General features: G+C 50.5%; 1 protein-coding gene across 7 annotated transcripts; it reads left to right on the plus strand.

The window, feature by feature from the left end:
• Positions 1–204: 204 nt before the first annotated feature.
• Positions 205–86,692, plus strand: LOC134342389 (tau-tubulin kinase 1-like). 7 transcript variants are annotated; one of them, XM_063040448.1, is made up of 18 exons: positions 585–623; positions 4,375–4,414; positions 9,476–9,587; positions 17,128–17,286; positions 17,849–17,996; positions 18,335–18,408; positions 25,435–25,575; positions 28,404–28,508; positions 39,864–39,929; positions 40,262–40,354; positions 41,220–41,345; positions 41,842–41,996; positions 42,346–42,562; positions 42,791–42,957; positions 43,785–44,274; positions 63,961–65,069; positions 83,430–83,768; positions 84,448–86,692. In XM_063040448.1, the coding sequence occupies exons 4-18, from the start codon at positions 17,179–17,181 to the stop codon at positions 84,488–84,490; spliced, it is 3,381 nt and encodes a 1,126-aa protein (XP_062896518.1). In that variant the 5' UTR covers positions 585–623; positions 4,375–4,414; positions 9,476–9,587; positions 17,128–17,178; the 3' UTR covers positions 84,491–86,692. The 7 variants fall into 7 exon arrangements, with proteins under 7 accessions (XP_062896521.1, XP_062896517.1, XP_062896518.1 ...); XM_063040449.1 differs by having other exon boundaries at positions 613–633; XM_063040451.1 differs by lacking the exons at positions 585–623; positions 4,375–4,414 and adding an exon at positions 205–239.
• The last annotated feature ends 16,041 nt before the right edge of the window (positions 86,693–102,733 follow it).

The raw sequence follows: 102,733 nt of genomic DNA on the forward strand, positions 1-102,733 counted from the left end.
CATAAACACCCCACCCACCACACATTACCCTCGAAACACTCCTCTCCATACACCCGCCCGCCCTCCCTCCCACACAGCACGCTGCTCTCCTCACACTCCTCCGCCCAACCCATTACAGTGCATCCACCCCCGCCCGCTCTAACTCCAGGTGGGAGTTTCCTTGCGCCGGTGCATTGTGGGAGTATCCCTGGGCGGGCGCCGACCGGAACCGGGATGTCGGCCGGTGATCTGTCGACCAGGTAGGTGGGGAGAGGGGCAGGGAGAATGTGTAGGAATTATGGAGGTGGAGTAGGACGCGTAGTCGCGTCAGTGAAAAAACAGAAACCGGCACCACCTGCTCTGATCCAGCCGAAATCTTTTCCGGAAGGTCGGCACTGGACCGCAGCCACGGATGGGTGGATTAGAACTACAATTCCCGAAAGCCCTCGCCGGTTTTGCACCTGCGCGCTATGGAACGGCGGTTCCCACCATGTCAGGACGCTGTGATTGACATCCGGCCGTCCAATAGGTGTTGGAGGGCGGTGCTTATGTGACTCCTGCGGCCCCTGCTGGTGGTCTGTGGAGGTGCACGCGCTCTGCAGTGCGGCGGCGGAGGCGAGCGGTCGGGCCCGGGCGGCCCGAGGGTGAGTGAAGGTGGGCGGGGGAAAGTAAGAAGGGAGGGTCTGGGGGAGCAGGACAGAAAAGGGAGGGATCGCGGAGGATGGGGATATGGGTTACAAAGGGGTTGGTGGAAAAAAAACAACCAGGAGGTGGTGCAGTGGGATGGATGGGGTCAACCTGAGGGACAGTGCCCCCTCCCCCACACCCCTACCATTCACTTCTCTGTTTCACCTTCCCCCTCTATCCTCCACACCATCCTCCCTTCCCCACCTCCACACCCTCTCCCCTCCACCTTCTTCCTCCTCTATCCCAACGGCCAACTGCTCTCACCTCCTCTCCCATCCCCTCTCGCTTTCCCTCCACCCCTCCTCCTCTCCCGCTCCTTCTCTCCTTGCTCCCCTCCCTCCCTCCCTCCCTCCCCCCCTCAGCTCTCTCCCCTCCCTCCCCCCTTCCCCTCCCCCCTTCCCCTCCCCTCTTCCCCTCCCCCTCTTCCCCTCCCCCTCTTCCCCTCCCCCTCTTCCCCTCTCCCCCTCCCCCTCCCCCTCCCCCTCTTCCCCTCCCCCTCCCCCTCTTCCCCTCCCCCTCTTCCCCTCCCCCTCTTCCCCCCCTCCCTCTTTCCCCTCCCTCTTTCCCCTCCCTCTTTCCCCTCCCTCTTTCCCCTCCCTCTTTCCCCCTCCCTCTTTCCCCCTCTCCCCCTCCCTCTTTCCCCTCTCCCCCTCCCTCTTTCCCCCTCTCCGCTTCCCCTCCCCTCCCCCTCTTCCTCTCCCTCTCCCCCTCCCCCTCTTCCCCTCCCCTCCCCTTCTTCCCCTCCCCTTCTTCCCCTCCCCTTCTTCCCCTCCCCTTCTTCCCCTCCCCTTCTTCCCCTCCCCTCTCCCCCTCCCCCTCCCCCCCTCCCCCTCTCCCCCTCTCCCCCTCCCCCTCTCCCCCTCTCCCTCTCCCCCTCTCCCCCTCCCCCTCTCCCCCTCCCCCCCTCTCCCCCTCTCCCCCTCCCCCCCTCCCCCCTCTCCCCCTCCCCCCCTCCCCCCTCTCCCCCTCCCCCCTCCCCCCCTCTCCCCCTCCCCCCTCCCCCCCTCTCCCCCTCCCCCTCCCCCTCCCCCTCCCCCTCTCCCCCTCCCTCTTTCCCCCTCCCTCTTTCCCCCTCTCCGCTTCCCCTCCCCCACTTCCCCTTTTCCTCCCACTCCCCTTCCCCCTTTCTTCCCCCTTCTTCTCTCCCCCTCCACCTATCACCCCCTCACTCCCTCCCTACTCCTTCCACCTATCACCCCCTCACTCCCTCCCTACTCCTTCCACCCATCCGCACTCACTAATTCCAGACCAGGCTCAACCTCATCTCCCACTTTCCAATCCATGCTCCCTCTGTTCTGTCTGTGTGTTTGTATTTTTGGACTGGATGCTGCTGACCAATTATTCCCCATCCCTGGACAGCATTGTGAAAGACTGGCCCCAGCCACCTCTCACAGTGCCAGAGAGATCTGGATTTGATCCCACCCACTGGTGCAAATTCCAGTGTCCTCCCACATCTCAAAGCTCTGCAGGTTGGTGGGCTAATTGTCTAGGATTTAGACTCAGTGAAGGAAAAGCGGTATCTTTTCAAGCCGAGATGATGTGAGAATTGGAAAGGAACCGGTAGGCGGTAACATCCTCCTGCTCCTCTGCCCCCGTCCATCTCTGTGGGACAGGTCACAGATTTGGGAGGTCCTGTCAGAATACCTTGGACCTGTACATTTAGTGTATTTAATGCATGGTACACACTGCAGACACAGTGTGCCACAGGCAGGGTGGGGAGGAATGGGTTTTGGAAGTGGATGTGGAGCCGATTGAGCGACTGCTTTGTCTGGATATTGTTGAGTTTGAGACTAGTTCGAGCCATGCTTACCCAGATCAGTGGGGAGTGTTCCATCATTTTCCTGACTTGTGCCTTGTAGATGGGGAAAAGCCTTGGGATGTCAAGAGGTGATTCCCAGTCTCTTGTTTGAGTGGCTGGTCCAGTTATTTCTCTTGAATGGTGATACCACCCCCCCCCCACCCCAAACAGGTAGTTGATGAATGTTGGGATAAGTGGTCGGACTCTTGTTGGAGATGCTCACTGCCCGGCAGTTCCATGATACAAGTGTTATCAGCCCATGGCTGAATGTTGTCCAGGACTTGCTGTGTTCAGCACAAGCTCTTTCATTAGATGAGGAGTTGGGAACAGGAATGAACACTGTGCATTATCAGTGAACTTCCTAACCTTCTGATAGAGGGAAGGTCATTTATGAAATAGCTGAAGATGGTTTTCCCTGGGATCTTGTGAAAGATGTCTTGGGGTTGAGGAGATTGGCCCCCCGACAATCATAACTATTTCCTTTGATATCTGAGTTTTCCCTTGGATTCACAAGTGCAAAGCATCTTATTCAGTCATCCATTTTACCAGCATTTGGTCCACAGCTGCCTACTCAAATAATGGTCTACATACTTAACTGTGGTGAGAGTCTCTGCTTCCACTGTCTATTCAGGCAGTGTGTTCCAGTGTCCAACCCCACTCTGAGGGACAACATACTTCCTCAAGTTGAAATCTATGCCCTCTGGTTAAAAACACTTTGCTGTAGTGAAGAAACCGATCTGTTTCTTACCTTATCTTCCCCCCCATCTCCCCCACTCCAAGTAAACAAGCCCACCCTCCTTGTGGGATTAGTATAGATACACAAAAACATTGGTATGAACATAGTGGCACATTTCTGTGCTATATGGCTCTGTGGCAAAATCCTGGTGAATCAACTGTACATCCTCCCCAGCACTATTACATCCCACAGTGTGGTGACTAGACCTAGACGCAGTAGCCCAGCTGTGTCCTCATCAATGCTTTGTAATGTTGTACCAGGACCTCCCTTCTCTTAGGCTGTGTGCCCTAGCTAAATAAAGACACGTATCCCAATATGTCTTATTCATTGCTCTGTCTACCTTCAGCAATCTGTATTCTGCTCTTCCTCATGGTCCTTAAAGGACCCTCTTATCATGTCCTCCCAAAGCTCACATTAAATTCCACCTGCTGTGTTGTGGCCATCCTACCTGGACTAGATCCACTCTTACCCATTGAAAATAGCCTTGCATTGCCTTTATCTTGGATTGCTCCTAGTTTTCCAAAACTAACTCAACTCTTGTGATGTTAACCCTGTCTCCCAAATGAAACCTCACCAGATCCAGTAATTCCCGCGTCCTCGTTGGATCAGAAATATGCTGCTGTTGAAACTTCTCCACAACTCATGGTCCTCGTTAGAGCTCGGTTTATTTTCTGATTTTCCAGGAGGCAGGAATGACGCGCAATCTGAATTCCAAGATTAATGTTTATTTTAGAGTAGAAGCAAGCATCCAAACACTAAGCAAACTAAATAAAGAGCTGAGAAATTATACGTAGAGGTGTATGGATGCGAAGACAAAAGAATAAAGAAGCCAAGATGGTGCCTCTGAAAAATCTATCACTTTTATAATATGATAAGGAAAACTCCTTAGATAGGAATGAATTGGTTAATGAACTGCATAAATAAAACAATTACATCAGCTGGGCAATGTGCTAATACTGAGCCAATGAGAAAGGTGATAAACTGTTAGTTTAGCTGCTATACCGTTTTCTGCCAGTGAGTGTGAAAAATACATGTTTGTTTTAAAAGTACAAATCTTATAAAAGGTATTATTTAAAAAACAGTAGTTTCCACTGAGCTCCTTCACTTTTTGAGCCAGTACCCTACTAGAGAAGAGTAATGCTGAATTTAATCTTTGGAAATGTATCCTTGGCAGGTGGAGTCAGTGTCTATGGAGAGCATTTCGGAGGGCTATGGTAAGTTTTAAGGTAGTTATGGAGGATAAGGAGAGACCAGAAGCTAAGATTCTGGATTGGGTTAAAGGTTTTAATATCATGAAACAGAATGTGGTAAACCTGAGTCGCTGAGCCTAAGGCTACAGCTGTACCTACAGATAGATCTTCTGACTACAGGATGGCACTATGATGTAAGCAGGCAGAGTCATGGACTAGGGTCCAATGACTTTGGTGCTGTCTGTGTGAAGTTTGCATGTTTTCTCTATGCCCAAGTGAATATTTTGGCTTTGCTTCTAGCGTGTAGGTGAGGATTAGAGTGTGGGAGGAGTGGATGGGAACATGGGTAATTTGGTGGTACGGTTGTGGGTAGTGTGTTTGGTATAGCCACTGGGCCAAAGGGTGTGTTCCTGTGCTGGAGAGCTCTGTGACTCTATAACTATGATGTTCAGAAATTAAATAAAGAGAGGTCATGGCTAAAATGTTGTTATAAATCTGAGGGATTGGATCATGAGAGAGATTGTGGGTCGGATAAAGAATAAAACAGGAGGAGCTGCCAGGAGCAGAGCTGGTGTCCAAAGGGCCGAAATTAGGAAGGCAAAAGGGAAGTGCAGAACATTTCACTGCCGGGCAAAGTTAAGGAACATCTCAAGGCAGTTTACAAGTTTATTAAGGGCAAGAGGGAAACCTGAAAGAAGGACACCCATCCATTAGGGACCACAGGGGCAGACTGTGTGTGGAGCCAGAGGGAGGTTGTAGATGGGTCCTGAACTGAAAACTTCTCATTTGTATTCACTAAGAACATTGTGGGTGGGTAATCTGGGGGGGGGGGTGGTGGCAGTGACATTCTACGACATGTTATCACTGAAGAGGAGGAGATACTAAATTCTTAGCAGACTTAAAGGTCCCGATGAGATGTATTCGAAATTGCTTGATGAGGCAAAGAGCAGATTGCTGGGGCACTGACAAGACTTTTAAGCCCATGACTTGCGATGTACCAAAGCAAAAACTTGCATGTGAAGGTAGGAGGTACAACATCCTTCACCACAGTGGCTACGTAGGAGAAATATTCATTTAACGCTTTTCCATCTCTTGTGGCTCCACACATAGATAACCACACTGGTCCTTAACAGGACTTGTTCTCTCCCTAGTTACCATTTTGCTTTAAATATATTTATGGGTCTTTACGGAATTCTCCCTTTCTGCCAAAGATATCTTATGTACGCTTTCTGCCCTCTTACATATACTCTACATTGTTTATATTTTTCAAAGGATTCTCTTGATGTCAGTTGACTATACCTGATTTCTGTCTCCTTTTTCCTGACCAGAGCTCCCATTTCTGCAACCAGTGCTCCTTACTCTTACTAGAGATTTGCCCTTCACTCTAACAGAAACATACTGTCTCTGAATTCTAGCTCACTTCTAAAAGCCTCCTCCTTGCCAGATATCCTTTACCTGTAAATAGTTTCTCCTTATTTATTTTTACATGTACCTGACTAATACCATCAAAATTTACCTTGCCCCATTTAGGATTTGATTTTGCGGACCAGTCCTTTCTCTTGGGGTCCAGGTACATGGTTCTCGAAAAGTGGCTGTACAGTTTGATCAGATGGTAAAAGAAATATAGCATGCTTGCCTTCATTAGTTGAGGCATTGAATTCAAGAGCAAGAAAGTTGTGTTACAGCTTCATAAATATTCTGGTTAGGCCACATTTAGAGTATTGCATTTAATTCTGGTTGCTTTATTACAGGAAGGATGTGGAGGCTTTTGAGGAAGGTGCAAAGAATGTTTACCTGGAACTGCCTGGTTTAGAAGACATATTTTAAGGAGAGGTTGGACGTGCTAAGCCTGTTTCCTCTGGAGTGACAGAGGCTGAGGGGAAATGAGGCAGAAGTTTATAAAATTATGTGAACCACAGTTAGAGTAGACAGCCAATATCTTTTTTCAAAAATTGAAATGTCTCGTACCAGACAACATGTATTTAAAATTAAATGAGGAAAGTACAGGTATTTTTTACACAGTGGTGGGGGCCTGGAATACGTTGCTGGGGTTGTTGTAGAGTGGATACTATAGGCATGTTAAGAGACTCTTAGATAGATATGCAGAGAAGGGTGAAATCCAATTAATTTAGAGTCATTGGTTTAATTAATATCATTGAATGGTCTGTCCTGTGCTGTACTGTTTTATGTTATATCTTCTTGCATAAGTTTTAAAACCATAACTTTCTCCCAGTAGCGTAGAAGTTAGCGAGACACTTATAGCTGGGAGAATCAGAGTTCAATACCATCACCCTCTTTAAGGAGTTTGTACGTTCTGCCTGTGACTATGTAGGTTTACTCCAGGTGCTCCAGTTTCCTCACACAGTCCAAAGACGTACCGGTTAGTAGATTAATCGCCATTGTAAATTGTCCTGTGAATATACTAGGATGAAACCCGTGGGTTGCTGGCAGCGCGGCTTGAAGAGATGAAGAGGCCTATTCCATGTTGTGTCTCTAAATAAATAAGTAAACTAGTAAAATTATGGTCAGTGGTCCCAAAGTTCTCCCTCACTGATCCTTCAGTCACTGGCCATGCCTCATTTCCCAACAGGTGTCTTGTGTTGCCCCCTCTCTAGCAGACATTGTTTCAGAAAACTTCCCTGGACACACTTAACAAATTCTACTCTATCCATCCGTCTGCACTGTGGTACTTTCAGTCAATATGAAGAAAGTTGAAACTACCTACTATTAACAGCCCCATTATTTTAACATTTATCTGCACTATCCAATATTTGCTCCTGTAGTTACTACAGAGTATTGGGAGGCCTGCAGTATAATCCCATCGAAGTGATCATCTCCTTATTTTCAGTTTCTACCTATTGGATGTTCCCTTTGTCAGTGCTACTGTGATGTCCTCCCTGATCAGAAACACAATTCCTCCTCCTCCCTTCTTCCCCCACCCCCCCCATCTCAACTGCGGCTGCAGCATCTTTACCCCAGAATACTGAGCTGCCATACCTGCCCATCACTCTGCAATGGTTATAATATCACAGTCCCATATGCTGATCTTTACCCTGTTCGTCTGTCTTGGGTCATATGTTTTATCAATTGAGAATTAGTTGATAGAGAGAAGGTGGAGGGGAGGAATAAACGGCGGTGACAAGAGAATGTTGCAGGAATAAGAGCTGGGGTCCTAGCCACACATGATGTACATCAATGATTGAGGTATAACGGAGTCATGGAGTCTCATAGACAGGCATTTTAGCCCATCATGTCTATCCATGCTGACTATCATGTTCCAATCTCATTCACCAGTACTCAGTCCACAGTCTTCTATGTTACATTTAAATGCTTATACATGAGAGTCTGCCCTCAGCTCCCCATCACGCCATTTGTTTCAGGTTTCTGAGTATCGAGGAAGGGCTATGGGTGGTGGTTCTGCATGTTTAACGAAGTATTAAATAGGCCATTTGACATGGAGAGCATGCAAACTCCATGGACAGTAGCTGAGGTCAAGATTGTACCTGACCACTGGAGCTGTGAGGCTGTAGCTCCGCTACCTGCAACCACTGGGTCTCCCCCCCCCACCCCCCCACCTCCCCTGACTCTACAATACTTTAAACTTGACTGTAGTAGAGTGAGAGTGTTCTTGGGCTGTTCCTGTTGGTGCATCTGTACAGATGAGTCCTGTCACAACTTTTGGCACATGTTCATGGTTTAAATAGTCCATTGTTCTTCAGAGAAGAAGAGGAAATTTGGTCACTTGTGTTTGTCGGTCTCAACATTTTTCAGGGTTACCCTTAGTTTTTCTTCACATTGCTTTAGAAACATAGAACATACAACACAGGAACAAATCCTTGGCCCACAATGTCAGTGTCAACCATGATACCAAATTAACCTGAATCTCTTCTGTGCCTGCACATGATCGACATCCCTCCATTCCCTGTATGCTGTATATTGGTGTGTATCTAATAGTCTCTGAAACACCACTATTACTTCTGCTTCCACCACCAACCCTTGCTCCCTGTAACAGGCACCTACCATATTTTTTAAAAATTGCCCTGGAAGTCATTTAAACTTTCCTGCTCCACCTTAAAGTTATGCCCTCTAGTACTTTACATTTCTACTCTGGCTGAAAGATTTTGACTGTAAACCATCTATGCCCTTCCACGCTCCATACTATTGAGGGTTGCTGCAGTTTTTGTCTTTCCAGGCGATTGACGGGCCCTTCTCTCCAGTCACGTGTTTGAAGGGTTGGACTGCCAAGTCCTTCAGGGTCTGGGGAGGCCGTAGAGGTGTGAGGAGAATTGTCCTGGTATTTGGTTATTACTTGTCATCATACATTTGAAGTTTTCAAAATATGGTAGTCTGTGATGGTTGGAAGCAGTGAGGAAAATTCAGTGCCATTGTTGGATCATTTGGTAGATTGCTTAATTCACTGCCTTAACTTACACAAATTTGCATAAGTTGTCACTTGTGTTAAATGCTCATTGTGAATCCACTCCATATCTCGACTGGTTTGATCATTGGCTGCTTACGCTGGTTCTTGCATACAGAGCTGGCCATTCAGTCTTCCCATATGAGTTGCTCTATCTCCCCATTTGCAACTAAAATAGGATCAGACACCTTTGCAAAATGGAGCGTATTTATACAGTCCTCTGTCTGCTGATATGTTAAACTATTGCTTTACTGTAAAATTTTAGTCTGCTGCTTTTCATAAAGTGGCTCTGTCATCATGAAATCTCCTATCGTAGCTCTCCTCGAGGTGCCATTGGCCAGATTCCTTCTGCTTTCATTCCCACTGGTCTCCAGTGTGTTCCCAATAATTATTCACCACATTCCTATGCAAGTTGTTGGTTACCTTTTATACTAGCCCAGCTATGGCAACATGGTCAAGTTAACCGAAAGGATGCATCCTGATGTTTCATCTGATTTTTGGGACATGGTATTTATTTTGGACGCAGTAAGGAAGTTTGATGTTTCAGCTTGGGTATTGATTTTGATGGTGTATTTAACTGATACATCACCTTCATCCTTACTGCTGTTGCTTTGTTTTGGTTCAGACTGTGCTCACGGTAATATCTGCCTTCATATTGTTTATTGCAGTTCGGCCACCAGTAGACTGCATCATCGCTCACAGCATGATTGGTTTCATACAATCTCGCCGATGCTGCAGGTCCGTCGTTCAGCTTTCTCACACCGGCTCTTCCTTTAGCAGGTTGGCATTTTATCACTTAGGTGCTGTGCACTTGTCCCTGGATACCCCAGAACTTTTACACAAATCTCTCTTCCCTTCTTTCTCACTTGTACTAAAATGCACTTCCCTAGAACTGACATTATTATTTTTAAAAAGGCGAAAATTTTTTTTAAAAACTGCAAATGCCTGCCAAATATCTGAAATCAAGTCATAGGGTTGTACAGTCAGAAACAGGTCCTTCGGCCCACCACATCCATGCTGACATTTTTGCCATGTACACCAAAAGATTAACTTTATTTGTCACATGCACACGATGTGTCATTATTTTTGTGATGTGCTGGGGGTATCCCGCAAGTGTCGCCATGCTTCTGGCACCAGTATAGTATGCCCACACCTTACTAACCCTAACTGTACGTCTTTGGAATGTGGAAAGTAAACGGAGCACCAGAGGTAACCTGCATGGTTATGGGGAGAACATGCCACTGCCTGTAAGGAGTTTGTAAGAATCAAACCCCGATCAGTGATCACTGTACTATGCTACCATGCCACCTCATTTGCCAAACCAACATTAAGATCATGTTCTTCTATGTGGGAGAGAAATAGAGTTAATGTTTTAGAATGAAAACTCTTTGTCAGATTTGCAGAACATTTAAAGTACAGATCCTGAGAATATTTTCCAATTTCATTCACTGTCCCCAGGTAAGAAAGGAGGAGGAGTTGCCTTTTTGACAAGGGAGGACATCTGTGTTTAGAGGTATTCTTGGGGGATTCATTCAGTGATGGCTTATGGATAGATCTTAGAAACAAGAAAGGCTGATCACTTTGATGGGACAGTTATAAGTTGCCTAATGGTCAGAGGGAATTGGAGGAGCAGATGTGTACTGAGAGAGCAGATGTAAGAATGATGGGGTAGTATCAGTGGGAGATTTTAACTTTCCTAATATTGACTAGGCCACCCATAGTGCACAGAGGTTAGATGGGGTGGAAGTTGTTAAATATGTTCAAGAAAGCTTTTTTAATCAATAAACAAATGGCCATACAAAAGAAGGGACAACACAGGACCTCTCCTTGGGGAATGAATTTGGTCAAGTGACTGAAGTGCTAGTCACAAAGCATTTAGTGACCGTAGACCATAACTAGTTTTGAAATAGTTCTGGAGAAAGGTAGGACTGGCCCACACGTTAACGGCCTGAATTGAGGCAGAACTGATTTTGGAGGCATAAGGCAGGAACTTGTAAAGGTTCATTAAGTGAGTCTGTTTGATGGTAATTGGATGACAGGGAAGAGGAAGACTTAAAAGTGTGATATCAAGAGTTAGAGAAATCAGTGTTCATGTCACCAGGCTGGAGGCTACCCAGACAGAATACGAGTTGCTGTTCCTCCAACCTGAGAAAGGTCTCATTGTGGCAGAAGAGGAGACTGTGCACTGGCATGTAGAAATAAGAATGGGCATTGGAATTAAAATGGTTGGCCACTGGGAAATTCTGCTTGATGCAGATGAAGCGAAGGTGCTTGACAAAGCAGTCCCCCAATCTAGGTCAGGTCTCACCAATATGGAGGAAGCCACATCAGGAGCACCAGATACAGTAGATGACCCAGACAGACTTTCAGGTGAAGTGTTGTCCCACCTAAAAGGACTGTTTGGGTCCTTGATGGAGGAGAGGGGGGAGGTAAATAGGCAGGTGAAGCACTTCTTCCACTTGCAGAGTTAAGTGCCGGGAGAGAGATTAGAGGGAAGGTATGAATGGACAAAGAAATCACTAAGAGGACAATCCCTGCAGAAAGCGGAGAGTAGGGGCTGTAGGAGAGGTAAAGGTGTGTTTGGTGATAGGATCGTGTTGAAGATGGTGGATGTTGCCAGGGGTGTTGTACTGGATGTGGTGGCTCATTGGGTGGTAGGTAAGGACAAGAGGAACCCTATCCCTGTTAAGGTGGTGGGAAGAAAGGGTGAGGCAGATGTCCGGGAAAATCAAAGAGCTGTGGGTGAGGAAGGGAAACCCTGTTCTTTGAAAAATGAGAACATCTCTGATGATCTGGAAAGGAAAGCCTCATCCTGGGAACAGATGTGGTGGAGATGAAGGAACTGAAAAAAAGAAATGACATCTTTACTGGTGACAGGGTGGGAAGAAGTATAGTCGAGATAGCTGTGAGAGTCAGTATGTTTATGAAAGATATCGGTAGACATTTTGTCTCCCAAAATGGAAGCAGAGATCAAGAAAAGAAAGAAAGGTGGTGGAGGGCAACTGGTTGAGTCTGGTGTCCAAAAACCAGTGAGAACTTTAAGCTCTTTGTGATGGGGGAATAGAATTGTTTAGGGACTGGACATCCATGATGAAAATGAGGCAACTAGGGCCAAAAAATTAAAAATTGTTGAGAGATAAAGACATTGTGAAGTGCCATGTCTGTAGGTGGAAAGGACTGAACAAAAGGGGGATAGCCAAGGCTTGACCAAGTACATCCTCGGACCTTGTGGAAAGAAATTTTGGAGCCCCTTTGCTTCATTTTTAGCCATGGTGAAGGCTGGATGGCGGCTAATGTACCATTATTTAAGAAAGGCAATAAAGATGTGTAAGGGAACTACAGGCCAGTAAGTTTGATGTCAGTGGTGAGAAATTACTGAGGGGAGACAATTCTGAGGGACAGGATCTATCAACATTTTGATAGTGACTGATTAAAAGTACTCAGCATGGCGATTCATGTATCTTACATTTAGTAAGATTTTTTTTTGAAGAGGATGATAGCAAGATGGTGGACAGTGTTTATCTATACTTTTCACCAGGCTTTTGACAAGGTCCCTCCCAAATAGCAGGATAGTTAACAATGTTATATTTCATTAGGAGTTTGAGGCGATCTGCTATGTCACCAAAGACTCTAGCAAATTTCTACAGATGTACCGTAGAGATTTTTTTTGGAAGGTGTTGGAGCCTATTGTTAGGGATGAAGTTTGGAGATACTAGGAGACTAATATGGGTGGGTCAAAGTCAGCATGGTTTCTGTAAGGGGAGATCTTGTCTGAAAAATCTGTTGGAGTTTTTCGAGGAGGTAACAGGCGAGGTGGATGGGGGAGAGGCAGTGGATTTTCAGGGGGCATTTGATAGGGTGCCACACATGAGGCTGCTTATCAAGATGAAATCCCGTGGCATTGTAGGAAAGATGCTGGCATGGATAGAGGAATGGTTGACGGGCAGGAGGCAGCATGGGAATGGAGGAAGGACCTTTTCTGATTGACAACCGGTGACTAGTGGTGTTCCTCGGGGGTGAATGATGGGACCACTACTTTGTCAATGATTTGAATGATGGAATTGATGTTTCTGTGGCAGAGTTTGTGGATGGTGCGGGGATAGGTGGAGGGGTAGGTAGTGCTGAGGAAGCAATGCAATTGCAGCAGAACTTGGATAGATTGGAAGAATGGGCAAAAGGGTGGCAGATGGAATACAGTGTTGGGAAATGTATGATAATGCATTTTGGTAAAAGGAACGATAGCATAGACTATTATCTAAGTGGGGAGAAGGATCAAACATCAGAGGTGCAGAGGGACTTGGGAGTCCTTGTGCAAGACTGCCAGAAGGATAATTTATAGGTTGAGTCTGTGGTAAAGAAGACAAAAACAGTGTTGGCATTTATTTCAAGGGGAATAGAATATGAAGCAAGGATATAATGCTGAGCCTTCATAAGACACTAGTCAGGTTGCACTTGGAATATTGTCAACAGTTTTGGGCCCCATATCTCAGAAAGGATGTGTTGTCATTGGAGAGTCCAGAGGAGGTACACAAGGATGATGCTGGGAATGAAGAGGTTCACATATGAGGAGCATTTGGTAGCTTTGGCCCTGTACTCACTAGTATTTAGAATAGTGCGGTGGGGGATGGGATCTCATTGAAACCTACCGAATGTTGAAAGGACAAGTTAGGGTGAATGCGGAGAGGATGTTTCCTATGGTGGGGGTATCCAGTACCAGAGGGCACAGTCTCAAAATTGAGGGGTGACCCTTTAGAAGAGGTAAGGAGGATTTTTTTTTTATCCAGAGTGTAGTAAATCTGTGGAATGCTTTACCACAGTCTCCAGTGGAGGTCAAGTCCGTGGGTATATTTAAGGCGGAAGTTGATCATTTCCTGATCGGTCAGGGCTTCAAAGGATATGGCAAGAAGGCAGCTGAATAGGGTTGAGTGGAATCCAGGATCAGTCATGATGGAATGGCAGAGCAGACTCGATGGGCTGAATGGTTTAATTCTGCTCCTATGTCGTATGGTCTTATTTTAACTAGTTACATCACCATCTGGTATGGAATGGCCTGCAGAGGATTGGAAAAAGATTCAGAGGGTTGTAATCTCAGCCAGCTCCACCATGGGCACTAGCTAGCCCACCGTCAACTTCAGAAGATGATGCCTCGAAAAGGTGGCATCTATCATTAAGGACCTCCTCCACCCAGGACATGCCCACTTCTCATTACTAACATCAGGAAGGAGGTACAGGACCCTGAAAACACACTGTGTTTTAGGAACAGCTTCTTCCCCTTCACCATCAGATTTCTGAACGGACAATGAATCCGTGAACAAAACCTCGCAATTTTTGCTCTCTTTATACACTACTTACTTAATTTTTTTAAAATATATTTATTATAATTTGTAATATGTTTTATATATTACACTGTATAGCTGCTGCAGTACAACAAATAACACAGCGTACGTCAGTGATAATAAACCTGACTGATTCTGATTCTGGTTAGACCGCAAGTAGTTGTTAACTGTAATTAAATCAAACAAGAGATGTTTTGCAGATCAGTCACTAATTCAAAAACACAAGTGTTAATTATTTAAGGTTGAAATTGATCTTTAGAATGCAAGCTCTATATTCTTAGTGTTATGTTAGAAAATCTACGTCTACCTTTGTATAAAATCCTAGAGCCAGTATAGCACATAACGATGTATTTCACTTCAGTGTATCCAGCTCAGTGTGTACAAGCTATTGTCAGAGACAACACTGTGGAAAAGCATTCCTATCTTTAACCCATTAATCTTTTACCCTTTTGAGTAACTTATGGAAACTCACAAATTCCACTCAGGCAACCAACCATCAGAGCTGCGAAAATTGTGAATATTGGGGCTGAGCTCTTTAGAGAAAAGTCCTTGCTGAGGAAAACTACATCTGAGAGTAGAATCAATGAACATAAACTTCTTCCTGAAATACCTTTTCAGAATTCCAAGTTACCCACGTTTAATATGTGTGAATTTTGTATCTAGAGCAAGGATTTTCTGCATAATTTGTAACATTAGCCAGAATTGTGCATGGTCATTGTAGAATTCAGGTCACGATTTTTTTCTCTAGTACTCATTCCAAAAATATAATCAATTAGACCACTACGAAAGAGAAACAAAGGAGGACAAAATTAAAATGGGAAAGAAATAACAAAACTCAGCATGAGAATAGTAAACAAGAAGATGATAGAACCACAGAATGGGCAGTGAGTAGTGGAGGTAATGATTCAGCTCTTAGGAACCTGGTCATAAATGACCTACTAAGTATTGCAATATATTCTTATTTTGTTTCAATTTTAACCTCGTGCTTTCTTTGCAGATGACTTCCTTACAAAATGTTTTACAATTAATGTCCTCGGTAAGACAAAGCTTAGAACTGTGCCGATGCATGAAGTGTAAAAGTGAGTGGAGTCTCATCGTGTTCATGCTGCTGCTTAGAGACAAGACCACTAAAAACAGAAAACTCTGCAGCCTTTTTTACAAGAATGCAGGATCATTTCCAATTCCTTTATAGCACTGTCTTAACAAACAACAAACAGATTTCTGGCATATTTTCTCTCTGTCATTACTCCTTTCCCTGCCCCACTCTCTCATATGTGGCTGAAAGGGCATCAATTTCAAAGATTTGAGTGCCATTTTAAACTTGGTGCTTTCTCACTCTTCAATCCACCCAACATGCAACAGTGTTAAAGATCGGTGCAGAGAGATTGCAGAAGGGGGTGTAAATAGGTTGAATGAATGGACAGGGACACCACAGGTAGAATATAATGTGGAAAAGTGGAACTTCCTGGTAGAAAAAAAGATCATTGTGAGTTTTGTTTAAGTTATGAGTGCTTGAAATACACTGGTGTTCAGAGAGGCCTGAATGTCTTCATGTGTTAACCACTGAACGTTAATGTTCAGGATAACACTCAGGCAAGCCATTAGGAAGGCAGATTTGTCATCACTGATTTACATGTTGTGAATTTTGTTATTTTGCAGCAGCAGTAAAGTGCAAACACAAAGTACAAAATAAATAGTACGAAAAATGGTTAATAAAGTAGTGTTCATGGACCATTCAAATATCTGATAGCAGAGGGGAAGAAGCTGTTTCTAAGTAACTGAATATGGGTCTTCGGGTTCCTGTACCTTCTCCCACTGGTAGTACGAGAAGAGGACACATCCTGGATGTTGAGGGTCTCTTATTGCAGAAAACAAGACTGGAGACATCTTGTTGCAGTTGTTCAGGGCTCTGGGGAGACCACATCTGGGATACTGTGAACAGGGCTGTTACGGAAGGTCAAAGATGAGACTAAGGGAGTGCACTCGAGGATCATTAGGGTGATCTACTGGAAATGGGGTGGTATTGGACAGGAAGCAGATTGGGTCTGTGCCTGAGGAAAGGAAGCTGAAAACGACCTAATGGGGTTTTTTTAAATCATAAAGGCCAATTGAATAGAAATTCAGCAGTTTTCTCAGAATCTAAAACTAAAGGGCATAGGTTCGAGGTAAAAAGGGAAATATTTAAAGGGGACTGAGGGACAAGTTATCCACATGGAGGATGTGGCTACATGGAACGAGCTGCCAAAGGAGGCGCAAGTAAATGACACTTGTACAGGTTCATGGTTAGGAAAGGTTTAGAGGGAGTTGGGTCAAGAACAGGCAAATGGGATTGATATAGATAGGCATCTCAATTAGTATGGGCAAGTCAAGCTGAAGAGGCTATTTATAAATCTGCGACTCTGCTTTTATGGGGCTTGAAAGGGTAGCTGCAGGGGTTATTTGCATCAGCTGGGATATCACAGTTGCAGAGTAAGGGACGGGTCTTTCAGGGCACAGGTGCAGGGGAAGGTTCTCCATTCACTAAGCTGAGTCAATGTGAATGCTCAGGACTGGGACTGATGGACATTGAGAGATGTGTAGATGGGGCAGGGAGGTGGTGCTGAGGTCTGACCAGCCCTGATATTACTAACTGGTGTGGCCAGATGTTTCTTTCTTTTGTTCTGAAATGGGTCCGAACTCAGGTCAGAGATTTAAAGTGGTTGTTAGGAGAGTCAGAAGGGAGAAGAAGTAGGTTACTTTGAACTGAGGAGTGGTGGGAGTTCTGAAACTCACTGCCTGGGGATTGAAGGAGAGGCAAAGACCCTCTCCAGTGTTTGAACTACCATGAGCTGCAGGGCCTGGGTGGGGGAGTTCCTTTCCAGCGGGCAGCGACACATCTACTTGGTGCCCACCCCTTCCAGCCTCACTCCTTCACCAGCTCCTCCCTTCCTCCTGACCCAGGTCTCTTACAAACCCTCACAATCCACTTGTTCTCTGTCCCTCAGGTAAATGGAGCGGTTTGGTTGGGCGATGAGTGACCCTTCGCATGCGGCCCAATGCAGTGCCTAGCAGTTCCTGCACAGGAAGAGGCAAACATGAGTGGAGGAAGCGAGCAAGTCGACATCCTACCTGTGGCATTTGTGGTGAAGGATCGGTGGAAGGTGGTGAGTGAGGCTGTACACTACAATCATACACCTCTACCATCTCACCTATGCCTGTACACCCTCAGCCATACACCAGTACCTGTGTATCTGCACCATACACCCCACCAACCCGTGAGCACCTCACCATCCCATTGATGTTTGTACACTCCTACCATCCTACAAATGCCTGCATATTCTCACCATACCCTGCCAATGCCTGTACACCCCCACCATGCACCAATGCATGTATGGCCCCTACCATCTCACCAATGCTTGTACATCCCATCAGTGCTGTGCAACACAACCACATACCAATGCTGATACACCCCACCATACACTATGCCTGGACACCCCCAATCACCCACCAACACTCATTTGTACCTCACCTATCCCCTTTAAAACAACAACATTGAACCATCCTTCCCTGTCAGCACTCCGTCCCCAGGACCCCTTCACTGACTCCCCCACGCCTGTTCTACCTCCCACTCCTGTCATTGCGTTCCATGTATATCCTCTACGAGCGGTTACCAACCCTGGACTAGTAGGTGTCTCCTTGAGCACTCTGCTGTGTGCCCCTCCGCAGCTGAAGAAGATCGGTGGTGGGGGTTTCGGGGAGATTTACGAGGCCACAGACCTGCTGCTACGGGAAAATGTAGCCCTGAAGGTGGAGTCCGCCCAGCAGCCCAAGCAGGTACTCAAGATGGAGGTGGCCGTGCTCAAGAAGTTACAGGGTAAGGGGCTCAGCCATTCTGTTGCCTCAGCTCTCCCCACTCCATCCTCCCTCACGTGTACCCTTCCAAACTTCTCCCTCCTTCCATCCTGACCCCTTCCCTCCCTCCCTTTTTCCCATCCTTTACCCTCCCACCTCTGACCCTGACCCCTGCCCCGTCTTCGCCCCAACCTAACCTCTCGCTGTCCCTCTCTCCCCAGCACCATCCCCCACCCCAATTCCTCCACACTTCCGCAACCCCCCTCCCTCCTTCTCTCTCTCCCAATAACCCCAACCCCCGCTCCCCCAGTGTGTGCCTGTACCTCCCAGTGATCCGTGCTGTGCTGTGTTGATGTGCAGGGAAGGACCACGTGTGCCGCTTCATCGGTTGTGGCCGGAATGAGAAGTTTAACTACGTGGTAATGCAGCTTCAGGTAATGACTCCCATCATCCCCACACCCCTTCACCAGACACCAGCCGGGACAACCTGTGCTGTACTGTGGGCTGGCCTCCCACCCTCACCCATGTACTTGTATGGGCTGAGCTCCGTGACGGGAGTCAGATCAGGCTGCACCCAGCCAAGTTCTCAGAGAGCTGCTCAGCACCCACATCCTCAGCCCCAGATCCCCGGTCATCCATTGGGGAAACGGGCCCTTTGGCCTAGCTACTCCATGCTGACCAAGATTCCCAACTAGACCCATATCCATCTAAACCTTTCCATAAGACATAGAAGCAGAATTAGGCCATTTGGTCCATCGACTCTGTTCCGCCACTTAATCATGGCTGATTCTTTTCTCCTCTCCTCGGCCCCATTCCCCAGCCTTCTCCCCCTGACCATTGATGCCATGTCCAATCAAGAACCCGTCAAGCTCTGCCTTAAAGATACCCAGTGACCTGGTCTCCACAGCTGCCTGTGGTAATAAATTCCATAAATTCACCACCCTCTGGCTAAAGAAATTTCTCCACATCTCTATTTTAAATGGACGCCCCTCTATTCTGAGGCTGGGCCCTCTTGTCCTAGACTTCCCCACCTTGGGAAACTTCCTTTTCGCATCTACTTGGTCTAAGCCTTCCAACATTCGAAAGGTTTCAGTGAGATTCCCCTCATCCTTCTGAATTCCAGTGAGTACAGACTCAGAGCTATCAAATGTTCCTTGTATGCTAACCCTTTCATTCCTGGAATTGTCCTTGTGTACCTCCTCTAAATCCTCTCCAATGCCAGCACATCTTCTCTGAGATGAGAAGCCCAAAACTGTTCGCAGTACTCATGGTGAGGCCTCACCATTGCCTTATAAAGCCTCAGCATCACATCCCTGCTCTTGTATTCAAGACCTCCTCACCACTGACTCTACCTGCAAGTTAACCTTCAGGGTGTACTGCACAAGGACTACAAAGTCCCTTTGCATCTCAGATTTTTGGATTTTCTCCCCATTTAGAGAATGGTCTGCACACTTATTTCTACTTCCAAAGTGCATGACCATGAATTGTCCAACATTGTATTTCATTTGCCACTCTCTTGCCCATTTTCCTGATCTGTCTAAGTCCTTCTGCAGCCTACCTGTTTCCTCAACACTACCTTCCCCTCCACCAATCTTTGTATCATCTGCAAATTTGGCAACAGAGTCTTCTATTCCATCATCTAAATCATTTATATACAGCATAAAAAGAAGTCGTCCCAACACCGACCCCTGTGGAACACCACAGGTTACTGGCAGCCAACCAGAAAAGGATCCTTTTATTCTCACTCGCTGCCTCCTACCAATCAGCCAATGCTCTTACCGTTTCAATAACTTTCCTGCAATACCATGGGCTCTTAACTTGGTAAGCAGCCTCGTGTGTGGCACCTTGTCAAAGGCCTTTTGAAAGTCCAAATATACAACATCCACTGCATCCCCTTTATCTATCCTACGTGTAATCTCCTCAAAGAATTCCAGTGGTTCATCAGGCAAGATTTCCCCTTTAGGAAACCATGCTGATCTTGTCCAGTGTCACCAGGTACTCCATAACCTCATGCTTAACAATTGACTCCAACATATTCGAAGCACTGAGGTCAGGCTAACTGGTCTATAATTTCCTTTCTGCTGCCTTAAAGAGTGGAGTGACACTTGCAGTTTTCTAGTTCTCTGGCACTATGCCAGAGTCAAATAATTTTTGAAGGATCATTACTAATTCCTCCACAATCTACCTCTGCCTCTTTCAGAATCTTAGAGTGTAGTTCACCTGGTCCGGGTGACTTATGTACCCTTAGGTCTTTCAGCTTTTTGAGGATCTTTTCCCTCGTAGTGGTAACTGCTGTCACTTCTCTTCTCTCACACCCTTCAACATCCGGCATAACCTCATCCACAGGGAAGACTGATGCAGAATACTCATTTGGTTCATCTACCATCTCCATGGCCCCCATTATTATTTCTCCGGCTTCATTTTCTAGTGGTCCTATATCCACTTTTTACATACTTGAAAAAGCTTTCTCTATCCACTTTATTGTTTCCTAGCTTGCTTTCATGTTTCATATTTTCCCTCTTAATGATTCTTTTAGTTGCTCTCTGTAGGGTTTTAAAAGATCTTCATCCTTTGTCTTCCCACTAATTTTTGCTTTGTTTTATGCCCTGTCTTCTACTTTTGCATTAGCTTTGACTTCCCTTGTCAGCCACAGTTATACTATTTCCTCATTTGAGTATTTCTTTGTTTGTGGAATACATCTATCCTGTACCTTCCTCATTTTTCCTAGAAACTCACACCATTGCTGCTCTGCTGTCATCCCTGCCAGCATCTCCTTCCAATTTACTTTGGCCAACTCCTGTCTTGTACCACTGTAATTTCCTTTACTCCACTGAAATGCTGCTACATTAGACTTTACTTTCTCCCCATCAAATTTCAAGTTGAACTTAAATCATATTGTGATCACTGCCCTTAGGGTTCTTTTACCTTAAGCTCCCTGATCACCTCCAGTTCATTACTTAACACCCAATCCAGTATAGCTGATGCCCTAGAAGGCTCAAGGACAAACTGCCCTATAAAGCCATCTCGTTAGCTTTCCTGTCTATTTATGTGTGCAAGTACCTTTTAAGTGTTAATGTATCTGTCTCATCCACTTTCTCTGGCTACTAACAGCTGAACACACTGATGAGAGTGTTGCCTCTCAGATTCTTACTAAATCTTTCTCCTCTCATCTTAAGCCTATGCCGTCTAGTTCTTAGTTCCCTAACCCTGGGAAAAAGACTGTTTCCAGTCACTCTCTCTCTGCCTGTCATGACTTTATATACCTTTTTAAGATCACCCTACAAGAAGTGTGTGAGTTCAATAAAGGATAAGTTTGGAAGGCACAAAGAGGAATGAGAGAGATCTGGTTGGCAAATTGAGGCAAAGTCCCAAGAGATTCTGTGGCTATATTAAGAGTAAAAAGGTGGCTGGGGAGGGAATAGGTCCCTTAAATATCAGCATGGCCATTTGCGTTGATCTCAAGGAAATGGAAGAGATTTTTAATAAATATTTTGTTTTATGTTTTTTCTGTGGATAAAATGATGCCCTGATAAAATGATAAAGTGAAGGAAATGGGGGAAATGAATGGTGGTTTGGAACACATACCATTTAGCAGGATGGAGGCCCTAAATTGCATTAAGGTGGATAAATCCACAGGGCATAACCTGGTGCATTCTCAGATCTTGTAGGACGCTAGAGTGATAGGATGGCACAGCACAGAATTAGGCCCTATCACCCAACTGCTCCCTCCAAGCTATTCCCATTTACCAGCATTTTGCCTATAACTTTCTAAAACCATTCTGATCCTTGTACCTGCCCAACTGATATTAATAATTTGTAATGTATCAGCTTCAACCACTACCTCTGGCAGCTCATTCCACATAGATAGCATCCTTTTGTGTAAAAACATTGCCCCTTAAGTTTCAGATAAATCGTTCCCTTCTCACCTCGAACCAAGAGAAGAAATTATGGATGCGCGTACTTCCACAATTGATTCATCTCTGACCACAGGTGAGCTTTCAGATGATTGTAGATAGGCTAATGTGGATCCATTTTTCAAAAGGGACAGCAAAAACATACCAGGGAACTACAGGACAGTCTGATGTTGATGGTGGGTAAATTGCTGGTTAGGATTCTGGGAGATCAACCAACATTTGGGGAGACACTGTCTGATTTGGGACAGTCAGCAAGGCTTTGTGTGTGGGAAGTTGTGTCTGCCAAATCTTTTGGAGTTCTTCAAGGATGTAACCAAGAGGATAGCGGGTGCTGTCTGTATGGACCTGAGCAAGGCCTTTGACATGATCCCTCATGGCAGGCTAGTCTAAAAGGTGGGAAGGCTCAGTGATAAGAAGCAGAGGGTGATGGTTGAAGGTTGTTTTACAGATTGGAGGCTGTGTTTAGTGATATGCCACAGGGGTTGATGCTGGGACCTTTATAATTTATAGAAACAGTGTGGATGTAAATGTACAAGGCATAGATAGTAAGTTTGCTGATGATACTAAAATAGGCAATGTTGTAGGCGGAGAAGGAGCTTGTGATAAATTAGTGGGGGGGGTGGGCCGTTCCTGATCATGTAATGGGGTAGATGCGGCTAACGAATAGCAAGTAGCTGTCAACCTAATAAATGTGAGGTGTTCACGTTTTTGGAAGATGAAATAAGGTAGGACTGTCTTGGAGTGCACATGCATAGTTTGCTGAAAGCAGCATCAAAGGTAGATAGGGTGGTCAAGAAGGCATTTGGTTTGTTGGCCCTCATCAGTCAAGGTATTGAGTATAGGAGTTCGAGTATATGTTGCAGTTACATAAGACGTTGGTGAGGCCATACTTGGAGTATTGTATACAGTTTTGATTGCCCTGATATTGGAGATATGTTTTAAAACCAGAAAGTGCAGAAAAGATTTACCAGGATATTGCTTGAACTTGAGGGCCTTAGCTACAAGGAAAGGTTGCATCGACTAGGATGGAGATATGTAAGATAATATGGGACACAAATAGAGTGAAAGACAATAGTGTTTTTTCTCAGGGAGAGGGTGGTAAAAACAAGGCAACATAGGTTTAAAATCTGTACTCAGTGCTCCTAATGATGAAGCCAGCGTACCAAAAGCTGCCTTCACCACCCTGTCTACCTGTGGCACCACTTTCAGGGAACTGTGTACTTGGGAATTATTTACACTAGTCTTATTTAATTCTTCCCACACTTGCATCAGCTCCTCCCAGATTCTACCCTTTACCCACCTACCCACAGATCCTTGGGATGTGGGGGAAACCCAAGTGGTCACAGGAAAAATGTGCAATCTCCACACAGACAATGCTGAAGCTCAGGATCAAACCTGGGTCTTCCATCGAACATAGAGCAGTACACCACCAGAAAGGCCATTCAGCCCATGATATTGTAGCAACCTTGATGCCAGATTTTACCAAATAACCTCCTTTTGTGTATCATCCACATCTTTCCATTTCCTTCAGTGTCTATTTAAAAACCTCTGAAATGCACCCAGCTGCCTACTTCTATCACCACCCTATTCCAGGCACCCACTACTCTCTACATAACAAAAAAAAACTTGCTCCTCTCATTATCTTTAGCCCATCTAACTTTAAAAACATGTCTTTTAGTGTTTGGCATTTCTATCTGAGGAGATCTGACTGTCTACCCCATTAATGCCTCTCATAGCTTTAAAAACCTCAGCTTATGACACTCCAAGGAGAACAAGCTATGTTTGTCCAAGCTTTCCTTATAGTTCATACTGTCTAATCCAGACAGCATCCTAGTAAACCTCTTCATCCTCTCCACATCCTTTCTATAATGGAGCAATCAGAACAACATGCAGTACTCCAAGTGCAAATTAACTAAAGTTGCATATTGCTGCAATAAGACTTCCTCACTCTCATATTCAACACCCCTACCAGTAAAGGCAAGCGTTCATACACCACCTTTTCCACCTTATCCATTTGCACAGCCACTTTCAATGAACGATGCACTTGGACCCCGAGCTCCTTCTGAGAGATAAGAAGGCAGTGCCTCTACCTGCTCTGTTGCTTGGGTTTCCCATTCATTTTTTCTTCAGGATTTCTCTTTCCATCAGCAGTCAGTCCACCATGACTCTCCTGTCCCGCCAATACCCTTACCCACAGCACACATCCTCCTGGGGCCTGGGCCAGGTCCCTGAAGATGCTAACTAGCTATACCTGGTGACCTTCTCTCAGTGACCTCACTACCTCTGTTATCTCGTGTGATACTCCTGCTAGCCGCTCCCTCCCCAGCACACCATCTTCCCCCTCCCCCTCACCCCCACCCTTCCCTCGCGAACACAGCAACTCCCTCCCTCCCTGACACACCTCCCCACCCCTCCCTCCCTGACACTTCCCCACCCTTCCCTCCCTAACACGCCACCCACACCCCTCCCTAACACACCTCCCCACCCTTCCTTCCCTGACACCCCCCCACCCACCCTCCCTAACACACCTCCCCACCCCTCCCTCCCTAACACTCCACCCACACGCCTCCCTAACACACCTCCCCACCCCTCCCTAACGCGCCACCCAAGCCCCTCCCTAACGCGCCACCTAAACCCCTCCCTAACAAGCCTCCCCGCCCCTCCCTCCCTAACACGCCACCCACGCCCCTCCCTCCCTAACACGCCACCCACGCCCCTCCTCCCTAACACGCCTCTCTCACCCCTCCTCCCTAACACACCTCCCTCACCCCTCCTCCCTAACACACCTCCCTCACCCCTCCTCCCTAACACACCTCCCTCACCCCTCTCTCCCTAACACACCTCCTCACCCCACCCTTCCCGAACACACCTCCCCCACCCCTCCCTCCCGAACACACCTCCCCCACCCCTCCTCCCTAACACACCTCCCCACCGCACCCCTCCCTAACACACCTCCCCACCCCCTCTCCCTAACACACCTCCCCACCCCCTCTCCCTAACACACCTCCCAACACCCTCTCCCTAACACACCTCCCAACACCCTCTCCCTAACACACCTCCCCATCCCACCCCTCCCGAACACTCCTCCCCCACCCCTCCCTCCCGAACACACCTCCCCCACCCCTCCTCCCTAACACACCTCCCCACTGCACCCCTCCCTAACACACCTCCCCACTGCACCCCTCCCTAACACACCTCCCCATCCCACCCCTCCCGAACACTCCTCCCCCACCCCTCCCTCCCAAACACACCTCCCCACCCCTCCCTCCCTAACATACCTCCCCATCCCTTCATCCCCATCACGGCCCCTCCCCCTCCTACAATACAGTACTTGTCCTCCCTCCCCAGCGCAACACCTTACTGCCTCTCCTTCCCACCCCAACACAGAGCCCTCCCTGCCCCACACTAAAAAAGTCTGGACCTGTTCCTGTGTCTACGTGGAGGGAGTGGTGCAGTAGGGTTGTCGGGATGGGGGGGGGTGTTACCACGCAGACAAAGCCCCCCCCCCCACTTCGTTGCAATGTTGACACTTACTGTGTTCTCCAGGGCCGTAACCTTGCTGACCTGAGGCGCAGCCAGCCACGAGGTACCTTCACCATGAGCACCACCCTGCGCCTGGGCAAGCAGATTCTGCAGTCCATCGAGGCCATCCACTCTGTTGGCTTCCTGCACCGTGACATCAAACCGGTGAGTTGTGGGTGGAATAGGGGTAGCTGGTTGAGCAGAGGACCTATTGAGGTTGTGGCACTGGAGGTGAGGGTAGAGCATAGGTCCTATGTCTGTAGCAGCACTACTAAAGGGCATTGACAACCTGCACAGTGCACCCTGAGTGTGGTTTCAGTATGGAGTACGCTTTCTGAGGGGGTAGTTCATGTAGGGGAGTCTCACAACAGTGAAGAAGCATCTGAGTTTTCACTTGAGCACTGTCACTGTGTTAAGGGCTTAGAGTGGGCAGAATTTGTTAAGTGTGTCCAGGAAAGCTTTCTGCAACAATACACAGATGGCCCTTCTGAGAGGAGGCAACAAAGGACATCCTGTTGGGAAATGAGGCGGGGAAGTGATTGAAGTGTCAGTGCTGGAGCACTTTGGGACCAATGATTATAATTCTGTTTTAAAATATTTCTGATAAAAGATAAGACTGGTCCATAAGTTAAAATTTTAAAATGGGGTAAGGATAATTTTGATGGTATTAAGCAGGAACTTGCTAAGATTGATTGGGAGAGGATGTTTGTAGGTAAAAGGATGCCTACTAAATGGAATTTTTTAAAAGTGAGATGGGTAGAGATCAGGATCAGCGTGTTCCTGTTAGAGTGAAGGGCAAGGCTGGCAGGATTAGGGAACTCTGGTTGATGAGGGATCAAACAAATCCCTTGAGTATGAGGGGTCTCGGAGTACATTAGCAAACCAGGAAGGTAAAAGGGTTATATGACAAATAGGGGTTTAAAAAACGAGAAGATTCCATTAAGTATATTAAAAGTAAAAGTATAATTAATGAGATAATAGGTCCCCTTTAGAATCAGGGTAACTATCTATGTGTAGAACCACAGGAAATGGGCAAGTGTTAACAGAATACTTCTCGTCTGTACTTACCATGGAGAAAGTCACAAAAGCTAGCAAGTTCAGGGGGGAGAATAGTGGTGGAACATAGCGATATCTGAGGAGGTGTTGGCGTTTTTGAAGTGCACAAAAGTAGATTAATCCACTGGGCCTGACCAAGTGTATCCTGGAACATTGTGAGAAGTAAGGGAAGAGCTTGCTGGTGACATGACACTGCAGATACTCTAATCTGAAGCAAGAGAAAACAACTACAGGAGGAGCTCAATAGGTAAAGCGGCATTTGTGGAGGTAGAGGAGTTGTCAGTATCTTGTTCAGACCCTGCATCAACACTACAAGTTTCTAGTGCCCTGGTTGGGATTTTTGTAGCTTCGTTAGTCACGAGGGAAGTACCATGAGACTAGAGGATGTTTAATGCTGTGCTTTTATTTAGGAAGGGCTGCATAGTCAAGCCAGGGAACTACAGGCTGGTGAGCCTAACATCAGTGGGAAAGTTACTGGAGGGGGTTCAGAAAGGTGGGATCTATCTGTACTTATAAAGGCAACAAGTAATTGGGGATCGTTAACATGGCTTTATGCATGGGAAATCATGCCTCACATATGATTAAGTTTTTTCAATCAGTGGTCCAAGAGGATTGACAAGGTAAATATTTGTCATGCATGGTGGATCACATGGGATCCAGGATGCCAAGCTAGCAGTTTGAATACAAAATTAGCTTGACTGAGGGAGTCCAACAGTGATGGTGGAGTGTTGTTTTACAGACTGCAGGCCTGTGACCAGGGGTGTGCCATGGAAATCAGTGCTGACCCCACCATTGTTGGACATGGTTAGTAATCCATAGAGTTGTACAGTATGTTTGCAAGTAACACCAACACTGGTATTGCAGTGGGCAGTGAACAAGGTTGTTTAATGGAGAGAATGCAGAGAAGATTCACCAGGATGTTGCCTGGATTGAATGACTTGGTTATGGAGAGAGATTGGATAGGCTAGGTTTGTTTTCCTTGGAGTGAAAGTGGCTGGTAGATTATGAGAGGCATAGATAAGGGTGAATAGTCAAAATCTTTTCCTCATAGTATGGATATCAAAACCAAGAAGGTGTAAGTTTAAGGTGAGAGGAAGGTGACTAAAAAGGGACCTGAGAGCTAAGCTTTATTACACAAAAAGCGGTTGATAACTGCAACTCACTGCTGGAGGACACTGGAGTTACTACACTTAAGAGGCATTTAGACAGATACTTAAATAGGCAAGGCAACGTAGAAAGGTACAGTCCTAATGTGGGTAAATGGGGTTGATTTTGATGGGCAAAGAAGTTAGCATGGACTTGGTGAGCTGAAAGGCCTGTGCCTCTGCTGTATGAATTTGATTTTATGTATTGCCGATAAAAACTTGGTTTGTCTCAGCTGGAGGTTTGTCTCCATTTCTGGCCCACACTTTGGAAACCGTGGGGAGGCTTTGAATGTGTGCCTAAGAAATTTGCTAAGGTATTTCAGTGATGAGGGAATTAATTTCTGTAGACAGGTTCTCCCTGAAACCACTGCAGAGATTGAAACAGAAAACCCGTCCCAGTGGTGCAGAGGTTGGGAAGCAGGACAGATGGAGACCGGATGAGTGATGGTGGCAGTACAAGGGCCAAAAGTGATGGGAGGCAAACCCTTGGTTGGATTGGGAATGCACTGCTGGGAGGAGGAGTGGGGGCAGATTTGGTTATAGAATTTCAGGGGAAGCTGGGACGTGTCAGAGAAGGCAGTGTTTGCAGGGCTGTGGGCAGCAGTACCAACAGAATTGCTCACAGAGACAGACAGCTTCAAAGAGCCAAATGGCTGCCTCCGTTGTAACAGTGCTGTGGGACTGAGTGTTACCTGGGCTGCTGTAGAAGAGGTGGATATTGGTGCTGGGGAGGACAGTGACTGGGTAGACAGTGCGGCATGAGTTTCACTCTCCCTTTCACCCATCCCACAGTCAAACTTTGCAATGGGGCGTCTCCCCTCCACCTTTCGAAAGTGCTACATGCTGGATTTTGGCCTAGCACGCCAGTACACCAACACAAACGGAGAGGTTCGGCCGGTGAGTGACAGACAAAGCAATTACGTGAGTGTGAGATCCGTTCCCCAGTGAGGGTGTGCACCGCGTGCAGTGTGTGTGTCTGTGTGTCCGTCTGTCCGATCCCCCAGTGTGGGTCAGTGTGTGTGTGTCCCATCCCTCATTAAGGGTCTGTGTGTGTGTGTCCTATCCCCCAGTGAGAGTCTGTGTGTGTGTGAGACCCATCCGCAGTGAGGATCTGTGTGTGTGTGAGTCCCATCCCCCAGTGAAGTTCAGTGTGTGTGTGTGTGTGTGTGTGTGTGTGTGTGAGAGAGACCCATCCCCCAGTGAGAGTCTGTGTGTGTGTGAGACCCATCCCCTAGTGAAGTTCAGTGTGTGTGTGTGTGTGAGAGAGAGAGACCCATCCGCAGTGAGGATCTGTGTGTGTGAGACCCATCCCCCAGTGAAGTTCAGTGTGTGTGTGTGTGAGAGAGAGACCCCATCCCCCAGTGAGGGTCTGTGTGTGTGAGACTCATCCCCCAGTGAAGTTCAGTGTGTGTGTGTGAGTGAGAGAGAGAGACCCATCCGCAGTGAGGATCTGTGTGTGTGAGACCCATCCCCCAGTGAAGTTCAGTGTGTGTGTGTGTGAGTGAGAGAGAGACCCCATCCCCCAGTGAGGGTCTGTGTGTGTGAGACCCATCCCCCAGTGAAGTTCAGTGTGTGTGTGTGTGTGTGAGAGAGAGACCCATCCGCAGTGAGGATCTGTGTGTATGAGACCCATCCCCCAGTGAAGTTCAGTGTGTGTGTGTGTGTGTGAGAGAGAGACCCATCCGCAGTGAGGATCTGTGTGTATGAGACCCATCCCCCAGTGAAGTTCTGTGTGTGTGTGTGTGTGTGTGTGTGTGAGAGAGAGACCCATCCGCAGTGAGGATCTGTGTGTATGAGACCCATCCCCCAGTGAAGTTCAGTGTGTGTGTGAGAGAGAGACCCATCCGCAGTGAGGATCTGTGTGTGTGAGACCCATCCCCCAGTGAAGTTCAGTGTGTGTGTGTGTGAGAGAGAGACCCCATCCCCCAGTGAGGGTCTGTGTGTGTGAGACTCATCCCCCAGTGAAGTTCAGTGTGTGTGTGTGAGTGAGAGAGAGAGACCCATCCGCAGTGAGGATCTGTGTGTGTGAGACCCATCCCCCAGTGAAGTTCAGTGTGTGTGTGTGTGTGAGTGAGAGAGAGACCCCATCCCCCAGTGAGGGTCTGTGTGTGTGAGACCCATCCCCCAGTGAAGTTCAGTGTGTGTGTGTGTGTGTGAGAGAGAGACCCATCCGCAGTGAGGATCTGTGTGTATGAGACCCATCCCCCAGTGAAGTTCAGTGTGTGTGTGTGTGTGTGAGAGAGAGACCCATCCGCAGTGAGGATCTGTGTGTATGAGACCCATCCCCCAGTGAAGTTCTGTGTGTGTGTGTGTGTGTGTGACCCATCCCCCAGTGAGGGGGGTGGGGGGGTGAGACCCTTCCCCTAGTGAAGTTCAGTGTGTGTGTATGAGAAACCCACCCCCCAGTGAAGGTCAATATGCAATGTGTGGGTGTGGATGTTACATCCCCTAATGTGGGTCAGTGTGTGTGGTGCGTGACCCCCCAGTGTCGGGATCCTCCACTGGACAGACAGTATGTTGATAGTGTGACTGTTACTCTCAGCTGGGACCGTTTGGTTGGGTTGAGTTTTGAGATGCTGAGAAAGGACAGAGGATGTCAGTGAGTGGGAGAAATGCTGGTGTCCTTTGAGTATTGATGGGGTTGAGCTTTGCGATGGTGAGAAAGGGCTGTGGGTGTCTGTGACTGAAAGAATGTTGGTGTCCTGGGACTGTTTGATGGAGTTGAGTTCTGAAGTGATAAGGAAGGGCAGTGGGTGTCTGCGACTGGAAGAATGTTGGTGTCCTGGGACAGCTGGTAATGTGTGAGAAATGGAGAAGGAAAACAATAGGGATGTTGAGGTTTGGAGCCGTGCATTGCAGATTTGCAAGCATCCTTTGTGTGTGCGCCCAGAAACTCCAGTACTTTACTTCCCTGGCTGTTTGTTTCCCAGTGTGTAGGCAGAGGAGATGGTCAGTGTGGGACTGAGAAAGTTCCCCACGCGGACCTTCCTCCCATCACCCACAGGTGCTGAGGGACCATTCTGGAAGGCTCGGGTTAGAGGGTGGCTGTGCAGGTCTGGATGAAGGGAGTGGTGGTGAGCACGTATGAAGGTGATAGTAGGGTGCAGCTGAGACTGGTCACTCGTGTTCCTGTGACTGCAGCAGCTTCTGTTTACTGGCCTCAGGGCTCCACTTCCCTTTAGTTCACTAATGCACTTTTTGTGTCTGTGTGACACCTCTCAGCAGCAGTGTTAACCCTGACCTTAGGCAGTGAAATGGGATCCTGAGAAAAGATTATGAAGCAATACCAGCAATCAAATTAGGAACAGGAGTCACCCCTCGCCCTTCCAGCCCCGTGAACCATTTAATGAGATGGCTTTGGTAACTTGGATGACGTTCCTCATCTGTCTGCTCATTCACTCCTTGATTATCAGGAACTCTTCTCCCTTGCTCTCACATTCACAGATTCTATCCAACCTTTCTTCTGAAGACCACTCAACCATTCCAGGTATCTCTTCACTAAACTGAACTGCTCCCAAAACATCTATATCCTTCCTTAAATATGTTGGCTAACCCTATACACCGTCCTCCAGATGTGGTCTCAGCAGTGACTTCCCTAACTCATTCGTTACAAAGACACACTAAAGGCTTCCCTGAAGTCATTTGACATAGATACGACCTCCTGGGAAATGCTGGCACAAAACTGCCCTACCTGGCGCAGCCTCATCCAGAAGGGCTGTCAGGCTTACGAAGCAAGGCACATTGCTGAAGCACAACGTAAGCGCGAGCTGTGCAAGTCCAGATCCACCAGCGCAACAACTGCAGTGCCTACACGCGTCTGCCCAACATGTGCCAGGACATTCCGTGCCCAAATTGGCCTAACCAGTTATCTTTGGACACCGCATCCAGTCTCAAAGTAACTAATGGTGTCGAGGTCTTCATCGTTGACGATGGACAAACCACTTTTGGACTCACTTCTTCTTACAGTAAAGATTCTCTTAGTTTTTCAGCTTGCTGGACTTTATGCAGCATAGAAAAGGACCCTTCAGTTCACCACATCTATGCTGATCATCAAACTACTTTAATCCCACTTTCCTACATTAATTCCATATCTGCCTATACCCTGATCATTTGCATTCCAGTCTAGATGTCTCTTAAATGTTGTTACTGTCCCTGCCTCTACCACCTTCACTGGCAGCTCATTCCAGATATCAACTCAAGAAGCATTCTCTTCAATTCTCTTTTAAACCTCCTCCTTCTCATCTTAAACCTGCACCTTCTAGTTGTAAACACCCCTATCATGGGATATAGACACTTCATATCTACCCTATCTGCACCTTGCTTAATTTTATATACCACTATTTTGTCATGTCACAGCTTCATTTATTCCCAATTATCTGATCTTCCTTGATAATTCAAGTCCTCCAAACCAGGCAACATTACGGCATAAGACATAGGAGCAGAATTGGGCCATTTGGCCCATCGAGTCATAGCCACCATTCAGTCATAGCTGATCCTTTTATGCCCTCCTCAGCCCCATTCTGTGGCCTTCTCCCCATAGCCTTTGATGCCGTGTCCACTCAAGAACCTATCAAGCTCCACCTTAAATACACCCAACATCCTGGCCTCCACAGCCACCTCTGGCAACAAGTTCCACAAAATCATCACCCTCTAGCTAAAGAAATTTCTCTGTATCTCTGTTTTAAATGGACACCCCTCTATCCTGAGGCTGTGCCCACTTGTCCTAGACTCCCCCACCTTGGGAAACATCCTTTCTACATCTACTCTGTCTAGGTCATCCAACATTCAAAATGTTTCAAGAGATTCCCCCCCCCCCAAATCCTTCTAAATTCTCATGAATACAGACCCAGAGCCATCAAACGTTCCTTGTATGATAATCCTTTCATTCCTGGAATCTCCTTGTGAACCTCCTCTGAACCCTCTCCAATGCCAGTACATCTTTTCTTAGATGAGGAGCCCAAAACTACTCAAGGTGAGGCCTCACCAGTGCCTTATAAAACCTCAGCTCTGCTCTTGTATTATTGAAATGAATGCTAACATTGCATTTGCCTTCCTCACCACTGACTCTACCTGCAAGTTAACCCTTAGGGTATTCTGCATGAGGACTCCCAAATCCCTTTGCATCTCAGATTTTTGGATTTTCTCCCCATTTAGAAAATAGTCTGCACATTTATTTCTACTGGTAGTAGTGCATGATTATGCATTTTCCAACATTGTATTTCATTTGCCACTTTCTTGCCCATTCTCCTAATCTGTCTAAGTCCTTCTGTATCCTGTCTGTTTCCTTAACACTACCTGCCTCCTCCATCAATCTTCGTATCAACTGCAAACTTAGCAACAAACCCATCTATTTCATCATCTAAATTATTGATATAGAGCATAAAAAGAATTGGTCCCAACACTGACCCCTGTGGAACACCACTAGTCACTGGCAGCCAACCAGAAAAGGATCCTTTTATTCCCACTCACTACCTCCTACCAATCAGCCAATGCTCTAACCATGTTAGTAACTTTCCCGTAAATACACAGGCTCTTAACTTGGTAAGCAGCCTCGTGTGGCACCTTGTCAAAGGCCTTCTGAAAGTCCGAATATACAACATCCATTGCATTCCTTTATCTGTCCTATATGTAATCTCCTCAAATAGTTCAAACAGGTTCGTCAGGCAAGAATTTCCTTTAAGGAAACCATGCTGACTTTGTTCTATCTTGTCCTGTGTCACCAAGTAGTCCTATAACAACTGGCTTAACAACTGACTCCATCTTCCCAACCACTGAGGTCAGGCTAACTGGTCTATAATTTCCTTTCTGCTGCCTTCCTCCTTTCTTAAAGAGTGGAGTGACATTTGCAATTTTCCAGTCCTCTGGCACCAAGCCAGAGTCCAGTGATTTTTGAAAGATCATTACTAATGCCTCCACAATCTCTACCGTTACCTCTTTCAGATTCCTAGGCTGCAGTTCATCTGGTCCGGGTGACTAATGTACCCTTAGGTCTTTCAGCTTTTTGAGCACCTTCTCCCTTGTAATAGTAACTGAACTCACTTCTCTTCCCTGGCACCCTTCAACATCTGTCACACTGCTAGTGCCTTTCATAGAGAAGACTGATGCAAAATACTCAGTTCATCTGCCATCTCCTTGACCCCAGTTATTATTTCTCTGGCCTCATTTTCTAGCAGTCCTATATCCACTGTCATCTCTCTTTTATTTTTTTTACTATCCACTTTGATACTGTTTGCTAACTTGCTTTCATATTTATTCTTTTCCCTTCTGATTCTTTCAGTTGCTCTCTGTAAGTTTTTAAAAGCTTCCCTATCCTCTATCTTCCCATTAATTTTTGCTTTGTTGCATGCCCTCTCTTTTGCTTTTACATTAGCTTTGACTTCCCTTGTCAGCCATGGTTGTACTATTTTACGATTTGATTATTTTTTCATTTTTGGAATACACCTATTCTGCACCTTCCTCATCTTTCCTAGAAACTCATGCCATTGCTGCTCTGCTGTTGTCCCTGCCAGTATCTTGAAGTTATCTTGAAGCTGTAACTGAGCCCCTTATCTAAACTTTCTGTCTTTATTTCCTTCTCAGAATTCCCTTGAGTCCATCTGGGAGAATTGGTTCATGGCAGCCACATCAGCCCTTCCTCCTGCCCCTTGTACTGTCCCGTTGACTGTCACTGAGTACCATGTACAGTCCTTTGTAAAGAGGAACACTAGAAGTACTAATTGGCCATTCTCCCTCTTGTTCCTGTCCCACCATCCAATCATGCTATCGGAGATCTTTCACCTTGTTCTCAGTTTCCTGCATCAACCCCATATCCTTCAATCCCCTTCCACTGAACGTTGAAAGCATTCAGTGGCTGAACCTCCACACCAAGAATTTCACACCTACAAATGAAGGAGCTTCTTCTCATGTCAGTCTTTCAACAGTTGACATCTTAATCTAAGATGGGGTCCCCTCCCCTACCAGACTTTTCGTTCAGAGGAAACAATCTCCCCCTGTCAAGCCCTGGGAGAATATTGTATTGCAAAGAGATCTCCCCTGATTCTGCTGGGCTGTTGCACACTGCTGTGGAGTGCTTGTTAAAGTCAGCAGGTCTTTTACAGTGCCCTTGCACTTTGGGAGGGGGGTGCATCAGGAGTGCCCCATGTTTATGTGGAGCCATTCCTGTGCCTTTTCCTTAAGAGTTTGACGGATATGGTTCCATGTGAACCAGATGTAAAGGCCATCCTTCCAGCTTACACCAATGATGTCCTCCTCCCAATCACTGACCCTGTTGACTTGCAGATGATGCAAGACTGCCAGCAGATCTTCTCGGCACATCCTCTGCAAGAGTCAACTGGGAAAAGTGTACTGCTCTTTTGATGGGTGGACTGCTTGCCAGAGGGGTTAAGACCCTTAGCATGGAGCACCACGCTCCTCTATCTGAGTCTATCTGAACTCCACTGAGGAGGCTTGGCTGGTGAGCTAGCAGGACTTGGAGATGAAAGTCTTTGCCTGGCTGAGACATTGGTTGGGCCTACTTCATGCAATTTAATATTTTGTAATAAAAAAGGGCAATATCCTGAGAGGGGCAGTACTGCGGGAGTGCTGCATTGTTAAATGAAGGCTCCCTGTATGAAATGGAACAGGGAACTACTGCATTCATAATAAGGACAAAAAAGCTGGAAAAGTTCAGTGGGTCAGGAAAGAGAAGCAAAGATAAATAGAAAAGTCCTGTCAAAAGGGGTTCGATCTGAAACTCTGCTTCTCTTTCCACGGATGCTGCCTGACTAGCTGAGTGCTTTCAGCCTTTGGTTACTTAAATTTGCAGGATCTGCGGGGTTGTTCTAAGCCACAGTGCGTGTATGCATTTTCGTGTGCAAGGGGCTATGTGTGCATGCAAGGTGTGGATGGCTGTGTGTGTGTGTGTGTGTGTGTGTGTGTGTGTGTGTGTGTGTGTGTGTGTGTGTGTGTGTGTGTGTGTGTGTGTGTGTTTGTTGAGAATATTGTGAAAGAGTGCTGCCAGGAGAGGTAGTAACCTGCTGCAGGGCCCCCTCTCCCAGCTGCTGGATGTGTGTCCCGCTGCCTCTGTGCACAATCCTCTCATTAATTTTGCTGCTTGTTCTGTTTTGTTTCTCCTTTTTGTTTTACAGTTTCTGTTGGATTACTCATGCTTATGTTCCTTGAAGTCTTAGTTTGATGGTCAGATCTCCCATTCCCTGCATGTGTCCAAGGTTGTGCAGTGAGCTGTGAGTTTCCATCAGCCTCGCACTGAATTTCAGTTCTTTCACTATGTTTTAATAGACGGGGATCTCCCAGAGACCCAGAGGCAGCCTCAGCATTTCAGGTAACCTCAGCTGTGCTGTACAATGTGCAGGTTACACTCAGACAACAGGAAGATCTTAGCACAATACATAGAGCTGGGTGCAGTCAAAACACAGGTGAATCTCAGCAAGAGAAATGCTACAGAATAGAGCAAAAGAGGATGGCTGCAGTCAGGATACAGGTGGAACATGAAGGAAGGGAAGGGTGAGAGATGGAGGAGAGTGGAGTGGAGAATATACAGGCAGAAAATGGAGGTTGCAGTCAGTTACAGATGGGACACGGCAGTTGGATCAGAAAGGTACAAGAGTGTTCCTTGGGTTACAGGTGGATTATTGAAGGGAGGATTGGGAGTTGGGTTACAGGTGAGAGGGTGAGGCGTTGGCAGTGTACAGGTCAGTGATGCGGCGGTTGGCTTCTACAGATGGAGAAGCAGAAGGGTGAGGTCATAGGTAGGTGTAGGGGAGTGGGTGGAGTCACAGTTTTGACTGACAGTCATTACTGATTTCAGAGGGATGTGGACTGTGGGGGAGGGATGGATGTAGTTAGTGTAGGTGGGTCCAGAGTTGATGGGTGGGTCCTGCTGTGGGTGGAGCCAGTAGCTACATACGGATGGGACAAGTGGCCAGAGTTTGTGGGGTAGGTTTGGGTGGAACACCAGTATAGTCCAGAAACAGGCCCTTCACCCTTCAAGTCTGTGCTGAACACAATGTCAAATTATAATAAATCTCTTCTGCCAGTACTTGATCTGTATCTCTCCATTTCCTGTACATTCATGTACCTGCCTAACAGCCTCTTAAATGCCTCTAGCATGTCTGTCTCCACCCCAAGCTTGGCGGTCCATTCTAGGTATCCACTATTCTGCATAAAAACTGCTTCGCATATTTCCTTTGAACGTGTCTCAAACCTATGTCCTCTTGACATTTGACGTTTCCACCCTGGGGAAATGACTCTGATTGTCTATCCTAAATATGCCACTCATAATTTTATAAATTTTTTCAGGTCTCCCCTCAGCCTCCAGTACTCCAGAGAAAACAATCCTCATCTGTCCAATACCTCCTTACAGCACATGCTCTCTAATCTAGGTAGCACCCTGGTGAACCCTCTTCGAAGCTTCCACATCCTTCCTGTAATGTGGCGACTAGAGCTGCATACAATACTCAAATTGTGACCAGGCCAAAGATTTATAAAGTTGCAACATGACTTCCCGACTTTTAGATTTAGGAGCCCAGCTGATGGAGGCATGTATGCCAAATACCTTATTTACCTCTCTATCTCTCTGTGTTGCCACTTTCAGGGAACTATGGACTTGCACCCTAGGATCCCTCTATGCATAAAATGTTCTGTACATAAAAGGTCCTGTCATTTACTATATACTTTTATCTTGTATTTGACTTCTCAGAGTTCAATACCTCACACTTAACCGGGTTAAGCTCCATCTGCCACTCTGCACACATTTCCAACTGGTCTCAATTCTGTTGAATCCTTTAACAATCTTCCTCACTATCCCCAACCCCACCGTTTTTCCTGCCATTTTCTAACTTACTGATCAGCTTACCTATATCTTCACCTAAATCATATCCATACACGATAAACAATAGATGTCCCAGCACTGATCCTTGCGGAATACCACTGATCACAAATCTCCAGTCAGAATAACCCCTCCACCACTGCCATCTGGCTTCTATGACTAAGCCAATTTTAAACCCAATCTACTGAGTTTCCATGAATCCCATGTGGCTTAATCTTCTGGATCTGCTTACCATGAGGGACTTTGTGGAAAGGCTTACTGAAATCTATATACATGCCATTCATTCATTGCCCTACCATCATCAATCATCTCCATCACCTCTTCAAAAAAACTCAGTCACGTTTGCAGGTCATGGCCTGCCCTGGACAAAGTCATGCTGACCATCTTTGATGGGTTTATACTTTTCCAAAGGTGAGTATATCATATCCTTAAGAATACTCTCCAGTAATTTCCCTACCTCTGCTGTAAGGCTCACCAGCCTGTAATTTCCTGGCTTTTCTCTACTGTCCTCCTTAAACAGAGAAAAAACACATTGGCTACTGTAGTCTGTGGGATAGAAAAATCTCCATCAAGGTCCCAGTAATCTCTTCTCTTGTTTCTCTCAATAATCTGGGATGGATCCTATCAGGCCCGGGGACTCCCCACCGTAATGCTCTTCAAGATTCTCACACCATCATCTTGTTATGCCCGAGAATATAAGCATACCCCTTTCTAAAATCTCACTATCCTCCATGTACTTCTCTGCAAAGTGCGTATTTACTACCTCACCCAAATCCCTCTTGCACTTGAATGGTCCTATCTTCTCCCAAGTTACCCCATGCACAGATATACTTAAAGTATCTATATCAACAGGCCTTTAAGAAATATAATGGAAAGAACTTAAACAGGAAATCTGGAAAGCTGAAGAGGCTATGGCACCCATTGTGCCCTGGGGTGTGGCCAGTTGCCAGTGGTAGGGTGGTACAAGTTTTCAATCCAACTGGTCCATGGTATTTAAGACGAAGTGTATCTGCCTGCAGACACTTCTCACAGGAGGAGCAATCAGTCTATATGACTGTCCCTTTTAACAACCAGTGAAATCAGGAAACGGGAAAGGAACCTTTCCTCGTCTCTCTTTGTCGATGCTCTCCCACCGTTCACCAAAACCCACACTTTAATCTCCAGGCTGCCCTTTTCAAAATGGCCACTACACTCAAGCCCACTCTCTTTTACTCGGTGCTGGATTTCATGGTGAGTTAACACTCAGCTCCTCACGGCGACTTCTTCCCCTCTCACAGTAAGCACAGTTTGCCGGGCTCAGGGTGAGGCCAGTTGCCACGGTTGCCGGTGGTTGGGTGGTACCAGTTCTCAGGCTGGGGTTCGGTGGGCTTGGTCAGGGTCAGGAGCTGGTGGTTGGGGTGGGTCATTTGGGATCTCATGTCATCACTAAGCAGGGTCGGGAGTAATGGTTCAGGCAGGATCTGGGTGGGAATTGGGATTGAGGGCTGAGATTGGAGTCGAGGTTTTTGTCACGATAGGTTATGTGGGTTTGATCAAGGTCAAGGTCTCAGCCAAGAAGAGATCAAGAGTCAGGGTGAGAATTGGGTCTGGACTTCTGGTGGTGGTTTGCTTGGGGTAGTGTCAAGGGTCAGTGAATATTGGTTGGCTGCAGACGGAGGTCCCTGTCCCTTTGTTTCATTTATAATTTGACCCTCCCCCCCCCCCCGCCCCACGCTTGGTGCCTGACGTAGCGGCTGATGACTGAACCTGGGGTTGGGGAAATAGGCAGGACGGGGTGTCACAGTGGATATGACCATATCGAGGGGAGGGGAACATGGCTTGTCACTGTTTCAGCTCTTAGAGTACTGAGGGGTTCCACCAGGCAGGGGAATGTGGGCAGACACAGACCCTGGAGACAAACAGTGTCCCTGGGGACGGGCAGACGGATACTGATGCCAGAGACAGACGGTGACCCTGGGGATGGGGAGACGGACGCTGACGCCAGGGACAGACGGTGACCCTGGGGACGGGCAGGCGGACGCTGAGGCCAGGGACAGACGGTGACCCTGGGGACGGGCAGGCGGACGCTGAGGCCAGGGACAGACGGTGACCCTGGGGACGGGCAGGCGGACGCTGAGGCCAGGGACAGACGGTGACCCTGGGGACGGGCAGACAGACGCTGAGGCCAGGGACAGACGGTGTCCCTGGGGACGGGGAGACGGACGCTGACGCCAGGGACAGACGGTGACCCTGGGCACGCGCAGACAAACACTGACCCCAGGAACAGATAAACTGACACTGATCTTGGGGTGTCTGACCCTAGGGATGGACAGACAATGGATGAACACTGATTATGGGGAAGGGGACAGACTTGGGTGGGATTATTTGACCCCAGGGTGAGGGTGGACCAACCATTCGCACACTGATCCCTCTGTTCTTTGTTGCAGCCCCGTGCCGTGGCTGGATTCCGAGGGACAGTTCGTTACGCATCTGTCAATGCTCACAAAAACCGGGTAAGGCAGGGACGAGGTGTAGGTTGCCAGAGCTGGGGACCTGGGTTCAGTGGGGCGATATTCTGGGATTGCAGGGTCAATAATGCAAGTTTCGGAGATGGTGTGGAGTTCATTAGGTCACTAGTCTGAGCATCGGGTTGAAGCCTTACTGGTGTGAGCTCCCAGGGTCATGCTGTTGACAGTGCCAGTGTTGGGGAATGCCAGTGTGACGTTTTATGTATGTGGGGCCAATGGGGCAAGGGGCAGTCGGGGATCTAGTGGTGGGTGGGTGGTCAATGGGTCCTGCTTCTTCTCCCTTTGACCCTAATCCTCCTTCTGTCCTTTTTCACCAGGAGATGGGCCGACACGATGACCTTTGGTCCTTGTTCTACATGCTGGTGGAGTTTGCCGTTGGTCAGCTACCCTGGAGAAAAATCAAGGACAAGGTACCCTCACCCATCCCTGTCTGTGGCTGTGTTCTCTCCTGCACCTCTCCAATAATGGGTAATGGGGGAACCTACCCTTGACAGAGGGCACCAAGAAATGGGCATTTACCTTGGCAAGTCAATAGTCACCCAGGTGGTGATGTCTGGGACTGTCCTGACCTACCCTGGGGTAGGGCTTTGGTCTCAGGATGGAGCTGCTGGCCAGGGTGGCATTTAATGCCCTTCTTTCCCTGCCTGGGCGAGGGTAAGGTTGAGCCATGTTGTTGAACTGCTGCAGTTCATCCGGAGAAGGTGCTCCCATAGTGCAGGTGGGGAGGGAATCACTCATTGACAGTGAAGGTACAGTGAGATATTTCCCAGCGAGGGGGTGTGGCACTGGGAAGGGAACCTGCAGGTCATGGTGTGTCCCTATATCCTGTACCCTTGTCTGGGTTTGAGGGGTTCTGTCAGAGTTGCCCGGGTCAGTAAGTGCAGCGTATTTTGGAGGTGGTGCACACCGCAGTTGCTGTGTACTGGTGGTGTGGAGAGGGACTGTTTGGGAAGGCAGAGGGAAGGGGTGTTTTGGGGAAGTGATTGAGCAGTTGTTTTGGCCTGGATGGTGTTGCATTACAGAGTTGTTGGAGCCACACTCACCCAGGCCGGTGAGGAGTGTCAGACACACTTGCTCCTTGTAGATAGGAGAAAGAGGTGAGTCTGCACACGTGTCAGTGCGTGGTGTTGAGGTCACTTGTCAGGATCGGGGTGTGCTTATGGTGGTGGGATCAGGCGGAGCCCGTGCAAGGGTGGGGTTAGGAGACGTGCGCAGGCTAGAGTGGGAGTGTGTCTTTGCTGGAGGTGCTGAGACTTGCCCCCTGACTGTCCACAGGAACAGGTCGGGCTGATTAAGGAGAAGTATGACCATCGGATGCTGTTGAAGCACATGCCCTCAGAATTCCATCTGTTCCTCGACCACGTCTCCACTTTGGATTACTTCACCAAACCAGATTATCAGGTACCTGAGCAAATCCTTGGGGGTGGCTCCCCCACCCGCTGTGGCTGTCTGACAGCTGCACGCTGTAGGTACTGGCTGCTGCAGTGGAATGTCGGGGCAGCCCGCGGCTCCAGCTCTCCATCCTGGAGCCTGCTCCACCATTCAACATCAGCTGTGCTCATCACCCCCATTCAGTCCGTTGTTCCGGCTCTCTCCCCATATCCCTGACCTAAGAACCGTATCCAACTCCTCCTGGAATACATTTCATGATTTGACTTCAAAGGCTAACTTCACTACTGTGTGGGTGCAGTGCTTTCTCCCTGCCTCAGTCACATATGGTTTGCTCCATACCCCCAGACAGTGAGCCGGCCCTGGACTTCTTTCCTGCACCTACTCTCACCAATCCTACAGATCCCTCGGGAGCAGCGGGGTGATCCCTCAGGGGTACGGGGAGATCTCTCGGACGTATGGGACCTGTCTTTGGCTCCTGATCTGACGCTCCTGCCTTCCCCGGCAGCTGATTATGTCGGTACTGGAGAGCAGCACCAAGGAGCGCTGCATCACGGAGAACGAGGCCTTCGACTGGGAGAAGGGAGGGACCGACGCTCTGCTATCCACCAGCACCCCTACCCAAGCTCAGCTGCATACCAAACAGACCGCTGCTATGTTCGGGTCAGTCCTTCATTTAATCAGGCTGTCGGGGTTGGAGTGGGTGGAGGGTTCAAATCGGAGATTGGGTATGAGGTCGCGAGGATCAAGACGTGGAGGTTATGGGGGAGGTGCGGTGCAGGATACTCTGTGCACAGGAGCCCCTCGGTAAGGGTCGTCCATGGCACAAGAGCAGGGTCTGTGGGTCAAGGCCTGCTGGATCATGGTGGGTCCCCGTTTAAAGATCGAAAGGTTGTGGAAGGTGTGACCACTGGTTTGGGGAAGGGGTCCCTGAGTCACAATGAGGGTTGGGTGGGTCTCTGGCCCAGGGCGGTCCATGGGTTGGGGTAACAGCTGTGTGTCTGTGTTGCAGAGTGATCAATGTAACTCCAGTGCCTGGGGACGTACAGCGGGAGAACACAGATGACGTCCTGCAGGACGAGCACCTCAGTGACCAGGAGAATGCACCAGCCATGATCCCTGGCAGGCCCACCGACCTCTCCGGGGCACCTCCCAATCTGGCCCTAGAAACGGACGCTTGGGATGAGACCGACATCAATCGCAACAAACTACGGATCAGCATGAGCAAGGTCAGGGGTCAGAGGTTCACTGGTCAGTGATCACCACATGGGGTCAAGCAGCTGGGAGAGAGAGGTTACCAAGGGATGGTGTAAGAGAACTGGATTAAAATCATTGGGGATAGAACCTCTCTCCCTCTCCCACCCCACCCCATCTCCCGCTTGCCCCCCATATCTCCCACTTCCCCTCCTCCCATGTCTCCCTCTCCCCCCTCATCTCTCTCTCTCTCTACTCTACAGACGCAGTGTGTGCTGGAGGACGAACCCAGTCGTATTCCGTGCCCCAGCTCCCCTGTCCGAGGGGCTGCTGACAGCAGCCAGACCGCCCTGCGGTATCGCCGTGTCAACAGTCCTGAATCTGACCGGCTCTCCACCACTGATGCCCGTGGCGAGGCTCTGGACAAACGGTGAGTTTGTGGTTAGCTCCCCTCAACCCCACTGACCAAGAGTCAGCTACCCTGGACCCTCCGAAACTCCCTCAACATGGGCCAAGAATCCTCTGCACCGTCCGTACCTGACCCCCCCCCCCGCCCCAGAACACACCCTTCCCACTCCCCACTGACAGAGGACACTCCAAACCACACTCACTGGGCACCACCCTCATTGTCCAGTCCATCAGGCCCCTCCCTTCTGACTTCCTCCCTCCCACTGAAATCCCCCGCCGCCACCCCCAGCTGGCCCAGGGAAACACCAAACCTCAACCCACCATTTACCCTTGGACCCACCACCCACTGGATGTGACTGTTCAGCCCTCGCCAAACCGTGACTCACTCCAGTCTCCCCATATGGGCTGGGTGAAGAGGCGGTGAGGGAATGCTGGAGTGTAGGGGAGGCGGACTTCTGGGAGTATGTTGCTGTTGTTGCGTTGACAGCTGCTGACTGCTCCAGGACTGCAGCTTCTGGCAGGCACGTCTGAGGGTCTGTGTCCTAGCTGTGGGTCTAGGGGTCCAAGGCAAGAGATGCCTTCCCACATCTGACCTGTTACTTGTCCTGCAAGCCCCAAGTGGAGTTGCTGGGGGTCCCTGTCCCGCTGTGGTCCATGTACCTTGTTGGGTCTGTTGATCACCGTCTCATCTCTGGGGTCTTGGGGTCCCTGCCCCATTGCTGGGGAAAGCTGGTCTCTGTCCCACTGGGGGTCCATGTCCCATGTGCAGGTCTGGGGATTGCTGTCCCATCACTCGGGACTGGGGCTGAAGGTGTTATCCCAGGCTGACCCAGTGTTATTGTTCCCCAGGTCCCGGGCGGATCTCCTGGGCTCCCCATCCCGCCAGGCCCAGGTGGTGCTGCTCAGCTCGGGGCAGGAGCAGGCAGGGGCTGAGAGGCCGGTCAGCGGACGACTGGAGGTCTCTGCCTCAGCGGAGCAGGAGGCTCTGAGTACTGCCTTCCGGTCAGTGCCGCTGGCCGAGGAGGAAGACTTCGACAGCAAGGAGTGGGTGATCATCGATAAGACTGAGTTGAAGGACTTCCAGCCGGGCGTGGAGGCCAGCTCTTCTGGTACTACCGATGAGGAACCCGAGGAACTGCGGCCCCTGGAGGGGGCAGAAGCTGCCCGTCCCAGGGTCCTAGAGGAGGAGGGCAGCAGGAGGACAGCCCACTGCCCCTCCACCTCAGAGAGTGGGAGGGAGCTACGAGCCAGCAGTCCCGGCCGCTCACCACTCCACCACTCACAGCCGGGTCCACACACTGCACGCCGTGAGTCAGAACTCTCCACCTCCGAACACCAGGTAGGTATTCGCACCAACACCCACAACCACAAACCCCACCCAAAACTCACTGAGGGTTAGAACTCTCTACCTCCGAGTACCAGGTAGGTAGCCACATCCCCACCCACATCCACAAACACCACTCATAACCCCACCACAAGTCCGAGCTCTTCCCCCCAGTACCAGGTAGGTAGCCACACCTCCACCCACATCCACAAACACCACTCATAACCCCAGCACGAGTCCGAGCTCTTCCCCCCAGTACCAGGTAGGTACCTGAACCCGCACCCATAGCCGCAGCATGACAGGAACCTCCCACCGACAGGTGGGTACACCTCACCACAGACCGCCTGAGGCAGGGCAGGCAGCACCCTGACAAGCTGGCCAGCCCCAATTCCCATCAACTCTCTCCCATATTCAGTGTGTAAATCGCCCCCATCAGGGGCAATTTACAGCCCCCAATTAACCCACCAACCTCATGTTTCTTTGGGATGTGGGTAGAAATGGGAGCACGCAGGAAGCCCAGACAGTCACAGAGTGAACGAGCAAACTCCGCACACACACAGCACTGAAGATCAGGATAGAACCCAGGCCTCTGGATCTCTGGAGCTGTGAGGCAGCAGCTGTATCTGCTGGGCCACCATGCTTTGCTCTTGATCTCTCTGTATCTGTGTGTGAGAGAGAGACCTGCATGCTGTACATACACACATGATGTATAGAGGTATAGAGATCTAGAGACCTGGATTCTATCCTGATCTCGTGCTCTCTCTTTCTCTGACCCACCCAACCCTCCCTCTGACCCCCCCCACCCTCCCTCTGACCCACCCCTCTCCCCCTCCCTCTGACCCACCCCTCTCTCCCTCCCTCCAACCCACCCCTCCCTCTGACCAACTTCTCCCTCCCTCCCTCTGACCCACCCCTCCCTCCCCCCTCTGACCCACCCCTCCCTCTCCCCTCTGACCCACCCCTCTCTCCCTCCCTCCGACCCACCCATCCCTCCCTCTGACCAACTTCTTCCTCCCTCCCTCCCCCTCTGACCCACCCCTCTCTCCTTCCCTCTGACCCACCCATCCCTCCCTCTGACCCACCCATCCCTCCCTCTGACCAACTTCTCCCTCCCTCCCTCTCTCCCCCCTCTGACCCACCCCTCTCTCCCTCCCTCTGACCCACCCCTTCCCTCTCTCCCTCCCTTTGACCAACCCCTCTCTCCCTCCCGCTGACCCACCCCTCCCTCCCTCCCTCTGACCCATATAACCATATTACAATTACAGCACAGAAACAGGCCATCTTGGCCCTTCTAGTCCGTGCCAAACTCTTACTCTCACCTAGTCCCACCAACCTGCACTCAGCCCATAACCCTCCATTCCTTTCCTGTCCATATAGCTATCCAGTTTAACTTTAAACGACAACATCGTACCTGTCTCGACCACTTCTGCTGGAAGCTCATTCCACACAGCTACCACTCTCTAAGTAAAGAAGTTCCCCCTCATGTTACCCCTAAACTTTTGTCCTTTAACTCTCAACTCATGTCCTCTTGTTTGAAGCTTCCCCACTCTCAATGGAAAAAGCCTATCCATGTCAACTCTATCAATCCCCCTCATAATTTTAAACACCTCTATCAAGTCCCCCCTCAACCTTCTACGCTCCAAAGAATAAAGACCTAACTTGTTCAACCTTTCTCTGTAACTTAGGAGATGAAACCCAGGCAACATTTTAGTAAACCTCCTCTGTACTCTCTCAATCTTATTGACATCTTTCTTATAATTCAGTGACCAGAACTGTACACAATACTCCAAATTTGGCCTTACCAATGCCTTATACAATTTCAACATTACATCCCAACTCCTATACTCAATGCTCTCATTTATAAAGGCCAGCATACCAAAAGCTTTCTTCACCACCCTATCCACATGAGATTCCACCTTCAGGGAACTATGCACCATTATTCCTAGATCCCTCTGTTCTACAGCATTCTTCAATACCCTACCGTTTATCATGTATGCCCTATTTTGATTAGTCCTACCAAAATGTAGCACCTCACATTTTTCAGCATTAAATTCCATCTGCCATCTTTCAGCCCACTCTTCTAACTGTCCTAAATCTCTCTGCAAGCTTTGAAAACCTATCTCATCGCCCACAACACCACCTATCTTAGTATCATCTGCATATTTACTAATCCAATTTACCACCCCATCATCCAGATCATTAATATATATGACACACTGGACCCAGTACAGATCCCTGAGGCACACTGCTACACACCGTCCTCCAATCTGACACACAGTTATCCACCACTACTTTCTGGCGTCTCCCATCTAGCCACTGCTGAATCCATTTTACTACTTCCATATTAATGCCTAACGATTGAACCTTCCTAACTAACCTTCCGTGTGGACCCTTGTCAAAGGCGTTACTGAAGTCCATATAGACAACATCCACCGCTTTACCCTCGTCAACTTCCTTAGTAACCTCATCAAAAAATTCAATAAGATTTGTCAAACATGACCTTCCACACACAAATCCATGTTGACTGTTCCTAATCAGACCCTGTCTATCCAGATAATTATATATACCATCTCTAAGAATACTTTCCATCAATTTACCCACCACTGACGTCAAACTCACAGGCCAATAATTGCCAGGTTTACTCTTAGAACCCCTTTTAAACAATGGAACCACATGAGCAATACGCCAATCCTCCAGCACCATCCCCGTTTCTAATGACATTTGAAATATTTCTGTCAGAGCCCCTGCTATTTCTACACTAACTTCCCTCAAGGTCCTAGGGAATATCTTGTCTGGACCTGGAGACTTATCCAGTTTTATATTCCTTAAAAGCGCCAGTACTTCCTCTTCTTTAATTGTCATACTTTCCATAAATACCCTTCTTGTTTCCTTTACCTTACACAATTCAATATCCTTCTCCTTAGTGAATACCGAAGAAAAGAAATTGTTCAAAATCTCCCCCATCTCTTTTGGCTCTGCGCATAGCTGTCCACTCTGATTCTCCAAGGGACCAATTTTATCCCTCACTATCCTTTTACCACTAACATAACTGTAGAAACCCTTTGGATTTATTTTCACCTTTCTTGCCAAAGCAGCCTCGTATCTTCTTTTAGCTTTTCTAATTTCTTTCTTAAGATTCTTTTTACATTCTTTATATCCCTCGAGTACCTCATTAACTCCAAGCTGCCTATATTTATTGAAGATCCCTCTCTTTTTCCAAACCAAGTTTCCAATATCTCTTGAAAACCATGGCTCTCTCAAACTTTTAACCTTTCCTTTCAACCCACCCCTCCCTCCCTCCCTCTGACCCACCCCTCCCTCCCTCTCTCTCTCTCTCTCTCCGACCCACCCACCCCTCCCTCCCTCCCTCCGACCCACTCCTCCCTCCCTCCCTCCCTCTCTCTCTCTCTCTCTCTCAGACCCACCCACCCCCTCGACCCTATCTACCTATCTCCAGCACCTTATCTACCTGTACCACTATCAGTGCTCCGTAGACTGATGTTACCTTCACGCTGTTGTCCATGCCCTACCCTTAGTCCTTCCAAAGTACATCACCTCACACTGACCAGGATTTTTCATTGCATCCTGCAGTTTACAACCACTATCAGCAATGGCACCAATTTTCAACCATCTGAAGCTATGAATCATACCTCGCACATCCAAATGATTAATGTTTATAACAAATTGTAAAGGTCCCACCCATACCTGTGGTCCAGGACTTTTAATCATATACCATAGGCCCATGGATTTAAGCACCTTGTGTCTAAGATCTATAGTTTAACGATAATGTGCTCTTCTGTGTTCACTATGGAGAAGGGCATTGCAGCTGGAGATTTTGGGGAGAGAGATGTTGATGCTCTAAAAATCTCCAGCTGCAATGTCCTCCTGCGTAGTGAACATGGAAGTGCCCATTTAAGACCTTTCCCACTTCCTGTGGTTCCACACACACAGAGCCCCAATCATTCACTGGTTACCTGGCATATGCTTCTTTTTCATACTAAATCAAGCCCTCAGTAGCTGCTCATATCCTTCTTCCTATGGAAGATGTTGACCTGCATTTTCACTATTGTACTTTTAAAGGAGAATCTCACTGGTCAGATGCAGATCTACCTACCAGTTCTTAGGTTGAAATCTGCCTTCCCCCAGTTCAGGCCCTTAATTTCTGAACCCACTGTCTCTAATTGCCTTGAACCCTGTGTAGTTATAGTTGCTATCCCCAAACAGCTTGCCTACTGATACTTCAACCACTTGCCTGGCCACATTTCCTAGGATCACAGGACGATTAATGTACTGCCACAGTGTGTCCTCCAGTATGCACTTTCAAAATATCACCTCATTGATTCCTTTCTCACTGAGGTGACTCCAGCTAATGTTGGGGAGGTTGAAACCTTCCTCTTTTGAAAAACACCTAGACACAGAGTAATACAGCATGGAGACAGATTCTTCAACCCAACTTGTCCATGCGGACCAGGGTACCCAAGCTAGTCCTATTTGTACATGTTTGATCTGTATCCCTTTAAACCCTTCCTATCCAGAGACATTCGTATTTCTCTTTATATGCTGTACTCACCGCTGTCACTTTTTCTGGCAGCTCATTCCATCCACTTACTATCCTCTGCATGAAGAAGTTGTCCATCAGGGCCCTTTTAAATCTCTCCCCTCTCACCTTAACCCTTCTTTGGTACTCTTTCTCTGGGAAGAAAGCTGCGCACATTCACCCTAAGCATATGTCCCTCATGATTTAACATACTTGTATAAAGTCACCCCTTAGTCTCCTATGCTCCATGGAATAAAGTCTTAGTCTGCCCAACCTCTCCCTATAAGTCTACCCCTTGAGTCTTGGCAACATTCATGTAAATATTCTTTCAACTCTTTCCAGCCAAATGATAGTTTTTTCTTATAACCAAGTGACCAAAACCAAACACAATATTCCAAGTACAGCCTCACTAATATCTTGTACAACTACAACATGGCATCACAGGTTCTATGCTCAGTGGCCTGAATGATGAAGGCTAACATCACCACCCAGTCTACCTGGGAGTTCAATTTTAGGGAATTGTGTACTTGCACTCCAAGGTTTTCATTGTACCACAGCTTCCAGGGCCCTACCATTCCCTGCGAAGTCTGACCCTGATTTGACTTCCCAAAAGGCAACATCTCACACTAGTCTGAATTGAACACAATTTGCCATTTCTCAGCCCACTTACCTAGCTGATCAAGATCTCCCTGCAATTTTGATAACTATTTTCACTGTGATATCATCTATTTTAATGTCATTTGCAGACTAACTGACCATGTATTGTACATTCTCATCCACCTCTGCCTCCTAGTGACTAGGAGGGTCTGAAGTACACCCCCAGTGCCATGACTGGCCTTTGTTTTATTTCTGAACTCATGTAACCTCACCTGCAGAGACTTTCCCCATTCCTGCAGCGACGGACTTGTCCGTGCACTGCCACATCCGTCACCCCTGAAGGTCCTGTACGTGGAGCATTGGGATGAGAGTCTTGCTTTCCCTTCCACCATGTCAGCCCCGCCCTGTGTCTGAGCTTTCAGTCACAAGCTGTGAAATGCATTTTGCTTTTGTGTGCCCTCTCCCTGCCCCTGTGGCTGTGCATCTGACTCTAGCCTCGGCCCTGTTTGTGTTTCAGTTTGACCAGGAATCTTCCACCCCACAGACGGTGCCACGGTACAGCCCACTGCGCAGACTGGCCTCTTCCGTCTTCTCCTCCTCCTCCCTGGAGACGGAGCACTACCCTCATGCCAGCACTACCTTCCTGCAGCGGAGCCGCTCGGCGGAGAGCAGCCCTGCTCGCCAGCCGGCTTCGCGGAGACACCTGCCCCTCATCTCCGGCAACCACCGCCTCATGCCCTCTGTGCTCCGTATCTCCCGTAGCCAACTGCAGCAGGTCTGGGCCCGTTTCCTGTCCAAGACTTGAGCCCCCATCTCGCCCCCAGGCAGGGGCAGGGAGCTGCAGTGGACTGGTAGTGTGGGGGCAGCTGGGTGGGTAACCATGCCCCAGGCCGGGGCAAGGACCTGATGTGGGCTGGTAGTGCTGGGGCAGGCGGGTGGGTAATCGTGCCCCCAGGCTGGCCCTCAGTTTCTGCATGTCTGTCCAGGCAGCACCTGTCGACTGTCTGGGGAACACACCTGTCACTGTATACATAGTGTAGGTGGAGTGGCACCCTTCGATCCACATCCCCTGCCCCTGCTTCTCATACTTTGCCCCGCCCACCCCCACCCCTCACCACTCCCCAACTGTTTGTGCCCCCGCCCACACCCCCTAAGTCCATGCACTCCTTGTGCTCCTCATGACTCCCTCTCCCATCCCTCATTCCCCTTCCTTCCACTCCTCATGCCCTTTCCCACAGCCCCTACCCCTCGCAGTCCCTACAACTTGCCCAGCTCAGTAACCTCTGTGACCCCTCAGACCTGCCAAGCTGTGTATGTTCTCTCCCCACCCCCCAGCTCAGCTTAACCTCTCCTCCCACCTTTGCTCTGAACATCCACGTCCCCACCCTTATGATTGTGTGGCCCCATCCCATGACCATCTCCTCCTCTGCACTTCCCTTGCCCCCACCCACCATGTCTGCCCACAGCCCCTCCTGGGTGAACCAATTCCTTCTATATCCCCCTGCCCTTCTGGGATGTTGCAGGATTTTAGGGTTTGGGGTTTTTGGTGTATCCTGTCCCATGGCTGGGAGCAGATGGGAGCCCCCGTTCTCCAGGAACTTCTGGCGGAGGGTGTTGCTGGGTGTGCTACTTCTTCCTCCATCTGAGAGCTCAAACCATTGCATGCCTTGCTCCCAGGAAGTTGTCACTGTCCAGGCCAGTGCTTACTGTCCCTCCCTCACTGTCCAGGAGAGGGTGGGGGCTGAGCTACCTCCTCGAACCTCTGTAATCCTTCTGGTGAAGGTGCTGCTATAGTGCTGGTGGGGAAGGAGTTCCAGGATTTAGTAAAGTGACAGTGAGAGATGCCTAGTTGAGGGCATATGTATTCTGATGGTGGAGAGAGGGAATGTTTTAGGAGGTGGTGTTTGGGAGTGGATGAGCTTAGTGAGGTGGTGGTAGTAGTGTTTGGGAAGCTGATCAGGCGGCTACTTTGTCCTGGATGGAGTGAGTTCCAGAGTTGTTGGAGCCAGTGGGGAGTGTCCATCATTCTCCTGACTTGTGCCTTGCAGAAAGAGGAAAGGCCTTGGGGAGCAGGAAGGTAAGTCACTTCCTACAGGCTCCCCAGCCTGCATGGTGGGTCCGGTGTTTGTGGTAAACGGTGAACCCCCCCCCCCCCCCCAGTATGTTGACGCTGGGACATTCGGCAATGGGATTGCCACTGAATGTTTGGGGTAAGTGGTCAGACTGTTGTAGATGGTCACTGTCTGGTATTCTTATCGCACCAGTGTTCTTTGCTGCCACTTGTGACCCCGTGCCTAGAGTTGGTCTGCCTGATGCCTGAGATGGGCATGTTGTTGGAAACTTCTGAGGGTTGGCATTGGTCAGTGCTCGGAGAGGTGGGGGTTAATCAGGGAAGGTCAGACTGCACTTATTCTGGGAGTTTGAGGTTTATTCACTGACTAATTTTGATGACAGAATTAGGATGCCAGTGTAGGTATCAGTGAGAGGTCTGGTGACAGGGTCGGGGGGGAGGGTGCGGTCAGTAAGGGGCCTGGTAATGGGGGGTCAGAGAGGGGCCTGGGGCCTGGTAATGGGGGTGGTGTCAGAGAGGGGCCTGGGGCCTGATAATGGGGGTGGTGTCAGAGAGGGGCCTGGGGCCTGATAATGGGGGGGGGTGTCAGAGAGGGGCCTGGGGCCTGGTAATGGGGGTCAGTGAGGGGCCTGGTAATGGGGAGGTCACTGAGGGGCTTGGTAATGGGGGGGGGTCAGTGAGGGGCTTGGTAATGGGGGGGGGGTCAGTGAGGAGCCTGATAATGGGGGGTGGTCAGCGAGGGTCCTGGGACGGGGGGGAGTGGTCAGCGAGGGTCCTGGGACGGGGGGGATGGTCAGCGAGGGTCCTGGGATGGGGGGTTGGTCAGCAAGGGTCCTGGGATGGGGGGGTGTTGGTCAGCGGGGGTCCTGTGATGGGGGGTGTTGGTCAGCGAGGATCCTGGGATGGGGGGGTTGGTCAGCATGGGTCCTGGGACGGGGGGTGGGGGTTGGTCAGCGAGGGTCCTGGGATGGGGGCGGGGTTGGTCAGCGAGGGTCCTGTGATGGGTGTTGGTCAGCGAGGATCCTGGGACAGGGGCGGGTGGTCAGCGAGGGTCTTGGGATGGGGGGGTGGTCAGCGAGGGTCCTGGGACGGGGGGGGTGGTCAGCGAGGGTCCTGGAATGGGGGGGTGGTCAGTGAGGGTCCTGGGACGGGGTGTTGGTCAGTGAAGGTCCTGGGACGGGGGGGATTGGTCAGCGAGGGTCCTGGGACGGGGGGGGGGGTTGGTCAGCAAGGATCCTGGGACGGGGAGTGGTCAGCAAGGGTCCTGGGACGGGGGGGGTTGGTCAGCAAGGGTCCTGGAAGGGGGGGTGGTCAGCGTGTGTCCTGGGATGGGGGGGTTGGTTAGTTGGTCAGCGAGGATCCTGGGATGGCGGGGGGTTGGTCAACGAGGGTCCTGGGACGGGGAGTGGTCAGTGAGGGTCCTAGGACAGGGGAGTGGTCAGTGAGGGTCCTGGGATGGGGAGTGGTCAGCGAGGGTCCTGGGACGGGGGGTGGTGAGCGAGGGTCCTGAGATGGGGGTGTTGGTCAGTTGGTCAGTGAGGATCCTGGGATGGGAGGGTTGGTCAGCGAGGGTCCTGGGACGGGGAGTGGTCAGCGAGGGTCCTGGGACGGGGGGTGGTCAGCGAGGGTCCTGAGATGGGGGTGTTGGTCAGTTGGTCAGCGAGGATCCTGGGATGGGAGGGTTGGTCAGCGAGGGTCCTGGGACGGGGAGTGGTCAGCGAGGGTCCTGGGATGGGGGGGGTTGGTCAGCAAGGGTCCTGGGATGGGGAGTGATCAGCGAGGGTCCTGGGACGGGGGGTGGTCAGCGAGGGTCCTGGGACGGGGGGTGGTCAGCGAGGGTCCTGGGATGAGGGGGTTGGTCAGTTGGTCAGTGAGGATCCTGGGATGGGGGTGGTTGGTCAGTGAGGGTCCTGGGACGGGGAGTGGTCAGTGAGGGTCCTTGGACAGGGGAGTGGTCAGCGAGGGTCCTGGGATGGGGAGTGGTCAGCGAGGGTCCTGGGACAGGGAGTGGTCAGCGAGGGTGCTGGGACAGGGGACGGGGGGTGTTGGTCAGCGAGGGTCCTGGGACGGGGGAAGCAGTGGTACAGCACTTGTAAGAGCTCAATGCCATCCTCTGCCCTCTCGGCTACACACAAATCATCTGGGTTCAAATGGGCGTTACCAATGTTGTAAGTGTGGGAGATGAGGAGAGTGGAGTTCCAGTCAAGGGGCCAGATTGGGGGTGAAAGGTGGGACTGGGTTCAATCTAGAGAAAGTGTGGGGGCTAGTGTATCCTAGTCACAGAAAGCAGTTGCTTCAGACCTCAGTGTCTGTGCTGACCATCCACCATCCAGTTACACTAATGCTACACTCAGACTACTTTTTTATTTTCCTGCTTTCCCACCATCTCCCACCACGTTCTCTTACTCACTCGGGACAGTTCACAGCTGCCCATTTGTCGTCGTGAAGCAGGAATAAACCAGAGCACTTGGGGAAACCCACACAGCCATCAGGAGCACGTGCAAACTCCCCAGGGAGAACAGTGGACTGTCCTTAGCAGTGGAGGGAGGGAGGGTGGGGTGAAGGATTACAGCTCCCTGCTGGTCAGGGAGAGAAGAGGGCAGCCGGGAGCCCAGGCTGGAGCTGAGAGTCAGAACACAAAAGGCCAGAGGTGGCGTGGGACTATATGATATACCAGGGACCGAGTCCAGTTCCCATCGGACACCACTGGCAGGGAGGGAATATTGGCAGGCCTGAGGAGTGAGGTCCCTCAGCAGGGAGGGACTGAGGGCGGGCAGCGAAGGTGCAGTCTGACTGGAGCAGAGATTAGAGTGGACATGAGGAGCTTGTTCTTGCCCCAGAGATAGGTGAGGTCTGGAGCTCTACCTGACAGGACGGGAGGAGCAGAGACCGACCCCACTTTCAGACAGTCCTGGGTGCATAGATGAGGAGCTGTATGCTGAGGATCCCCACCCTTTTCTGGGAGACAGGGTTGGGTGGCGGGCGTAACAGGTAGGGAGCGCTCTGCTTTGATCATGACGGAGAAAACTGGGCAGAGCAGCAGTGGTCAATACTGTTAGCTTTCTATCGACTCTATCACTCATTGGTTCAGTCAACCGTGGTGTACTGCACACACTGGCAAGGCCAGTACTGACTGCTGACCTCCTCCCACCCTACCCTGGAGAGAGTGGGAGTGAGCCACTACATGGCCTCTGGTGAAGGTGCTCTCTCAGTGCTGGTGGTGAGGGTGTTACAGGGTTTAGACCCAGTGTTGGTCAAAGAGCAGTGAGAGGGGATGAGGGTTAGATGGTGAGCACTGCAGTCACTGTGTACCAGTAGTGTGGAGAGGGAGTGTGGATGGGGAACAGCTACTTTGTCCTGACTTGTGCCTTGTCGATGGGGAAACGCCTTGGGGTGTCAGTCACCACAGGAACCCCAGCCTCTGTCCGGCTCCTGTAATCACAGTCTCTGAGTAGGTGGTCCAGTTGTGTTTAATGAACGGTAATCCCCCAGGACGTTGATGGTGAGAGACTTGGCGATGGGATTGGTACTGAGTATCAGGGGTAGGAGGTCGGACTGATTGGAGGTTAGTCACTGGGGGGACTAGTGCAAATGTTAGCTGACTGTTGCCTTGGTCTGGTTGGACGACTTTCTGTGTTGGATAGTGATGCCTGTATCACGTTGGGTGTTGAGCTTCCAGTGCACTGATTTGTAACCCACGTGGACCTAAGTACAGGAGACTCTCTTCCACCACTTTGCTCTCTGCCTCACCCAATCACCCTCCTCACGGCTTCACCCGATCACCCTGGTCTGTAGAAATGCAGCATCCTCCTGTCCGCCCAGAGAAGAGCCCACCGCTTTCCCCAAATATCCAGACAACAGGCTAGCCCCACCCCTCCTTTTTAGGCTGATGTTGATCGAGGGGCTCTCCGCAGATTGGGAGCAGGGATATGGAGCCGATTATTGCTGGGAAGATCGTGTTACGAGTGTTCCCACAGTTCTGGGCAATTAGATTAGTCACTACACTACAACTTTACGCCCATGGGTTTTTTAACTTGAAGCGTAGCGCACTGACTTCACTGTATAATGCAGTTTTAATCAGAATTCTTACTACTGTGAATAAAGGGGAGGGGGTCTTTGCATGTAACTCAGGCTGCTCATTGGCTTTCCCACGAGCCACTGTATTATACGGAACTGTCTGTGGACGGGCAGTATCCTTCTGCATGGAACGTGCTGTAAATACTGGCTGAGGATTGTAAATTGTAATTTCTAACTGAGCGGCTTTATGCAGAGTGGCGCGAGGATTCAGATGGAACTCTAAACTTGAATTTGTGCCTTTTGCCCTTGTATGGAGTGTAAACATCTGCAATGGCAGCTGTATATTTCCCCAGATGTCATTAAAGCTTGGAGATCAGACTCGTCTGCAGTTGCCTCTGATTCTTTGTAGTCTCATCTGTCTCTTTTGTGAATGATGGGCACGGTGTACTGACCCCCAGCTCCACGCTCAGACCACAGGGCAGACAGCAGGGCCAACCTGGGCACCGGGAGCAGTGGTGACAGAGCAGATCAGAGCAGCCTCACTGGCCGGGCAAAGGGGCTGTGGGGTGGGTGCATGGACCAGCAGCTCCCCACTCCACACAGCAGGGCAGCAAAGGCACAAATTCATTCTTACAGTCTCCGCGTTCCTCGTACAGGTGTAACCGTTGCTGCTTTCAGCAGAGCTCTCATCCAGAGATGCTGTCAATCCCCTGCCCTTCCCACAGGGAGCCAGCCCCACAAGGCCCATTCCACCGGGAGCCCAGCTCTTTGCTGGGCAACCAAGGGGGAGTGCCCACACCCAGAGTGGACAGCAAGTACACACCTTCAGGGCAAAATCCAGGCATACAGGGATTTACTCCAACCCATCCAGTCACTACCCGACAGTGCGAGAGCACAGTGTTGGGAGAGTTTCACTCTGTCTAACTCTGGGAATGTGTGGTGGGACAGTGTGGAGGGAACTTCACTCTGTTTCTAACCCTGGGAGTGTGTGATAGGATGGTGTAGAGGGAGCTTTACTCTGTGTCTGACCGATGCCCCAGGAGTGTGTGATGGGACTGTAAAGAGGAAGCTTACGCTGTGGTTGACCTTGGGAGTATGTGGTGGGACAGTGTAGAGGGAGTTTCATGCTCTGTTTTATTTTGTGCCGTGGGAGTATGTGGTGGGACAGTGTAGAGGGAGTTTCATGCTCTGTTTCAATTTGTGCCTTGGAAGTGTGTACAGGAACAGTGTAGAGGGAGTTTCATGCTCTATATTTTGCATCCCTGCCCTGGTATTGTGCCCAATGATTTGGAGCTTGGGTCTGAAGTTCAGCCAGAAATTGAAGAGCAGCCTCTTGAGATAAACCACGACTGGAGCCTTGACCACTCTGTGGAACACTGACTATTCCAGACTGTCAAATTGACAAGTGCACTGGGAGTCTCTGACCCAACTTATAAACCTGTTGCACAGGACTGTTTTGTCCAAAGCTCTCCATCCCAAATCCACAATGTAAAGGGGAAGGAATCCTGTGAAGACAGACCTTCTTCCACCGGGGACACCCCGGTGGTAGAACAGACCATCTCGGGTGTCTGTACAGCAAACAAGGGTCAGGGGGTGGAGAGTGTGCAGGAGTCCCCTGCACAGAAAACAGTTGGTGGAACAGCGCAGAGAGAATTTCTAAGGGCCAGCTCCAGAGCAAGTTCTGGGTCAGATAACCAATTCCAAGTTGCTCTACACTCATTGTGACAGGATGGGATCCATTCCCTCCTTGTGCTGAGAGTGATCCAGCTGTTCCTGGCTCCACAGATCCAGCCAGAGCCAAGTACTGAGGCAGAGAGGGACACCTCTCTGCCCCATTGTCACCTACAGATCCAGGTTAGGCAACTCACCACATTAAGTTCACTTTGCCAGTTACCAGGCAGCACCCTGACCCTGGGAGCCACACACTCCTCCTCACTCAGGCACCAAATGATCCCCAGCTCCTTGCAGGCGAGGCATAGCGTGCTGCCATGCAAGTTCCAGATGATGTGGTAGGCAGTCACTCAGTGTCCTCCAACACCAGCTACAGGAACAGTTAGCTGCAGAGGGGAATTGGGGTGATGTCCAACCTCACCTCTCTGGGACATTGAGAGTACACCTGCTGTGTGGTGGTCCCACCCAGAGTGGGCCCTTTGCTCAGGGCCAGGGACACTGTCCAGCTGGTCTTCGGAAAGAAGCACCCTTCCTGTACACCAGCTGCTGCTGAGATGGCAGAGAGTCTGACAACCAGACCCCTGGATGTGTTGGCTGGGCTCAGTACCTAACATCATGTTCCCTGACACCCAACACTGCAGTGTACAGACCCCAGTCAGGTCCAACCCCAACAAATGCACCTTCAAAGTTTGGCTGTTCCAAATATTTGTTTGGAAGGAAAGCCAGGGAGCTGGACATGGCAAAGGGGAGGGTGGACAGGGCTGACTGGATAGGGGATATTGGTAGGCAGGTGAATTTGTGGGAGGGTCAGCTCTGAAACCAGCCTAGGGGCTCTCTCAATCTCTCAATATGCTAACGGTCTCATTGTAGTATACAATACCTCAAAAATAATATTGACCACATGAGCAGGTCAGAGACTGGCCATCCTGTGGTGAGTGACTCACCTCCTGACACCCCATCCACAAAGCACAAGTCAGGAGTGTGGTGGACACTACCCATTGGCCGGGATGAGTGCGGCTCCAACAACTCTCAAACTCAACAATATCCAAGACAGCTACTCAATTGTTTCCCCGTCCACCCCCTCTCCACACCACCAGTGCACTGACAGAACCTCCCAAACCCAGACAAGAGAAGATGGTTCCCCTTCCAGCTGGGAAATATCTCACCACTCAGTCTCTGTAACTGAGTCTAAAACCTGGAACTCCCTCTCCACCAGCATTGTGGCATACTGTATTTTCAACAGTGCTGTCAACAGACATATTCACTAATGATCTTGTGTACAGTGATCCTGTCCTTCCTTCAGTCCCATGAATTTTCCTCTCCATCACCTGTAGGAGAGCACAAGGGAATCAGCTCCACACTCAGACAGTGAGTCCCACAGCCTGACCCTCCAGCCCCGGATTCAATACACCACAATACCTTCTCATTTCTTGAAACCCATGTCCATGTTCTCCAACTCTGCTAGGAACACATTCCCTTCACCCCCCCTGTCCAAAAACCGCACATCTCTCCACTGTATTCATACGGCATATTGGTCCATGACAACCAAGGTGCCACCAACCTAGTCCCATTTGCCTGTGTTTGGCCCATATCCCTCTAAACCAGGGGTTCCCAACCATTTTTATGCTATGGACCCCTACTATTCTCTGAGGGGTCCTTGGATTCCAGGTTGGGAACCTTGATCACCTGTCTTGTAAAAACAGTAAATGTACCCACCATTCTACACTTCCCCTGGCAGCCCATACCTCTGTGTGGTAAAACCTGCCCCTCCAGTCCCCTTTAAATCTCTTCCTTTTCACTTTAAGCCTATGCCTAGTTTTGAACTTCTTTATCCTGGGGGAAAAACTGTGGCTGTTCACTTGCCCCTCATGATTTTTCAAACTTGTATATGGTCACCCCGAGCCTCCTTTGCTCCAGGGAAGACAGTCACAGCCATAAGACTTAGGAGCAGAATTAGGCCATTTGGCCCATTGTCTGCTGCACCATTCCATCATGTTTGATATATTATCCCTCTCAACCTCGTTCTCCTGCCTTCCCCCTGTAACCTTTGATCTCCTTACCAATCCACAAACCAATCAAACTCTGCTTTAAATATACTCAATGACTTTGCCTCCAAGGCCATCTGTGGCAATGAATTCCACAGATTCACCACCCTTTGGCTAAATAAAATTCCTCCTCATCTCTGTTTTAAAGGGATGCCCTTTGGTCCTAGACTCCCACACTATAAGAAACATTCTCTACACTTCCACAGTATCTCAGCCTTTCAATAGTCGAAAGGTTGCAATGAGATCCCCCCCCCCCGTTCTTCTAAACTCCAGCAAGTACAGGTCCAGAGCCAGCTCTTCATGTTAACCCATTCATTCCTGGAATCATTCTCATGAACTTCCTCTGAACCCTCTCCAATACCAGCACATTCTTTCTTAGATAAAGGGCCCAAAACTGCTTACAGTACTCCCAAGTGTAGTCTAACCGATGCCTTAAAAGGCCTCAGCATTACATCCTCACTTTTGTATTCTAGTCCTCTAAAAATGAATGCTAACATTGCATCTGCCTTCCTTACCATGTAGTAGAGAGTCCTGTATAAGGATTCCCAAGTCCCTTTGTACCTCTGATTTCTGAATTTTTCTGTTTAGAAAATAGACTACGCCTTTGTTCTTTCTACCAAAGTGCTTGACTACGCTATATTCACTCCGCCACTTCTATATGCATTCTCCTAATTTAAGTCCTTCTGCAGTCCCTGCTTCTTCGATACTACCTACCCCTCCATCTACCTTTGTGTCGTCACAAACTTAGCCACAAAGCCATCAATTCTGTCATCCAAATCATTGACACATAGCATGAAACCCCTGTAGAACCTGCAGCCAAGCAGAAAAAGCCTCTTGCTAGTCCATCTTCTAATCAGTCCCTTCTTGTAAGTCAAGCCCTTCAGTCCCGGTAACATCCTTGTGTATCTTTCCTGCACCCTTTCCAGCTTAAGCACATCCTTCCTATAGTTGAGTGACCAGAATTGCACACAGTACTCTATGTATGGTATCAACAAAATCTTGTACAATTGTAACATGATGTTGCAATTCCTACAATCAAGTGCCCTCACTGATGAAGGCAAGTGTGTCAAATGCCTTCTTCACCACACTGTCTGTGGTCACCACTTTCAGCAGGCTATGTACCTGAACCCCTAGGTGTCTGGTTTACAGCACATTCCAGGGTCCTACCATTTACTGTGCAAGTCCTGGCCTGTTTAGTTTACAAAAATGCAACACTTCACACTTGTCTGAGACAAAGTCCATCTGCCATTCCTTTGCCCACTTTTCCAGTTTACAAGAAGAAAACCTGTCAGTTACACCACCAATTTGGGGTCACCCGCAAAATTGGCAATCTTGGAGTCCAAAGTCCGTAACTCACTGAATTACACAAGTAGATAGGCCGATAAAGAAGGAAAACAGCATACTTGCCTTCATTGGTCAGGGCATAAGCATTAGAGTACGGAAATCATGTTGCACTGTATAAAACTTCGGTTTGTCTGCATTTGGAGTACTGTGTGTGTGCAGTTCTGGTCGTCCCATTACAATAAGTATATGAAGGTTTTGGAAATGATACAGTTCACCAGGATACCAGAGTGTTGGAGGTTGAGGAGAGACTGGATAGACATTTCTAAGAATGAGAGGCATTGATAAACAGTCAGAATCTTCCGGATATGTCCAATACTAGAGAGCATGAATAATATTTGAAGGAGATATGTGGGCAAGTTTATAGAAAGGGTTGCAGAGAGTGGTGGAAACAGATACAAGAGTGATATGTAAGGGACTATTAGATAGACACTGAATGTTCAGGAAACTGAGCAATACAGATTATGTACAGACAGAAGAGATTCAGCATCGTGTTTGGGGGGAGACACTCTAGGCCAAAAGGCCAGTTCCTGCGCTGTACTGTTTAATATTCTGTGTTCCAAACTGAATCATTTCATCCTCATTCTTATCCAGATCATTAATATAGATGGCAAACATCAAAGGGCCCAGCACCAGTCCCTGTGACACACTACTGTGCACAGGCCTTCAATCAGAAAAAACCTCCACGACAACCCTCTGTCTCCTCTTACCATCTTAGATCTCTTGTGATCGAACCTTCTGGACCAGCCTAAAATGTGGAACTTTGTGGGCCTTACCCATGTACATTTGGGTAATATCTACTGCTCTGCCCTCATCATTCCTCCTTGTTACCTCTTCAAAAAAATACTCAGTCATGAGACACAATTTCTCACCCACAAAGCCATGTGAACTGTGCCAAATAAGTCCTTGCCTTTCTAAATGCTGGCAGACACTGTCTCAGAATCCACTCCAGTACCTTTCCCACCACTGATGTTAGGCCCACCGGCCTGTAGTTACCATGCTTGTGTATGAAGGCACAATATTAACCACCCTTCAGTCTTCAGATACCTCAGCTGTGGTTAATGGAGATACAAGTATCTCCGCCAGGGCCCAGCAATTTCTTCTCTACAATCTTTCAATGTCTTAGGATACATTGGGTCAGTTCCTGAGGATTAATCCACCTTTACTCTGCCATCGTTGCTTTTGTAATGTGGATATGTTTCAGGGCATCATTGTTCCTTTCCCTGAATTACCTAGCTTTCGTGACAATTTCATAACATATGTCAGTGATAATAAACCTGATTATGAACTAAAAACAAGAAATGTTTATTTAACTTTTCACCTGTCTCCTGTGGCATGACACATAGATGACCCTTTTACTCCTAAAATAGAATTCTCCTCTACATTATTTGCCAAGAATATCTCATGTCAGGTTTTTGCCCGTTCGATATCCATTTTTGTACTCTTACATCCTTTGTACTCCTACATCCTTTGTACTCCTCAAGGGATTCACTTGGTATCAGCTGTCTCTGTCTGATATATGCCTCCTTTTTCCTCACCAGAGCCTCATATCCTTCATCCTATACCTTCCAGCCTTGCCTTTCACTCTAGCAGGAACATGCTGACCGTGAACTCTCCCTACTTTTTAAAGCCTTCCATTTGCCAGAGCCTCTGGAAAAGCCTCTATAAAATCAGGAATTTAATTTGTGGACCAGTGCTATCTTTTTACATAACTATTTTAAAACCAACTGATTTATGGTCAGTGATCCAAACTGCCCCATCCAATCCCTCAGCACTATGTCAGTCCCAGTCCATATGAGGGACATTTCTCCAGCTTCTCTGCTCACACCTTATGGTTGTAATCCCCTTGTCACTGGGACCCCGGTGAAGCTTTCCTATACCCTCACCCTTTCCAGCTGTCCACCCAGTGATGGGCAGTGGTCCTGGCTTCCAACCCCTGCGTCCTCAGACCCAGCAAAGTCTCTCCCTCGTTGGGAGAGAGACCAAGGAATGGGTAGTGCTACAGACACTGGAGAGTCCTTGCCTCTCCCTACGGAACTGAGGAAGGAAAAACACCCCACCCATAGTTCCAGCCTGTTTGGTAATTTCCCACCCCACTGTAACAGAGGGAGAGCTGCCATCCCCCAGCCTCACCCCTCATATACATCCTCATCCCTCACCTCCACCCCTCACATACATCCTCATCCCTTACCCTCACCCCTCACATACATCCTCATCCCTCACCCCCAGCCCTCACATACATCCTCATCCCTCACCCCCACCCCTCACATACATCCTCATCCCTCACCCCCAGCCCTCACATACATCCGCATCCCTCACCCCTCACCCCCACCCCTCATATACATCCTCATCCCTCACCCCCACCCCTCACATACATCCTCATCCCTCACCCCCAGCCCTCACATACATCCGCATCCCTCACCCCTCACCCCCACCCATCATATACATCCTCATCCCTCACCCCCACCCCTCACATACATCCTCATCCCTCACCCTCACCCCTCATATACATCCTCATCCCTCACCCCCACCCCTCACATACATCCTCATCCCTCATCCCCACCCCTCACATACATCCTCATCCCTCACCCCCACCCCTCACATACATCCTCATCCCTCACCCCCACCCCTCACATACATCCTCATCCCTCACCCCCACCCCTCACATACATCCTCATCCCTCACCCTCACCCCTCATATACATCCTCATTCCTCACCCCCACCCCTCACATACATCCTCATCCCTCACCCCCACCCCTCACATACATTCTCATCCCTCACCCTCACCCCTCACATACATCCTCATCCCACAGCCTCACCCCTCACATACATCCTCATCCCTCACTCCTCACGTACATCCTTATCCCTCACCCCCACCCTTCATATACGTCCTCATCCCTCACCCTCACCCCTCACATACATCCTCATCCCACAGCCTCACCCCTCACATACATCCTCATCCCTCACTCCCACCCCTCATATACATCCTCATCCCTCACCCCCACCCATGCTACACCTCTTCACACTCACTCCCACCTATCTCACATCCCTCATCCATTACCATCCCAGGGTGGGTGTGGGCGCCCTGGGGTCTCACACAATTGCACATCGCTCCTGGGCTCGTGTTCTATTGCTCAGCTCTAGCCCTGGCTTCTGACCATTCACACACTCAGCACGGACTGTGTGGGCTCGAGAGACTGGGTGAAAGCTGTGGGTCAGAGGTCGGAGTTGGTTATGCTGTGGGTCGGAGGTCAGGCTTGGGATGAAGATCATGGCTGGGGTGAGATTGGACAGGTCAGAGTTCAGGGTTGGGTCAAGGCTGTGGGTAAGAGGTTGGGTTGGGTCGAGGGTGTTGGGGGGATTTCGGGGTGAGGTGAGATGGTTAAGGGATAGATGATTAACACAGGGTCTTTGTTTTGCAGATGGCGATGCCCACTGTGGACTGGACACCCCCGGGGGTATCGGGAGCCTCCACCAGCCCCCCACAGCTCTGGGTCACCCCTGTGGGCTGGCACCTGGTGCAATGTGAGGCGGGGTCAAAGGGCGAAGAGCTGGCCAGCAGTGGGGCTCCAGAGGAGGGGGTTGGCACGGGGCAGGGTGAGCTGAGCTCAGAGGAGAGCAGCAGGAGCAGTGGGAGCAGCCAGGAGGCAGCGGCCTCCACCCTGCTGGCAGAGGAGGGCCGGGGGCCAGGGCTGGGTCCAGTGCCAAGCCGGGGGCTGGAAGGTGAGGCTGAGCTCGAGGAGGGATCCAGGACTCTGGTGCTGTTCTCACCAGGGGACGCCCAGCGATCGCCACTGCCCGAGGTGGCCCAAGAGGGTGAGCAGGGTACACTGGCTGCCCTCACTCCACAGGGTGAGAGGGCGCAGCCCCTGGGAAGCCAGCTAGACGTGTCTGAGCCCGGCACCCTCTCCTCCCTCATCAAATCGGAGGCCAGGCCACTGGGCCCACCACCAGCTGCTGCATCCTGCCCCTTCACAAAGGTAGAGCGCACCTTCCTGCACATCGCTGAGAAGAGCCACCTCAATGTCATGTCGTCAGGTGGGCACCTCCTGCCCCATGACCATTATGAGTTCTTCCAGGCCCTGGAGCCAGGCGGGGAGAGCCTGCAAAATGGGCCAGCCACCCCACAGTCAACACTAGGCCGGGGGAGGAGGGCCCGTGGCCCTCGTTCTCCCTGCCAGCCTGCCCGACCGAGCCGCATACCAGTGCTGCTGCCCGAGGAGGATACGGGCTCTGAGCACTCAGCCTCGGCTTCTGCCTCCCTGAGGGAGCGATTGGGCCAAAGGGGCAGCCGGCCCCCTCCTGGCTTGGCCCGGCTGCTGGTGGGCCGCAGGCAGGGTTCCCGCATCCCTGGCGACCAGCAACCCCCCACTGCCTCTGAGGAGGACACAGCCTCTGACAACTCCCTGCACCGGACCCCCGGACGCAGACCACATAGCAGGATCCCACGGCCTATCAGCCCCGCAAAGACCCCGCGGACCCCCTGGGACAGGAGTCTGGCGCAGAACAGCCCACCACGGCCAGGGCACAGGTATGGACCTGCAGTGCTTGGGAGAGGGTGTGTGGGCGGGGGGTGGGTGATGGATGGGCCACAGGTCCGGTAGGGCAGAGCCAAATGTGTTGGGAGACACGGATGGGGCACAGGTTGGCAGCAGGATGAGTGGGGCATAAGTAGGGATGGGAATGGGAGGGGTACGGGTAGAGATAAGACAGGGAGGGAATGGGTGTGGCACTGGTAGAGATGGGACAGTGAGGCAGGAGTAAATGTGGGTTAATGGGGGGGACACTGGTATGGATAGGGCAAGGGAACTGGTGGGGGGGGAAGAGGTGTTGGAGGGATCAGTACTGAGAAGTAGGCTGGAGGAGGATTGGGTGGAAGGGAGCATGGTAGGCATTGTTATCAGGGGAACAGCTTGAAGGGGATTCTGGCTCCCACTCCTCAAGTCCAGCCCCTGGAGAGCCTGTAGTATGGTGATGGGAGCTTTCCCTTTCCACAGACGCTGCCTGACCTGCTGAGTGTTTCCAACATGTTCTGATTTTATCATGGAAAGGAGCATCTCCATTTGTTGTGTAATCCCAGGAACAGCTTTGCGCAGAAGTTTGAAGATAAAAGGCCTCCTGACACAGACGTTGTCCTGTCCCAGTCTCCTCCCAGTCTTTGTGCTCCTGGATCAGTGTGATGGGCAGAGAAAGAATTCTGGCTGCTGGAGGCTCACAGGGTCATGCACAGACACCAGCCAAACATTACAGAGGCAGATTGAAAGACCAGTGACAGCCCCGCTCACCGCACACTGACCTTAAAATTGGTGCCACCTCTATTCACCTAGAAAGTTGGATCAAACCCTCCCTACTCCTCTACCTGAGGAAAAAGCCTCTTTTCTACCCTCTCTCCAGCTTCACGCCATTCTTCCTGTGGCTGGGAAAACCAGAAATGCACACAGGTGAGGTTTCAACATCTTTTTCAGCAGTTACATGATGTCCAGCTCATGTACTCAGCCCCTTAGCCATTGAAGGCACGTCACCCAAGTGACTTCTTCACCACACTGTGTACTCACTCTTGTCATCACTTCCAGAGAACCGTGTACCTACATCTCTCCATCTATTCTACAACACTCCCCAGAGACCTGTCAATTACTGTGCAACTTCTGCCCTGGTTTAACTTCCCAACTGTGACAATTTGTAATTGTCTAAATTAAATACCATCTGTCTTGTCTTTGCTCATTTTCCCAGTTGATCTAGATTTTGTTGTAATCTTGCGCACAACACCATCAATTTTGGTGTCAACGGCAAACAACATTCTCATCCAAGTCATTAGTATATGACAAACAACAATGGACCCAGCACTGATCCCTGGGGCACACAACTGGTCACAGGCATTTAGTCTTAAAAAACACCGTCTGCCCCTCTGTCCCCTACCACCAAGCCAATTTTGTGTCAAATACGCCAACTCACTCTGGATCACAGGTGATCTCACCTTCCAAACTAGCCTACCATGCAGAACCTTGTCAAAACTCCATACATCAGAATCCCCTCCATTAACTTTCCCACCACTCACCAGCCAGTAGCTCCGCTGGCTTGGCCTTGTAGCCCTTCTTGGAGGAAGACATAACGTTATTCACCCTCTGGCTTCTGATGCCTCGCCCGTGTCTAATGGTGAAACCAATAGCTCTGCCACCAACTGCTTATGTCGGATTTTGGAACACCAAATACCCTACATTTACATTTGCTCGATTCCACCTTGCTCCTTCCCATTCACAATGACAATAATTGTCCTTTGTACCCTGCTTTCACCAGTGATAGATGCTGTACTGATTGACCAGTCCTTTCCTGCGTTCTCTTCCTCAACTGAACAATGGCATTTTTCCATTGCTACGGGACTGCTCCAGAACCCAGCTAGATTTAGATTGCAACCAACACTCCCCCATCTCCCTACTCGGCAGCAGAGCATGTGACCCCAGCCACGTCCTTGTTCTGTCTGATGCAGTTCAGTGTGGGAGCTGCACGTTTAAGCAGTGGCTGAGCAGGAGGGACAGTAGTGACCAGTGAGGGGACAGGGAATGTCTGTGAACATAGAGGGACAGTAGTGACCAGTGAGGGGACAGGGAATGTCTGTGAACATAGAGGGACAGTAGTGACCAGTGAGGGGACAGGGAATGTCTGTGAACATAGAGGGACAGTAGTGACCAGTGAGGGGACAGGGCATGTCTGTGAACATAGAGGGACGGTCGTGACCAGTGAGGGGACAGCGAATGTCTGTGAACTTAGAGGGACAGTAGCGACCAGTGAGGGGACGGGGAATGTCTATGAACATAGAGGGACAGTCGTGACCAGTGAGGGGACAGGGAATGTCTGTGAACTTAGAGGGATGGTCGTGACCAGTGAGGGGACAGGGAATGTCTGTGAACTTAGAGGGACAGTCATGACCAGTGAGGGGACAGGGAATGTCTGTAAACATAGAGGGACAGTAGTGACCAGTGAAGGGACAGGGAATGTCTGTGAACATAGAGGGACGGTCGTGACCAGTGAGGGGACAGCGAATGTCTGTGAACTAAGAGGGACAGTAGCGACCAGTGAGGGGACAGGGAATGTCTATGAACATAGAGGGACAGTAGTGACCAGTGAAGGGACAGGGAATGTCTGTCAACATAGAGGGACGGTCGTGACCAGTGAGGGGACAGGGAATGTCTGTGAACATAGAGGGACAGTCGTGACCAGTGAGGGACAGGGAATGTCTGTGAACTTAGAGGGATGGTCGTGACCAGTGAGGGGACAGGGAATGTCTGTGAACTTAGAGGGACAGTCATGACCAGTGAAGGGACAGGGAATGTCTGTGAACATAGAGGGACGGTCGTGACCAGTGAGGGGACAGCGAATGTCTGTGAACTAAGAGGGACAGTAGCGACCAGTGAGGGGACAGGGAATGTCTATGAACATAGAGGGACAGTAGTGACCAGTGAAGGGACAGGGAATGTCTGTCAACATAGAGGGACGGTCGTGACCAGTGAGGGGACAGGGAATGTCTGTGAACATAGAGGGACAGTCGTGACCAGTGAGGGACAGGGAATGTCTGTGAACTTAGAGGGACAGTCATGACCAGTGAGGGGACAGGGAATGTCTGTGAACATAGAGGGACAGTAGTGACCAGTGAAGGGACAGGGAATGTCTGTGAACATAGAGGGACGGTCGTGACCAGTGAGGGGACAGCGAATGTCTGTGAACTTAGAGGGACAGTAGCGACCAGTGAGGGGACAGGGAATGTCTGTGAACATAGAGGGACAGTCGTGACCAGTGAGGGGACAGGGAATGTCTGTGAACTTAGAGGGACAGTCATGACCAGTGAAGGGACAGGGAATGTCTGTGAACATAGCGGGACAGTAGTGACCAGTGAGGGGACAGGGAATGTCTGTGAACATAGATAGACAGTCATGACCAGTGAGGGGACAGGGAATGTCTGTGAACATAGAGGGACAGTCGTGACCAGTGAAGAGACAGGGAATGTCTGTGAACATAGAGGGGCAGTAGCGACTAGTGAGGGGACAGGGAATGTCTGTGAACTTAGAGGGACAGTCGTGACCAGTGAGGGGACAGGGAATGTCTGTGAACATAGAGGGACAGTCGTGACCAGTGAGGGGACAGGGAATGTCTGTGAACATAGAGGGACAGTCGTGACCAGTGAAGAGACAGGGAATGTCTGTGAACATAGAGGGGCAGTAGCGACTAGTGAGGGGACAGGGAATGTCTGTGAACTTAGAGGGACAGTCGTGACCAGTGAGGGGACAGGGAATGTCTGTGAACATAGAGGGACAGTCGTGACCAGTGAAGAGACAGGGAATGTCTGTGAACATAGAGGGGCAGTAGTGACCAGTGAAGGGACAGGGAATGTCTGTGAACATAGAGGGACAGTAGTGACCAGTGAGGGGACAGGGAATGTCTGTGAACATAGAGGGACAGTCGTGACCAGTGAGGGGACAGGGAATGTCTGTGAACATAGAGGGACAGTAGCGACTAGTGAGGGGACAGGGAATGTCTGTGAACTTAGAGCGACAGACGTGACCAGTGAGGGGACAGGGAATGTCTGTGAACATAGAGGGACAGTAGTGACCAGTGAGGGGACAGGGAATGCCATTGAACATAGAGGGACAGTAGTGACCAGTGAAGGGACAGGGAATGTCTGTGAACATAGAGGGACAGTCGTGACCAGTGAGGGGACAGCGAATGTCTGTGAACTTAGAGGGACAGTAGCGACCAGTGAGGGGACGGGGAATGTCTGTGAACATAGAGGGACAGTCGTGACCAGTGAGGGGACAGGGAATGTCTGTGAACTTAGAGGGATGGTCGTGACCAGTGAGGGGACAGGGAATGTCTGTGAACTTAGAGGGACAGTCATGACCAGTGAGGGGACAGGGAATGTCTGTAAACATAGAGGGACAGTAGTGACCAGTGAAGGGACAGGGAATGTCTGTGAACATAGAGGGACGGTCGTGACCAGTGAGGGGACAGCGAATGTCTGTGAACTAAGAGGGACAGTAGCGACCAGTGAGGGGACAGGGAATGTCTATGAACATAGAGGGACAGTAGTGACCAGTGAAGGGACAGGGAATGTCTGTGAACATAGAGGGACGGTCGTGACCAGTGAGGGGACAGCGAATGTCTGTGAACTTAGAGGGACAGTAGCGACCAGTGAGGGGACAGGGAATGTCTGTGAACATAGAGGGACAGTCGTGACCAGTGAGGGACAGGGAATGTCTGTGAACTTAGAGGGACAGTCATGACCAGTGAGGGGACAGGGAATGTCTGTGAACATAGAGGGACAGTAGTGACCAGTGAAGGGACAGGGAATGTCTGTGAACATAGAGGGACGGTCGTGACCAGTGAGGGGACAGCGAATGTCTGTGAACTTAGAGGGACAGTAGCGACCAGTGAGGGGACAGGGAATGTCTGTGAACATAGAGGGACAGTCGTGACCAGTGAGGGGACAGGGAATGTCTGTGAACTTAGAGGGACAGTCATGACCAGTGAAGGGACAGGGAATGTCTGTGAACATAGCGGGACAGTAGTGACCAGTGAGGGGACAGGGAATGTCTGTGAACATAGATAGACAGTCATGACCAGTGAGGGGACAGGGAATGTCTGTGAACATAGAGGGACAGTCGTGACCAGTGAAGAGACAGGGAATGTCTGTGAACATAGAGGGGCAGTAGCGACTAGTGAGGGGACAGGGAATGTCTGTGAACTTAGAGGGACAGTCGTGACCAGTGAGGGGACAGGGAATGTCTGTGAACATAGAGGGACAGTCGTGACCAGTGAGGGGACAGGGAATGTCTGTGAACATAGAGGGACAGTCGTGACCAGTGAAGAGACAGGGAATGTCTGTGAACATAGAGGGGCAGTAGCGACTAGTGAGGGGACAGGGAATGTCTGTGAACTTAGAGGGACAGTCGTGACCAGTGAGGGGACAGGGAATGTCTGTGAACATAGAGGGACAGTCGTGACCAGTGAAGAGACAGGGAATGTCTGTGAACATAGAGGGGCAGTAGTGACCAGTGAAGGGACAGGGAATGTCTGTGAACATAGAGGGACAGTAGTGACCAGTGAGGGGACAGGGAATGTCTGTGAACATAGAGGGACAGTCGTGACCAGTGAGGGGACAGGGAATGTCTGTGAACATAGAGGGACAGTAGCGACTAGTGAGGGGACAGGGAATGTCTGTGAACTTAGAGCGACAGACGTGACCAGTGAGGGGACAGGGAATGTCTGTGAACATAGAGGGACAGTAGTGACCAGTGAGGGGACAGGGAATGCCATTGAACATAGAGGGACAGTAGTGACCAGTGAAGGGACAGGGAATGTCTGTGAACATAGAGGGACAGTCGTGACCAGTGAGGGGACAGGGAATGTCTGTGAACATAGAGGGACAGTAGCGACCAGTGAGGGGACAGGGAATGTCTGTGAACATAGAGGGACAGTCGTGACCAGTGAGGGATCAGGGAATGTCTGTGAACATAGAGGGACAGTAGCGACCAGTGAGGGGACAGGGAATGTCTGTGAACATAGAGGGACAGTCGTGACCAGTGAGGGGACAGGGAATGTCTGTGAACATAGAGGGACAGTCGTGACCAGTGAGGGGACAGGGAATGTCTGTGAACATAGAGGGACAGTAGTGACCAGTGAAGGGACAGGGAATGTCTGTGAACATAGAGGGACAGTAGTGACCAGTGAGGGGACAGGGAATGTCTGTGAACATAGAGGGACAGTCGTGACCAGTGAGGGGACAGGGAATGTCTGTGAACATAGAGGGACAGTCGTGACCAGTGAGGGGACAGGGAATGTCTGTGAACATAGAGGGACAGTAGTGACCAGTGAAGGGACAGGGAATGTCTGTGAACATAGAGGGACAGTCGTGACCAGTGAGGGGACAGGGAATGTCTGTGAACATAGAGGGACAGTCGTGACCAGTGAGGGGACAGGGAATGTCTGTGAACATAGAGGGACAGTCGTGACCAGTGAGGGGACAGGGAATGTCTGTGAACATAGAGGGACAGTCATGACCAGTGAGGGATCAGGGAATGTCTGTGAACATAGAGGGACAGTAGTGACCAGTGAGGGGACAGGGAATGTCTGTGAACATAGAGGGACAGTAGTGACCAGTGAGGGGACAGGGAATGCTATTGAACATAGAGGGACAGTCGTGACCAGTGAGAGGACAGGGAATGTCTGTGAACATAGCGGGACAGTAGTGACCAGTGAAGGGACAGGGAATGTCTGTGAACATACAGGGACGGTCGTGACCAGTGAGGGGACAGGGCATGTCTATGAACATAGGGGGACAGTCGTGACCAGTGAGGGGACAGGGAATGTCTGTGAACATAGAAGGACAGTAGTGACCAGTGAGGGGACAGGGCATGTCTGTGAACATAGAGGGACAGTCACGACCAGTGAGGGATCAGGGAATGTCTGTGAACATAGAGGGACAGTAGTGACCAGTGAGGGGACAGGGAATGTCTGTGAACATAGAGGGACTGTAGTGACCAGTGAGGGGACAGGGAATGCCATTGAACATCGAGGGACAGTCGTGACCAGTGAAGGGACAGGGAATGTCTGTGAACATAGAGGGACAGTAGTGACCAGTGAAGGGACAGGGAATGTCTGTGAACATAGAGGGACAGTCGTGACCAGTGAGGGGACAGGGAATGTCTGTGAACATAGAGGGACAGTAGTGACCAGTGAAGGGACAGGGAATGTCTGTGAACATAGAGGGACAGTAGTGACCAGTGAGGGGACAGGGAATGTCTGTGAACATAGAGGGACAGTCGTGACCAGTGAAGGGACAGGGAATGTCTGTGAACATAGAGGGACGGTCGTGACCAGTGAGGGGACAGCGAATGTCTGTGAACTTAGAGGGACAGTAGCGACCAGTGAGGGGACAGGGAATGTCTGTGAACATAGAGGGACAGCCGTGACCAGTGAGGGGACAGGGAATGTCTGTGAACTTAGAGGGACAGTCATGACCAGTGAGGGGACAGGGAATGTCTGTGAACATAGAGGGACAGTAGTGACCAGTGAAGGGACAGGGAATGTCTGTGAACATAGAGGGACAGTAGTGACCAGTGAAGGGACAGGGAATGTCTGTGAACATAGAGGGACAGTCGTGACCAGTGAAGAGACAGGGAATGTCTGTGAACATAGAGGGGCAGTAGCGACTAGTGAGGGGACAGGGAATGTCTGTGAACTTAGAGGGACAGTCGTGACCAGTGAGGGGACAGGGAATGTCTGTGAACATAGAGGGACAGTCGTGACCAGTGAGGGGACAGGGAATGTCTGTGAACATAGAGGGACAGTCGTGACCAGTGAAGGGACAGGGAATGTCTGTGAACATAGAGGGACAGTAGCGACCAGTGAGGGGACAGGGAATGTCTGTGAACATAGAGGGACAGTCGTGACCAGTGAGGGGACAGGGAATGTCTGTGAACATAGAGGGACAGTCGTGACCAGTGAAGGGACAGGGAATGTCTGTGAACATAGAGGGGCAGTAGTGACCAGTGAAGGGACAGGGAATGTCTGTGAACATAGAGGGACAGTAGTGACCAGTGAGGGGACAGGGAATGTCTGTGAACATAGAGGGACAGTAGTGACCAGTGAAGGGACAGGGAATGTCTGTGAACATAGAGGGACAGTCGTGACCAGTGAGGGGACAGGGAATGTCTGTGAACATAGAGGGACAGTAGTGACCAGTGAAGGGACAGGGAATGTCTGTGAACATAGAGGGCAAGTAGTGACCAGTGAGGGGACAGGGAATGTCTGTGAACATAGAGGGACAGTCGTGACCAGTGAGGGATCAGGGAATGCCATTGAACATAGAGGGACAGTAGTGACCAGTGAGGGGACAGGGAATGTCTGTGAACATAGAGGGACAGTAGTAACCAGTGAGGGGACAGGGAATGTCTGTGAACATAGAGGGACAGTAGTGACCAGTGAGGGGATAGAGAATGTCTGTGAACTTAGAGGGACAGTAGCGACCAGTGAGGGGACAGGGAATGTCTGTGAACATAGAGGGACAGTAGTGACCAGTGAAGGGACAGGGAATGTCTGTGAACATAGAGGGACGGTCGTGACCAGTGAGGGGACAGCGAATGTCTGTGAACTTAGAGGGACAGTAGCGACCAGTGAGGGGACAGGGAATGTCTGTGAACATAGAGGGACAGCCGTGACCAGTGAGGGGACAGGGAATGTCTGTGAACTTAGAGGGACAGTCATGACCAGTGAGGGGACAGGGAACGTCTGTGAACATAGAGGGACAGTAGTGACCAGTGAAGGGACAGGGAATGTCTGTGAACACAGAGGGACGGTCGTGACCAGTGAGGGGACAGCGAATGTCTGTGAACTTAGAGGGACAGTAGCGACCAGTGAGGGGACAGGGAATGTCTGTGAACATGGAGGGACAGTCGTGACCAGTGAGGGGACAGGGAATGTCTGTGAACTTAGAGGGACAGTCATGACCAGTGATGGGACAGGGAATGTCTGTGAACATAGCGGGACAGTAGTGACCAATGAGGGGACAGGGAATGTCTGTGAACATAGATAGACAGTCGTGACCAGTGAGGGGACAGGGAATGTCTGTGAACATAGAGGGACAGTCGTGACCAGTGAAAAGACAGGGAATGTCTGTGAACATAGAGGGGCAGTAGCGACTAGCGAGGGGACAGGGAATGTCTGTGAACTTAGAGGGACAGTCGTTACCAGTGAGGGGACAGGGAATGTCTGTGAACATAGAGGGACAGTCGTGACCAGTGAAGGGACAGGGAATGTCTGTGAACATAGAGGGACAGTCGTGACCAGTGAAGAGACAGGGAATGTCTGTGAACATAGAGGGACAGTAGTGACCAGTGAGGGGACAGGGAATGTCTGTGAACATAGATAGACAGTCGTGACCAGTGAGGGGACAGGGAATGTCTGTGAACATAGAGGGACAGTCGTGACCAGTGAAGAGACAGGGAATGTCTGTGAACATAGAGGGGCAGTAGCGACCAGTGAGGGGACAGGGAATGTCTGTGAACTTAGAGGGACAGTCGTGACCAGTGAGGGGACAGCGAATGTCTGTGAACATAGAGGGACAGTCGTGACCAGTGAAGGGACAGGGAATGTCTGTGAACATAGAGGGACAGTCGTGACCAGTGAAGAGACAGGGAATGTCTGTGAACATAGAGGGGCAGTAGCGACTAGTGAGGGGACAGGGAATGTCTGTGAACTTAGAGGGACAATCGTGACCAGTGAGGGGACAGGGAATGTCTGTGAACATAGAGGGACAGTCGTGACCAGTGAGGGGACAGGGAATGTCTGTGAACATAGAGGGACAGTCGTGACCAGTGAAGAGACAGGGAATGTCTGTGAACATAGAGGGGCAGTAGCGACTAGTGAGGGGACAGGGAATGTGTGTGAACTTAGAGGGACAGTCGTGACCAGTGAGGGGACAGGGAATGTCTGTGAACATAGAGGGACAGTCGTGACCAGTGAAGAGACAGGGAATGTCTGTGAACATAGAGGGGAAGTAGTGACCAGTGAAGGGACAGGGAATGTCTGTGAACATAGAGGGACAGTAGTGACCAGTGAGGGGACAGGGAATGTCTGTGAACATAGAGGGACAGTCGTGACCAGTGAGGGGACAGGGAATGTCTGTGAACATAGAGGGACAGTCGTGACCAGTGAGGGGACAGGGAATGTCTGTGAACATAGAGGGACAGTAGCGACCACTGAGGGGACAGGGAATGTCTGTGAACATAGAGGGACAGTCGTGACCAGTGAGGGGACAGGGAATGTCTGTGAACATAGAGGGACAGTCGTGACCAGTGAGGGGACAGGGAATGTCTGTGAACATAGAGGGGCAGTAGTGACCAGTGAAGGGACAGGGCATGTCTGTGAACATAGAGGGACAGTAGTGACCAGTCAGGGGACTGGGAATGTCTGTGAACATAGAGGGACAGTCGTGACCAGTGAGGGGACAGGGAATGCCATTGAACATAGAGGAACAGTAGTGACCAGTGAAGGGACAGGGAATGTCTGTGAACATAGAGGGACAGTAGTGACCAGTGAGGGGACAGGGAATGTCTGTGAACATAGAGGGACAGTAGTGACCAGTGAGGGGACAGGGAATGTCTGTGAACATAGAGGGACAGTAGTGACCAGTGAAGGGACAGGGAATGTCTGTGAACATAGAGGGACGGTCGTGACCAGTGAGGGGACAGGGAATGTCTGTGAACATAGCGGGACAGTAGTGACCAGTGAAGGGACAGGGAATGTCTGTGAACATACAGGGACGGTCGTGACCAGTGAGGGGACAGGGCATGTCTATGAACATAGAGGGACAGTCATGACCAGTGAGGGGACAGGGAATGTCTATGAACATAGAGGGACAGTCGTGACCAGTGAGGGGACAGGGAATGTCTGTGAACATAGAGGGACAGTAGTGACCAGTGAGGGGACAGGGAATGTCTGTGAACATAGAGGGACAGTAGTGACCAGTGAGGGGACAGGGAATGCCATTGAACATAGAGGGACAGTCGTGACCAGTGAAGGGACAGGGAATGTCTGTGAACATAGAGGGACAGTAGTGACCAGTGAGGGGACAGGGAATGTCTGTGAACATAGAGGGACAGTCGTGACCAGTGAGGGGACAGCGAATGTCTGTGAACATAGAGGGACAGTAGTGACCAGTGAGGGGACAGGGAATGTCTGTGAACATAGAGGGACAGTAGTGACCAGTGAAGGGACAGGGAATGCCATTGAACATAGAGGGACAGTAGTGACCAGTGAAGGGACAGGGAATGTCTGTGAACATAGAGGGACAGTCGTGACCAGTGAGGGATCAGGGAATGCCATTGAACATAGAGGGACAGTAGTGACCAGTGAGGGGACAGGGTATGTCTGTGAACATAGAGGGATAGTAGTAACCAGTGAGGGGACAGGGAATGTCTGTGAACATAGAGGGACAGTAGTGACCAGTGAGGGGATAGAGAATGTCTGTGAACATAGGGGGACAGTAGTGACCAGTGAAGGGACAGGGAATGCCATTGAACATAGAGGGGCAGTCGTGACCAGTGAGGGGACAGGGAATGTCTGTGAACATAGGGGGACAGTCGTAACCAGTGAAGGACAGGGAATGTCTATGAACATAGAGGGACAGTCGTGACCAGTGAAGGGACAGGGCATGTCTGTGAACATAGAGGGACAGTCGTGACCAGTGAGGGGACAGGGAATGTCTGTGAACATAGCGGGAGAGTAGTGACCAGTGAAGGGACAGGGAATGTCTGTGAACATAGAGGGACAGTCATGACCAGTGAAGGGACAGGGAATGTCTGTGAACATAGAGGGACAGTCGTGACCAGTGAGGGGACAGGGAATGTCTGTGAACATAGAGGGACAGTCGTGACCAGTGAGGGGACAGGGAATGTCTGTGAACATAGAGGGACAGTAGTGACCAGTGAAGGGACAGGGAATGCCATTGAACATAGAGGGCAAGTAGTGACCAGTGAGGGGACAGGGAATGTCTGTGAACATAGAGGGACAGTCGTGACCAGTGAGGGATCAGGGAATGCCATTGAACATAGAGGGACAGTAGTGACCAGTGAGGGGACAGGGAATGTCTGTGAACATAGAGGGACAGTAGTAACCAGTGAGGGGACAGGGAATGTCTGTGAACATAGAGGGACAGTAGTGACCAGTGAGGGGATAGAGAATGTCTGTGAACTTAGAGGGACAGTAGCGACCAGTGAGGGGACAGGGAATGTCTGTGAACATAGAGGGACAGTAGTGACCAGTGAAGGGACAGGGAATGTCTGTGAACATAGAGGGACGGTCGTGACCAGTGAGGGGACAGCGAATGTCTGTGAACTTAGAGGGACAGTAGCGACCAGTGAGGGGACAGGGAATGTCTGTGAACATAGAGGGACAGCCGTGACCAGTGAGGGGACAGGGAATGTCTGTGAACTTAGAGGGACAGTCATGACCAGTGAGGGGACAGGGAACGTCTGTGAACATAGAGGGACAGTAGTGACCAGTGAAGGGACAGGGAATGTCTGTGAACATAGAGGGACGGTCGTGACCAGTGAGGGGACAGCGAATGTCTGTGAACTTAGAGGGACAGTAGCGACCAGTGAGGGGACAGGGAATGTCTGTGAACATGGAGGGACAGTCGTGACCAGTGAGGGGACAGGGAATGTCTGTGAACTTAGAGGGACAGTCATGACCAGTGATGGGACAGGGAATGTCTGTGAACATAGCGGGACAGTAGTGACCAGTGAGGGGACAGGGAATGTCTGTGAACATAGATAGACAGTCGTGACCAGTGAGGGGACAGGGAATGTCTGTGAACATAGAGGGACAGTCGTGACCAGTGAAGAGACAGGGAATGTCTGTGAACATAGAGGGGCAGTAGCGACTAGCGAGGGGACAGGGAATGTCTGTGAACTTAGAGGGACAGTCGTGACCAGTGAGGGGACAGGGAATGTCTGTGAACATAGAGGGACAGTCGTGACCAGTGAAGGGACAGGGAATGTCTGTGAACTTAGAGGGACAGTCGTGACCAGTGAGGGGACAGGGAATGTCTGTGAACATAGAGGGACAGTCGTGACCAGTGAGGGGACAGGGAATGTCTGTGAACATAGAGGGACAGTCGTGACCAGTGAAGAGACAGGGAATGTCTGTGAACATAGAGGGACAGTAGCGACTAGTGAGGGGACAGGGAATGTCTGTGAACATAGAGGGACAGACGTGACCAGTGAGGGGACAGGGAATGTCTGTGAACATAGAGGGACAGTCGTGACCAGTGAAGAGACAGGGAATGTCTGTGAACATAGAGGGACAGTCGTGACCAGTGAGGGGACAGGGAATGTCTGTGAACATAGAGGGGCAGTAGTGACCAGTGAAGGGACAGGGCATGTCTGTGAACATAGAGGGACAGTAGTGACCAGTCAGGGGACTGGGAATGTCTGTGAACATAGAGGGACAGTCGTGACCAGTGAAGAGACAGGGAATGTCTGTGAACATAAGAGGGGCAGTAGTGACCAGTGAAGGGACAGGGAATGTCTGTGAACTTAGAGGGACAGTCGTGACCAGTGAAGAGACAGGGAATGTCTGTGAACATAGAGGAACAGTAGTGACCAGTGAAGGGACAGGGAATGTCTGTGAACATACAGGGACGGTCGTGACCAGTGAGGGGACAGGGCATGTCTATGAACATAGAGGGACAGTAGTGACCAGTGAGGGGACAGGGCATGTCTGTGAACATAGAGGGACAGTCATGACCAGTGAGGGATCAGGGAATGTCTGTGAACATAGAGGGACAGTAGTGACCAGTGAGGGGACAGGGAATGTCTGTGAACATAGAGGGACAGTAGTGACCAGTGAGGGGACAGGGAATGCCATTGAACATAGAGGGACAGTCGTGACCAGTGAAGGGACAGGGAATGTCTGTGAACATAGAGGGACAGTAGTGACCAGTGAGGGGACAGGGAATGTCTGTGAACATAGAGGGACAGTAGTGACCAGTGAGGGGACAGGGAATGTCTGTGAACACAGAGGGACAGTAGTGACCAGTGAAGGGACAGGGAATGCCATTGAACATAGAGGGACAGTGGTGACCAGTGAAGGGACAGGGAATGTCTGTGAACATAGAGGGACAGTCGTGACCAGTGAGGGATCAGGGAATGCCATTGAACATAGAGGGACAGTAGTGACCAGTGAGGGGACAGGGTATGTCTGTGAACATAGAGGGACAGTAGTAACCAGTGAGGGGACAGGGAATGTCTGTGAACATAGAGGGACAGTAGTGACCCGTGAGGGGATAGAGAATGTCTGTGAACATAGGGGGACAGTAGTGACCAGTGAAGGGACAGGGAATGCCATTGAACATAGAGGGGCAGTCGTGACCAGTGAGGGGACAGGGAATGTCTGTGAACATAGGGGGACAGTCGTAACCAGTGAAGGACAGGGAATGTCTATGAACATAGAGGGACAGTCGTGACCAGTGAAGGGACAGGGCATGTCTGTGAACATAGAGGGACAGTCGTGACCAGTGAGGGGACAGGGAATGTCTGTGAACATAGCGGGAGAGTAGTGACCAGTGAAGGGACAGGGAATGTCTGTGAACATAGAGGGACAGTCGTGACCAGTGAGGGATCAGGGAATGCCATTGAACATAGAGGGACAGTAGTGACCAGTGAGGGGACAGGGAATGTCTGTGAACATAGAGGGACAATAGTAACCAGTGAGGGGACAGGGAATGTCTGTGAACATAGAGGGACAGTAGTGACCAGTGAGGGGACAGAGAATGTCTGTGAACATAGGGGGACAGTAGTGACCAGTGAAGGGACAGGGAATGCAATTGAACATAGAGGGACAGTAGTGACCAGTGAGGGGACAGGGAATGTCTGTGAACATAGAGGGACAGTCATGACTAGTGAAGGGACAGGGAATGTCTGTGAACATAGAGGGACAGTAGTGACCAGTGAGGGGACAGGGAATGTCTGTGAACATAGAGGGACAGTAGTGACCAGTGAGGGGACAGGGAATGTCTGTGAACATAGAGGGACAGTCGTGACCAGTGAAGGGACAGGGAATGTCTGTGAACATAGAGGGACAGTAGTGACCAGTGAGGGGACAGGGAATGTCTGTGAACATAGAGGGACAGTAGCGACCAGTGAGGGGACAGGAAATGTCTGTGAACATAGAGGGACAGTAGCGACCAGTGAGGGGACAGGGAATGTCTGTGAACATAGAGGGACAGTCGTGACCAGTGAGGGGACAGGGAATGTCTGTGAACATAGAGGGACAGTCATGACCAGTGAAGGGACAGGGAATGTCTGTGAACATAGAGGGACAGTAGTGACCAGTGAGGGGACAGGGAATGTCTGTGAACATAGAGGGACAGTCGTGACCAGTGAGGGATCAGGGAATGCCATTGAACATAGAGGGACAGTAGTGACCAGTGAGGGGACAGGGAATGTCTGTGAACATAGGGGGACAGTAGTGACCAGTGAAGGGACAGGGAATGCCATTGAACATAGAGGGACAGTCGTGACCAGTGAGGGGACAGGGAATGTCTGTGAACATAGGGGGACAGTCGTAACCAGTGAAGGGACAGGGAATGTCTGTGAACATAGAGGGACAGTCATGACCAGTGAAGGGACAGGGAATGTCTGTGAACATAGAGGGACAGTAGTGACCAGTGAGGGGACAGGGAATGTGTGTGAACATGGAGGGACAGTAGTGACCAGTGAGGGGACAGGGAATGTCTGTGAACATAGAGGGACAGTCGTGACCAGTGAAGGGACAGGGAATGTCTGTGAACATAGAGGGACAGTAGTGACCAGTGAAGGGACAGGGAATGCCATTGAACATAGCAGGACAGTAGTGACCAGTGAAGGGACAGGGAATGTCTGTGAACATAGAGGGACAGTCGTGACCAGTGAGGGATCAGGGAATGCCATTGAACATAGAGGGACAGTAGTGACCAGTGAGGGGACAGGGAATGTCTGTGAACATAGAGGGACAGTAGTGACCAGTGAGGGGATAGAGAATGTCTGTGAACATAGGGGGACAGTAGTGACCAGTGAAGGGACATGGAATGCCATTGAACATAGAGGGGCAGTCGTGACCAGTGAGCGGACAGGGAATATCTGTGAACATAGAGGGACAGTAGTGACCAGTGAGGGGACAGGGAATGTGTGTGAACATGGAGGGACAGTAGTGACCAGTGAGGGGACAGGGAATGTCTGTGAACATAGAGGGACAGTCGTGACCAGTGAAGGGACAGGGAATGTCTGTGAACATAGAGGGACAGTAGTGACCAGTGAACGGACAGGGAATGTCTGTGAACATAGAAGGACAGTCGTGACCAGTGAGGGATCAGGGAATGCCATTGAACATAGAGGGACAGTAGTGACCAGTGAGGGGACAGGGAATGTCTGTGAACATAGAGGGACAGTAGTAACCAGTGAGGGGACAGTGAATGTCTGTGAACATAGAGGGACAGTAGTGACCAGTGAAGGGACAGGGAATGTCTGTGAACATAGAGGGACAGTAGTTACCAGTGAGGGGATAGAGAATGTCTGTGAACATAGGGGGACAGTAGTGACCAGTGAAGGGACATGGAATGCCATTGAACATAGAGGGGCAGTCGTGACCAGTGAGGGGACAGGGAATGTCTGTGAACATAGAGGGACAGTAGTGACCAGTGAGGGGATAGAGAATGTCTGTGAACATAGGGGGACAGTAGTGACCAGTGAAGGGACAGGGAATGCCATTGAACATAGAGGGGCAGTCGTGACCAGTGAGGGGACAGGGAATGTCTGTGAACATCGGGGGACAGTCATAACCAGTGAAGGGACAGGGAATGTCTATGAACATAGAGGGACAGTCGTGACCAGTGAAGGGACAGGGCATGTCTGTGAACATAGAGGGACAGTCGTGACCAGTGAGGGGACAGGGAATGTCTGTGAACATAGAGGGACAGTAGTGACCAGTGAAGGGACAGGGAATGCCATTGAACATAGAGGGACAGTCGTGACCAGTGAGGGATCAGGGAATGCCATTGAACATAGAGGGACAGTAGTGACCAGTGAGGGGACAGGGAATGTCTGTGAACATAGAGGGACAGTAGTGACCAGTGAGGGGACAGAGAATGTCTGTGAACATAGGGGGACAGTAGTGACCAGTGAAGGGACAGGGAATGCCATTGAACATAGAGGGACAGTCGTGACCAGTGAGGGGACAGGGAATGTCTGTGAACATAGGGGGACAGTCGTAACCAGTGAAGGGACAGGGAATGTCTGTGAACATAGAGGGACAGTCATGACCAGTGAAGGGACAGGGAATGTCTGTGAACATAGAGGGACAGTAGTGACCAGTGAGGGGACAGGGAATGTCTGTGAACATAGAGGGACAGTAGTGACCAGTGAAGGGACAGGGAATGTCTGTGAACATAGAGGGACGGTCGTGACCAGTGAGGGGACAGCGAATGTCTGTCAACATAGAGGGACAGTCGTGACCAGTGAAGGGACAGGGAATGTCTGTGAACATAGAGGGACAGTAGTGACCAGTGAGGGGACAGGGAATGTCTGTGAACATAGAGGGTCAGTAGCGACCAGTGAAGGGACAGGGAATGTCTGTGAACATAGAGGGACAGTCGTGACTAGTGAGGGGATAATATTTACACCATCAGCTTCCCCAAGTGTGCATCAGAGCCTGGTGTCCTGCACCAGGCATTGTGACTGACCAGTAGTTCTGTAAACTATGAGTGAGCAGGGAATACCTTTTGTTTTTAAAGTTTAATCTGCATGGCTGAGGGATTTTTTTCTGTGTCATCCTCAAGAATCAGCTCACATTTGGGATAAACACAAACATCAGAGAATGCAGACACTGGAATCTGGAGCAACAAACAGCCTGCTGGAGGAACTCAGCTGGTTGAGCAGCATCTGTGGGGGAAGGAATTGTCCGTTTTGAATTGAGACTCAGTCAGAACTAAGAGGACAGTTGTGCGGCACTGTACAGACAGGTCATCAGTTACAGTGTGAAAATTCAACTAACTGGTTTCTGTAACAGCTCAGAGCATGATGCTTAACGCCCCTCCCCATCCCTCTAACTCCCACCTACCCCTACCCTTCTTCCTGTCCCTGTAACCCCTCCAGCCTCTAAACCCCTTCCCGTCCCTCTAACTCCCTCCTACCCCTACACCCCTTCCTGTCCCTGTAACCCCCTAAACCCCTCCCCGTCCCTCTAACTCACACCTACCCCTACACTCCTTCCTGTCCCTGTAACCCCCTCCAGCCCCTAAACCCCTCTCCCCATTTCTATTGTCCCCGCCTTCTCCCTGACTTCCTTTCTCTGTGCTTTCCCACAGGACCAGCTTCCCTGCCCTGGTTCCTGCCTCTCCCACTGAGGATGCTGTGAAGGCGGCCATATCGGCAGCAGGCAGTCCTTGCTCCCAGGGAGGGACGTTGCGCTGTTCCGAGAGTCCAGCCCTCCCCTCCCGCAGTCTCAGCGCCTCAGCCAGGATGCGCCCCCAGTCGAGGACAGACAGCCCGTCACCGTGCCGGGTCAGGAGGGCAACCTTGGAGAGCCGGAGGCAGCACACACCCTTGTCTGGGGCTGGTCCCAGGCCACAGCTCAGTCCACCAGCCCACTCCTCCAAGGCCAGGGCCCAGTGCGTGGTCAGCAGAGCCAGGCAGCGGGCAGCCAGGTACTGGGGTGGTGGGGTTGGGCTCAGAACACTGCTTGGGGTGGTGCACTGATTCTTTCATCGTCACACAATAGGGAACGTGCCACATTACTCCACAAGAATGGGCCCTTTGGCCCACCAGCTCTGCGGCAACCATGACACCAAATTAGACTGCACACTGACCTACGCGTGGTCCATCTCCCTCATTCCCTGTATGTTCATGTGTTTAACAGCCTCTTGATCATCACTATCATACCTGCTTCCACCAGCACCCACCCACAGCCCACTCCAGGCACCCACCTTCTCTGCATAAAAATATTTCCTTGCAGTCCAAGTTTGTTTGTCCTCTCCATATGGCTCCTATCCTCAAATCGAGACAACCCTGGTGAACTTCTTCACGCTCTCTCCAAAGCCTCCATGTCCCTCCTAGACTGTGTAGATGCAACATGACTTCCTGACTCTATACACGAGGCTCTAACTGATGAAAGCAAGCATGCCGTATGTTGCCTTACCATCCCATGTGTACATTGCTACTATTAGGGAATATGCTCCTGCTCTCCATTTCCTGTACATCAATGGTCTGGTCATTTATTGTAAACTTCCCTCCTACATTTGACCCGTGCGGAGAACGTGTGAGATCAGGTGCCTGCGGTGATCCGGTCTGCGTTATCCCATCTAACACCCCCTCTTGTGTCCCCAGCTCAGTGACCAGTTCGGCCGAGCGGCAAATCTTCTGCCCTTGAAGCCTCTACGCCCTGGATTGGTGAAGGACGGCTGGTACAAGCAGGGTTCCAGGAACTCCACCAGAATATTTAACGGCTTCTACAAAGCAGTTACCTTAACGTTTACACATTTGCAGTTATATTGTAAGATATGGGGGGTGATGTATGCTGCATGGCACCTGTATTCCCAGCTCCGACCGATGGCATGCGTTCGATTTCTGCAGCACAGCCCTCTGCGCCTCACCAGGAGCATCCGATGGACTCCTCCCAGCACCGGCTGCTCTTGTCCCTGCCCTGGCACAATGGGTGTGAGTGGCAGGCATTCTGGCTTGGCCCAGGCCATTGGCATCACCTGTCACCGGCACTGAACTTTAATTAAACACCCTGATTGCTTGCTCCTCTCTGTGGTTGGACCTAGCCTCCTGTCGGTCATGATGCAGCGCTGAGACACCTAAAACTGACGTGAATCTACAAGGAAGTCATCACTCACAAACCCAGTTGAAGGGAAGAACGTCACCCAAGGCGGGACTAGGCCAGGGTCAGGGGTCAGCCCACTGACCCTGTGGTGGTGACCTGGGGTGTTTGGGGGCAACCTGGTGAACTTAAGGAGTCAGGGGTCAGTCTGGTGACCCTGCAGGGTTTGGGTTTGACTTGGAGGGTCAGAGGGTTGGCCCAGTGACCCTGGCGGTGGGGGGGTGGAGGGTAGGGTTGATGACCTGGGGTAGAGCTGGTGGCGGGTGGGGTTCGGGAGGTGTGGATGCTCCTGACCAGCTCCCTGGGAGCAGGAGCTCACTGCCCTGTCACATCAGCCCACTGTTCCAATGTTTGCGACTACACCTTGAATCCAGGAGCCTGATCTCATCGATCCATACTCCAGCACTCCAGGGTATCCCTGTGTGAATGCGATGACTCCTTTAGTTCTGAGCAGCTGGGAAGACAGAGGCCATGGGACATCCTGCAGCCCTGACTGGGTGGCTTGGACACAGAAAGAGAGAAGCACGATCCAGCAGAAACAACGCAGCAAGGAGTGGGAGACAACGACCCACTGCACATACACACGCGGTTCTGGTCACCACATTATAGAAGGGAAGGGGTTGCCCTGGAGATGGTGCAGAGGAGGATCACCTGGGACAGAGGACTGTAGTCACAGGGAGAAATTGGATAGGCTGGGCTTGTTTATCCTGAAGTGAAGGTGGCTGAAGGAGTCACCTGGTAGAAATAGATAAAATAATGAGAGGCATTTATAGGGAAGATCATCAGAATCTTTTTAGTAAGGATATGAAAATCAAGCGCCTCAGATTTAGGGTGAGAGGAGGGAGTTTAAAGGGATTCTGACTGATAATTTTTACACAGAGAGTGGCTGCTATCTGGAACACACTGCCAGAGGGGGAGCTAGAATCAGGTATAGTCACTGCATTTAAGATGCATCCTGAGTATCACTGCATAGAGTGATACTGTCCTAATAGGACTAGCGCAGATGGACCAAAGCTTGGCATGGACTTGGTGGACCAAAGGGCTTATTTCTATGCTGTACAACTATGACTATAACTATTTTTGTGCCATCTGCAAACTTACTAATCACATGTTAACATTCACATCCAAGTGGAACGGTGAGGGTCCCCACTGATCCTTGTGGTACACCACTGGTCACAGGCCTCCAATACACCCCTCCAACTGTCCTCACTCTCCTTCCGCCCATCCTTTCCTTCTACCTAGCTCTCACCCTCTCGCCGTCTTTATCCCTCATCCTAACTGCCAGCCCCTCTCCCCCTCGCTCTCTTGCTCTCTCTCTGTCTCTCGCTCACTCTCACTCTCCCACTCATATCACCCCTCCTCCCTCCTCCTTGTGCTCCTGTCCCTCCGTCTCCCTCTTTCTCCCACATCACACTCTTCTCCTCTCCCACCACTCCCCCCCCCCACCCATCTCCCTCTCCTTACCGCCCCTCCCAAGCTTTGGCATGTCAGGATCATGTGCTGCATATTAATTTGTCAGTCCTGCTGTCACTGTAGGCTGGTGCAGGGCTCTGGTGAGTGTGGGTTCTGTGAGAGGACGTTCCCTGGTCTGCCTAGCCCAGTCTAGTTAATAGTTGGATAGTGAAGGACTGTGTTCCTGAACACCCGCTTTGTTCACCACACCCCAATCATATAATTGGCAGATTATTGGAGTCAGGCGGTGTGCAGGGTCCTTGCAAGCCCAGTGTCCCTGCTGCTGTGCGCCAGTATGTATGTGGATAGCATCTTACAAGGGCTGGGAGGCTTTGGCAGATTCCAGCTGTTGGTGCTGGCGCTGCTGTGGGCTGCCCGCCTGCCTCTGCCCTGGCACTTACTGCTGCATATCTTCCTATCGGCCGTCCCTACCCATCACTGTCGATCCCCCCACCCCAGCCTGGCCAATCTGAGCCAGGCCCAGCGGCTGCGTACCACCTCCCCTCTGGAGTCTGACGGCACCTACAGTTCATGCCGCATGTATCCCAGCCCCCAGCTCCAGCTGCTTGAGGCCAGCCCGGCCAGCCAGCACAACCTGTCCAACACCATCGGCTGTACCAGCGGCTGGGAGTATGACACATCCCAGTTCACTTCTACTATCGCCACTCAGGTATGGAGGGGAGGGGGGTCGGGGAGGGAGGGAGGGGAAGAAGAGGTGAGGAAGGCAGGAAAAGGGGTGAGGGGAAGATAGGGAGGGAGAAGTGGAAGGGAAGGAGAGGAAAGATGAGGATGGGGAAGAGGTGTGTGACTGGCAACAGGGTTGGGGGAAATTATGTTGTGCTGCTAATACTGGAGAAGGTCAGGGCAGTGGGGGGACATGAACCCACCTTATCAAGATCAAGTTCAAGTTTGTTGCCATAAAAAAAACACCTGGGGTTCAAATGCCATGAAAATCAGTTTTTAGCAGCAGCAGCACAATATATTACAAACATATTAACACAAGCAAGTTGAGACAAATTACATTAAACTTTCATGACAAAGTAAACGAAAGAAAAGCATAATGGCATGAGTGCAGGTTGGTTCAAGATCCTAATGGCAGTGGAGAAGAAGCTCTGTTATTGAACCTGGAGGTGTAGATCTAAAAGCTCCTGTACCTCCTGCCTGATGGCAGCAATGAGGAGGGCTTAGCCCTGATGACATGGGTCCTTACTGGCTGATGTTGCTTTCCCGAGACATCAGAATCATAATTATTACCGCTGACTTCAATGATGTGAAATTAGTTTTGCAAAGACATTATAAATTACCAAAATAAATAGATAGCACAAATAAAAGGAATAACAAGATTGTGTTCATGAGTTCATGGACCATTGAGAAATTTAAAGGCAGAAGAAAAGAAGCTCGGTCTTCAGACTTCTGTATCTCCTCCCTGATGGTAGTGATGGAACTAGCTGGGCCCACCACCTTTTGGAATTCTATGCAACCAATTTGACATGTGGAGGGTTTTTAAAAACCAAATATGTTCCAGTTAAGAAAGAAGGACAAAGATGGCAAGGTAAGGGAACTTCAGATATTGAGAGAAGTAGTGAATCTAGTGTAGTAGAAAAAGGAAGCATATGTAAGGTTTAGGAAGTTAATTCAAACCGAATGCTTGAGAATTCTAAAGAAGCTGGAAAAGAACTCAGTCAGCAGAGCTAAGAGGGGCCATGAAAAATACTTTGCAAGTAGGATGAGAGAGAATCCCAATGCATTTTATACACGCATAAAGAGCAAGAGAATTACCAGGGAGGGGGCAGGACAATTCAAGGATAAAGGAGGGAACATGAGCTTGGAGGCAGGGGGAGGGTGGAGTGAGATGTTAATTGAATACTCTGTGTCAGTGTTTAGCAAGGAAAAGGACCGGAGGATAATGAGATCAGTATGGACCTTGCTTATTTCTGGGGTAGGGGTGGTGAACCTTTTCAAGTGTGACCAAAATTGGTGATAATCTAAAAAAAATCTCATGTGCAGTGGTAAATTTATTGCATAAGTTATTGATCAACAAATTTATTGCAGAAGTTATTGATCAACGAATTAGTAACATTAATTATGGACTTTTTTTTAAGGAAAAGGGTGAGTCCTGTTGCTTACATGTATTTATTGTTTCTATTGATTAAAATATAACAGAGACAGATTGAAATAAATGAAGCATTTTAGAAAACATATACAAAAATTGTTAATATTTTGAAGAGACAGTTGAAAAATAAGATAATTTCTAAATAGCATTGTTATTGTAACCATTTACTATCCAAATACTGATGTGTACACCAGGTCTTCAAGAATTTCAAAATGTATCATCCAACATCGGGTGTTCCTGCAACTGTCTAGATGGCACCAAGCCAGTGTGAGATATTTCCTGTGAAAACATCCCACTGCTCCCGGGCTGTAAAAATCATTCACCGCTTCATTTGGTAGTTTCTTTTATTACAGGTGGAATTTAAAGAATCTAAGGGTGGCACTACATGCCTATTGTAATCTTGGACACACATGCCATAGGTTCACCACCCCTAGGGAATTCTAAAATAAAGGCAAAGGTTGTGTTGTGTCTCTTAAAGAATGTTAGGATGGATGTCCCTAAGGTGTGTAAAGTTATTGAGAGAGACGAGATAAGTTTGCTTGGGCCTTGTCCAACATCTTCAATAATGGCGTTCCACTATTCAAGAAGGAAAATAGGGATAATCCTGGTAATTCTAAACTGGTGAGTTTCATGTCATTGGTAGGGAAGCTATTGGAAAGGATTCTTAGGGATAGGATTTACAAGCATTTGAAGAATCATGGCCTAATTTAGGACCATCAACATGACTTTGTATGGAGCAGGTCATGTCTTAATATGTGGGATCCATGGTGACTTGGCCATTTTTATCTGGAATTAGTTTGCCCATAGAAGACAGAGGATAGTGGTCGATAACACTTATTCTGGCTGAACATCCATGACTAGGTGTCCCACAGGGATGCTACATGATGAAAACATTGATAGGTGGGTTAGTAAGTTTGCAGATGATACAATGATTGGTGATGTAGTGAATAGAAGATTTCAAAGGATACAGCAGGATTTCACAAATGAGAAAATCTGCAGATGCTGGAAATCAAAGCAACGGACACAAAATGCTGGAGGAACTCAGCAGGCCAGGCAGCATCTATGGGAAAGAGTAAACAGTCGATGTTTCAGGCCAAGACTCTTCATCAGGACTGGATAGACAGAGGAGGTCAGAGCAAAAAGGTGGGGGAGAGAGGAGGAAGAAGTACAAGATGGTAGGTAATAGGTGAAACCAGGAGAGGGGGAAGGGTGAAGCAAAGAACTAGGAAGTTGATTGGTGAAAGAGAAAAAGAACTGGAGAAGGGGGAATCTGATAGAAGAGGATAGAAATCCATGGAAGAAAGGAAAGGAGGAGGAGCACCAGAGGGAGTTGATGGGCAGGTAAGGAGATAAGGTGAGAGAGGGAAACAGGAATGGTGAAGGGGCAGGACAATTAATGGAAGTTCAAGTAATTGATGTTTATGCTATCAGGCTGGAGAATGTTCAGACACAATATAGGGTGTTGCTCCTCCATCCTGAGTGTGGCTTCATCGTGACAGCAGAGGAGGTCATGGACTGACATGTCAGAATGGGAATGAGAAGTAAAAATGAAATGGGTGGCTACTGGGAGATCCTGTTTTTTTTTCTCTGGTGGATGGAGCATAAGTGCTTAGTGAAGCAGTCTCCTGATCTACGTTGGATCTCACCGAGATACAGGAGATCACACTGGGAGCACCGGACACAGTATATGACCCCAACAGACTCACCGGTGAAGTGTTGCCTCACCTAGAAGGACTTCTTGGGTCCTTGAATGGTAGTGAGGGAGAAGATGTAGGGTCAGGTGTGGTATTTGTTCTGCTTGCAAGGATAAGTAACAGGAGGGAGATCAATGGTGAGGGACGAGTGGATTAGGGAGTGATCCCTGCGGGAAACAGTAAGTTGGGTGGAGGAGAGAAAGGTGTGCTTGGTGGTGGATACCATGGGAGATGGCGGAAGTTACGAAGAATTATGTGCTGGACGTGGAGGCTAGTGGGGTGGCAGTGGGAAGGCTATGGAGAGGGTGAGAAGAGGTTCACCAGGATGCTGAGTACTCTGAGTTTCTCAGAGTATTCAATAACATACTAAATCTCTCTAAATTTATGAGATTATGACACAGAATTTAAAGCAGTTTTACTGGAGACACAAGAAACTCCAGAAGCTGGAATCTGGAACAACACACAAACATCTGAAGGAACTTAACAGGTTAGGCAGCATCTGGAGAATCTGGGTAGTTCAGAAGGGGAGAGAAAAGCCAGGAAGGGGGAGCAGGTTACTTGAAACAAAAAATGAAGTATTGTTCATGACAGTAAATTGTAGACTAACACAAAAAGTGCTGGAAGAACTCAGCAGGTCAGGTGGCATCTATGGGAATGAATAAACAGTTGATGTTTAGGGCTGAGGTCCTTCAGAGGAAGATGCCAGATAGGGGGAGGGGAAGGTAACAGGTGAAGCCAGATGGGTGGGGTGGGGAGTAATGAAGTAAGAAGCTGGGAGGTGATAGGTGGAAAAGACAAGGGACAGAAGAAGAAGGACTCAAATAGGAGAGGAGAATGGATATGGGAGAAAGGGAAGGAGGGGGCATCAGGGGAGGTGATAGGTGAGGAGGAGTAAGAGGTCAGAGTGGGAATAGAAAAAAAGGGAAGAGGGTTGGAATCAATTACCAACAGTTGGAGGAATCAATGTTCATGCCATCAGGTTGGAGGCTACCTAGACAGAATATGAGGCGTTGCTCCTCCAATCTGAGAGTGGCCTTATCCAACCTGAGAATGGTCTCATTATGGCAGAAGAGGAGGCCATACGGACATGTCAGAACAGAAATGAAGGTAGGGATTAAAATGGTTGTCCAGCAGGAAAACTGTTTGGGGATGTAATTGGAGGTGAATGGGCAGGTGTAGCATGCAGGGATATGTTGCAGGAGGGCGATCAGTGGGGAGGGATGAATGGACGCAGGTAGCAATCTCTGTGGAAAGTGGAAACAACAGGAATTCTGCAGATGCTGGAAATTCAAGCAACATACATCAAAGTTGCTGGTGAACGCAGCAGGCCAAGCAGCATCTATAGGAAGAGGCGCAGTCGACGTTTCAGGCCGAGACCCTTCGTCAGGACTTCCTTCAGTTAGTCCTGACGAAGGGTCTCGGCCTGAAACGTCGACTGCGCCTCTTCCTATAGATGCTGCTTGGCCTGCTGCGTTCACCAGCAACTTTGATGTGTGTTGTCTGTGGAAAGTGGAGTTGGGGGGAGGTAAAAATGTGTTTGGTGGTGGGGTCCTATTGAAGATGACTATCCAAGCAGAATATGAGAGGCTGTTCCTTTAGTTTGTGTTTAGTTTCACTCCGGCAGTGAAGGAGGCTGAGGACATGTCAGTGTGGGAACTGGGGGGAATTAAAATGACTGGCAACCAGACGGCCACCATGGACAGTTTGGGTGGAACTTGGGAAGGGTGAAGGGCAGAGGTCAGTGGAGTAGACAATGGTGGCTGTAAGTTAGGAGATCAGGGGTGAGTGTGGTGGGGTTACACTGACCTGGGAGACTTTTACCCATGCAGACTGGACACAGGGAATGTGAAGTAGACGGCACAAGCCATTCCAGGCCAAATTGGGATGGGTCCTGTCATGTGCAGTCTGACAGTTGATGGATGATTCAGTTCAACTGGGGTCCCTGGGGCACGTTGATCACACAATGGAGGCTTCCAGCAGCCTTCAATGTGATCTGGTTCAGTGTGAAACCATGTCTCAAACTGAAGCAGAAGAATTGATGGAGCAGGAGAAAGTCAGTGGTGCTGGGGGAATTTGGTTGGGAGAGACTGACTCGGAACAGGCAGTGTTAGGGTCTAAAGAAATAAAGGACAGTACCTAAAAAGCTCCTTTAAAGCACAACAGGAGATGGGATTCACTGGGGCACCCACCAACAACACTGGGTTCACCCCAGGACAGGCTGGGACTGCAGCCTTGGAACGTTTGCTGGAGCATCACTACTTCTACAGTACGGTAGCATAGAGGTTAGAGTAATTCTATTACAGTGCCAGCAAGCGGCAATCGTGGTTCAATTCCCACTGCTGTCTGTAAGAAGTTTGTATGCTCTCCCCATGACCACATGAGTTTCCTCCAGGTGCTCCGGTTTCCTCCCACGTTCCCAAAATGTTAGAGTTAGGGTTAGTAAGTTGTTGGCGCTGGAAACATGTCAACACTTGCAGACTACCCAGTACTTATTTGGACTATGATGGTCATTGATGTAAACAATTATGTCAATGCATTGATGTACATGTGACAAATAAAGTTAATCTCTCTCCCCAGCAGGTTGCACAGCCTCCCTCTGTCTCAGCAACGCCCAGGTTAGGGGAACTGGGAGTGCTTTCTGGAGAATGGAGTTGTGTCTGGGCTCTGGGGACTGGGATTGAGTTGAGGGAACGTTTTCACCCGGAGAGTGGTCCGTTAATGGAATGGGAGACCAGAGCAAGCGGTTGAGGCAAATACATTTATAAGGAATTTGGACAGGTACATGGATAGGACAGGTTTATGATGTGAACCAAATGCAGGCAAATTGGACTAAGATGGTCATTTTGATTGGCATGGACTGGTTGGGCTGAAGAGTCTGAATCCATGCTGTATGATGTGTGACATCTGCCACCTCTGCACTGTACCTGACCCAAAGCTAAAGCCATCCCCTTTGCCAGTCCAATTCCATCCCATCCCAGCTCCACTAGAATCCCAGCCTGATGCAACCCCACACCCACCTTGACCTAACCCTGACACACAAACACATCCCACCCCATCAACACCCCTCTTTCTCACCACCCTACCACTCACTCACCCCCTGACCCCTCAACCCAGGGATGTGAGGGTTGAGAGAAAGTGAGGGAGAGGTGGGTGCATGAGGTGAGGGGGTGGGGGGTAGGATTGGAGTGAGGGGTACTGAGGTTTGAGGGCATGTGGGGGTAAGGGGCCAGTGAGTAAGGTGAAGGGGTGACGTGGATGGAGTGGGGGTTGAGGTGACTGGGATGAGGGAGGGTTGCTGGTGATGGTGCTGGGGGGGGGATGGATGAAAGGGAATAGAGGGGTGAAGTGGGAGGGAGCTCGGTGATGGATGTCCCACGGCCTGTGTATTCCCACAGTGGGACCTGGTGTGTGAGCGGCGGCAACTGAACCAGGCTGCTGGAACCTTCTTCTTCTTGGGCGTCATGTTGGGAGGACCACTTTTTGGATACCTCTCTGACAGGTATGGAGGGGATCAGTGGGGGGATGGGGAATATCGGCAGTGTAGGACCAGTGGAAGGGGAGAGGAGAATGGTGGGGGGGGGTGGGATGGGGTTACAGCACAAACTAGAGAGGGTTCATGATGGAGTCCCATTCCAGGCACCCACCATTCCCTGTGTAAATGATCTCCTTTAAACTTACCCCATCATCTTGTGTTTACCTCTGGTATTTAACATTTCATCCATGAGAAAAGGATGCTGTCTGTCTATGCATAAACCTATCAGGTCTCCCCTCATTCTCTGCCGCACCAGAGAAAACCCAAGTTTCTCCAGCCACTCCTTCCAGCATCTCCCTCTCATCCAGGCAGCATCCTGGTGAACCTTTGCTGCACCCTGACGAAGGGTCTCGGCGCAAACCGTTGACTGTTTACTCTTTTCCATAGATGCTGCCTCGCCTGCCGAGTTCCTCCAGCACTTTGTGTGTGTTGCTTTTCTACATCCTCTCCATAGTCTGCACATCCAATGTAATGGAATGACCAGAAATGCAGACAATACTCCAAGTGCAACTGAACTGAAGCTGTGTGATTTCTTTAGTCATACTCAATGCCTCAACCATGAAAGCAACTATAGCATCTGCCTCCTTTTCCAGTCTATCAATCTGTGTAGCCACTTTCTGGCAGCTGTGGACTTGAACCCAAAGACCCTCTCTTCATCAACACTGTTAAGCATCCTGTCATTAACTGTAATATTCCTTTACGATTGATCTCCCAAACTGCAACACCTCACACTTGACAGGATTAAATTCCATCTCCCATTTCTCAGTCTATACCTGCAACTAATCTATATCTTGCTTGTATTCTTTGGGAACCTTCTACACTGTCCACACCATCACCACTCTTCGTATTGTCTGCAAATTTGCTAACCCACCAACCCATGTTTTCATCCAAGTCATTCACCTACAGTATATCCCAGACAGCAGAGGTGAGGTCCCAGTATGTACCCCTGCAGAATACCAACAGTCATGGACCTCCAATCAGAACAAGCCCCATCAACCACTGTCTTCTGTCTTCTTTGTCCGAGCAAGTTCCCAAACCAAACAGCCAAGTGACTGTGAATAACTTGGATTTGGTGGTCAGGTCAGAGTGTGGATCAAGGCTGAGTGTGACCCAGGCTGTGTCCTTGCTCCAGATGTGAGTTGGGATCGAGGGATGGGTTGTGGTTAGGGGTCAAGGTTGGAAGCTGAGCATGACCCGAGCTGTGTCCTTACCCCAGGTGTGGCCGTCGGTATGTTCTGCTTCTGGGCTGCCTAATGACAGCCATCTTTGGCATCATTGCGTCCTTCTCTGTCGCATTTGCCATGTTCAGCATCTCCAGGCTCCTGTGTGGGATGGGACTGACAGCCATCTCCACAACCTCCATCACTCTAGGTAAGGGGGCTGGGGTGGGAGGGAGGGCACCAGGGAAAGGGCTGGGCTGTAGACCATGGATAGGTAGGGACACAGGATCAGAGACAGGAGATGGGTGGGGAGATGGGGTCAGGGCTATAAGATGGGTGGGGAGACAGGATCAGAGACGAGATGGATGGGGAGACAGGATCAGGGATAGCAACAGATGGGGAAATAGGTTCAGGGATATGAGATAGACATGGAGAAGGGATCGGGGACAGGAGACAGATGGGGAGGCAGGATCCGGAATAGGAGACAGAATCAGGGACAGGAGACAGATGGAGAGACGGGTGAGAAGATGGGCAGGAAAGTGAGCATTGGGACTCCAGAAGGGCAGGGAGCTGGAACGGAGATGGGAGGACAGAACAGAGAGCAGATGGGTGAGAAGATGAAATGGTCAGGGCAGTTGGGTGAGGAGATAGGAACAGCTTTGAGAAATGAGCAGAAAGACAGGAACAGGAATGAGAGATGGGCAGGGAGACAGGAATGCAGACTGCAGTCAGACAAGTAGGATGAAGATGGGAACAGGGACAGGAACATGGACTGCAGATGGGGTGGGGGTGTTGGGGGGGGGAAATTAATGACACTGATCACAATGACCACTGCCTGTACTGCCCCCTCCACTCCCTGTCTACACCCACCTCACCCCGAACCCCCTGTCTCCCTCCCTTACCCTTGATCCCCTGGCCTCCCCCTCCATCTCTCCAACAGCGATGGAATGGACGGACGTGAAGCACCGTGTCCAGATTGGTGCCATAAGTAGCTTCGCCTGGAGTGTGGGTAACATGTCCCTGGCACTCATCGCCTACCTGCTGCGGGACTGGCACTGGCTTGTCTTCACCGTCTCTGCCCCCTGTCTGCTGGTTGCTGCCCTGTGCTGGTGAGTCAGAGATGGGGGAGTCACCCAGTGTCCCAGAGTCACACATCTGTAGGTAGCACAGGTCAACCCACACCATCCCAACAGAATCTACACCCTCCCAACACATCCCACGCCCTCCCGACACATCCCACACCCTCCCGACACATCCCTCACCATCCCGACACATCCCACACCCTCCCGACACATCCCACACCCTCCCGACACAACCCACACCCTCCCTACACATCCCACACCCTCCCGACACAACCCACACCATCCCGACACAACCCACACCCTCCCTACACATCCCACACCATCCCGACACAACCCACAATCTCCCGACACATCCCACACCCTCCCGACACAACCCACACCCTCCCTACACATCCCACACCCTCCCGACACAACCCACACCATCCCGACACAACCCACACCCTCCCTACACATCCCACACCATCCTGACACAACCCACAATCTCCCGACACATCCCACACCATCCCGACACATCCCACACCATTCCGACACAACCCACACCCTCCCGACACATCCCACACCCTCCCGACACGTCCCACACTCTCCTGACACTTCCCACACCTTCCCGACACATCCCACACCCTCCCGACACATCCCACACCCTCCCAACACAACCCACACCCTCCCGACACAACCCACACCCTCCCTACACATCCCACACCATCCCGACACAACCCCCCTCATGACCCATCCCACACCCTCCCAACACAACCCACACCCATCCTGACACTACCTCGACATGACCCATGGCGCCCCAACACAGGGTCATGACTCCCACCATGGGGCAGGGGCTTCCAGTGCGATGGGTGGTTAGAGGGGGTTGGTCACCTTGAGTGTTGTAAGGATGGTGGGGCTTCCCCAGTGGTGAGGAGGAGTTGCTAAGGGGGGAGAACTGTACTCACAATCACTGGGGGTGGGGTGGGGTGTTATGATTTTGAGCAGAGAGCTCCTGGCCTGTGGCGGGGTGGGATCCCAGGGCTGTACGGACTCTGGGGTGGGGTGGGAGTTCTCCGAGATGTGATGGGAGTGTACCTGGGGATGAAGAGGCTCCCTCATGATGAGGGACGGGATGTGATGGGAGAGGGGCAGGCAGGGTTTTTAGTCGGTGGAGTGCTCCCCAGAGAGGAGGGTCCCTGTGCGCAGCGCTCACCCTTCCCAACCTCTCTGCACAGGTGGATGCCAGAGTCGGCCAGGTGGCTGCTGGCAGCCGGACAGTTGGAGCAGGCCCAGCGTGGGCTGCAGAGGTGTGCCCGGTGGAACAACGTCAGCACCCCCATTTCCTGCCTCTCCTTACAGGTGAGTGAAAGGAGAGGGGGTGGATAACTAATCCGTAGCCAGTCCCATTGCCCAAGGGAAGCCCGAGCAGTAGTCACTGCCTTGCCCTCTACGGACTCTGTCTGCACTTCTCGTGCCTCAGTAAGGCAGCCAACATAATCAAAGACCCCATTTACCTGTGCACGCTCTCTCCTCCTCCTCCTAACAGGCAGAAGATACAAAACCCTGACAGCACCTAACACCAGGCTCAAGGACAGCTTCTCGCTCACTGTCATAAGACAGTTTCCTTGTACGATGAGGCGTCACAATTCACCTCTTTGTGGCCCTGCACCTTACCGTCCGCCTGCACTACACTTCCTCTGTGACTGAAAGATATTGTGATTGTTTTCTCTTGTACTGATGCGGTGAAACGCTCTAACTTAGAACATTTGACAATATAAACCAATTTACCAAGCGGCTGCTACCCAGCACCAAGCCCCAGCCCTAGGGCTACTCGACCAGTGCCCAGTACCCGGGATAACCAGCACATAGCCAACATCCCCGGACCTCGGAGTGTTTTTTACTGACCCCTGGTCCTGGCCAGATCCTCATGAGGCACAGCCTGGGTTTTAATCACCCTGTGGGGCAGTGGTGAAAGTAAACAGGCCCACTGGTCTGGGTCTGGAAGAGGAGGGTGCAGCCTGCCCATGACCTTGGAATAATTCTACCCCCCCCCAACAGACTGAACGAGAGGGCTGTCACACAGCTGGAGAACAGCCAGCTGGGGAACAGCCAGCTGGGGAGGGGGGTGCTCAGCCCCTCCCAAGCATCCTTATGTCCCGAGTATGGGGAGGGGGATAGCTGATTGATGCAGTGGACCTTCTCCCAGAGCAGAGCAGGTGAAGAGATGCTCTGTGACGGGGAGGACACACAGAGGTGAAAGGTGGAGGGGGAGGGCTGAGGTGGTGGGGGAGGATCTGGGGGAGTGGGGAGCAGGACAGGCTGGGGAGTGAATCACACAGACGCTGGGCCTCAGGAACACGGGCACAGAGAAGAGAAGGATAACGAGCTGGTGCTGGCCCCACTCCATCATCGGGTGGTCACTCTTGTCCTGTCTGGTTCCCACGGTGGGCGGGAGGGATGGAAGGGGGTTGTCCTGGGAAAGTGTGGGAGATTCTAGAGATGATTTAAGACACCGTGGGTGAGCAGAAGCTGGGGCAGTTGTTGGGGAGACAGGGGAGATGCGGAGGGGGGGGGATGGAGGTTTGGTCAGGGTGAGTGGAGAGAACGTGTTCCCACTGGACCATGGGGGCAGGGACATAGGGTTCCAGTGATGGGGTTGGAGGGGATGGGGTTCTATACTGGGTGTGGGATCCACTGCTTGTGAGGCAGGGGCCAAAGCAGAAGATGATTGACAGGGAGTGGGGAAGATAGCATTGTTATACAAGGAGCTGGCTTGGATTCGATGGGCTGAATATACACCAGTTCTCAGGAATCACTCCTGTTATCTGGGGGTAATGTGTCCATAGCAGGTTGGGTGGAGACAGGGGTCCAATCAAGAGCAATAATTGGAGCTCTCATTCACCATTTGCTTCAGGAGCTGGAGAAAGTGGCGAGAATGGATGGACCACGGACACCCAGCTCAATCTGCAACCTTATTAACACCCCTCAAATGAGGAGAATCACTGTCTACTCAGGAATCATCTGGTGAGGGCACCCAGAAATTAACATCTCTTGGTAGGGTCAGAGAGGGAGGGGACTGCCAGCAGCTACACTTATAGGAAGGGTGTAGGGGAAGAGGGAGTTACAAAGATAGGCAGAGATGTAGAAAGTTATAGCGCAAAGGGTGTAGGGGTCAGAGGGGGCTACAGGGAAGGGTGTAGGGGTCAGAGGGGGTTACAGGGAAGGGTGTAGAGGTCGGAGGGGGTTACAGGGAAGGGTGTAGGGATCGGACGGGGCTACAGGGAAGGGTGTAGGGGTCGGAGGGGGTTACAGGGAAGGGTGTAGGGGTTGGAGGGGGTTACAGGGACAGGTGGAGGGGTCAGAGGGGTATACAGGGACAGGTGTAGGGGTCAGAAGGGGTTACAGGGACAGGTGTAGGGGTCAGAGGGGGTTACAGGGAAGGGTGTAGGGGTCGGAGGGGGTTACAGGGAAGGGTGTAGGGGCCGGACGGGGCTACAGGGATGGGTGTAGGGGTCAGAGGGGGTTACAGGGAAGGGTGTAGGGATCGAAGGGGGCTACAGGGAAGGGTGTAAGGGTCGGAGGGGGCTACAGGGAAGGGTGTAGGGGTTGGAGGGGATTACAGGGAAAGGTGTAGGGGTCGGAGGGGGTTACAGGGAAGGGTGTAGGGGTCAGAGGGGGTTACAGGGACAGGTGTAGGGGTCAGAAGGGGTTACAGGGACAGGTGTAGGGGTCAGAGGGGGTTACAGGGAAGGGTGTAGGGGTCGGAGGGGGTTACAGGGAAGGGTGTAGGGGCCGGACGGGGCTACAGGGATGGGTGTAGGGGTCAGAGGGGGTTACAGGGAAGGGTGTAGGGATCGAAGGGGGCTACAGGGAAGGGTGTAAGGGTCGGAGGGGGCTACAGGGAAGGGTGTAGGGGTTGGAGGGGATTACAGGGAAAGGTGTAGGGGTCGGAGGGGGTTACAGGGAAGGGTGTAGGGGTCGGAGGAGGTTACAGGGACAGGTGTAGGGGTCAGAAGGGGTTACAGGGACAGGTGTAGGGGTCAGAGGGGGTTACAGGGAAGGGTGTAGGGGTCGGAGGGGGTTACAGGGAAGGGTGTAGGGGCCAGACGGGGCTACAGGGACAGGTGTAGGGGCCGGAGGGGGTTACAGGGAAGGGTGTAGGGGTCGGAGGGGGTTACAGGGAAGGGTGTAGGGGCCGGACGGGGCTACAGGGACGGGTGTAGGGGTCAGAGGGGGTTACAGGGAAGGGTGTAGGGATCGAAGGGGGCTACAGGGAAGGGTGTAGGGGTCGGAGGGGGCTACAGGGAAGGGTGTAGGGGTTGGAGGGGGTTACAGGGAAGGGTGTAGGGGTCGGAGGGGGTTACAGGGACAGGTGTAGGGGTCAGAAGGGGTTACAGGGACAGGTGTAGGGGTCAGAGGGGGTTACAGGGAAGGGTGTAGGGGTCGGAGGGGGTTACAGGGAAGGGTGTAGGGGCCAGACGGGGCTACAGGGACAGGTGTAGGGGCCGGAGGGGGTTACAGGGAAGGGTGTAGGGGTCAGAGGGGGTTACAGGGACAGGTGTAGGGATCAGGGGAGTTACAGGGAAGGGTGTAGGGGTCGGAGGGGGTTACAGGGAAGGGTGTAGGGATCGGAGGGGGCTACAGGGAAAGATGTAGGGGTCGGATGGGGCTACAGGGAAGGGTGTAGGGGTCAGAGGGGGTTACAGGGACAGGTGTAGGGGTCAGAGGGGGATACAGGGATAGGTGTAGGGGGTCAGAGGGGGATACAGGGACAGGTGTAGGGGCCGGAGGGGGTTAAAGAGAAGGGTGTAGGGGTCAGAGGGGGTTACAGGGAAGGGTGTAGGGGTCAGAGGGGGATACAGGGACAGGTGTAGGGGTCAGAGGGGGATACAGGGACAGGTGTAGGGGCCGGAGGGGGTTAAAGAGAAGGGTGTAGGGGTCAGAGGGGGTTACAGGGAAGGGTGTAGGGGTCAGAGGGGGATACAGGGACAGGTGTAGGGGCCGGAGGGGGTTAAAGAGAAGGGTGTAGGGGTCAGAGGGGGTTACAGGGAAGGGTGTAGGGGTCGGAGGGGGTTACAGGGAAGGGTGTAGGGGTCGGAGGGGGCTACAGGGAAGGGTGTAGGGGTCAGAGGGGGTTACAGGGACAGGTGTAGGGGTCAGGGGAGTTACAGGGAAGGGTGTAGGGGTTGGAGGGGGTTACAGGGAAGGGTGTAGGGATCGGAGGGGGCTACAGGGAAAGGTGTAGGGGTCGGATGGGGCTACAGGGAAGGGTGTAGGGGTCAGAGGGGGTTACAGGGACAGGTGTAGGGTCAGAGGGGGTTACAGGGAAGGGTGTAGGGCTCAGAGGGGGTCACAGGGAAGGGTGTAGGGGTCGGAGGTGGTTACAGGGACGGGTGTAGGGGTCAGAGAGGGTTACAGGGACGGGTGTAGGGGTCGGAGGGGGCTACAGGGAAGGGTGTAGGGGTCAGAGGGGGTTACAGGGAAGGGTGTAGGGGTCAGAGGGGGTTACAGGGATGGGTGTAGGGGTCAGAGGGGGTTACAGGGAACGGTGTAGGGGTCAGAGGGGGTTACAGGGACAGGTGTAGGGGTCAGAGGGGGCTACAGGGACGGGTGTAGATGTCAGAGGGGGTTACAGGGAAGGGTGTAGGGGTCGGAGGGGGCTACAGGGAAGGGTGTTGGGGTCAGAAGGGGCTACACGGAAGGATGTAGGGGTCAGAGGGGGTTACAGGGACGGGTGTAGGTGTCAGAGGGGGTTACAGGGAAGGGTGTAGGGGTCGGAGGGGGCTACATGGAAGGGTGTTGGGGTCAGAAAGGGCTACATGGAAGGATGTAGGGGTCAGAGGGGGTTACAGGGACGGGTGTAGGGGTCAGAGGGGGCTACAGGGAAGGGTGTAGGGGTCAGAGGGGGTTACAGGGACAGGTGTAGGGGCTGGAGGGTTCTATAGAGAAATAGAAGGGGTTAGCGACTGTAAGATGAGGGGACTGAAGGGGTTAAAGAGAAATGAAAGGTGATAGGTCTGGACGGGACTATTGACGAGTGAAGTGAAGAAGTGGGGGGGCTATTGACGAGAGGGGTGGGATCAGAGTGGCTATTGACGATTGGAGTGAAGACATCGGAGGGGCTATTGATGAGTGGGGTGAAAGGGTCAGAGGGCCTACTGGCCATTGAAGTGAAGGGGTTGGAGGGGTCTATTAACAGTTGGGTGAAGGGGCTGGTGGGGCCATTGATAGGGGTCAGAGGGGGTTAATGATGAGTGGGGGGAAGGGGTCGATGGGGATTATTGATGGGTGTGGTGAAGGGGTCAGAGGGGTTATTGATGAGTGGGGTGAAGGGGTCGGAGAGGGTTATTGAGTGGGGTGAAGGGGTCGGAGGGGGTTATTGATGAGTGGGGTGAAGGGGTTGGAGAGGGTTATTGAGTGGGGTGAAGGGGTCGGAGGGGGTTATTGATGAGTGGGGTGAAGGGGTCGGAGGGGGTTATTGATGAGTGGGGTGAAGGGGTCGGAGAGGGTTATTGAGTGGGGTGAAGGGGTCGGAGAGGGTTATTGAGTGGGGTGAAGGGGTCGGAGGGGGTTATTGATGAGTGGGGTGAAGGGGTCGGTGGGGGTTATTGATGAGTGGGGTGAAGGGGTCGGAGAGGGTTATTGAGTGGGGTGAAGGGGTCAGAGGGGGTTATTGATGGGTGGGGTGAAGGGGTCGGAGGAGGTTATTGATGAGTGGGGTGAAGGGGTCGGTGGGGGTTATTGATGAGTGGGGTGGAGGAGTCGGAGGAGGTTATTGATG

This window comes from Mobula hypostoma, chromosome 2, assembly GCF_963921235.1.
Source record: "Mobula hypostoma chromosome 2, sMobHyp1.1, whole genome shotgun sequence".
Classification (NCBI taxonomy): domain Eukaryota; kingdom Metazoa; phylum Chordata; class Chondrichthyes; order Myliobatiformes; family Myliobatidae; genus Mobula; species Mobula hypostoma.

Excerpts from the sequence above, each read along its gene's own strand:
- LOC134342389 (XM_063040451.1), top strand. The coding sequence starts at position 17,179 with ATGCAGTGCCTAGCAGTTCCTGCACAGGAAGAGGCAAACATGAGTGGA. Across the intron at positions 17,287-17,848 it reads TGAAGGATCGGTGGAAGGTG|CTGAAGAAGATCGGTGGTGG; the intron begins GTGAGTGAGGCT and ends GCCCCTCCGCAG. Across the intron at positions 40,355-41,219 it reads GGAGAAAAATCAAGGACAAG|GAACAGGTCGGGCTGATTAA; the intron begins GTACCCTCACCC and ends GACTGTCCACAG.